At 63.7% G+C, this 124,936-nt stretch overlaps 11 protein-coding genes across 27 annotated transcripts; 3 read left to right on the top strand and 8 right to left on the bottom strand.

Annotated features, from left to right (window-relative positions):
• Window positions 1–985: 985 nt before the first annotated feature.
• Window positions 986–9,901, bottom strand: EFNA3 (ephrin A3). The gene is made up of 5 exons (XM_047092649.1): window positions 9,777–9,901; window positions 3,564–3,877; window positions 1,586–1,651; window positions 1,329–1,406; window positions 986–1,117 (listed from the first exon to the last, which is right to left on the bottom strand). Exons 1-5 carry the CDS (start codon window positions 9,899–9,901, stop codon window positions 987–989), a joined length of 714 nt encoding a protein of 237 aa, XP_046948605.1. The 3' UTR covers window position 986.
• Window positions 9,902–20,310: 10,409 nt separating this feature from the next.
• EFNA4 (ephrin A4) lies at window positions 20,311–23,753 on the bottom strand. Its single transcript, XM_047092686.1, has 4 exons — window positions 23,641–23,753; window positions 21,305–21,600; window positions 20,914–20,982; window positions 20,311–20,444 (listed from the first exon to the last, which is right to left on the bottom strand). Exons 1-4 carry the CDS (start codon window positions 23,751–23,753, stop codon window positions 20,311–20,313), a joined length of 612 nt encoding a protein of 203 aa, XP_046948642.1.
• A 1,166-nt stretch (window positions 23,754–24,919) lies between these two features.
• On the bottom strand, window positions 24,920–35,413 carry ADAM15 (ADAM metallopeptidase domain 15). Of its 8 annotated transcripts, none has more exons than XM_047093071.1 (23): window positions 35,293–35,411; window positions 34,053–34,159; window positions 33,374–33,450; window positions 32,919–32,997; window positions 32,672–32,748; window positions 32,377–32,581; window positions 30,947–31,012; window positions 30,749–30,817; window positions 30,501–30,670; window positions 30,336–30,420; window positions 29,773–29,921; window positions 29,504–29,678; window positions 29,133–29,225; window positions 28,700–29,004; window positions 28,421–28,622; window positions 28,091–28,168; window positions 27,606–27,678; window positions 27,301–27,439; window positions 26,860–26,929; window positions 26,174–26,245; window positions 25,691–25,762; window positions 25,311–25,429; window positions 24,920–25,217 (listed from the first exon to the last, which is right to left on the bottom strand). In XM_047093071.1, the coding sequence occupies exons 1-23, from the start codon at window positions 35,369–35,371 to the stop codon at window positions 25,175–25,177; spliced, it is 2,604 nt and encodes an 867-aa protein (XP_046949027.1). In that variant the 5' UTR covers window positions 35,372–35,411; the 3' UTR covers window positions 24,920–25,174. The 8 variants fall into 8 exon arrangements, with proteins under 8 accessions (XP_046949027.1, XP_046949026.1, XP_046949033.1 ...); XM_047093070.1 differs by having other exon boundaries at window positions 26,174–26,248; XM_047093077.1 differs by having other exon boundaries at window positions 25,311–25,486; window positions 26,174–26,248.
• Window positions 35,414–35,844: 431 nt separating this feature from the next.
• Window positions 35,845–51,101, bottom strand: DCST1 (DC-STAMP domain containing 1). Of its 3 annotated transcripts, XM_047093080.1 has the most exons (17): window positions 50,695–51,101; window positions 49,140–50,384; window positions 48,680–48,805; window positions 48,533–48,607; window positions 43,849–43,977; window positions 43,490–43,629; window positions 42,655–42,871; window positions 42,421–42,564; window positions 41,754–41,875; window positions 41,282–41,439; window positions 39,434–39,533; window positions 39,212–39,307; window positions 38,973–39,099; window positions 38,535–38,651; window positions 38,018–38,160; window positions 37,802–37,915; window positions 35,845–36,120 (listed from the first exon to the last, which is right to left on the bottom strand). In XM_047093080.1, the coding sequence occupies exons 2-17, from the start codon at window positions 49,528–49,530 to the stop codon at window positions 35,869–35,871; spliced, it is 2,451 nt and encodes an 816-aa protein (XP_046949036.1). In that variant the 5' UTR covers window positions 49,531–50,384; window positions 50,695–51,101; the 3' UTR covers window positions 35,845–35,868. The 3 variants fall into 3 exon arrangements, with proteins under 3 accessions (XP_046949036.1, XP_046949035.1, XP_046949037.1); XM_047093079.1 differs by lacking the exon at window positions 50,695–51,101 and having other exon boundaries at window positions 49,140–50,505; XM_047093081.1 differs by lacking the exons at window positions 48,533–48,607; window positions 50,695–51,101 and having other exon boundaries at window positions 49,140–50,505.
• DCST2 (DC-STAMP domain containing 2) lies at window positions 49,593–59,382 on the top strand. Its single transcript, XM_047092634.1, has 15 exons — window positions 49,593–49,742; window positions 49,897–50,062; window positions 50,265–50,366; window positions 50,618–50,815; window positions 51,005–51,070; window positions 51,466–51,679; window positions 51,832–51,989; window positions 52,667–52,831; window positions 53,626–53,793; window positions 53,915–54,015; window positions 55,633–55,763; window positions 56,090–56,217; window positions 56,599–56,692; window positions 56,794–56,934; window positions 59,352–59,382. Exons 1-15 carry the CDS (start codon window positions 49,593–49,595, stop codon window positions 59,380–59,382), a joined length of 2,013 nt encoding a protein of 670 aa, XP_046948590.1.
• Window positions 59,383–60,338: 956 nt separating this feature from the next.
• On the bottom strand, window positions 60,339–74,696 carry ZBTB7B (zinc finger and BTB domain containing 7B). 3 transcript variants are annotated; one of them, XM_047093083.1, is made up of 3 exons: window positions 74,612–74,696; window positions 62,133–63,295; window positions 60,339–61,778 (listed from the first exon to the last, which is right to left on the bottom strand). In XM_047093083.1, the coding sequence occupies exons 2-3, from the start codon at window positions 63,287–63,289 to the stop codon at window positions 61,313–61,315; spliced, it is 1,623 nt and encodes a 540-aa protein (XP_046949039.1). In that variant the 5' UTR covers window positions 63,290–63,295; window positions 74,612–74,696; the 3' UTR covers window positions 60,339–61,312. The 3 variants fall into 3 exon arrangements, with proteins under 3 accessions (XP_046949039.1, XP_046949038.1, XP_046949040.1); XM_047093082.1 differs by lacking the exon at window positions 74,612–74,696 and adding an exon at window positions 69,365–69,640; XM_047093084.1 differs by lacking the exon at window positions 74,612–74,696 and adding an exon at window positions 68,640–68,810.
• Window positions 74,697–82,054: 7,358 nt separating this feature from the next.
• On the bottom strand, window positions 82,055–83,504 carry LENEP (lens epithelial protein). The gene is made up of 2 exons (XM_047092954.1): window positions 82,884–83,504; window positions 82,055–82,742 (listed from the first exon to the last, which is right to left on the bottom strand). The coding sequence occupies exon 1, from the start codon at window positions 83,187–83,189 to the stop codon at window positions 82,926–82,928; it is 264 nt and encodes an 87-aa protein (XP_046948910.1). The 5' UTR covers window positions 83,190–83,504; the 3' UTR covers window positions 82,055–82,742; window positions 82,884–82,925.
• Window positions 83,505–83,597: 93 nt separating this feature from the next.
• FLAD1 (flavin adenine dinucleotide synthetase 1) lies at window positions 83,598–89,053 on the bottom strand. Of its 3 annotated transcripts, XM_047092952.1 has the most exons (8): window positions 89,007–89,053; window positions 88,324–88,549; window positions 86,153–86,897; window positions 85,380–85,527; window positions 85,006–85,104; window positions 84,737–84,926; window positions 83,912–83,985; window positions 83,598–83,806 (listed from the first exon to the last, which is right to left on the bottom strand). In XM_047092952.1, exons 2-8 carry the CDS (start codon window positions 88,402–88,404, stop codon window positions 83,671–83,673), a joined length of 1,473 nt encoding a protein of 490 aa, XP_046948908.1. In that variant the 5' UTR covers window positions 88,405–88,549; window positions 89,007–89,053; the 3' UTR covers window positions 83,598–83,670. The 3 variants fall into 3 exon arrangements, 2 of the variants coding, with proteins under 2 accessions (XP_046948908.1, XP_046948907.1); XM_047092951.1 differs by lacking the exon at window positions 89,007–89,053 and having other exon boundaries at window positions 88,324–88,855; XR_006964606.1 differs by lacking the exons at window positions 83,598–83,806; window positions 89,007–89,053 and having other exon boundaries at window positions 84,402–84,926; window positions 88,324–88,855.
• Window positions 89,054–93,143: 4,090 nt separating this feature from the next.
• CKS1B (CDC28 protein kinase regulatory subunit 1B) lies at window positions 93,144–96,355 on the bottom strand. The gene is made up of 3 exons (XM_047093034.1): window positions 96,226–96,355; window positions 94,264–94,391; window positions 93,144–93,649 (listed from the first exon to the last, which is right to left on the bottom strand). The coding sequence occupies exons 1-3, from the start codon at window positions 96,282–96,284 to the stop codon at window positions 93,597–93,599; spliced, it is 240 nt and encodes a 79-aa protein (XP_046948990.1). The 5' UTR covers window positions 96,285–96,355; the 3' UTR covers window positions 93,144–93,596.
• Window positions 96,356–96,634: 279 nt separating this feature from the next.
• On the top strand, window positions 96,635–106,396 carry SHC1 (SHC adaptor protein 1). 4 transcript variants are annotated; one of them, XM_047092846.1, is made up of 13 exons: window positions 96,635–96,780; window positions 100,028–100,195; window positions 100,728–100,798; window positions 101,295–101,358; window positions 101,476–101,595; window positions 101,829–101,882; window positions 102,058–102,109; window positions 102,285–102,411; window positions 103,146–103,344; window positions 103,432–103,501; window positions 103,579–103,728; window positions 103,871–104,109; window positions 104,777–106,396. In XM_047092846.1, exons 2-13 carry the CDS (start codon window positions 100,031–100,033, stop codon window positions 104,903–104,905), a joined length of 1,440 nt encoding a protein of 479 aa, XP_046948802.1. In that variant the 5' UTR covers window positions 96,635–96,780; window positions 100,028–100,030; the 3' UTR covers window positions 104,906–106,396. The 4 variants fall into 4 exon arrangements, with proteins under 4 accessions (XP_046948802.1, XP_046948799.1, XP_046948800.1 ...); XM_047092843.1 differs by lacking the exon at window positions 96,635–96,780 and having other exon boundaries at window positions 96,788–100,195; XM_047092844.1 differs by lacking the exon at window positions 96,635–96,780 and having other exon boundaries at window positions 96,788–100,195; window positions 103,594–103,728.
• A 290-nt stretch (window positions 106,397–106,686) lies between these two features.
• Window positions 106,687–121,265, top strand: PBXIP1 (PBX homeobox interacting protein 1). Its single transcript, XM_047092764.1, is given in 14 exon segments — window positions 106,687–106,887; window positions 107,286–107,335; window positions 107,877–107,981; window positions 114,085–114,171; window positions 115,612–115,738; window positions 115,898–115,962; window positions 116,040–116,211; window positions 117,497–117,736; window positions 117,840–117,863; window positions 118,115–118,170; window positions 118,265–118,396; window positions 118,949–119,157; window positions 119,159–120,136; window positions 120,504–121,265. Coding segments are annotated over 14 exon segments (2,394 nt in total). The 5' UTR covers window positions 106,687–106,784; the 3' UTR covers window positions 120,550–121,265.
• Window positions 121,266–124,936: the final 3,671 nt, after the last annotated feature.

Below are 124,936 nucleotides of genomic sequence, written 5' to 3' on the forward strand. Positions count from 1 at the left end.
ACCAGTGTCCGGAAGGGTGGTGGCCCCTGAAATCACACACACTCGATTATTTTTATCTCCAGTTTATTTTTTTAGACTAAGAGCAGAGTATGAAAGTCACAGCCAAAGCACTTGAAAAAGGCCCAGGAGGATGGGTGGGGCCACGGAGGGTGGGCGGGGCCAGGTCCTGGGACTGGGGTCCCGGCTCAGGGCTGGAGGGGGGGGGGGGGGGCGCTGTTGTCTCACGGTCTCCAAAAGTGTCTGTGCGTTGCATAGGCCTTGTCTTCACAGAAGACAAAAGAGGGGCCAGGGGGTCCCCCGGAGGGGGGGGGCCTAGCCTGGTGGGGAAGGGGTCTGAAGCTGGAAGGGGAAGTCAGGGAAGGTCAGGGACCGAGGAGGGGGAGGGAGTCGTCCGTCTGTACATTATATATAGAGATACAGAGTCTGTACATGCCTGCTGGCACCCCGGTGCCCACCCGTTGCCACCCTTGTCCACTGCCCGCCCCCCCCAGGGGTGTCTACTTGTAAACTTGGATTCAATCCAAACCACAATCCTGGGGGCGGGGGTGGGAGGAGGAGGACGTGCTTATTGCTGTAAACAGGGGGAGGGGGCAGTGGGCGCTGCCACCCCCTCGCCCATCTAGTCCCCTCCCTGGGTTCCGCCCCTAGAAGAGAACGACGGGGGTGCCTCCCACGCTCGGATGCGCGCTCTCCGGGGCATACCTGTCTCTGGTGGGGACAACAGGAGAGGGTACCAGGGATCAGAGAAAGGTCCCGGAGCCCCAGGGCCACCCGGGGCCCGGGGCTGTGCCTGCGTCTGGTCCACTCCAGTGCCCTACGCGGGGAGAGCGGGGGCAAAGGGGACGGGCACAGAGGTACGGTGCAGGCCCCACTGCCAGCCACAGCAGGAGAGGGTCTAGGCCCCACAGCTGGACTTCCCTTGGAGAGGCCAGAGTCCCCCTGCCCTTTCCCAGCCCCGCGTCCCCCCGCCAAGGGAGGGGGCAGAGCTAGGAGGCCAGGAGCGTCATAAGGAAGAAGGCGATGCCCGCCGCCAGGGGCAGGTGTTCCCGCTTGGGGCTGGTCCCACTCACGCTCTTCTCAAGCTTGGGCACCTGGGGGTTCTCTCCCTCAAAGTCTTCTGTGGGCAGACAGATAGAGAGACTGGTGAGGGCTGGGCCGCGCGCCCGGGCGGGGCACGCGGCAGCGGCAGCAGCGGTGGAGCCGGGACGTGACCACCCACGGGGTACGAGGGGTGCGTGCCCCCCGGGGGAGGCATGCGAGGTGGGCAGGCACCGGGGAGGGGGCTGCGGTTCCAGCAGTGGCCACCAGAGGGCGCTGCGCAGACTCACCCAGCACGTTGATCCTCACATGGGGGCCCATGGTGAACTGGGGGAGGGTGGGGGCCGGCTTCTCCCCGGAGTGCGATGCTGCGGGGTGGGGCGCGGGGGGGAGAGAGGAGGGGAGAGTCAGGGCCAGGACACCCCCCCTCGCTACAGCTGGGGAGCGAGCCCCCGCTCCTTGCCCTCCCCTCCGCCCCCGGGAGCCAGGGGAGCCCCGAAGCAGGGAGCCGGGGGTGGGGTCGCGGCCGGGCGCCGGAGGTACTCACTGGAGGCACAGCAGACGAACACCTTCATCCGCAGACACTTCCAGTGCAGACTGTGGGTGGGCGTGGCTGGGGACGAGACGGGGCCTGAGCTGCGTTCTGCGGGACCACGCCCCGCCCCCTCTCGCCCTCCGCACCGCCACCTGCCCCGGGCAGCGTCCTTCCCGGCTCCCCTACCCTTGGACTTGGCTTGCGGTGGTTCCGCCGGCAGCCCGCGAAGCCCCTTTGGTCCCAGCCCTCAAGAAACTCTGAGCCCTGAGGTCTCAGCCCTGGAACGTCCCTCCCGGAAGCAGTGACCCTGCGACCGACCCTTCAGGCTGTCACTAAACCTCTCAGCCTCGGACGGACGCTGTCCGGCTGGAAGCCCTAAGGCCGCCAGGCCCCACGCATCATCCCGAGGTGTCACTCCCAGCGATGCAGACCACATGGCAGCCACGTGGGCCCGCCTCGGCCCCTGCGACCCCAGCCCTGGTCATCACTGTGACACTTTCCTTTAGGCCCACCTCCACCCCGTCCCCATCCCCGGATCCTGGGGACCCCAGCGTCTGCCCCTCTCAGAAACTTTTTTAGGCCCCGCCCCAGCCCCTGGGGACACCACCCCCTGGCCGCCACTCACGCTTAGGCCCCGCCCATTCCCCCAGCCTCACTCTCCCTGCCTTCACTGACGCTCTTAGGCCCCGCCCCGGTCCCTTGAGTCTTCACTTCTGTCACTCATTCTCCTTCGGGACCCGCCCCCAGGACCCCATTCCCTGGTCATCACTCTTTAGACCCTGCCTCCAAGACCCCACCCCCTGGCCATCACTCAAGGTTCTCCCTTTAGGCCCCGCCCCCGGGACCCCACCCCCCCTGGCCATCACTCAGGTACTCCTTAGGTCCCGCCCTTGGGACCCCCCCACCCCCCCACCTCTGGCCATCACTCAGGTACTCTCCTTCGCGCCCTGCCCCAGGACCCTAGCCATCACTCAGGTACTCTTTAGGCCCTGCTCCCAGGACCCCAGCCGGTGGCAGTCACTCCTTAGGCCCCGCCCCTGGAGCCCCGCGCCCTGGACGTCACTCAGATACTCTTAGGCCCCGCCCCTGGGACCCAACCCCTTGGCCCCCCCATCCCCTGGCCATCACTCAGGTACTCTTTAGGCCCCGACCCCACCCCCAGGATGTCACTCAGATACTCTTTAGGTCCTGTCCCTGGGACTCCCACACCCTGGCCATCACTCCTTAGGCCCCGCCCCCAGGAACGCCCCGGCCGTCACTCAGGTACTCTTTAGGCTCCGCCTCTGGGACCCCCACTCCCTGGCCATCACAGGTACTTTTTAGGCCCCCACCCCTGGGACCCCACACCCCTGGTCATCACTCACTCTCCTTAGGCCCCGCCTCTGGGACCCCACCCCATGGCGATCACTCCTTAGGCCCCGCCCCCTAGACCCCACCCCTCTGGCCGTCACTCAGGTACTCTTTAGGCCCCGCCTCTGGGACCCCCACTCCCTGGCCATCACTCAGTACTCTTTAGGCCCCCACCCCTGGGACCCCACACCCCTGGTCATCACTCACTCTCCTTAGGCCCCGCCTCTGGGACCCCACCCCATGGCCATCACTCCTTAGGCCCCGCCCCCTAGACCCCACCCCTCTGGCCGTCACTCAGGTACTCTTTAGGCCCCGCCTCTGGGACCCCCACTCCCTGGCCATCACTCCTTAGGCCCCGCCCCTTAGACCCCCCCCCAGCCGTCACTCAGGTACTCTTTAGGCCCCGCCCCCGGGACCCCACACCCTGGTCATCACTCAGTCTCCTTAGGCCCCGCCCCCGGGACCCCACCCCTCCTGGCCATTACTCAGGTACTTTTTAGGCCCCGTCCCCGGGACTCCACCCCACTGGCCGCCACTCAGGTACTCTTTAGGCCCCGCCCCGAAACCCCGCCCCCGGCCGGCACTCCTTAGGCCCCGCCCCCGGGATCCCCCCCGGCCCCTCCCGCCGGCCGTCACTCACAGATGTAGTAGTACTCGTGACCCGCGTGGAACTCGTAGCCCAGCGAGAAGGCGCTGTAGCGCTGGAACTTCTCCGAGAACTTGATGGGGCTGTGGGGGGCGTGCGGGCGGTTGCACTCCCAGCGCTTGAAGCCTTGGCTGGCGTTGCAGGTGCGGTAGCCGGCGCGGCTCACCATGTACAGCACGTACTGCTCCGCCCCGCCCCCGGGGCCCGGCCCCGCCCCGGGGCCCACCCCCGAGCTGTTGTAGTGAGGGCAGTAAATATCCAGATAATCGTTCACATTCACCTGCACCGTGTAGCCCTCTCGCCGCAGGCTGTGGGAGAGAGGAAGCGGGTCAGGGAGGAGAAACCCCACGCCAACCCTCTTCCCATCCCGCCGCTCCGCAGACCTTCCCCTGGGTCTGCGGAGCCTCCCCGAGTAGCTGCGGAGCCGCCTCTCCGCTCAGTCCCGGTCCCCTGGGCCCTAGCGCCACCGGTCCCCCGCTACCCGCCCAGGCCCACGCCTTCTCCTGTCCTTCTCTTGGTGGCCGCCAGGGGGCAGCAGAGGCGCAGGGAAGCCCGGCCTGGCTCGGAAGGAAAAGAGAGGCGGGGGAGAAGGGAACGTACGCTTTGGTTACCACAGAAACGGCGCAGGCCCCTGCGACTCCCAGACCCAGGCCCGGATTTCCTCCGTCCATCCCCCATAATTCAGCGCTGGGGAGGAGTGACAGGGGCACGGAAGGGAAGGGTGAAGGCGGGAGGGGTCCCCTCCCAGAGATGCGCACCCTCCATCGCCTCTCCCGGCATGCTTTCCTGCCGCTGCCGGCCCACCCCCAAGGCCAGTCGGACAGCACCTGCCCTCACACACCCCTGTGCGGACGCTCCACGCAGTACCCACCGAAGTCCTGTGGCACACACAAATATGTCCACGGTGCAGCGGGCGGCCTAGGTTGGGTGTGTGCTGGGCCCACGCACCGGTGTTGCTTGACCCCAGCAGTCTCCAGCTCTGGCCCTGCCCCCACTCCCCCCTGGCACGCGCGCGCCCACGCACACACGCACACAGGCACACGCTCTTCTCTACAGTACTACTGGCAATTAAGGTCCCCAATAACGTGATACAACAGGTCGGGGAGAGCTAAGGGACTCCACAGCAAGGCTCCACGTGGTATCATGCCCACCGGCCCCGAGTTCTGTCTCTATACATCTTCCTCCCCAACCTGGCACCACTGGCCCCTTAATGGTGCCAGGCAGAGTAGTGGGCACAGTGCCCAGACAAGATGGCTGTGCCACTGACTCCCCAGATCCTTCTACGGGACACAGAAGCAGATGCTGGGTCCTTCATAATCCCCACCTGCCTTGCTGATTATCATCAAAGTGCTGGTCTTAATGCCCTCCATGGTGGTGCCAAGCGCTGTGGGGTGGGAAAAACATCTGAATGGAGAAAGAAACTCGGAGAGTAGGCAGGAGTTTCCCCCGGTTTCTTCTGCACACGTCCTGGCAGGGACAGGTGGACGTGGTGGACACAGGAGGCCTGGGGTACTTGGCAGAAGGTCAAACCACTGGGGTCCCTGGTCCCTGGGAACTCCCTGAAGGGAGGCGCGGGCTCCCCCTGTCACCAGGCACCTCCCAGCTCCACAAATAGTAATTAGATTCATTAGGAAAACAGGCTTGGAGGCCTCTGAATTGGGTGGGGCCTCGAGGGTCCCTCCCCACCTTCCCCTACTTCCATGGCCTTGCCTGGGCCGCCCCCTCCCCAAGCACTCCCTGCCAAGCCAGGCGGTAAGCAGACAGGGGAGAGCTGGTGCTTGGGCATCCCAGGAGAATGGGCAGAGCCTCCTTGAGTCATCAGGAATGCCACCAGCCCCACTCAGTTCCCACAGGAGTGATGGGTCACTCAGGCCCCTCCCTGGCCCTGGCACTCAGGTGGGCAGGAATCTCGGCCCGGGGCACCAGGAGCAGGAAAACGGGTTAGACCAGGCCTGGCTTCTGGCGCCACCTGGGTTTGCCTCTCTATCCCCAACTTCCAAGTCTACCCTTCCTCCCTCCCCCACAGGCTCCGAGGAGGGGGCCACCAGTGAAAGGGTGCCAGGCCTGCAGCAGCCGCACAGCCACCCGGGGCCTCTGTCCTGGAGCTTCCCCCGGGTTTCCAGCCCCGCTCTGCAGTGGTCCCTCCCTGGGGCGCCTTCCCCGGGAGCACAACCCACTCCCGCAAGGAGTCAGCCAGAGCCACTGGGACGGGTTCCTCTGTTTCTTCAACAGGGCGGGGACTAGCCTTATGGAAACGTTGGTGGGTGACTACAGTGAAGAGAGGCCACCTTTGACCTGTCCGTCCCCAGGCTGGGTGGCAGGAACAGTCCCTGGAGTGCCCGCGCGCCATGGGCACGCGGGAGGAAAGCCTGGTCGTGGAAAGATTGCGGGCAGCAGCCGGGATTGGTGGGCGGGGGGGGGGGGGGGGGGGAGCGGGACTGGGTGCCAGAGTCCCCAGTCACAACTCGTGGGAGACCCGAGTGAGGTGTCCGCTCGGCTCGGGCACTTTAATTGAACCTGCCATCCTCCCTGCCCTGGCAGCGAAGAGGGAGGGGCCGCTAGGCCCAGCGAGGCTGGCAGCTAGCGCCTCCTTGGGGGGGGGGGCGGGGACGCGGGTCCCCATCCCCGGGAGGGGGCAGCGGGGTGGGCTGCGGGGGCCGTGTGCCTGTCCCCTCGAACAGTTCTCCGTTCTTCCCCACTTCACCCCCTCCCAGCCTCCACCTCTTTCTCAGAAAGACCGGTGTTGACGCACCCCACCTGGAGGGGGTGCCCCCTCACCCCGTTATTTTGTCTCTCCCGGCCCTCGCCGCCTCCGGGGCGCATTCCGACCCTTCTCCGTCACTCCTTCAGGGCCCCGCCTGCTCCAACCCGGTGGGGTGGGCGGCGGGGGAGCAGGGAAGGGCAAACCTCTCCCCGCGGGGCAATTAGGGGCAGGTAAACAGGGTGCCTAACGAGACCAGGGAGCAGGCAAAGCATCCCGGGGGGCCCCCGAACGTGTTCACCCCCCCCCGCCCCCACCCAGGAAGCCGGGACGCAGAGCTCTCCCAGGGCAGGAGGGATGGAGCGACGCCGACCCGGGCTCGCCACCCCTCTAGAGCGCGCCCCCGAGGCGGCGCGCCGCTCGCTCCCGCAGGCGAGGCCGGACCACGTGCGCGCCCGGCCCGGGGTGGGCGGGTGGCGGGAACGTTCGCGGGGCGCGCGTGCTCGCCGACACCCCCGCACCCCGCGGGCGCTCGGGGCGCCCCGCCCCGCCGGGCCCCGCCGGCCCCCGGCCCGGGCTTCTCCCGCCGGCGTCGGGTGGGGGAGCGTCCGCGCGCCCCGCATCCCCGCCCCCTCCCTGCGACAGCGGCGGCGGCGGCGAAGGTTTATTGATCTGCAGCGGCGGCGAAGAGCGAGAGACCAGCCGAAGGCGAGACACACAGAAACGGAGTGAGACGCGCACCGAGAGGGGTGACTGAGAGACCCGAGTGCCCGAGAGGGGCCGGGCGTGAGAGCCCGCGAAAGAGAGGGCCCAGAATCGCGGAGAGCGCGAGGATGCGGATGGGACTGAGGCTGGGGACGAAGGGAGGCCTGGGGGGAGGCAGGCGCGCAGGGGCCGGCGGGGAGGCCCGCAGACAGCACAGCCCAGACGGCTCTGAGCGGCGGCTTGGGGGTGCGGGGCACAGGCTCGTGGCCGGGAGGAGACACGCAGGGGACAGGCCACCAGGGACCTGGTGCAGCCTCAATAAATATTTGTTGAATGAACGTGTGAATGAAAGCGAGATCAGCAACAGAAACATTCCAGAGAGAGGGGTAGGAGCCAGCCAAGGGAAGAGGTTCCGGGCTTCCTGAGTTAGGGGCGAAGGACGACACCTTGCTTAGTTCTGCGAAGAAACGAGGCACAGACCAGGGGGCATACACATTTGGCCATCAGCTGATCCGCCCCCCCCCACCCCCAATTCAATTCCGGGCTCAGGGGACCCCTCGACCTCACATTCTCCTTCTTCCCTCCAGTATAGTACCGCCCCCCACCCCATCCCCAGTTTCTGGGCCACGTTGGGAACTGGTCTTCCCAATTACAGGGGAGCACACGGAGGGGCTGAGTCGGGGGACAGGGGGCGAGATCATGACCGCTGTGCGGGGCACTGCCCCCAGGTCTGTCAAAGGAGGCCTCTGCACGTGTCCCACCAGCGCCCTCCCACGTGACCCCAGGAGGCGGGGTCGCAAGACCCTCTCCACGTGACCCCAAGGGGCAGAGACCCTCAGCACGTGATAGGGGGGTGGGAGCCCGGCGCCCGGCTCACGTGACCGGGGGGAGGGGGCGCGGGAGCCTGTGGCTCGGCCCGGCCCCGCCCCCAGCTCCCTGGCCCTCTCCACTCCCGGCTCCCGAGCACGTCGCTCTCACGATTTATGGGGCCGCGGCTGCCGCAGTGAGGGAGCCGGGGAGCCCGGGCGCAGCGGCAACAAAGGCCGAGGAATCGAGGCGGGGGCGGCGGCGTCCTCCCTGCCGGGTGCGCGCCCCCTCCCACCTCTGCCGGTCCAGACCCGTGGGGGGGGGGCGCGGAGGACGGAAAGGAGGCTCCCGGAACCGGGCGCCCCCACCCCCTCCCAGGGCCTTCACCTGCGCCCAGGTGTATGCGGGGGAGGGGAACCTGATCAACAGCGTCGCCCACCGCCCCCTCCCCGGCCATTCCGGCATACTCCCGGCCCCGGCTTCCCTTAAAAACGCGGGGGTGCCCCAAGGGTGGTGGGGCCCCAGGGTCCCTCACCTGCGTACTCGCCACTCCCCGCCAGACTCTAGCGGGGCGGAGGGCGGACGTGCGAGTCTGGGGGAGGGGGACGAGCTGGATAGAACCGGGGAGTCCGCCCCCAGCACCCCCCGGAGTTCTTCGAGTCCCGCTCCGGGGGGCGAGGGGGAGGGGCCTCGTCCCCACCCCCGAGGTTTCCATGGGAAGCGAGAGGGGGGCGTCGTCGGCTCATCCCCACCCCCAGTCTGACACTCCGGGCGCGAGGAGGGAGAGAGGGGGAGGCGCGGAGCCCCAAACAACAAAGAGCGGAGCGGCGAGCGGCAGCCCCTCCCCCGGGAGGTTGGGGGTCGCGGCCGCCCGGCCCTCCCGGTCCCCTCCCCTGGGGCTTCGCCGTTTGCTCCCGGGTCGTCCCCCAGGGTGGGGAGCCAGAGGCAGTGCCGCCGCCGCCCGGCCAGGAGTGACAGTGACCCCCCCCCCCCCGCCTCCCCAGGGATGCCCCCGACACACAGACACACACGGAGGCGGCCGGGGTGATACGCACGGAGGCACGGCCGGGAGGAGAGGACAAGGGCAGCGAGGACTGAGCAGACTGAGGACCCGGCCGCCGCGCCACACACCCGGGGAAACCACCCGGCCGCCCTGACACCCGCCCAGACCGCGGCGGCGCCGGCGGCCACCCCGGCCCAGACGCGGCCGGCCACGCGGACGGCGGCCGCAGCCCCCTCCCCGCCCCGCCGCCCCCCTCCCACCCCCAGACGATCGCCGACGCAGACACACAAATCACACACTCAGACACACACGCACACTGACAGCCGCGCACGCCCGCTCACACTCGAGCCACACGCCGTCCCCAGGCCGGGCGTGTGTGTGCGCGCGCGTGTGACACGCCGACATCTGCCTGCCTCTCTCCCTTTCACCGATACCCCACGTTTCCGTCGTCACCCAGCAGCACCTCCAGGACCCCCGCCTCGGCGACCCAGCCCCCGCTCACCCCAGCCGGGCTTTTCCCCACAATCAGGGCAACCGGTTCGCCTTGGTTCTGGGGCGGTGCTCGGCCGGACTCCCTGCCTCAGCTCTGGACCCCACTTTTCAAAAGCAAGAGTCCTAGACCCAAGCCCTCGAAAGCCTCACCGTGAAAACAGGTCATCGCCGCCCCCCCAAGTGCGACGGCCCAGCACGGCCCAAGGGGGCGAAGATGGGGGGGCGGTGGGATGGGGGCGCGCTATCCCAGCGGCGGGCGCCGAGAGAAGGCAAGGTGGGGTGCGGCGTCCGCACGGCCCAAGTCCTCCTTCCCAAACCTCAACAGCCTCTTTCAGACACCCCCCCCCTCCCCGAGTTTCGCGGACGCCCACAGACTGTGTGCCCCGGTCCCTCGCCCCCAGCCCCCAGCCGTGTCTCCCAGGACCCCCACCGCAGGTGCCCTCAGGACTCCCCCTCTCGCCGCCGCGGGACGCGCGGGCTCCCCGGGCCCCCGACTCACTGCTGGTTGGAGCTGTTCCAGTACACCGCATGCCGGTTCCCCAGCGCCCCCCCGGGCCCCTGGGCCAGCAGCGGCAGCAGCGGCACGGGCACGAGCAGCAGCAGCAGCAGCAGCGGCGCCGCCATCCCCGGAGCCGCCGCCGCCGCCGCCCCCCGACTGAGCCCCGCGCTCCCGGCTTCTCGCCTCCCAGCTCCCCGCCGCCGCCGCCGCCGCCGCCGCCGCCGCCGGCCCCCGAGCCGTAGGCCACGCCCCCAGCCCTTCCCTCCGCCCTCCGGGCGCGCCCCCGAAGCCCCGCCCCGGGCGCGCTCCCGCCTGGCCCCGCCCCGCTCGGGCGCCGAGCGTGCGGCGCTGGAGCGGTGGGGGACCGCGCTGGCCCCCTCGGGCGGCAGCGGCGCGCGCCTCGTCTCTCCCTGCCGGTCTCGAGTTCCCTGGAGAAGGATTAGGGAGGCCCGGACAGGGATCTCGATCTCGCGTGAGCACATTCATCCCTGGGATGGGGTGGAGGGGATTTGAAAAGAAGCCGGGGGTCCAGGGCCAGTTCCTAAGTGGAGCCAGACCCCCTCCTTTCTCAACAGTCTGGCTGTCTGCCCCCTCCATGACCCTCTTCCCATGTGAACGAGGAGGCGGGGGGCTCCAGAGGGTGGTGGAGAAGCCCTCAGTTGGCACCTAGGACTGAAGCCCCTGGCTGAGCACGAGGCTCGGTTTTTCCTGGAGTGGGGTGGAGGGGCCAGCCCCTGAGAAGGTCAGCACCCGGCGTGCTGGAGGGGCCTTGGCCGTCGGGGGCCCGCGGAGAGTCAGCTGGAGCAAAGCAGACTTTCCCGGGACGCCTGCAAACAACTCAAGAGGGGCTCCTCCCTGGGCAGCCCATGGTGTCCCTAGGCTTTGTCACTGTGCTGCTACGCTCGTGGGGAGAGGGCAGAGGGCAGCGCACCCCGTGCTCTGGTGCTCCCCGCGGTCATGCCCTCGCGGTGACAGGTGAGCACAGACATTACGCACACACATTCAGACCCCCAGAGGCGGAGAACTTAGACGCACAGAGACAGAGGAGCACCCCCTGCGGTGTGCAACACACAGTGACTCACACCCAGACCCACATGCACCCTCTGACACACACACAGATCTCTGTGCTCTTCTCCCTTCTTCGCCCAGGAAGTAGGGGTTGAAGGGAAAGGTCTAGAATCCAGACCGAGGGGGTGTCCACCCCTCATCTCTTCTCTTTCAGAGAACCGCGGACTGAGAGTGACCAGGAGAACCAGGTCTCAGATGAGGCTCTGAGATCCCTGGCCAACTCCTGGGCCCAGGGAGACAGGCATGATGCTCTTTCCTTCTTGAGACAGAGAGAGAGAGAGAGAGAGAGAGAGAGAGCATGAGTGGGGATGGGGCAGAGAGAGAGGGAGACACAGAATCCGAAGCAGGTTCCAGGCTCTGAGCTGTCAGCACAGAGCCCGATGCAGGGTTTGAACCCACAAGCTGTGAGATCACGACCTGAGCCGAAGTCGGACGCTCAACCGACTGAGCCACCCAGGCGCCCCTCCTTTCTTTCTTGAGCGAGGACACACAAGCACCCTTCATCTGCTTATCCTTGGCAGGACAGGGATCCTGACACAAGTCAGCCTCAGGTGCTGAGTTGGGGGGGCGGGCAGTGCCACCCAGAATGGGCCCCATGCCCAGCTGGTGCCAGGCAAGAGCAGGCCCTGCCCTGTCTCAGCTCCCCTCCATCCCAGGAGATGTCCTCCCTTTCTCAGGGGCCAGAAGTAAATTAGGCCCCTTGGGGTGGGAATGGGAGACTTTGCACACAGCTCTCCCCCCCCAGACTCTTCATCCCCAGGGAGATTTGTTTCACCCAAAGGATGCTAATCTGCCTGCTCCTGGTGCCACAGATCACAGGGATCCCGCCCCCCCAAACTCCCAGCTCCGCAAAGGGAGGCTGTTCCCCGTAGGGCCCACAGTGGGCGGAGTGGTGGGCCATATGCATATGGACTGGGAGATTGCTGATTTGGTCTAGGAGTTTGGATTTCATTCTGGAAGCCTTAAGTCGCTTTATGTAGGATCTGGGTCCCACTTACGGACTTGGACCCTTTTCCGTAGGACCCAAATATTCCTGTTTAGACACTAGTACCCCCACATCTATCCTCCAATAATGACTGAGCTCCTTCTCGTTAGAATCTGGAGCCCCTCCTCTAGAATTTAAGCAGCTCTATCAGGCTTTTAAGTTCTGAGACACCGTCTGTAGGGCCTAGGCCTCTGTCCGTGCGATCTGATGCTGTATCCAGATCTCTATCCAGATGAACTGCTGGCTGATTTGAGCTTGTGTGTGAATGTGTGCGTGTGTGTGTTTTAAGTTTATTTATCTGAGAGAGAGAGAGAAAGAGAGAGACATCAAGCAGGAGTAAGAGCAGAGAGAGGGGGAGAGAGATCCCAAGCAGGCTTGTCAGTGTGGAGCCTGATGTGGGGCTCGATCCCATGAGTTGTGAGACCATGGCCTGAGCTGAAACTGAGAGTTGGACGCTCAACTGGGCCACCTGGGTGACTGAGCCACCCAGGCACCCTTTGTGTGTTTTAGAATAAGCACCCTCAGGGGCACCTGGGTGGCTAGGTCGGTTAAGCACCCGACTTCGGTCCAGGTCATGATCTCATGGTCCGTGAGTTCAAGCCCCGCGTCGGGCTCTGTGCTGACAGCTCAGAGCCTGGAGCCTGCTTCAGATTCTGTGTCTCCCTCTCTCTCTCTGCCCCTCCCCCACTTGTGCTCTGTCTCTAGCTCCAGAAAATAAATAAATGTTAAAAAAAAATTAAAAAAAAAGATAAGCACCCTCTGTGGGGACGCAGTCCTTCAGGACTTAGATGTGCCCAGTCTTTAGGATACATCTCTTTGCAAGTAGTGTCTTTGTGCAAAAATGGGAGGGGGCCCCGTGTGCTTCTCCATCTTGGGGAGGGAGTTTCATGTCAAAAGGTGATGTCACCCTTTACTAGACTCTTGGGTGACTCCTTTGTGCCATGCACGAACTGCACAACTGTGTGGCAGTCTTGACATGGGATTTGACCTCCAGCAGTGCTGCAGAGACCTGCCCGTCGGCCTCTGGTCACAGGGTCTTGGCTTCTCTAGGGATTGGGCCTCTGTGCCTAAGATCAGGGCCACTGTCCCCATGCCTGGCACCGGATCTGAGCCTAGGCCTCTTTCTGTGGGTTCTAGGCCTCCATTTATATCTGTGACTCAGACCTTTCCTGACGGTGACCCACAGTAAGATGTAGATTTTACAATACAGCACACACACACACACACACACACACACACACACAAGCACACGCACACACATTCACATATAACCGGAACAGTACGTTTCATGAGACAATACTTAGCCTTACTGCAGAGGATGCACTCTGGTATTTGTCTCCTGTTCTAATTTTAAATCTTTTTTAAAGAAAATAAAGGCCTGGTTGAGACCCCTCAAATTTATTCTTGATTTCGCCACCCCAAAGGGTCACAAGCTATAGCTTGAAACACTGGTGTCAAAGGCCTGGGCCCTGATGGGCACTTGGCTGTAGGGCAGGGACCTCTCTGGGGCTGGGGTTCCCTCCACGGGGCTGGTCCTCCCCCTAGGGCCTCAGCCCCCCTTCTCCTCACCTCCAGGCTCAGCCTGAATCTCCCTGGGCCCCTGAGTCTTGCTGGTACACCTATGGCCCCCGTGTTCTCTCCAGGGACACTGGATTCAGGCCCCGGGGAGCTCTCTGAATGCGGTGCCTCACTCCTGCCCCCGCTCCTGGGACCAGGGAAGCCGGGAGCAGAACAGGTCGGGGGCAGAGGGAGCACTCAGGTGGTGTGTGGCCCAAGGCGGCTCCCAGGACGCAGGGTGGCAACCACAGAGCTGAGCTGTGTTCAATAAATCATGGAGGCTAGGGGCTGGGGGAGGGGGAGACCAGCAGGGAAGGGGGGGCATAGATAAATAATTCATTAAACAAATAAACAAGGAGCCTGTGAGAGGGAGGACTGGGCACGCGTGTGCGCGGGGGAGGCAGCCGGCGGCTCCAGACATGAAATATTCACGGGTTCCGCACCTTGCCCAGGGCCCGTGCGTGTGCCCAGTGCGGGCTGCGGGCGTGGTCCTAACACGGGAAGCTGGTGCCCCTGAGGAGGGGGCGCTGAAGGTACCTTCCTTCCTACTTTTCCAAGTATGTGTGTCGCCTGGCTACGCGGTGCCCAATGTCCTGCGCGGACGCGGAGCCCCCACGCACGCCTGCGGGCAGGGGACACGGCAACAGGGGGCGCTGCGGCGAGGTCCGGGACATGAGACATGAGAGTACAGGGCTTGGAGGGCTGGTGGGGTGTAATGACCTCCGACTCTAGCCGCACCCCGGGCCCCTGTAATGAACCCGGCAAGCTGCATGGTGGGGGGGGGGGGGAGGCTCTGGGGCGGTACACGAGGGTGTGGGTGAATCCCGAGTGTGCTTCGAGAAAAGCTGAGGTGCCGTGGCCTAGCAGTGAACAGGGCGTCTGCTGGCTCCCTCAGTGCAGCCTGACTCTTGATCTCAGTGTTTGAGGCTCAAGTCCCATGTTGGGGGAAGAGATCACTGAAAAATAACACCTTTGTTTTGTTTTGTTTTGTTTTTTTAATGTTTATTTATTTTTGAGACAGAGAAAGAGAGGCGGCGGGGGAGGAGTGAGGGTGGCAGAGAATCCCAAGCGGGATCCACACTGTTGGCAGAGAGCCTGACATGGGGCTCGAACCCACAAACTGATGTCATGACCTGAGCCGAAGTCGGATGCTCAACTGACTGAGCCACCCAGGCACCCCCCACCCCACCAAAGCTTTAAAAAAAAAACAAACAAACAGGATGGGCTTGGGTTTGAATTCCAGTTCTACAGCTCAGTGGCGACTCTAGTTACCTAACTTCTCTGGGACCGCGTCTTCATCTGTAAGGCAGGCAGAATAATGCCCTTCCTCAAGGAGCTGGTTCTCATGGGAATTAGGACCCACGTCTGGGAAGCACTCAGCACAGTGTTGAAGCCCTATGAGGTGCTTGACTCGTGGGGTCCTCATGGCTGTCATTTGTATTCATTTATTTTTAAGAATATTTTATTTTCAATATTTTTAAATTTGTTTATGTATTTATTAGAGAGCATGCGCGTGCCAGCAAGTGGAGGAGGGGCAGGGAGAGAGGGAGAGAGAGAATCCCACGCAGTCTCCGTGCTGTCAGCACAGAGCCCGACGTGGGGCTCCACGTCAAGAACTGTGAGATCATGACCTGAGCCAAAATCAAGAGTTGGACACCCAACCGACTGAGCCACCCAGGTGCCCCTAAAATGTTTTAAGTAATCTGCACATCCAACATGGGGCTCGAACTCATAACCCAGAGATCAAGAGTCATAGGCTCCACCTCCACTGACAGAGGCAGCCGGGTGCCCCTCATCACTCATCACCATTCGTATTAAGGCTTTCTCTCCTGAGGTCTGCCCATGAGAGACTAGCCCCAGACTCCCTTTTCCGTTTCTTCTCTTGCTCTCCAAGCTTCTCTCAAAGCTGTCACAGTGGCAGAGCTGGCCCAGGGCTTGGGGAGTGGACGGGGGGGGGGGGGGGGCAGGAAACAATTAGATGGAATCCGGGGGAGGGGAGGTTTCAGCCAAAAAATGGAAAGTCCCCATCCTTGGCAGTATAGAAGGAGGGGTCCTTGACCTTCTCAGGCCGCAAAGCCTCTTAACCCCTAAAACCTTCCCTAGATCCAGACTCTATTCTCTTTCCTGCCACCAAAATTACCTTTCTAGCAGGTGGCTGCAAGGAGACAGAGTTGGGGTGGAGTCTCTGAGCGGCCTCACAGTGCCCCTGCCCCACGACCCCGGCCTCATTGTCCGAACTCTAGCCCCCACCTTCTGCCTGGTGGTCGGGGGCATCCCTGGTGAGGATGGCTGTGCCTGGGCAAGAGCTGGGAAAGTGGTGCCCCAGGGTGGGTGGGGGGAACCCAGGCTGCAGAGCACCTCAGAGGGGCAGGGTGGAGTAGCAGGCCTCCTGGTAGGCTCCAGCATTCCCAGCCCTCTGGAGTCCCCTGGAAAACATCCGCTCCCTGCAGGAGAGAGCCAGCAGGCAGGTCTGAGCTGGCCTCTCCTCCACAGACAGAACAGGTTGGGGGAGGGGGCCTGAGGTCTCATGGGGAGTGGTGGTTGCAGCCTCTGTGTCTCCCCTGGGGAGCCGGGGACAGAGGGCACTACAGCTTGGGCACACCCCACCATAGCCGGGGCCCCAGCCCTTGGCCTCCCTTGGCCAGCCCGCCGCCAACTGGGGAGCCAAGCGTCTGGGCCCCCAAGTGTGAAGACGGTGTCTGCCCACCCCTTCCCAAAGAGCCAACGTCGGTTCCCTGCTTCCCCTCCCCTGGGCTGGGCAGGTTCGGGCTAATCTGCACGAGAGCTTCGCAGCAAACATTGATCTGTAATAAAACCACAGTGTGTGTTCAGGAGCAGGGATTCCAGACACAGAGAGGTCCAGACAGCACACTTACACACTCTCACACCTACGTACAGACGCAAACATGAGCCCCAGGAGGGCACAGGCTGAGAACGGACCCACTCGGACCCACCCACACACACACACAGGCACACTGGGTTCTCCACATCCCCTCCCCGCTTAAACTTTGCCCTTCAAAGCCCAAGTCTTCTCTGAGAGCCCACTTTCCCGCAGCACTTCATTCGTGGCTCTGTAGTGGCATTTGCACTTGGCATTATAATTATTTGTTGGACAATGTGTCTTCCGGAGTAATCTGAAGAATCCTTCGGGGAAGGGATCTTGTCTTGTGCAAGTGCCTACCCCCAGCACGCAGCGTGCAGCCTGGTGTTTAGTTAGTAGAGTAGGGAAGGGGATTCGCAAGTCATTGCCGAGTCGATGCGCGGGGAAGAAATGCACCCAGCCACTGGGCCGGCCGTGTGTGGAGTCGAGTCCCCGGCAGCACACAGCATAAGCAGTGCCCGCTGCGCATGCCTCTGGCCCGGACTTCTGGCCCTCCCCCCGCCCCCTGGCCCCACTGCCTCCAGGCTTCCTCAAAGGGCCTCCTCTCCGCGCCTCGGTTCGGGGCGAGACCACGAATCTAAACTCCACCTGAGGGCTGGCAGGCAAGCTAAGGGTTAATGACACCTCATTAGCGTTTAATTGGAGGCAGGAAGCTGTCCTGGCACCAGACAGGTGGGCAGGCCCGCCCCTGGCTGCAAGCAGGCGGCCCTAGTCCCAGCACCCTGCTGGGCGTGTGGGTGACTTGGCCCCGAGACCCCCGCCCAGCCCCGGGCACCTCCCCCACCATTTGCTTTGTCAGTTTAGTCGCTAGGCGGTAGGGACCAGCCCTCCCCATCTGTCAGCAGACGTCCAGGGGGAGAGGCGGACTTCTCTTTGCGCTCTTGCTAGGCTGCGCCCCCTCGCACCCGAGGGGACACCGCCGGCTGGGAGAGGGGTGGGGTGAGGAACTGGAGAAAGAGAGAGATTACGGAGCTGCTGAGGGATAAAGTCGGGATACAGACGCACGACAGGGCTGGGATGTGGGGCTGTCTGCTCAATTTGACCTTAAATGAAGAGAATGCAAATGAGGTGCAGACGAGATGCAGAACAGGAGGTTCTCGGAATTAGCATTCCGAGCGGCGGCGGCTCTGCACCCGCGACCCCAACGCCGTCGCCCGTACTCCCCCAGCCCCCAATCTGCCTGCCCGGGGCGAGGGGCACTGACCATTACTTTGAGTGAGAAAAAGATCTCCAGAACGACAGCAGCTTGGTTGGGCCAGGGCTGCGGGACCTGGGGGGGGGGGTCTGGGCTCCACCCCGCCTCCCCGCCCCCAACCCAAACACCACCCAAGCTGCCTCTGGAGCTCGGGCAAAGACCACTCTCCGGGGTTACGGTCGGACGCACCGTCGGTTGCTATGGGGACCCCCTCCCCACGTCCAGGCCTGAACCAATGGGCATCACCGCTGATGACCTCATGCCCCAGGCCCCAGGATTCAATTGGCTACTTGGAAGCCAGGGTGCCCTTCTCCTACTGCGTCACCGCTGGGAATCCCCCGACGCCCCCAGCTGCAGTGGCCTGCCGGAAGAAGGGCGCTGGGAGCCCACGATTTGGTGAATGAATGAACAAGTAGAGGAAGGAAGGAATCACTGAAAGAGAAGAAAAAAAGAGAGGGGTCACACAGCCCAAAACTTGGGGATTTCGCTTCTGCGCCCCCGGAAAGCGTGGGGCAGGCCCCCGGGTCGCAGAGTCTCCCTCCCAGGCTCTGGCGATTCTTCGTGACGCAAAGAGGACCAGAGTCCCCCAACTGCTCGGGAGCGACCAGGGCGGGCCCAGCGAATCGAGGGCCCCACCCTGGGCCGTCTAGCGCCTCTGCGTTCAGGGGAGATCGGTGACGCCCCAAAACTCACGGGCCTGCCCAGCCTCCTGGAGCCGCGCCCCGGAACGCGCCTCGAGGCCTTCTCATGGGTCGGGCCCAGACCCGGAAGGCGGCCCCGCACCTTCAGCCCGTCTCCGCCCCGGGAGCCGGAGCCGACCGGGCCCTTGCTGTCGGGGGCACGCCCCGGGGCCGGGCCGGCTGTCCGCGCAGGGCCAGGTGTGGGGAAGGGGCCGTCTCACAAATGCCCGGCTGCCTGCCGAGGCGTCCGCACAGGCGCCCGTGGGGAGCCGGGCGGCCACCTGCCACCCGCACCCGCCTTCTCCCCGTCGGGGCCGCTGGCAGCGGGGCGAGACCCCCACGGTCCTCAAGGGGCAGGCAGGGGCTATTGAGCGGTCGCCCCCGCTCGCCCCGCTACGGCGTCTCGGGGGTGAGGAGGAGGGGGACGGCGGTGCCCTCGGTTTCCAGGGCGACGCACGGACACCCCCCCCCGCCCCCGTGACAGTGGAGACGCAGCTCGAACCCGGGACCAGAAGACCGGGCCGTGGGTCCTCCCCCAGCCCCTCGCGGTCTGGGCTGCGGGCGCGGACACACGGGTGCGCGCCGGCACCGGCAGACGGCGCGCGGGGGGGGGGGGATCTGCGAGGGGCCTCGAAGGGGGGACGGGGTCCGACTGGAGCCCGCGGTGCCGCCCCCCACCCCGTAGGCAGAGCAGGGCGATCAGCGAGGCGGACCCGGGTCCGACCTGGGTGTGGGGGGGGGGGCTTTGCGAGGTCAGACTTCGCCCCCCCCCCCCCGCGCTCCCGCCCCCCGCGCGCTCACACGCCGGCTCTCGCTGCCGCAGCCGGGCGAGCTAATCGGCGCACCATCCACCTATCGATCGCTGGCTCGGTGCCACGCGGGCCGGCACGGTGCCAGCGGGGGCTGCGGGGCACCGGGGCGGGCGCGGAACGGCCGCGGGGGACCGGGCGCCCCTTCCCCTGGCTGCACCCGGGACACGTCCAGAAAGAGGGCTCTGGTCGGGTTTGGGCGGGGGGGGGGGGGGGGATCATAGCCTGGCCTGCCAGAGGTGGGAGAGATGGCGTGGGGCTGAGAGCAGAGGGGGCCCTCCCTCCTCGGCCCCACCCCCTCCTCCTTATAAAAGCGAAGAACAAAGAAGCCGCTGGGGAAGGAGGCTTTGATCTGACCCCACCTTCGCAGTTCTAGGCCTGGTACCGCCCAGACTGCCCGTGGGGAGGGGGAAGGATGCCCAGCTCGCAGGACCCAGGCGCTCTGAAACTCGGGTGCGGTCTTTCTGGCAGCCCTTGCTTCTGCCCCGACACCCTGCTTGGTGCTCCCCGGGCTCGGGCAGTGCCTGGAGCAGGTGGGCTGTCAGGAGCAGCTGCCCCCTCCCCGCACAGGAAGCCAGCTAGGGAGGTGGGAGGGGGCGCCGGGCTCTACAGCTGCTGCTGGCACCCACCCCACATCGCCCAGAGGGGTGCCCTCGGCCTGGAGCGGATGGCCAGGGCACAGCTGGCACTGAGGTCAGGCAGAGCCAAGCTGAGAGCAGAGGCCGCAGGGAGCCCCGGTGTCGGGGAAGGAGCCGGAGGGCGGTGGGTGGGGCAGAGCAACAAAAAGGGGGGTGGTTTATTGAGGGTTTGGTCCAGACACTTATAAAAATACAAACTGGCATGATGTCCAGCCTCATGGCAAGTCTGTCTTCACAGAAGACAAGCGAGTGGCACCCCCCGCCAGGGTCGGGGGGGGGGGGATGCTGCCCCAGGGAAGTGGCCCCCAGGGTGCCGGGCACAGTCCTCAGCCTCTTCTTTGCCCTGGTCTGGCAGTCCACCTGTCCCAGGGTCTTCGGTCTTGGCCCCCAACAGGCTCAAGGATTCCATCCCACCAAAATCCCAGTCCTTCTGGGGGGATGGGCAAAGAACATCAAAGCGACGGAGGGAGACCCTGTGTTTGTCCTGCCTGGGCTCCGGGGGCGGGGGAGGGGCGCGGGGGGGGGGGGCAGGGCGGTGTGCAGCTCCCTGAAGCAACTCTTCAGCCTGTGATAAGGGGCCAGCCCCTGGAAGGTCACCTCGGACCCTCCGACCGCCCCCATCACTCTTCCATCGGTCTGGCTGGCTTGACGCTGGGGGCCCTCCTCCGGGGAGTCTTGGGAGGGCTGTCGCTCCTGGGGTGGCAGGAGGGGTCCGCTGGGCTCAGAGGATTCGCAGGAGACGCAAAATTGGGAGCAGCAGCAGCAAGAGACAGAGAGGGCTGGGAGCCCCTCCCCCTTGCCACCCAGAGGTGCCGCTCTCTCCAGGGCTTCCGACGGGATGGGCCGACTCCGACTCTGCAGGGGGGTGGCACTGATGGGCTCTCCCTGCCAGCAGCCTCCTCCCTGCCCTCCCCCTAGGCTGTTCCCTCTCGTCCCAGTTCAGCCCAGGGCTTGAAGGATATTGCCCTGGAGATGCCGTCCCTTGGCCTGGCATAAAGGGGTGCAGTTGGGGGCGCCTGGAGGGCTCAGCCGGTTGAGTGTCCGATCTGGCTCTGGTCACGATCTCACTGTTTGTGAGTTCGAGCCCCACGGCAGGCTCGCGGCTGTCAGCACAGAGCCTGCTCCGCATCCTCTGCCCCTCCCCCACTCACACTTTCTCAAAAATAGACATTAAAAAATTTTAAAAAGGGGTACAGTGAAAGCTCCCACAGAGCAAAAGGCCCCACCCGGGCCCCTCAGGGTGTGATGTTCCCAGACTCTCCCCACTACTCCCCTCACTCCCAAGGGCCCAGAAGGGCTGCCCGCCCTGCCCCAACCTACTTACTGCTCTCCTTGCAGCAGACAGACACCTGGAGCTTCAAGCAGCGGCCAGAACTCTCCGGGGCCGGTACCGCTGCGTGGTGGGAAATCGGGAGGAAGGCGTTAGCACAGGCTAGCCCGCACGCCTCAGACCCTGCTTCAGACCCTTCCGATCGTCTTCTCCCAGGTCCCTGGAAAGCCTGCCCCTACCTTTGGGCCACATCCTGGTGCCAGACTCCCTGTGCCCCCATCACGTCCCCTTCCCCGGCTCCTCCTGCTTTCTCCTCCTCTTGGTAGACTCACCCTACATGACCCGCCACTCAGTCTTAGACTCAGGCCGCCTGCGCACCTCCACCCGCCGCCCCCCCCCCCCCAACCCCGGCCCCAGACACCATCAGTGTGCCTTCCTCACTCACAGATGTAGTAGTAGGTTTCTCCAGGCAAGAACTCGAAGCCAAGGGAGAAGGGTGTAAAGCGCTGAATCTTCTCTGAGAATCGAACGGGACCAAAGGGAGCGAAAGGGAGGGCGCACTCCCAGCGCTTGAAGGCGCCCGGGCCCTGGGCCTGGCAGGCCTCATAGCCCTGCCGGTCCACCATGTATAAGGCAAACGTCTCGGGGCCGTCCGGGGGCCCTGGCCCATCATAATGTGGGCAGAAGATGTCTAGGTAGTCGTTGAGGACCAGCTCCACCACCGCGTCTCCTCCGAGCAGCCTGCAGGCATAAGGCAGGTGTGGGCTGAAGGGGCAGGGCACAGGGCACCCGGGGCGTAAGGGCCCCGGAGAGACCCCTCCCCATGGCCCCCGCCAGCCTCTCCCCCACCCACTGGAGAGGGAGCGGCTCGGGAGGGTCTGCGCTTCCCAGCCTGACAACTCTAGAGAGACAGTCGAGAAATGGGGGACGTAACCACTACAGGTCTTGAGAGGTGAAGGGACCGCAGTGCCCACTAGCACGAGGCTCCCACACGAGAAGGCCACTCACCACGCCCTACGTTTTCAGGTTGGAGCTGCCGCCCAGCTCTGTGGCCCCAGTGCCCAACAGAGCGTCCGGCACAGCACCCTGTACTCGACAAATGCCAGGTCTGGGGCTGCTGCACAGCTGGGCACGGAGGGAGGGGTACGCAGCACAGTCATGGCCTCGGAGAGGGAGGCCCGGATCGGCATCCGCATCAACAGCAACAGAGAGAGAAAGACTGCTTTGCAGACCTCAGTCCGACACCGGAAAGATGCCACGGGACAAAAAAGAAAGAGGGAGTGGGTGGGGGTACCTCCTTTTGGTTTTTCCAGGACAAGGAAATGTTGGACGTGGACAGAAGCCCTTCCAGATATTAACCAATCTTTGGCCTACTCAGGACTCCCTTCACCTCTTGGGAGCTGCCTGTGGGAGCCAGGACAGGCGGGAAGGGCTGTCACCCCCTTCCCCCTTCCCTGCCATACACACAGTCCAGCCTGACTCCCGAAAGGCCTCTCGCTACCCCTCAATGGGTGGTCTAAGGACCACCTGCCTCTGGAGCTCTAATTAGAAATGCAGATTCCTGGGCTCAGCTCAGACCAACTAGAACACGAGCCGGGCCCTGGTTGGATTTGTTCCAGATCATCCCTAGTGCCTGGAAAAGTGTCCTGCCCAAACACTCAGTAAGTATTCGTAGATTGAATGAATGAGCCAGAAACCTCAGGGTTCGGGGCTAGGAACCTGAGTTTCTAACAAGTTCTTCAAGCGATTCAGAGGCACTGGTCTGGAACAGAGAGGGGCATTCGGAACTGGAGGACAATAGTTGTTATCACGTGGTGCTCCTATTGTAATGACCTATGGGAGGCTGCCCTCCCTGGGGGTCTTGGGGCTGGAAGAGGCCAGAGCTGAGGTCTTATCTCCCTACAGCCAGCATCCTAGCACACGCCCTGGCACACCGCACACTGTGTAACGCCTGTCGGTGAGTGAGCAAATGCACAGTCACAGATTGTCTCAAGTATCAGAAAGGCAAACAGATGGAGAAAGCAGAGAGAGGCACGGAGAGCTGGGGAAGAAGATGAAAACACTCGAAAATACCGAGGTTCAAAGGCTTGGGAGAAAGAAATAATGATTTTTATCTGCACAGCCTGCACCTCGTTTGCACACGTGACCTCAGCCAGCCAGCCCGATTTCCCAGGGTACCAGGTGTTATGAGCCCATTTTACAGACGAGATAACTGAGGTTGGAGAGGTCAACCGACTCGCCCGAAGGTGATTCAGCTGGAAGGGCTGGGCCGGGACTGGACAGAATTAGAAGGGCGGATAGTGACGGAGATGAAAGCAGAGACAGCGAATGAGATCAGGAGACGGCGAGCGCCGGAGGGGAGGCCCAGCAAGCAGGAGCTTCAACCACGCTCTTTCACGAGAGTAGAGCCCCCTCCCTCCCTCTCCAGACCGCGCGCCCCGGCTCGGGCAGGAGGGCGGGGGAATCAGCCGGAGAGAGGCCAGAAGCGAGGGGGCGGGGCTCGGAGCGCAGGCCGAGGCCCCCCCCCAGCTCCCCGCTCTCCCAGGTCCCACCATCCGCCTGCGGAGCCGGGGTCCTCCGCCCGCCCCCCAACACGTGCGGGCGGGGGGAGCCCGGGGCGCGCCTCGCCCCTCCCCTCCCCCTCCCCCGCCGGCTCAAACAAAGGAGCCCCGGCGCGCGGCCGGGCGCAGGCGGCGCCGCGCACGGAGCGAGAGTGGGGCGCGCGCCCGGCCCGGGAGCGCGCAGGCCCGGCCCGCCGCCGCCTGGGTTCGGCCCGGCTACCTGGGGTTACTGGAGTTCCAGTAGACGGCGTGGCGGAGGCCGGAGCCCCCTCGCAGCGGGGAGCTGAGGAGCGCGGCCCAGAGGACAGTCCGCAGCAGGGGCAGCAGCCGCATCGCCCCCGGGGTCCGCTCTGGTCTGGTCCGGCCGGTCCCGGCCCGCTTCGCTGCCGCGGCGAGAAAGGTACAAAGTGGAGGTGGGGGGGGGGGGGCGGTGCGGGGCTGGGGGTGGGGTGCGGAGACTCGCGGGCCACGCCCCCGGGTAACTTTCCACCAATGGGGGCGCACCCCCGCCTCTCCGCTCAGAGCCAACTCCTGTTAACCCCCTGCGCGCCGAGGCGCACGCCGGGTTCACCCCGCTCCGACCCCGGCTGCGCCGCGTCGCGAGGGGGCGGGAGGGGCGACGTGGTCCGCTGCTGGGAGTCCGTTTTAGGGAGGTCGCGCCTTTCATGTCTAAGTTAGTACCGGGTAGGAGGCCTTATTGCAATTTGGGGGGACTGAAATAGGAGCACGCGCCCTCTTGGCCCCAAGAGGCCGGCGAGGGTCTCCAAAGCCCGTCCGCCTCTACCTGAGAATGTTGTCCATTTTTTAATGCCGGTCCAGGGATAGCGCGAGTGTCGGAAGGGACGGATCGCCTTCTGGGATTTCGCCCGCCCCCATTCCCCCTTACAGGGCCTTAGTGGTGAGCTCGTGCCCATCTCTGGCTTGGCGCTTGCCCCCTTCCGCCCCACACCTTCGTTCTGGGCTGGGGGCCCGCGCGGCCCCATTCCCGAAAACGAAATAATGAGGCCGATTGCGCCCTATACAATGCACCTTTGTTCCCAAGCCCTCAGGTGGGGCGCGGGGTGGTGGTGGGGGGGGGGAGGAGGCAGGTGCACGGCCTTGGGATCGTGGGAGCCGCCGCCCCGCCCCGCCCCGGCTCCGGGGCTCTGACAACACCAGCCAGATCCACTTTTCCCAGCCACTGGTCAGGGGGTGGGGACGGCTTGGCCGCTTGGTTGATAGCCGCCTGTGGGGGCCGCGCAGACCTGGGGGCGAGGACTTGGCGACTGGCGGGTGGCACGGGGTTTTACAACTCCCCGTGGTACTGCAGTGCGCACAGGCCTCCCAGGCCGGGCAGAAACGAGCCGCGAGCATCCCGGGGACACGCGCCGCCCCGGCCTCGGACTCTCGCCCTCCCCGGCCCGCCTTCGTCCGAGGTGGCAGCGCCTCCTGGCGGCCAGACCTGGAACCGCAGCAGGGGCGACGCGGCCTTCCCACAGCCGACAAACTCCGAGGCGCGCTGCCCAGACCTCACTGTTTATTGCACCAGAGCAGGGACAGGCTGTGTGCACCTCCCTCAGCCCAGTCCAGCGCCCAGCCCCTCCCCAACCCCAGCTTCCATGGCGTGAGCGGGTCCCTAGAGTGCTGCTCAGCGGCCCGTGGCAGTGTCCGGGGTCCAGGCTCCGGCTCCCTCAGTCATCACGGGGGACTCCAGGGACTGGTCGGCCTCTTGAAGTCCTAGGTCCGGGTGGCAGGCCGGGAAACCTCAGCAGAGGTCAGAGGTAGAGCGAGGACGCTGCTGGGGGCGGCGGTGCAGGTCTGGGGTGCAGACGCCAAGCACAGAGATCAGAGGTGCCCTTTCCCCAGACCATTTGCCCCTCCCACCCATCCTCCGCGCCCCTGCTCGCCTACCTGGACGGTACCACTACGGGTTGGATTCCAGTTTCTGGGCCAGGCAGGTCACCCGAAGGGCGCCGGCTCTGGGGGTTGGCAGGCAATGGCTTCCTCGGGGGTGGGGGCTTGGCGGGCCCCTGTGAGTGGGAGAGAAGGCAGGAGGCTGGCTTGGGAGGGGATGTCATGGTGCCCACCTGGTTGTTGGGGAACACCAGCTTGTGGGGCCGGCTTCAGAGGTCACCTCTGTCTCCGAACAAACCTGTCACCGGTAAAGGGCACCAGCGGATGTGCCCTTAGGCACAGAGGGGGCATCTCACCATGGCCACCACTGCCACGGCTATTAGCACCACAGCCCTGGGTGGGGGAGAGGCTGTGCCCTTCTCTCCCCACACTGTTACCTTAGGGTGCCTCACCACCGGGTCAGCGGGCAGAGGGCGGGTGGGGGGATTGGGTCGGTCAGCCAGCTCAGCCTGGACAGAGAGAGGGGCAGTGCTGTGAGAGCACAGCCAGGGGCAAGAGGCATGCAGTGGTTCTCTTGAGGGGTTCAGGTCAACATGCAAAGTCAGCCAGGGGGCAGGAGAGAATGGGGACGTGCGCACAGGGCTTGGGTGCCTGCCAGCAGAAGCCTCAGGGGAGGAAGGCACGGGTCAGAGTGGTGTCCCTGGCCAGCTGCAGTCCTGCCACTGACCACCAGATGGCGGTAGAAACCAAGGCAGGAGGCTCACCCTTTGCTGATTCTGGGGCTCAGAGTGTCTGAAGGCTGAGGGGCACCCGGTCCCCTAATGAAGAGCACCACTGGCAGGGGACCAGGGTGAGAGCTGCAGCTGGGCACCAAGCCTCCCACCTGCCCTGGGCGAGGGCGGGGCCTGGCCTGGATTTACCTGGAGTCTCTTGGGCACAGGGTCAGGAGGCAGCGGCCTGGAAGGGGGAGCCGGGAAGCCAAGAGCACTGGCCTGCTGAGAGAGCAGGAGGAGCAGACAGGCAGGGTGGGGGCGGGGTGGGGTAGGGGAGCACAGAGACAGATGTGGGCAGAGAGGGGTCAGTGCCTGCGGGCGGGGCAGCCAGGGCCCCAGGGGCGGTGGGCGCAGTGCATGCTGTTATCCAATTGTGTGCAGAGGGGGTGACGAGTGGTGGAGCTGGCATGCAGACCACCCCCCACACCCCTGCCGGGGGCTCAGGGGGCACTCACCAGCCCTCCTACCCGTGGTGTCCTGGGCCTCATCAGGGTGTGGCACACCCAGGGCCCCTTCTGAGCACCACCCCCCTCGTCCTCCAGGGGCCCCTCTGGGAGCATCTGCAGACCCACCTCTCAAAGCCACCAGCTTGGCCAGCTCAGAGAGCTCGGCGGACCCTCCTCTAGGTGACTGCCCCTCCCCACTGCAGGCTGGACTCTGCTTCTGGGCCTGCAGCCAGGGGAGTGGGGGAGGGCTGGCCCTGACTCCTCTGGCCGACTCTTGGGCAGTGTGAGACTCTCTCTGAGTCTAGGGCCTTCGGTACCCCCGCCCCAGGGCCCAAGCTGGACGCTTGGACAAGGTGGGGCCTCTCTCCTCTGGCATCCATGACTCACCTTGGCACCTGGCATCAGCAGGACCCTCTGCGGGGGTCCTGGGCGTTCTGGGGGACCAGACTGGGCTGCCCTGGAGGAGGCAGGGGGCCCAGCCTCAGACCACGCTCTCCACCCGCACGCGACCCTTGAGTGCGGTGGACACAGCCCCTTGGAGAGCAAGGGTTTAGCCCAGTCAGAGTGGGGAGGCGGGGGCGGGGGGGGGTGATGAGCCGGAGCGAGGGCCCCACTTAGCACAGGGGCTCCCCGGCTGCCCTCCGTGGGTCTCCGTGTGAGGTGAAGAGTTACGGGGCGTGTGCAGAGAAGGGAGGTGTGGGGGGGGGGTGGTCGGAGGGGCTGGCGATCGGAAGCCGGTGGGGGGCGCTGCAGACGGGGTGGGGCAGGACCCCACGACCGTCGTGTGCCGCAGGGCGGTCGAGGGAGCGGCGGCAAGGAGCCTGGTACCTGTACTGGCAGCTGGGGCCTTTGAGCTGACAGAGCCGTTGGCGCAGGCGGGCACGGTGCCAGTAGCTGGCGCCCAGGAGCATCAGGGCCACCAACAGCAGGAGGCTGAGGGGCAGCCCTGTGGTCAGGGAGCTGGTTGCTGTGGGGAGAAGGCGGGTGGGGCTAGGGTCCTACACCCAGGAAGCGGTGGCAGGTGGGGAGGGGGAAGGGATCAGAGAACCCCAAGGGCTCAGGAAAGGGCGGGGGGGGGGTGGGTAAGGAAGCCACTAGTGCCCTCTCCCCTCTCCCCTCTCCCTCCCCCCCACCTCTGCTGCGGTTGGCGCAGTCCGGCGGCGCCCAGCCCTCCTCGCAGCGGCAGTGTCCTTTGCTGTCGCAGACCTAGGGGTACAGGCTGAGTAACGAGGGGCCCGTTCCCCTGTCCCAGCTTTTCAGGAGCTCCTAAGTGCACAACCGGGAGGTGTGCGGGGTGATGGGATGGAGAGAGGGACGGTTTATCCACGGCAGACCAGGTGAAACCAAACTAGCCCCGCGAGTGCCTTCTCCGTGCCGGGCACTGTACCGGAAACTCCCATGTCCTCTCACGCACCAGGAACTGGGTACTATTATTCCGCCCACTGGATAGTCGAGGAGGCTGAGCTCAGAGAGGTTAATAGTCTGCCTGAAGTCACACAGCTAGGCAGCAGCAGAGCAGGGGTCGGAAGCTAGGTGTGTGTGTTTCCCAGCCTGTCACCGTTCTCATGCCCGGGGGCTGCCTGCTCCCCACCCCCCCGTCTCCCCCAGGCCAGCTCACCCCGTGCCCATGGCACTTGCTTCGACATTCCTGCGCTCTCAGGAGACCCACGGGCTGACATCGACGGTCAATGCACACCTGCCCGGGGGAGGAAGAACAAAGATCAGGTTCTCACGAAGCTTCCCTGGCCCTGGGAGGCCAGCGCGGCTGAGTGGCGGATGCAGAAACCGAGGCCCACGGGAGGACAGGACTTCGCTCGGGCCAAAGAGAGGATCTGAACCCCCCCTCAGAGTCTGTGCCTTTTACACGGTGGACAGCGAGGCCCGGGCACTGCTCGCCGTGGTCCAGACACCCCTCCCCTCCTGGTCTTGCCCCCTTGGGACTGCTCACCAGGTCAGGACCACAGGCTGTGCCGGGCAGAGTCAGGAGGGGCTGGGCCACGTCATTGCCCAGGTCCAGGTGGACCCAGCTGCAGTTCAGCTCCGGCTGGGTCCCGTTGGCCTCTAGTATCTCCCAGTGGAGATCCCGGGCTGAGCCCCGCAGCGGCCGGGCCCGACCCCCCTGGCACTGGAGCTGCCCGCACACGGCGTCTCTGAGGTGAGGGAGGAGGTGCAGGGTCAGGCCGAGGCCCCCACAAACCCAGAGGAGGATCCAGGTTTCGTCACTTACTTAGGGGCACAGGACACGTAGCTGCCATCAGGGCTGCGTCCACAGCTCCCGAAGGCATCGCCTCTCGTATTGGCAGTAAGGAGGCAGCGCGGTGCGGCGGGCTGGGCCCCGGGTCCCCAGAGAGCCTGGCACTGCTGGGCATAGGAAGCGCAGCGCCCCTGCACGCACACAGCCTGGCCCCCCGCGCACGGCTCGCCGTCCCCCAGGCTGACGTCAGGAGGGCACTGGGGGCTGTCTCCCGAGCAGAACTCCGCGAGGTCACAGTCCCCTCTGGCGGGGCGGCACTGCCAGCCGGCTGGGCGCAGCTAGGGGGGTGGGGGAGGGTCAGAAGGGGTGCCGGGCAGGTCCAGCCCGGCCCTGGGGGGTCACAGGGACCCTTCCCGCCGTGGCCCCAGGCGGGTGAGCTGTGGCGGCCGGTCCAGTCTGTGCCCACCTGGCAATCCTGACAACAGAGCCCGCCGGACGCGCACTGCGCCCCAGGCCTCAGCTGGCAGGTGAAGTCATCGCAACAGGGGTCGGTGCATTCCTGGGGGCACGGGGGGGCGGGGGGGGCTGCGTCAGGGCGGGCTGGGCCCGAGAGCCTACCTCCTCCCCTCCGCCCAGGGCAGCCATCAGAAGGACGCAGCGGCAAGTAAAGGCCAGAGCCCAACCACCCTCGTGGTGTCCCTGCCGGCGGGGAGGGGCGGAGAGGAGCGGGCCGGCCCTTGAGAGCCCACGAAGGGGCTCTGGAGGCTCGGAGCGGGGTAGTGAGCCGGGGCCAGGGCACAGGAGTGAGTGGGGCAGGGCTTCGGGCGAGGGGCTCACGTCCGGGAAGCCACAGTCACACTGCTCGCCCGGCTCCACCAACATGTTTCCGCAGACCGCGGCCATAGAGGGCAGGCCGGGCTGCCGTTCGAAGAGGCAGCTGCCCATCCCCTCCAGGAGAGCCTCCTCCAGGGCCCGCCGGCTGCAGTTGCTGAAGTTGAGGCCTGGCAGGAAGCTGGGGACGGTGGGGGAGAGGTTGGGGCTGCAGCCACCCCCTGCCCCTGCCCCTGCCCCTGCCCCTGCCCGCTGTGCGTCCTGCAGCCACTTACTCTGTGGAGGCCTCCATGATGCAGCTCTTGGCCGGGGCCGGGCCCGGGCAGGGGCAGCTGTTCCCTGGCAAGTCGTGGTCCAGGCCCAGGCTGTGGCCCAGCTCGTGAGCTATGGAGGACGCAACCCCCAGGACGCTGGTGGAGTGGTCCTGGCATTGGGGAGGGGACACCCCAGGTCCAGCACCAGCCTGACTCTCTTGTTCTCTCCTCATCTGACCTCTTGGGCGCTCAGCCTCCCTCCTTCACTGCTTCTGGAGTAGGAGGAGAGCCTGGGCCTGGGTGGTGGGAAGGCTTAGAGCTCGCTCAGCTCTGTTCCTGTCCCTTACGTGTGGCCCTGGGCACTCGCCTCTGTTCTGTGGGCCTCAGCCACCCCCTCCTCCCCCGCGAGGTGCCCTCACGGGTGAAGCCCCCACGTAACGGTGCCGTGACAGCAGGGGCCACGTCCTACCCGCCGTCCCCCCCCCCCCCCGTCCCCACATCCGCGGCTTTGGGGTAGGTAACTCGGTGGGGTTGGGGCGGGGCACGTGGAGGAAGCGACGTGCGAGGGCCCCGGCATCGCTCACCATGTTCACACCCCCCGAGAAGTCAGGAGAGCAGATGGAATTCTGAACGGCCATGCCCACCGCGGGCCCGGAGAACGAGGTGGCACTGTGGGATCGCAGGGCCACAGGTCAGCCCAGAGCTTCAGGGCCGCAGGCGGGGAGCTGGGGCGCAGCCTGGGGTCTTACGTCACGAGCTGGGCGCTGTCGTGGGGCAGTCGAGGCAGTAAGTCTTCCCGCCGCCAGCGCAGGAAGTTGTGTAGCGTGAGGCCGGGGTCCCGGCTGATCTGCACCAGGTCACGCTGGCTCCAGGTCTCCAGGCCCACCAGCGCCACCCGGACGTTCAGGGGCCGGAAGAACTGAAAGAGAACGGGGGCTCAGGAGAGGGGTCCCCGCGGCCACAGGGCCGTCCGTCTGCTGCTGGGCCCGGCACTCACGGTGTCCAGGAGAAAGGCCACCTTCAGCATGCGGGTCAGCAGGTACTGGAAGTCCGGGTACCTCTGGGCCTGCGGCTCAAGGGAAACGACCATGAAAAGGAGCAGACGCGGCGCCGGGGGTGGGGGGGGGGACAGGACACGGCGGGCGGTGTAGGGGAGGGTTGGGGGGGGCAGGACACGCGGCGCCTGCAAGCTCACCTCAGAATGGTCGGCTACGAGCACCAGCTCAATAACCTTGGTCTCTGCCACCACGTCCCGCCTCCGCTGAGGACAAGAAGGGGTGTCAGGCACACTCCTCACGCCGGGGCCACACGGGGCTGCCCGAGCCGTGTCCGCTCCCACCCTGTGTGCTCCAGCGGAGGAGAGCAGAGAGCCCGTTTCACAGAGGAACCCCTGAGAGCCTGAGAGGCCAGGGACTTGCCCAAGGTGGACCGAGAAGGAGGTCATGAAGCTGGGAGTAGAGCCTTGCTTCTCTGGCTCCAAACTCAGTACTTTTCCTGAATTAAAAAAAAATAACACTAGGGGCGCCCGGCTGGCCCAGTCGGATGAGCACGCGACTCTTGATCTCGGGGGTCGGGAGTCTGAGCCCCACACTGGGTACAGAGGTTACTAAAAACAACCAAAACAATAAATAGGGGGCGCCTGCGTGGCGCAGTCGGTTAAGCGTCCGACTTCGGCTCAGGTCACGATCTCACAGTTCGGGGGTTCAAGCCCCGCGTCGGGCTCCGTGCTGACAGCTGAGAGCCTGGAGCCTGCTTCGGATTCTGCGTCTCCCTCTCTCTCTCTGCTCCTCCCCCCACTCAAGGTCTGTCTCTCTCTCAAAAATAAACGTTAAAGGGGCGCCTGGGTGGCGCAGTCAGTTAAGCGTCCGACTTCAGCCAGGTCACGATCTCGCGGTCCGTGAGTTCGAGCCCCGCGTCGGGCTCTGGGCTGATGGCTCAGAGCCTGGAGCCTGTTTCCGATTCTGTGTCTCCCTCTCTCTCTGCCCCTCCCCCGTTCATGCTCTGTCTCTCTCTGTCCCAAAAATAAACGTTGAAAAAAAAATTAAAAAAAAAATAAACGTTAAAAAAAAACACAATAAATAAACTTTAAGAAGTAAATAAAATAATAGCCAACACCGTCGTATATTTACCTACCTCAGGCACAGTTTAAGCACCATATAGATACTTGATAGATAGGTGAATATAGACTCGTTTAAGCTCCACAGTAACCCTAGAGAGTAAGTAGCTTATTCTCCCCAATTTATAAATGAGGGAGCTGGACGCATACTGCTTTATGCCTGGTGACTGTGTGGTCTGTAGCCAAGCACTGTCCGCACACGGGATCATACGGCCCGTGAAGAGTCTGAGTCAGGTCCCTGCGTCTAAACCCCGCATATGTCATTTAGTGGTTGAACAGCTTTGGGCAAGTCACTGCCTCTCTCTCTCTGAGCTGCTTTTCTAACAAAGACGGAGCTATTGCCGGCCCGAACCTCCCAGGGTTTCGGGAGGAGGAGAGGAGATTATGTTCACACAGGGCCCGACCCAGGGCAACAGCTCCTTAGAAGGTACTGAAAACAAAGATCTCTGAGGGTCCGGGGCCTGGCCCTCAGGGACAACAGAAGCCTGGCCTCTTGCTGTCATCCTCACCCGACGACTGCGCATGTGGCTGTGGCGCCGTCCCCGGGGCCGCTCCCGGGGAGCCTGCGTGGCCACAGATTCGTGCCAGCTCAAGCCACAGGTGCGGCCTGGCAGGAGGAGGTCTCGGGTCCGGGAGATGATGGGGGCGGCTCTCAGGTCCCCGGGCCCCAGCTCCAAGGTGTAGCTTCTCTCGGGGGACAGGACCACCAGACCCCTGGGAGGAGGCAGGAAGTCAGAAGACCTCTCAGCTCCACACCTCACACCGCCTCGCTCTCTCCACCCCGGTGGGATGCGCCCTCTGTACCTGAGCCCTGAGCAGGTGCACACCGACGCCCAGGAGCCCACGTGGCCCCGTACCGCTCCCTGGTAGCAGCAGCTCTCCTACAGCAGAGAAAGGTCAGTGCTACCCCAAAGGCCAGGGTTGGAGCCCAGGAGGCTAGCTAGCCTGTCGGTGAAGGCTGGTGAAGGTGCACCCCACATCCCGTAGGGATGACACCCTCCATCTGGCCCCGGGCGCCGCCTTCGGGCCGGAGACAGGACACTAGACTCACCAGAGTGTGTCCCTCGCTGACCACACGGGTGCCGTCGGGCTCGTACCACATCAGGTGTGGGCGGCCTGGGACTAGCTCCCTGTGGAGTGAAGAAAAACGGGGGCAATGACAGTTGCCTCCCAGGGCGGTACGGCGACAGCCTGATGTCCAGAGGTGGTAAGGGGTGGCTGGGGGCCAGGGTTCCCCCCGAGGCCGCAGAGCAGAGCGGTCGGGCCACAAACTCTGCCAGGCTATCTGGGTCCTACTCTGGGTTTTACCACACGCTAGCTGTGTGACCTTGGGCAGGTTATGTAACCTCTCTGTGCCTTGACTTCTCCATATGTAAAATGAAAACAGCAACATCGTAGTATTTATTTTATAGGTTGTTAGAAGGATTAAGAGAGTTCGAGCACTTAGTAAATGTCACGTACGGTTGTTACTTGTGCTGTTATTGTCGTTACCACCGTCATTGTTACCTATTCTGCAGCAGCTCCAGGGTTTGACTCTCACCGTCCAATTCCAATCTGATCCGCAGAGCCTCAGGCAGATTGGTCTGCGGGCACCAGAGGGTATGTCACCTCCCTGGCCCCGCCTGAAACTCCCATCAGTCTCTAACCAGAAAACCTCAGACCCTTAGGAGAGTACCAACGATTAGGTCACTGGGGGGGGGGGGGTCCCGAGGGAGGGGCCAGGAAGCCCTGCCCGGCCTGGGGCATTGTTCTGGGGGGCTGTGTGCGAGGTCAAGGAAGGTATCTGAGCCGCCCCTTCTCGGCTTCCTGCCCAGAGAGGAAGCATCATGGAAGAGCTGGCGCACGCCCCAGCCCTTCCTCTGACTCAGCGTTGGAATTGGGGAGGGGGGTGCCTGGTGAGGTCCTGACCTTCCCCCACTGAGAAAACCCGCAGAATGAGACCCCGAAGGCAAGTCTGGCCTCAGGGTCTCCCCAGGAGATGGACGGGGTCCGGTGGGGCTGAGGCTGGCAGATGCGTGTTGGGGGAGAGGGGATAAGGGAAGCCAGGTGCTGGGGTGTGGCCGGAGGGGCAGCCAGACCTGGGGTGGCCGTGCCACATGAGGTCCACTCACCTGCTCCTCAGAGAGGGCTGGTTATGGGGGCGGCAGGGACTGTGTTCTGTGCTTGAAGGGACAGGGGGGCTCACCTGGAGCATCTCCGCTAGGCTGAGTGTGGGGCTGTCTTGAAAGATCTGGGGCTCCGAGTGTCCACCCAGGGCCCTCTCTGGCCTTGTCTTCTCCTCCACAGGGCCACCTGCAGGGTCCCCAGGACACCCCAAGAGAGTGCTGAGCGAGCCAGCCCCTGGCGCTGGGCACAGCCGGTGCCTGTGGCCACTCAGGGCCCTTCTCGGCTGGAAGGACTCCTGCACTGCATTCTGGGACTTAAAGGAGCAAGCCCCAGGAGAGGGGCTTCTCTCCACCCCTCACTTTCACCCCTACCCCACCTGCACGTCCCCAGGGAAAGTTCAGCTTGCCCCGCCTGGGGCCCCCTCCCTGTCCCCCCAGGCTCTCACGGGGAGCCCCCTTCCCACTCCCTCCCAATCACCCCCCCCAGGAACGCCCCCTCTCAGGCCTGGGCGAAGCCTTGTGGCCCGGTGCCCACTCACCCTCCCCTTTCCTCACATCGGAGCTGCGGGAACGCCCATCTCTGGGTGCGCAGTGCAAACACCCCTCCCTAAACATCCCTCAGACCCAGCCAGGCACACCCGCTCGCCACAGCTCAGCTCCTCCCTGCTCCCAACATCCCCACATCCCCCCCCCCCCCCCCCGTCCCCACAACGGCCCTGTCTCCTCCGCACAGCCCACCCCCGCCTGCCATCCCAGCCCCTGGCCAGAGACGCAGCGGGAAGTGAAAGTTCCTAGGAGGAGTTGGTGTCAGCCTCTTTCCAGGCCGACTCTCCGCCCGCCCCCCCCCCCCGCTCCTCCCGCGTCCCCACCCGCCAGCTCCGCCAGGTTTTTGGTGGCATCAACACGGGGTGAGGGGCGCCGTGACCGCCCGGGCCCTGGATAAGGAAGAGTCCTCTTCGCCAAACCCTCCGGGCCGTGCCCACTCGGCGCCCTGGCACCGGGCAGGATGGTCGGCTAGGCCCCGGAGGGGCGAAGACGTCAGTCCTGGGGAGCAGCGACCGTCTCCCACCATCCTGAGGGGGCGCTGGGCCGGGCCCTTTGGTGCCCGGCACCGGAGCCTGGAAGTGTCCGCGGGGACCGCGCACAGGATGACCGCGCAGGGGGACCGGCATCCCCCTCCATCGCCCAGGACATCGGAGCAGGGCGGGCCGCGCTCTGGCCAGGGGTCTCCCCGGGTCTCCGGCCGACCCCCAGTGCCTCCCGACTTCCCCGTGCCTTCTCCCAGTCTGTCCCCCCGCCCACCGCGGGCCGGGCACTCACCTCGATCCGGGAGCGTCCGGGAGGACAGGGGGCTGCCTGCGCCCAGGAGCCCCAGGGCCCAGAGCAGCGCCAGCCGCATGGCAGCGGCGCCCGGGGCCGGGCGAGGGCAGCAGGTGCTGGGCCGCGCGCCGAGGAACCGCGGCCGCCGGGTCTGCCTGGCGCACCCCGCCGCGCCGCGCCGCCACCAGGCCCCGCCCCGTCCCGCCCCCGCCCCGGGGGCGCGGGGCCAGGCCCCGCCCCCGGGGGAGCCGCGGCTCCGCCCCCGGAGGGCCCCGCCCCCGCCCGCGACTCCCGCGGGGCCCGCGCGGCCCGGCCCCGCCGCGTTCCCGCTGCTGCGCGGGGTGGGAGCCGAACGAGGCCCGGTCCGACCGGCTTGGGCGGCGCGCCTCCACCCGGTCCGGGGTCCGACCCCTTCCCAGCAGCTTGGCTGCCCTCCCGCGTCCCGTCGGCGGCCCGGTTCTGCGGGGATCCGGTGGGCGGCTCAGACCCCTGGGAAGCGCAGGCGTCGGGAGTACAGGGGCTTTTATTAAACGCGGAGGAGCGGGTTGGGGAGGGGGGACAGCGACAGGCGCCCCGTCACTCGGCGTAGGTGGCGTCGTCGTTGCTGTCGCTGTAGGCGGAGGAAGAGAGTTCCTCGCGCGGGGTGCAGGCCGGGCACCGCCGCCGCATGTCGTCCCAGCACGAGCGGCAGTACACGGCCGCGCAGTCCGGCGTCGGGCACACGTAGGCCTCGGGCGTCTCGGGAGCCTGGCACACCACGCAGCGCCGGCGCAGCCAGCGGCGCAGGAGCGGGCAGCGGCGGTGCAGGACGTCGGCCAGGTGGTGGCGCTGCCGGGAGCCCGGGGGGAGAGAAGGGGTGCGGGGAGCGGGGCCTGGAGGGCAAGGTCGCCATGCAAATGGGCCTAGGGAGCTTCCCTCCCCCGCTCGGTGATGGAGACTGGGGGTGCAGCTTCCACTCCCCCAGCTGGGAGCAGCAACGACCATCACCTGTACCTCCCTGTGAACCACCTGATCTGTTCTCGGGGTGGGCTGAGAAGTGAGTCGGACACGTAAGACTCTTACCCCTGTGTTCTCCGCTTTACAGGCCAGAAAGGGGACTCTCGTAAGGGTTATGTGAGTTCCCAAAGGCGCACAGATAGTCAACGGCCAGACCTGGCTGCACGCAGCTGCCCTGATTCCAGATTACAAGCCTGCTTCAGAAGGCTCCCCCCTCTCTCCGCACTATTACCAGGAATTCTCTAGAGGCCACCTTATCGGCTCAGTCTTTGCTCAAGAAACTGCATGTCAGCGGCAGAACTCCTGGCCTTGGCCTTCAGAGCCTTCCACACTCCGGTCCCTTTCCAGCCTCTGCTCTAACTTACCCCCACTTGAACTTTGCGTCCTCTGGCCAGCCCCCCAGACCGGCCCTGGCCCTTGACATTCCCCTCGGGCTCTGAGACTTCGCACGTTCTGTTCCCCTAGCTTGGGACGAATGCCCTTCTATCTGCTCCTGAGAGTCCAGTTTACTTCCAGACCAGGTCACGGATTCACAGTGCGCTCTGTCTCAGCAGATGCTCATTCAGCCTCCGTGTGTCACGGGGTGGGGGACCTAGGCCCTAGAGGAAAACTTCAGCAAATGTGGTCTCTCGCTTCCAAGAGCTCTGTTAGGGCTGGTGAAATAAGGATGGCTACTTTTTTTTTTTTTTTAAACAACACGGGTCCTGTACCAAGAAGGGTCACATGACGACAACATGTGCGTGGGAGTTGCTAGGCGCCTGCTCCATGACAGCGAGGCTCCTCTAACCCTTTCGACAACCAGATGGAGAAGTGGTTCACTGCGTCTTGCAGAAGGGAAACGCCAAGGCACAGCTTTTAAGTAAACACCGCAGATCCCGTTGCCATGGTGACGAAGGAACCAGGATTCAAACCCAGGCCCTCTGGCACCAGCACCCCACACCTCACTGCCCCTGATCTCTGCGCAGGCCTTGCAGATCTGTCCACCCTCTGAGGTCCCTTGAGGACCACGGCCAAAGTCACACAGCTTGATGAGGAAGCGTGGGCTGGAACCTGCTTCTTCTGGCCGTGTGCTCTGTCCTTCCGCCACGTGCCCCTTCATGATGCCTCCCTGACCCCCAGCCCACCTGCCTCCCCACCTCCGGCAGAGGCCCCGAGCTTCTGGTCTGTGACCTCGCAGTAGCATCTGTGGCTTGCCTCGGGTCCCCTGATCCCGGGGAAGCCCCCTTGCTTTCTTCTAGTCAGGCTGTATCAAATCTGATTCCTCTGTTCTGCCTGCGTCCTGATGGCCCACTGAGTGTCTCAGGCTGGCCTGAACGCGGGGGGACAGAGGCAGACTCGGCCCTGACCCCCGGGAGCCGGACGTCCAGGGCCCCTGGTGTGCATCTCGTGGGAACTTGCTGAGCTCCGCAGGCCGGCCCCCCGGGGCTGGACAGAGCGGCGGGAGAAGCCCCTCCCGGGGTCCTCAGAACCACAGGAGGCGGCGGTGTGGGGGGGGTGGGCAGCCTGGACTTACGGGGGCCCTCTGCCGCTGCGCCCGGCTCACGATGGCAGCCCTTCTCAGCTTCGTAAAGGCCGCCCTCTTCCTCAGCAGGTCATTGTAGAGGAACAGGACCCGCTTCTTCTCTCGCTGGGGTCGGGGGGGGGGGGGTGGTCAGGGGTAGTGACAGCGCGTCCCCTCATGGCGGGGTCGGTCGGCCGGGTGCGGGCCTGTGAGGTGGGGGCGGCGTACCTTGGGGAAGTAGAAGGCCGCGATGACTCTCCGGAGCCGGTAGCCGAAGGCTTGCAGAAGGCACAGACACAGCAGCAGGCCCACGGGGAGCGCGGCGCTCACGTAGGCCCTGGGGTTCAGGCTCACGGGCTGCGGCAGGCAGCCTGGGGCAGGGCCGGGCCGTCACCCCACCGGGACGTGTCTCTGGTGGCCCTGCTCTCCTCCCGCCTGCCCCTCGCCCTGCAAGCTGCACCTGGGACACCATAGCCACCGGGGTCACGGGGCTATTTGCTCAGCACGGCACGGACAGAGAGAAAGTGTCCATCATGGGCAGGGCTCTCTGGGGGCGCTGGGACCCTCTGTCCCCAAGGCCCTAGCGTCTATGCTCCTCTGACCCCAGGCTCTCCGAGCCTCCCCTGCCGTTTCCCGCCCTCATCCCTGCAACCCCAGCATGCCTCTCCCATCTCGCCACCTCTCTGCCTTGGGGAGGCCCAGGGCCCCCGCCCTCGCCCCCGAGCCGGCCTCCGGCGTGGCTTACGCATGTTGCTGGAGCCCACCGTGGTCTCTGAGGACGTGTTCAGGGCTCCAATGGTTTTCCGAAGAAGCCGGGCCAGCATGGAGTCCCCCCCGACTTTCACCTCCAATTTATGGCTGCCTGAGGCCATGGGGGGGTCAGAAAAGGGTTGCGGTTTAGGGGAGGGGGCAGGATGGGGACTGGATGTGGGGGGGTGGGGTTCAAGGCACAGAAATCCTCTGCAGCGCGGGACTTTCCTCCCTTCACTGAACGCTAACCCCTCCCTGTCGCGGATGTAAAGGGAGCTGAGGCCCCCTCCGTCAGATTGCAGGGCTGAGGTTTGACCCTGAGATGGCCAGGGAGGGGTGAGACACAGGAGGAGGTGACGACACTGGACGAGGTCAGGTGGGGTGGCTGCGGGGGTGGGGCGGGGGACTTCCCAGGGGCCGGGCGCGGGCTCACTGCGGAAAGAGTACTGCAGGAAGGAGTGATGGCGGATGGTGTTGAAGACGGAGTAGAGAGCCCAGTCCAGGCCGCACAGCACCAGCAGCAGCAGCAGGACGGGCAGGGTCTCTGCGAGCTCCCTCACCTGCCCGAGGACAGGAGCAGCAGGCCTGGAGCCCTCCCAGGTGCCCCTGCCCTCCGCCCCACGCGGCCAGCGCCCGCGGTCAGGTCCACGGGCCGCCCCACGCCACCCTCACCACGTTTCTCATCTCCGAGGCCTGCATGAAGGGACTGCAGGGGAAGATGACGGTTTTCTCCTCGGCTCTGCGGAGCGGCAGCAAAGTCCGCTTGCCCTGGACACAACGTCCACACGGTGACGGACACCAGGGCCCTCCCCCTTCTGCCCTCCGCCCCCCTGGAGCGCGAGGCCACACGGCGCACACGGCAGGGCACCCTGGGTCAGGGCTGCGCCCACTCACCGACTTCTTCCTGCGTTCGTCGATCTGGCAAAAGTAGGTGCTGACGTAGATGTTGTCAAAGCGGATGTCCCCGTTATAGCTGTCCACGTAGGAGAAGGACCTGGGCACGGGGACGGGTCCATGTCGTCCTCACCCACCCCCAACCACGGGCTTCCCGGACGCTCGCTCATTCAACGGGGCACCCCGCACGCGCCGAGCGCCGCTTACGTCCTAGGCGGAGACAGGCCCTGCCGCCCGGCAGCCTGCAGCCCAGGGCCAGGCGGGCAGGCACACAAGCGAGAAGACAAGGGGGGTCGTGTACGTGGCCGGGAAGGGAGGCTTCCCGGCCGCGGATCCGGCAGGGTGGATCTCAAGCAGCGGGAACAGCGGGAGCAAAGGCACCGGGGCGTGAAGCCCCTCAAGGCTGCAGAACCGCCCGCCATCGTGACGGACTCCCGCTTTCATCTCGGCAGAACCTCTCCTGGAGGTCACTTCAAGCAAAACTCACTTCCCACCTACTTCCCTTCTCCCCACCACACCCTCGAGTAAGGCAGTGTTTTCCGTGTGCCCGAGGCTCCCTCTCCCCTGAGGATGCTCCAAAGTCCCACGTAATGTTTCAGTTTACTAAGGACAAAAAGTTATCGGAGACGTGTTTGAAACTGAGTCACATGACCTAAGCCCTGTCCAGTGCTCGTGGTTCGGGACCCGTGGAAACCCTGTTCCTGCCTCTAAGGGACAAAGAGGAGAAATGCAAGGCCAGCCCGCGAGCGCCCCCTTGTGGAGAGACCGAGCGCTGCCCGGCGCGCCTGAACCTGCCCCGCCCGCTCCCCGCTGCCCCTTAGCCGGTGACCTCACCGGGTTGAAAGCCTGGAAGCGGACTCTCTGTGCCTCCTTCCTTCCCTCCCCAAGCCGGCGCGGGACCCGGTGCCCCTCGCCTCTTCCTGCCTCCGTCTCGGGCTAGCTTCCTGCCACGCCCCACTCCCCCGCCAGGCTCCCTAACCTCTGACCCACCTTGGCCTCCCAGCCTCCGGCCCGCAGGGCTTTCCAGACTCTTCCGGCCATGGCCACTTCAGCCCAGGCCGCAAGCCCAGCCTTGCCCTCCGCACCCCACAGATGCCAGGACCCTTGCCCAAGAGAACCAGCTATGGCAGGGGCAGCACTCAGCTCCCACCGGGTCCCCAAGCCGGTCCCGAGTGCGGCCCTCGGACGGTCCATGCTTCTTGGGTGCCTCCCTCTCTTGCCTCCCCTAGACCGTGAGCATCTTGAGGGCGGGAAGATGGTTCCTTCATGTCTGTCTCCCCACAGGGCCCTCGGCTGGCTCAGGACCCCTGCCCCTCAGCTGCCCCACAGCCGGGGGGGGGGGGGGACAATGGAGCAGGAGCCCCTGTGGCCGCCCCTGACGGCCCCTGCCCGTCTCGGGCATGTGAGGGGCGGTGATAGGAGACAGAGGGTCCAGAGGTCGCCAGGGAAACAGAGTGAGGCCCAGGACGGCCCAGCTGGACGCCAGGCTGGGTGGGGTTGAGGACTTTGGTCCAAATGTTGGGAAAGTCGCTGCCAACGCGGCAGGCGGGAGAAAATGAAAGCAGAATTGGACGATAGAAATGGACAAAGTCGGAGCCAAGGGGAACGTGAAGGGCAAGAGAAAAATCAAAAGTCAAAGCTAAAAGTAAAAAAGTCCGCGCTGGGATGAAGGCCGAAGGAGGCAGATAAATGAGGACGCCTCCCTTTCAAGGTGTGGGAACGCGGGCCACGTGTCCCTGACCAAAAGCCCGCGTTTCCTCTGACTCTGCGTCATCAGCGGCTGCCGCTGTACCCAAAGGCGACGCGGAGGGCCCGCGGGGGCCCCACCCGAGCCGGCGCGGCGCTCACGCGTGCAGGACGAGCAGGAAGGTGCAGGACAGCAGCACACGCAGCAGCCCCAGGGTCCACCCCAGCTGGGCCTCCTGGCGGCGGACGAGGTCCCGCAGCTCGGCGCTCACGTGCTCCCAGCTCGTGTTGAGGCCCAGCACCGCCACCTGCTTCTCTTCCTGGGGGGCGCGGGGGCGCACGCGGCCGGATGCAGCCGCCGTGTCCCCGCCCCCCGCCGCCCACTGGGGGGGGCAGCTCTTCCCAGGACCCCCCTGCTGCTCGCCATCCCCCACCCCCACCCCCGCGACCCCCGCCCTGCTCCCCTGCGTCAGCTGGGAGCTGCGGCCCTCCCCTCTCGCACCTGGCGTCCCAGCACAGACACCTGTCCCCTTGTCCTCTCCCTCCCTCCTGGGCCTCGTCAGGGCTCGGGCCCTGTGTCCTCTCCCTCCTCCCTAGCTCCCCCCACCCCCAGCCCCCAGGCCCCGCCTCCTACCTTGAGGTCAATAGTGGCTGAAAATTCCCCGTCCAGGTCGCGGACAGACTGGTTGAGGGAATCATAGGTCTGCCCGAAGTTGCCCTCCACTGGGATGCGACTGCGGCACCAAACTTCCATCGCTGCCGCGGGACAGCCAGGACAGCGGCGGTCAGGGGCCGCGCTCCCCCCGCCTCCCCGCTGCGGCCCCTCCCTGCAGCCTGCCTGTCTCTCGGCACCGCACCGAGTCTTTCCCCTCCCCCCTCTCCTCGAGCCCCCTTCCCGGACCGAGGCCTCGTTTCTCCCCCGGTTTTCTTACCTGTTTATAACCACGCCAACCATGAATAATGACAGCCAACATTTATGAGAAAAAATTCCTGTGTCAGCCCTGTTACTAGCTTCCCGTGTGTTGCCCCGCAAGCCCTCAGAAACCCCTGACGGGGTAGGTACTCTTATTACCCCTGCCTTTCAGATGAAGAGACAAGAAACTCGGAGCCTCCTATGCATATAAGCTGGGTCACACCGCCAGTCAGGGGAGGGGGCCGGGCTGCATCCCCCCCCCCCCCCCCGTCACTGTGCTGACCCCTGGCAATGCCACAGTGGGGGGGGGGCGGGCTGGGCTCTGGTGTCCCCCTCCTCTTGCTACTCTGCTGACCCCTGGCTGACCCCTGGCTGACCCCTGGCTGACCCCTGGCGATACTGCAGAAGAACTTGAACTTCATGGGCAGGCAGAGCAGGTGGTTGAGCAGCGGGACCCGGACGCGCTCCATGCACCGCTCGTGCTTTCGGTCGAACCAGCGGCGGCAGCTGAGCATGGCCCGGTCCACCACGTCTGTGGGAGGGGGCCAGGGTGCCTGAGGCCCCCACCCCTCGCCCCCCGGCCCCGGCCCCGGCCCCCCGCCCGCACCCCCGCGCCCCTCACAGGAACAGCGCAGCTTGGTTTTCAGCTCGTACATCTTCTGTGTGGAGAGACGGCGCCCGGAAGGCGGGGCTCGGTGGGTCCCCACGCCTCGGGCCGTCCCCTCTGGGCTCTCGGCGTCCTCGGGGCTGTAGCCCATCTCGCTGTTCACCTGGGCATCCAGGTCCTCGAAGGCCTTGGAGAGGTTCTGCGTCTCGGCTTTCAGTGAAACTTTGCTGCCCTGGGGTTGGAGGGTGAGGAAGGAGAGGTCGCACCGACCCCCCTGCCCCCCCCCCCCCCCGCCAAGTTCTGGCTCCGCCCTCGGGCCCTCGGGGAGTCCTGAGACAGCCCCTCACCCTATGCTCCACTGTCCCACCAGGCACCTCCTCTCTGCCCCCTCCCGGCTCCCCAGGCCCTTGGACTTCACCCTTCACACTGACCTCCCAGGCCACTCTGCCATCTCAATGTCCCCGTCCCCAGCGTCCCCGCGGTCAGACGGTCTCCCCAACTCCTCAACCCTCCAACCCCTGCAACCCCAGCGTCCGGTCCGCAGTTCCCTGGGCCCCGAGGCTTCCTGACTCCTCCAGGGCAAGGCCACCGGTTTCCTGACATTCAGGTTCAGCTGCTCAGAGCCCCGCCCACCCAGGTGTTTGGAGATGGGGGGGCACGTCCCATGACTGGGGGCGGGGGCATTCCTGGCGTTTAGTGCCCAGGGCACATCCTGCCATGTTTGAGGACAGTCCTGCAAAAACTGCCGGGGGTGCCGGGCTGGGAAGCAGTCTGGGGGTCACAGCTCCCAGTGCAGGTGTGGGAGCCCCCTGGGGAGAGGGGCCCAGGCCCTGCCGCGCAGGGTGCTGACCAGCAGGCCCTTGAACACCGCTCGCAGTGGGGCGGTGGAGACGCGCCAGGCCGCTCTCGTGTTGTTGATCTGCAGCTCCACCGTGCAGCCCAGCGAGGCCACCACCTCGTTGAGGTTGTGCCGCAGATTGGCCGCGGGTCCTGGGGGAAGACGCCACAGGGGGTCTCCCTCTGCAGCTAGGCCGCTTTCAGAAGGTCCCCTCAGCTCCTGCTCGGCATACGGGGGCCACCTGCTGGAGCCGTGCAGGGATGGGGCCCAGAAGCCGTGAGAGGTCATCTCATCAACACCGGACTGTTTCTCCTGTGTAAACTAAGGAGGCCTGGAGACGTGGAGGGACGCTCTCAGGGGCACGCACTCACCCTCATAGATGGCAGCCAAGGCGTACCCCAGCACAAAGAGCCTGCCCTCTTTGCCCAGCATCTTGGGTACCAGCAGGAGGCTGGCACAGCGGATGTGAGGGGAGGTCCCCCAGCCCACGGCCCCCAAGCCTGTCAGGAGAGAGCGGCAGGTGGTGAGGCAGAGTGAAGATGCCCCCTGGCCCACCACCAGGCTTACCGGAGCACCGCCCCCCCCAGCTTCTTTCTAGAACCATCACCGTACTGCCTTTGCCCCCATTTACACGGACCCTAATAGGCCTTCAAGGCCACTCATTCATTCATTCATTCATTCATTCAACAGCCTTGTACAGAGCTTAGCTGCGGCGGGCTCTGGAAGGGCTTGGAGAGACGCGGGAGGTTGAGAAGCCATGGTCACTGACTGACTGTGTGCAGGAGGGTGTGTTTGTGTTTGGGAAGGGGGCGAGCACTTGTCATTTCCAGGCTGGACTCCCACAGGCCCTACGTGCTGAGGGAGCGGGGAAGGCAAGAGAACAATTCTGGCAACAGTCCCCGGTCCTCACAGCCACCCCAGGACTCCCCGTGCCCTGAGCCCTACCGCACTCACCACCTCCGCCCCTAATTTTAGCCCTGAGTCACGGCCCTGCCGGTCTGTGTTCGCGCTTCCGAGTGTCTCCCTATGGTCTCTGCAAGGAGACAGTGAGCTCCTCGGAGCTCGTCATGCAGGGAGACAGACGGCCGGGTGGACAGATGACTACCCTCGAGCGCTCAGTGCGCGGGAGGCGTCGCGGGAGCTGAGGGAGCGGGGTTTCTGTGGGGAGGAGGGTGGGGCTGGGAGGGCCGGGGAGGGCAGATGATGTGTCAGCTGGGGCTGAAGGTGAGTAAGTGTCGTCAGGGGGCAGGACAGCATTCCAGGCTAAAGGAACAGCGTGAGCTGGTCGGGGGACCTAGAAGCTTCCTGTGAAATAGTGTTTGCCCCTGACGCCAAAGCGAATCCTAAGTCCCTACACTTCCCCCTGTGTCCCCCGCCCTCGTAGGGACCCCCTTGCCTCTGGCTGGGGCCAACCGGTCCCGACGTCCCCCTCTCTCACCAGCCTGTCCCCCAGTGCTCACGAGGCATCCAGAGTGACCTTGTCAACACAAACCTGATCGTGTTCCTTCTCTGCCTCAAACCACCCGCTGGCTTTCTCCCATGCTTGGGATCCGACCCAAGCGCCCGTAATGCGGCCTGTGGACCCTCTGACCTGGCCCCCCCTAGCTTCGGACCTTCACCCACTTCACTGACCTACACAGGCCTGTTGCTGGTCCCAGAATCCGCCAGGCGGCACCGCCTCTGAGCCATGGAACCCGCCCCCCCACCCCGCCAGGGCCCTGCTCCCCCCTCCCCACCGGGCCAGCTCCTCCAGTCGCACAGGTGTGCCCCGAGCAGCGAGTCGCGCCCCTTGCCACGTTCCTCCTCATGCAACCTGAGTTCGGTTCAAGGGCAACAGCCCCCGGGGGTGAATGTGGATCTGTGTAGCCCCGTCGTGGTACAACGGGACACGGGAAGGGGTTTGTTCTGTGGTCTTGGCCTCTGGACAAAGACTCAAACTGACGATGGTTGTTGACAAGTCGCTGCCCTGCATTCCAAAGAGAGCCCCACGGGCTGCGGGTGTCCTCCCTGGGCGTCCACAAGGGAAAAACTGGTCTCTGGCCCTCTACCAACCAGAATATACAAAGACAAGGCCAGAAACCAGAATTTTCTGGAAGGGGAGGGGAGAGGCGCTCCATCTGTGCCAAGTGAGAGACCCCACGGGGCCCCTGCAGAGATGGGGCAGAGGGAGGCGGCCTCCGCTGAACCCCAGCACCTGGAGCACAGAGGGGGAGGAGAGGTGACCGCAGTGCCGGCAGGCCTCCCTCCGGGGGACGTGGGGGACCACGACTTGGGAGCCACATTTGGTTGTCATCGAGGCAGGGCAAGGACGTGTGCATTTTCTCTGGGACAAGGGGGCATTTTCGGGGGCAGAGAGACCCAAGGGACCGGCACAGAAGAGGCCGGGGGGCAGGAGCTGCAGGTGTCGGCCAAACAGAACTGCTCTGAGCAGGAACACGGGACCTCCCAGGTCCACACGGAGCCTCCAGAGATGCCCTGAAAGGCCCCTGAAGTGGGACAGCCTGCCAGCCAGGGCAGAGGGCCCCGCACAGCACTGAGGACGGCGAGCTCGAGGCCCTTTCCCTCAAATCCCTTCTGACATCAGAAGAAGCAGAAGAGGAAGGAGGTGGGGAAACAAATACAAGGCAGGCCCCCCCTCCACCATGGGACCCCCATCCCGCAGGGGGTGGGCAGGGGGTGGGGGGAGGGCTGGGGAAGGGGCTGGGGAGGGAGGGGGAGGGGACTGGAGGTTGGGGGCAGGGAGGTGAAGGAGACAGGGAACAGGGGACTGGGGATTGAGGACAGGGAGCTGGGGGTTGGGGTGGGAGACAGGGGGTGAGGGGGCAAGGGGCAGGGGGCGGAGAGGTGGGGGGGACAGGGGACACGGGACATGGGGCAGGGGACTGGGGGTTGGGGGCAGCGAGGTCAGGGGGCAGGGGACTGGGAGTGGGAGGTGGGGGGCAGGGGGATGGGGGCAGGGGGTCGGGGGCAAGGGGGACAGGGGGCACGGGACATGGGGCAGGGGACAGGAGGCTGGGGACAGGGGTTTGGGGGCAGGGGACTGGGGGTGGGAGGTGGGGGGCAGGGGACTGGGGGTTGGGGACAAGGGGTGAGGGGGGCAGGGGGCGGGGCAGGGGTGCAAGCGGGGAAGAGGCTGGAGAATGCAGCAAGGGGACCTTTGGTGTAGACCGGCTCGGACACTTTCAAACCCTAGAAACAGTCACAATGATGTGAGCAGGTCTTGTAAACGAGAACAAGCAGCAAGCAAGGGTCCTTGGGAAAGGCCATCAGTGGGGGCTGTGGTCAGAGAAGGAGCCGCTCCCTCTGGCCCCACACAGGTCAGGTGGCTCTGGTCAGAGAACCGTGCGGGGAGGCCGGCTGGGGGTCCAGGAATGTCTTCCTCCTCCTTACAGGAGACACGAAGAAGGAATGTTCTGGTCTTGTGACATTGTCGTATAAAGACGAGATGCCTGGATCTGCCGCGGCCCATTCATAACCCGAGGCGGAATGGTCGCCAGGCCCAAGATGGCGGAGACACATGCAAAAATGCTCAACATCACTCATCGTCTGGGAAATACAGATCAAAACCACTCTGAGATGCCACCTCACCCCTGTCAGAATGGCTAACTTGAACAACTCAGGCAACAACAGGTGTTGGTGAGGATGCGGAGAAAGAGGATGTCTTTTGCATCGTTGGTGGGAATGCAAGCTGGTGCAGCCACTCTGGAAAACAGGATGGAGGTTCCTCAAAAAAAAACTAAAAATAGAACTACCCTACGACCCAGCAATTGCCCTGCTAGGCGTTTCTCCAGGTGGGCTGTTTCGAAGGGACACACGCACCCCCACGTTTACAGCAGCGCTGTCGACAACAGCCGAAGGACGGAAAGAGCCCAAATGTCCCTCGATGGATGAGTGGATAAAGAAGATGTGATACACACACACACACACACACACACACACACACACACACACACACAATGGAGTATTACTCGGCAATCAAAAAGAATGAAATCTTGCCATTTGCAGCTACTTGGATGGAACTGGAGGGTATTATTAGTGAAATTAGCTAAGTGAAATTAGTCAGAGAAAGATAAATATTATATGACTTTACTTCTATGAGGACTTGAAGAGCCAAAACAGATGAACATAAGGGAAGGGAAACAAAAAGAATATAAAAACAGGGAGGGGGACAAAACAGAAGAGACTCATAAATACGGAGAACAAACTGAGCGTTGCTGGAGGGGTTGTGGGAGGGGGGATGGGCTAAATGGGGAAGGGGCACTAAGGAATCTACTCCTGAAATCACTGTAGCACCATATGCTAACTAACTTGGAGGTAAATTAAAAAATAAACAATAAAATTAAAAACAAAGATGGCGGAGAAACCAGGCAAGAGGAACCTGGGTCCTTGGGGGGCTGACCCAGCTGCTGAATTATCCAGACGCCAAACACCACTCGACCTGGAAACCGGTTGTTACCTGAGATAACCAACTTTCTCTGTGGTTAAAGCACTTGCAGGTGGGTTTTCTGTTCCTGCAGCCTGGCCCCTCTCGACACGAGCCCCCCCAACGGCGGTGTCGCCTCCGAGAAGCCTTCCCTGACTACTCAGGCCGGCGCCGCCCCAGCCGCTTTCCTCCCAAACCCCCAGCTTCCTCTCTTCACGCCCTTGTCACCATCAGAAATGCTCTTACTCAGTGTTCCTTTACTGCCTAACTGTCCCCACCCGAGGCTCGCGGACCTTGTTCACTGCTGAAGCTTCGTGGGGACTCAGTGAGTGCTGACTGAACGAACGAACGAACGAACGAACGAACGGAGGGGCAGGAAACAAGGCCAGAGAGGTCAGAAGAGATGGGTGTGAACTGCATCATATAACACGGAGTCCTTTCCGGTTGGGAAGGGCCCCTAGACGACAAGACTGGGTCCTCCTCTTCTCCCTGATCTCCCTGCAAAGCCCGGGAGGGGGCTGGGGCCACAGGGACACTTGGGGACAGAAGAAACAAGACGGGACTCCCTCCTAGGACTCTCCAGGCCTGTCCCCCCAGCCTCCAAAGCCTCCCTGTCCTCAGCCAGCACTAACCCACCAGGCTGTACAATGTCACCACCTTCTGATCCTCATAGATGTTCATGGGGTTCACCAGGAGCTGAAAGAGACCTACGAGTGCACGGGTCAAGTCGAAGGTCAGAAGATGGGTCCCACCCCTGCCCCGGGGGGCCCCACACTCACCCATGGCCAGGAGCCCTCCAGTGCCTGCCCCCAGCAGGAAAGCAGTGACCGGAAACTCTCCGGGCTGGCGCCGCAGGAAACGGCCACAGGGGGCCGGCAGCCCCCAGTTCAGGAGCCTCTGCACGGCTGCGGGGTCAAGTACGTTAGCCCAGCAGGGCCAAGAGCCCACTCTTCTGGCTGGGACGCGCTTCATCAGGGTTAGGGGCCTGCGGGGGGAGAGGCTGGGGGACCTGCAGGAACCTGGGGCCTCCTGGAGGAGGCGGGGGGGGGGCCCTGAGGAAGCAGGGCAGAGGTGAGGGAGAGAAGAGGAGAGGGCATGGCTGGAGGGGGGGGGGCCGCTGGGTGAGAGGGGTGGACGCTGGGGGACCCACGGTGGGGGCGGGGGGGGCGGGAGACCCTGGACGGATGCCTGGGGGCTGGGAGGCCCTGGGGAAGGGCAGGGTCTCTGGGACTGACTCACTGGTGTGGGGGAGCTTCCTCTGCCCTGTGGCCCCATCCCGATGAGGTGCGATGACCATGAGTCTGCACCCGCTCTCGTCCCACAGGTGTCCTCCGCTCTGGCCCCTCCGCTCCGGCCCCTCTGCCGCGCCCACAGCCTGTCTGGCCTGTGTCCCTCGCCCCTCTGCTCTGAGACTTGGGGCAGGAGATCCGAGACCTCCCTCCCCCTCCCCAGCCCTGCAGCTGGGTAAGGCCCTCCAGCACAGGTGTGGTACAAGCCTCGGAACCTTAGAATGTGGGGAGGGATTCCGGGAGCCCGGAAGAGCCCCAGAACCCCGTGGGCGTCTCCTGGAAACAGGCACACGTTTGGACCCGACGGCCATGGCCCCCGTGGGGGCCGAGGAGCCGAGCATGTCGCGGGCCGTGGTCCGCAGCGTGGGGGGTTTCGCCCTGGGCTTGTCCTTGGCCACGGCCTATGGGCTCCTGGAGCTGCTGGTGGAAGAACACAGCCCCTGGGCCTGCCTCGTGGGCACCCTCACTCTGGCCGCCTTCCTCGGCCTGGGCATGGGCTTCTCCCGCCAGGTCCGGGTCACCGTCCTCCTGCTGCTGCCCCAGGCCTTCTCCAGTGAGCGAGGCCCCCGGGGGGAGGGGCAGGAGGGATCCTGGGGGAGGGGGAGGCTCGAGGGAAATATTCTGGAGGCTTCCTTGAGAGGCTTGCAGATGCTGCCGCCTGCAAGGCTGGAGTCCTGTTTCTGATGGAGCCGTCTCCCCCAGAGCAGGGCCGGGCCCTGTTGATGGTGGCTGCCTTTGGGCTGGTGCTGCAAGGGCCTTGTGCCAACACCCTGCACAACTTCACTCAGGCCAGCAAGGCCGTGGCCTGCGGGGCAGAGCTGGCCCTGAACCAGACCGCCGAAGCGCTGGAACGGGCCAAGCGGCCCCTCGTCAGTAAGGCCCCCCGCGGCCCCTCGTCTTGTGTCTCTGGCTCCGCTCCTCTCCGCTGGGGCCCTGACTTCGGGGCGCCCAGTTAGACCCCTGACCTCACTCACTGGGCGACTCCACCCGGATTCCCAGACCCGCCTCCCGCCCGCTCCCTACCGGGGGCCGGTGGTGAGGGCCGCCCCACAGTGCCCCTGCCCCTGCCTCTCAGGTGCCCTGAACAAGATTAAGGCCATTGCCCAGAAGGCCAAAGAGGTGGCTGACCGGGTTCGCAAGTTCTTTCGGTCGATCATGGACGGCGTGAAGCACGTAGGTCAGCACATTCGCGTGTCTGTTTGGGGGGCGGGGGTCAAAACGCACCCTGTCTCTTCCCCCCTGCCCCCGCCCGGGGCCTTTCGGGCCCCTCCCTGACTAGTCCCCAGTGGGTACAGCACAGCCGGGCCCCTGACCACAGGCGTCTCCTGCTCCGGGGGCTGTCCCGGAGCCCCCCGGCCCCCTGGGGGGACGCTCCCTCCCCCCCCCCGGCTCCCGCCAGCCGCGTGCCAGCCCCGCAGCCGTCCCCAGCCAGGGCACTGCGGAACGTGTGGTACTGGCTCCTTCACATCGGGGACGTGTGCAACGCCGAGCTGGGCAACCCTTACGTGAAGTGCGCGCGGGTCTTCGACGGCGCCAAGGACAGCTGCATGAGGACTGTACCGCGAGCCTATCACCTGTGTTTCGTGCTCACGCCCTTCAAGCTGGTGCTGTGCGGACTGGCCAGCGGTGAGAGAGAGCCCAGGCTTGCCGCCGGGGGAGGCGGGGCGGGAGGGGGCGGGAGGAGCCAGAGGGGACCAGCCTGGAGGTCAGTAGGAAAGGTGGGAAGCCAGAGGCCTCTGTGCGCAGTCGGTCCCCGAGGGGGAGGGGCCGCGCGTCTTCCCCCCCCCCGCCCCCCACTCAGTCTCCGGGTCTCAGTGGTCCAGGTGTTCTGCATCATCCCCGCGTACATCCAGCCCTTCTTGCGCAAGACCATTGGCCCCCGTGAGTGTCCCCCCTGCCCCCGGCCGCCCCAGGGGGTGCTCCTGGGGCAGTCCCCTCCTTGCTCGGGCCGCTCCTGGCCCAGAATGAGAACGGAGGGGCCGGAAGGAAAGGACCCCAGGAAGTTACCCAGGAAAGGGAGGCCCAGCAAGAGGGAGGTGCACCACCCCAAGCTGGACGTCAGAGCAGGACCCGGGAGGGGATCAGGGCCCCCCACCCCCACCCCAGGGCATCGGGTGGCACTGGAGTCAGGCTGCCGCGGGGACAGCACGGACTGCGGAGGCCCCTCCCCAGTCCACACCGGGTCCCAGCGCGGGGGCCCGGCTGGCCCGCGAGCCGTGCCAGGCCCTGGTCTCCCGACTCCTGGCTCACGGCCCTGCGGCACCTGCCGGCCCCAGCTGTGAGGCACTTGATCAACCGGGTGCGTCAGGAGTTTGAGTTCAACGTCACGGCCACCCACCACTTCTCTGTGGATCTCAACGCCTCCCGGAGCCTGTCCCAGGTGGCCCTGGACCTGCAGGAAGCCGTCGGCGTGAAGCTGCACCGCGTCCGAGAGGCCCTGGCCCTGATGGGCTACACCGCGCCCCTGTTGCTCCCGCTGCTCTACCTCCAGTGAGGGGCTGGGGGGCTCCGGCGGCCGGGGCTCGGCTCGTCCGGCGGCCTTCAGGGGGGCCGGGGTCGGGGGGCCGCGGTGCAGGGCGGGAGGGCGGCGCCCAGCGGAGTCTGGGCTGGGGTGCTGAGGGGCCTCGCGGACACTCCCCCAGAGCCCTGTGTTACCGGTACCGTTACCTGAACTGGCTCGGTTTCGACAACATCTACATCACCGGCCGATTTCTGCTCATGGAAGACGTCCGCTCCAGGGCGGGCCTGCCCACGGTGCTGCCGCTCAGCGCCCACGAGGCCCGACACTACATCCAGCCCGGTGAGGGCCCCGGGATCTGCAGACGGGGACACCGAGCCGGCCCGACCCTAAGCCCCACACACGGCACTGCGTCCGAAAGGGGAAGGTCCCTGCACGCAGACGCGTGACGAGGGGGCCGGTGCCTCCGGGAGCACCTGACGTCCGGACAGACGGCAGGGGTGGGGAGTGGACACCAGCCGAGGGAAGGGAGGCTTTGGGGGTGAGGCCGGAAGTGCAAATGTGCTAATAGGGAGATGCCGCCTGGGAGGAATGGGCCAGGGACCCCCAGGAGGGCGGGTTCCTGAAGACTTGGAAGGGCCCAGGCCCGGAAGCTAAGCTGCTACGTCACAGCCCCCCACCACGACCCCCCACCGCCACTTCCAGCCCTGGCCCAGGGGTCCCCACAGCTTCTACACCTTCCAGATCAACCAACGGGCCCGCTCGGTGGGGGCAGGAGCCCTCCCCAGGAGGGAGCTCTCTCCCCCCAGGGCTGGAGTCTGGGGGTGAGGGGACAGGTGGCTGGGAGTCTGGGGGTGAGGGGACGGGGGGCTGGAGTCCGGGACTGAGGGGACGGGGGACTGGGAGTCCGGGGGTGAGGGGACGGGACAGGGGGCTGAGGGTCTGGGGGTGAGGGGACGGGCGGCTGGAGTCCCGTGGTGAGGGGACGCGGTGGCACCTCCTGCCCGCCCTCCCACCAGGTTCCGTCTTCCTGTCCCGGTGGGAGCGGGTGTTCTATATCCTGGCAGTCTTCGACCTGGCCCGGTACCTCCTCCTCGTGCTCCTCCTGGTGTTCCTGGACTACGCCGTCTTCTGGGTGCTGGACCTGGCTCGGCACCAGCTGCAGGGGGAGATCGTGGCCCGCAGTGAGCGCCTGAGCCTCCCCCTGCCCCCCTGGCCGGCATCCTCCCGTCCCCCTCGGCCCCAGGGGACGATGCCCCGAAGTCCCCAAGTCACTGTGATTCATCAGCCCCTGGCTTCGCCCCTCTTCCAACTCTGTCCTCTGCCCGGTGAGCCCTGTGTCCCGTTCGTGGTTATACCATAACAGAGTAGTTAGCAACACCAGGTCTGGACTCACACTGGCCTGGGCTCCGCCGTCCCAGCTCTGCCCTCCGCGAGGTGCTGACCTCAGGCCAGTGGCTCGGCCTCGCAGAGCCGGGGCACGGCAGCCCCTCGGGGGTACGTGACCCCACGTGTGTCGGGGTCGGGTGGGCCGCTGACTGAGAGCACGCTGTAAACCACAGAATATAATTAATCTGATCCTGCGTCTGCCAGAGGTCCAACGGAGAAAATAAAAACAACAAAAAAGCCCCAAACGATCAATAGAGCGCTCAGCCCCGTGGCTGCAACAGTCAGCACTTAGCAAACGCTTTGCAACGAACGCTTCTGGAGAGTGGAGAGTCGTGGGGGCCGGGGAGGGACTCGGTGACCATCCAGGCCGTCTCACATGGGGGAGCGGGGCAGTTCGGGGCCCTGGAGCCAGTCCTCCTCGGTGCTCGGGGCTGAGGTTAGGCCCAGCGCCGCCAGAGGCCCCTGGCTGGGGGCAGGAGGCCTGTCTGCTGTCCCCCCCCCCCCCCCCAGCGCACGTGGCCTTTCCCGCACGGAAGAGAGGGGGCAGGGACACGGGCCCGCGGGCCCTCACAGGGCACCTCTGTGCCAGGCCCCGTGGCAGTGTCCATAACCGTGGAGGGTCCCGGCTACGCCGGGAAGATCTATCGTGACCTGGTGTCAGCGTTTGACGTCCTGCAGCAGAGCAACGTCAGCGTCTTGTCCCCGCGCTGCGTCCTGCGCCCCTCGGAGCCTGATGCCACGGGTTACGTCGTCATCGGTATCGGCCACACCCCGGGAGGGGGGTGCCCCCGGGCGGGGAGGGGGAGCAGACGGCATTCAGGGCACGAGGGGCACCCTGTGCCCAGGGACAGCAGCTCAGCGGGACTGCGTGCCCCCAGGCATCATGTACGGCCTGTGCTTCTTCGTCACGCTGTGTGGCCACTACGTCAGCAGGCTGCGGCGGGTCATATGTGCCTGGTACTACCCGTCCCGGGAGCAGGTGAGGGGCCCACGGCCGCCCCGCCCCCACCCCGCGCGCCAAGTGCGCGCTGTCTGTCTGGCGGGGGTGGGGGGAGCTTCGAGTCCTTCCGCAGCCCCAGCCCTCTCTCCTCCGGCCGAACCCCCACAGCGCCTCACCTGGACTGTTGGCCTCTGGGCCCAGATGGGGCTGAGGGACGGGGCGTCCTTGGGCAGGGCTCTCTGAGGCCGAGCTCGTCTCCGAAGTTTTGTGAACGACGGCGGAGGGGCCGTGTTGGGGCGTGAATGGCCGCCGGCCACCTGCTCACTCATTTGCGAACCATTTATTGGGCATCTAGCCTAGGCCAGTCACCGTGCTGCCCCACGGTCACCAAGATGCAGTCTGGAGCTCCCAGTCTCAAGGCAGGCCGGCCGCGAACAAGATGTTACACTTAAAAGTGTTTTTAGGGGTGTCTGGCTGGCTGTCCGGGAGCCTGCGACTCTTGAACTCGGGGTGTGAGTTCGAGCCCCGTGATCTCCCGGTTCGGGAGTTTGAGCCCTGCATCAGGCTCTCTACTGTCAGCACTGAACCTGCTTTGGATTCCCCTGTCTCCCTGTCTCTGCCCCTCCCCTGCTTGTGCGCGCTCTCTCTCTCTCTCTCTCTCTCTCAAAAATAAAAATTAAAACCATTGGGGCACCTGGGTGGCTCAGTCGGTTAAGTGTCAGACTCTTGGTTTCAGCTCAGGTCGTGATTTCGTGGTTTGTGGATTTGAGCCCCACATCGGGCTCTGTGCTGACAGCTTGGAGCCTGCTTGGGATTCTCTCTCCCCCTCTCTCTGCCCCTCCCCAGAATGCGCTCTGTCTCTCTCAAAATAAATAAATAAAAACTTTAAAAACTTTAAAAAAAATTAAAAAGGGGCGCCTGGGTGGCGCAGTCGGTTAAGCGTCCGACTTCAGCCAGGTCACGATCTCGCGGTCCGGGAGTTCGAGCCCCGCGTCAGGCTCTGGGCTGACAGCTCAGAGCCTGGAGCCTGTTTCCGATTCTGTGTCTCCCTCTCTCTCTGCCCCTCCCCCGTTCATGCTCTGTCTCTCTCTGTCCCAAAAATAAATAAACGTTGAAAAAAAAATTTAAAAAATTTTTAAAAATCTCCTTAAAAAACATTTAAAAATTAAAACAAAGAAAATCTTTTTAAAATTTTTTAAAATTTTCTTTAATTTTTTTAATTTGTGTTTTTATTTTTGAGAGAGACAGAGACAGAATGCGAGTGCGTTAGGGGCAGAGAGAGAGGGAGACACGGAATCCGAAGCCGGCTCCAGGCTCCGAGCGGTCAGCACAGAGCCCGACACTGGGCTCGAACCCACGAGCTGTGAGATCATGACCGGAGCCGAAGTCAGTCGCCCAACTGACTGAGCCCCTCAGGCGGCCCCCAAGAAAGAAAATGTTTAAAAAGAGAGAGAGAATGTTTTATTAGGGAATGAGCGAATTTATCAGTGGTATGAAAACCCAGAGGAGAGAGTAGGACACTGCTCCCGGGATGTGCAGAGGCTCCCAAAGGAAGAGGCCAAACCTAGAGGCATAGGAGCTGGACAGAGGGCAGACGGCATTCCCGGCACATGAAACAGGCTCAGGGAGCTCCCACCCCGGTCTCCCCTCCACCAGGAGAGGATCTCCTACCTGTACAACGTACTTCTGAGCCGCCGAACCAGTCTGTCGGCTGCCTTGCACCGAGCAGTGAGGCGGCGGGCGGCCGACGTGGGCCACACGAGTGTCCTGCGGACGCTGGCCAGGCGGTGAGCCCACTGTCCTTCCTTCCAGGGGCGGGGCAAGAGGGGACAGGAAAAGAGCCAGAGGTCAGAACGGATCACAGTCTTTCCCGGGCGTCCAGAGGTTTGGTTGAAGAGGGTGCCCGTTCCGAGCCCTCCGTGCAGAGACGAGAATTCGGGCTGACAATTCTGGGCGGGGGGAGGGGGGGTGGCCTGAAGGGAGGAGGAGGAGGGCGGGACGCAGAGGCCGCGGCTACGGTCAGAGGGATGGAGGTCAGGCTGCGGGCAGGCCTACCCTCGGAGGGGGGCGGTGGCTGTGGGGCCACCCGCTCAGTGTCTGGGACCCCCCGCAGATGCTCCTGTCTGGCTCCGGTGGCCGCCCACCTCTGGCAGGAGCAGGGTTACTGCCTGGGCTGTGGGCAGGGCTACGGCCAGGAGGACACGGAGACCTTTGTGTCCTGCGCTACCCCTGGCTGCCCAGGTAAGAGTCCCGGGGTGCAAGCGTCTCCCTGCTGGGGCTCACCACGGCCGTGGGACGAGTGACAATGCCCTGTGGTCCTTCCCTCGTGGACCCTTCCTGGAACTGCCCTCTCGAGCCGCCCCCCCCCGCTCCCCCGTCATTACCACGCGTGTTCTCGTGGACGGAAAACCACGGGGAGCCCGCTGTCTCTCCCGCCTTGACTCTCCTGGTGGTGACGGAATTTATGGAATTTATGCCAGAGTGGCACTGTAGCCATTCCCCCCCCACACACACACAGGCGCCATGCCACGGACCCTCCCCCCTCCCCCCAGGCTGGAGGCTGGGGGCTCGGGGTGGCGGGAGGGGCTCCCATTCACCTCCTTCCCTCCCCCCCTTTCCCAGGTCTCTTCTGCTCCACCTGCTTTCGTCTCCTGGACAACGCCTGCTCCGTGTGTGCATCTCCCCTGTCCCACCAGGGGGACCTGGACCCCGAGCTGTGAGTCTCCAGCGAGACGGGGCGGCCGGAGTCTGTGGGGTTGGGGGGGGGCACCACCCTCCCCCGGAACCTCTGTGGGCGGTGACGGGAGGCTTCTCCAGGGACTCCAGTGACGAGGAGGGCCCCCGGCGATGGCTGGCCGCAGCCCGGAGACAGGACCCCGAGCAGGAGTGGTTACTGAGGCAACAGCTGCAGGAAACGCTGGGCAGGACCCTCCCTTCGGGGTCCAGCCCTGAGGTCAGGTGAGGGGCGAGCCGGGCATGGGGCCTGGGAGGCCTGGGCCTGTCCTGTCACATCTGCAAGGGCTTCTCCGGTGCGGGCCCTCTGCTGGAGAGGTGAGGGGAGAGGGCAGGGAGGGAAGGAGGTTTGCCCCGTGCCCGTTCTGTGGCAGCGGCGTGCCCTGGAGGAGTCCGCCAAACGGGGGGAGTGACGTCGACCGACCGTACGAGTGAGGGCAGCCCCGAGGGGCCCCAGCTCAGGAGGGGCTCAGGGCAGGGCGGACAGCAGGCCAGCAGGATGGCTTTGGGATGGGGTCGTATTAATGAAGGCTGCAGGGGAGAGGTGAAAAAGAGGTGGGCTGGGGCACCCTGGGGGTCTGCTAGGCTGACTGGCGGAGGACAGCATTTCAGGGGAGGCCGGGGTGAGCCTGGAGAACGTGAGCTGTTTCGGGGAGGGAGGCAGGGCCGGAGCGGGGCTGTGTGTGTCTGTGGGGTGAAGTCAGAGGCCGCCGCGGGGAGATGAGCTGGGAAGTCAAGGGTGGAGAGCTGGCTGAGCGCCTTCCTCAGCATCTGAAGGTCCCTCGGCCGGATAGGGACACGTTCATAGTTGTCCTTTAAGACAATAAGCTAAGAAGGCAGCGAGACGTTGGTGTGGCCTCAGGACGGAGGTGCTGAGGGTGGCAGGGGTTTGTGCTTGGGGCCGGCGGTGCTGGCGGACGAACAGGTTGTGGGGGAGGAAGAATGGCTCGGTTGGAGAACTTTGGGGTGTCTGGAGGGAGGCCAGCTGGAGACGCCCAGGGGCCAGCGAGAAAAGGCCTGGGCTCTGGGCCTGTGGCGCCAGGGTTGACTTTCCGGCTGCGGCAGAGGCGGGTGAGGGCGGGGCAGGGGCTCAGGGGCTCAGACACAAACCAAGCAGGGGAGAGGCTGGAGGACACAGAGGGCCAAGCACAGTAATTCCATGAGATGGGTGAGGAGGAGGAGGCCGAAGCCTGGCCAGTGGATCTGGTGGCTGACAGGTCACCGCCGTGGCCGCTTGTGGGAACATTTTCTGTGGTCCCGGGAAAGCCAGACCATAATGAGCTGAAGGGTGATAGGTAGACAAGACTCTGAAACAAAGGGTACGTGGCTCTGTATCACAATTGCGAGAAGCTCGATAATTTTAAATATAACTGCTCTAGTTAAAAAAGGGAAGCCGGATGCCGAAGAGGGGGGCAGTCCTCACACAGCAGAGGTAGGGCTTGCGGGGCCAACGCTGAAGATTTTCTTTCCCCGAGGATGGGGGGGCTGGGCCTTTAGGAGGAGAAAGAGGGGGCACCGGAGAAGTGGGGTGTAGGCCAGGTGGACCGGGTGGCCTTGGTCAGGGCGGCGGCGCACCTGTGGCAGGAGGGGGACGGGCGTGTTCCTCTGAGCAGGGCTGGCTGGCGGGAAGGCGGGGGGGGGGGGGGGGGGCGGTCAGGAGCCCTGCTGAGACAGCATGTAAGGGGCTGGGAGCAGAATAAAGGTTCCAAGGAGCGGGTACCAGAGGTCAAAACACCTGCCTTGGGAGTGTGCAGAGGCTGGCTGGGAGGGTAAGGGATTTCCAGGCAGCGTAAAAGGCCCAGATGATGCTGAAAACCACAGCCTATAATGACGGACTCCGGTATGCTTGGTTATGTGGGTTTCTCTGGGAAAAGTGGTCCCACGGACAGGATTTGAACAGGGTTGAAGGCTCTTTCTGGGTGGGGAAGAGGACAAGACGAGGAGAGAGGTGGGGTGTCTTCAGTAAGAGTGCTACTACCGGCCTTGGGGCAGAGAAGGGGCTGATGCCAGGGGGACGTCCGGGGTCTATGTGTCCGTCAGGTGTTAAGGAGCAGGGTTAGTGGCCGGGAGGGACACAGAGAATGGGTCATGGCCAGGGAGGAATTCTGGGATGAATCCAGAGGGCAGCCAAAGTTCGGGGGTGTCCCAATGGAGGCAGAGGCAAAGGTCTCTATGGCCGTGGAGGTCAGAGGTCAAGGACTGAAATGCCCGAGAGGTGGGTGAGTCCCCAGCGAGGAGGCTGGGGGCCACACAAGCAGCTAGAAGCTGGTACAGGCAGCCTGGGTGGGGTGGGGCAGGTGACTGGGGAGACAGTGGCAGCCCCTGTTGGTGGCGGGGGCAGGGGGAGCAGTGATGAGCTGGGGTGGGGGGGGTGAAGCTTTGGTTTCAGAGGCTCCCGAGGGGCTCACTGCAGTTAAGAGCTGGGTCGTGGGAACGGGGAAGCCACGAGTGGGTGGGTACAGCTCCGAGGTCACTACCGGTTCTGCCCTAACTGGCCATGCGACCTTGGCAAGGGACTGCCCACTGGCCCGTGAGCGCCAGCCTAAAACGGGGCAGCAGGAGTAAATACTGAACCACAGGGCGGGGACGCACCTGCGGAAACAGCACTGGTGACCAAGCTGCTCCCCCGCTCTCCTCGCTAGTGACCTGGACGAGGAGAAGGGGCCCCCGTAGAGGACTCAGAGGACAGAGGACACAGATGCAGGGGCCCCACCTGAGAGGATTCCCACACCCCCTCAGCCCGAGGGCGCCCAGAGCGGCCCTTCTCCGGCTTCAAAACCCCGGCCCCTCCGTCTCTCGCCTCCCTCCCCTCCTGATGCCTCCTAGCTAACTCCCAAATAAAGGACCCGAAGGCAGACACGAGTGTGAATCTTAAATTATTATTATTTCTTCCTGTCGTTTACACCCAAGGTGGGGGCAGGGGAAGAGGAGGGGAAGAGGAGAGGGGGGACTCGCCTCCCCCCCTAAGGCACTGAGTGGAGAAGCCGCAAGGGGGGAGGGGGGAGGTCACATTGTCCTCACTCTCTGGGGCTAGGCCCCAGGTCTCCCCAGCCCTGGGCTCCCCCATCACCTGAAATGCTAAGATGAGGCCCAGGGCCACCTGACCTCCCCCAACCCCAATATATTACATCATCACTTTTTAAATAGATACAGGGACTGGTCCCGCTACCCCCCTCCCTGTGACACCCCCTCACTATTGGGGGTACCTGGGCAGCTGTGCAAATGGGCATGAGGGTGCATGGGAGGAAGGGAGAGCACCGGGCCCCTTAACCTGCCCCTTTTAAGGAGGGGGAGGGGCCGCCAGGCCAGGGAGGGGAAATAGTGCAAGGCAGAGCCCAGGCCGCAAGGGGGGGGAGGGGGGGCAGCACCCAGCGAGGACGGGAGGGGGGGCAGTTGCCCCCGCCCCCAGCAGAATTGGGTAGTTAAAAATCTGAAACTAGATTTCAACAAGACCAACAGAAGAGGCTATGTACAGAACCGGGGTGGATTCAATCCTAAGGGAAGAGCGAGGGGGCTGCCCTCCGAGACCCCCGCAGGGCGGCCGGGCCGGCAGGGGTCTGGGAGCGGAACCCCTTCGGCGCTCTCCCGGCGGCGCGCCCGCGGGTCCCCGGAGCGGCCGCCAGGGGGCGCCCGCCCGCGCGCTCCGCAGGCCCGCAGCCCCTCACCCCGTCCCCGAGCCCGCGCCGCGCCAGCCCGGGGGCGGCGTGAGTCAGGGGCGGCCCGGCGGCGGCTCCGGCTCGCACCTGGGCGGGAGGAGGAGAGGAGGGCAGGAGCCACCCGGCCCGCCCTGCCCTCTGGCCCCGGGGAGGGAGCGGCGGGAACAAGACATTCCCTGCCCGGGGACGCGGGAGGGGAGGGCAGGGCCAGGGCGGAGAGCCGAGCGGAGCGGGCCCCTCCCGCTGCCCCCAGGGGCGGGCGAGCCACTCAGGCCACCCCGCCCCCTTCTCCTCCAGGACCCCGTGACTCAGCGCTCGGAGCCTGGCGGGGGGCAAGGCGGGGGGCGGGCGCGAAGATGGCTCCTTCCTGCGGGGCCCAGTCCCCCAGGCTTTCCAGCTTCTACCTCGCTTTCCCCCACCTACCCTTCCTTCGCCGCCCCCCTTTGCATAATTCACTGCCAGGAAAAGGGAACAGAAACCAGGAAGGAGGGGTCTCGGAAGGGAAGGGAGGGGCGGTCCTTCACCCCCTGACGCAGCCCAAACCCCTAGGGGCATGGGGGCGGGGCAAGACTTTGGTCCCAAGCCCCCCACCCCCTGGAAACCCGCATAGCCGAAGAGGGACCCCACAAATCAGAAATACATTATTGCTTCTACTCCCCAGGAGCAGCTGGGGACAGGGACCCCACCTTTGCAATAGAGCTGTAAATATAGACATACTGTCCTGCGTCACTCCTTGGGAGATCACCCCAGTCTGGGGAGCCTCTACCCCAAAACCTTCTCAGCTTGGAACTGGAATGAGGGTTCTGGGGGGCGCGGGGGAAGGGGCAGATCTCTGGAGCCGGGGAGGCCCAGAGCCCCGACCCCGGCTCTGTCCGTCCCGCCCACTCCCACTGCTTGGCAGCGGCGGCCCGGCCTCGCGCTGCGCCAGCCCGGCCGCTCGGCCCTCTCTAAGAGGACTCCATGGCACCTTCGGCCTGCGGCGTACTGGGTGCCCCCTCCTCCTCCTCGTCATCAGGGGGCCCCAGGGCGGCGACCGGAGGGCCGGTAGGGGCTGACTGCTCCCAGAATCGGGCCAGAGAGAGGCGGAAGGTGTCCAAGTGGCCGTTGGAGAGGTCGAGGCCAGCGGGGGACGGGGCGGCGGCGGAGGGCGGTGGGTAGTGGGGAGGCGCGTCGTCCTTCCGGCGCCGCCGGGTGCGCACCTCCAGGCAGTTCTGGCCCTTGAGGTGGCGCTGCAGGTGGTCCTCCTTGGCGAAGGCCTTGTGGCACAGGTGGCACTCGTAGGGCCGGTCCCCCGTGTGCAGGTGCATGTGGTTCTTGAGGTCGTAGCTGTGCAGGAAGCGGGCTGGGCAGTGCGGGCACGAGTAAGGCCGCTCTCCGGTGTGCTTCCGCATGTGAATCTTCAGCTTGTCGTTCCTGGCCGGGCGGGGCGCAAGGGAGCGGGTTCAGGACAGGACCCTGGCTGGCTCCTCCGGGCCAGGTCCCTGGGGTCTCGGCCCTCTGGTCCCTCTGCCGCGGGCGGCCTCTCACCGCCCGGGACGCCCTTGCTGACTGCTCCCAGCTTAGGCCGGCGCGGCCTCCCTGCCTCCAACACCAAACCTCTCCTGCCCCAGACCCACGTGCCTTGACCTTCCTTCTCCCGGCCTCCCAGTTTTGTGCGGGTCACTCCGGTCACAGCCACACCTCCAGCCCTTCCAGGACCACCTGCTCCCCCCCCCCCCCCGGGGTCTCCTAACTCCCCTCTCCGCACCCCTCCCCACGGGTGCTCACCGGGTGAAGCGGACGCCGCAGACCTCGCAGGCGAAGGGCTTCTCACCCGTGTGGGTCCTCATGTGGCGGGGCAGCTTGCCCGCCCCGTGGATGATCTTGTGGCAGACGGGGCACTCCTGGGGCATCTGGGAGCGGCGTTTGCGCACCAGCTTGTCCTGGCCGTCCAGGCCCGGCGCGAGGGCGTCCTGGTGCAGCGAACTCAGGTAGGCCATCAGGTCAGGATCGATGGCGTCCTCGTCTGAGCCCAGCTCCTCTGGGGACAGCGGGGGCCCACCCCCCTGCGCCAGCCCGTAGGCGGTGGAGTACACGGGCTCCTCCTCTTCTTCCTCACCCTCATAGGCCTCGTAGGTCAGGGGCCCCTCGGGGGGTGAAGCAGTCCCGGCTGGAGGGCTGTAGCTGTCCCCCGGCCCGCTGCCCGCACTGCCACCCACCCTGGCCCCCTCCTCCTCCTCGTAGGTCACGGGTTGGCTGGGCACCGCGGGCACCTCGGGCACTAAGTGGTTCGCCCGGGCCCCCTTGGTCTGCAGGAACGCTTTCCGGGGCTTGCGGCTGCGGCGGGCCACGGGCCGAGGGGGCGGCGGGGGCGGGCGGGGCGCCTGCGGGGGGCTGTCTTCGCCGTCGGGAACTGCCGCGGCCGTGGCCGTGGCCGTGGCCGTGGCGAAGGCCTCCAGGTACTGGCGGGCCCGCTCACAGTCGTCCTCATCGGGGCTGGGGGCTTCCAGGCCGCTGCCCTGCAGAATCTCCATGCAGGCAGCGATGACGCACGGGATCTCCAGCAGCCGGGCGGCCTGGAGCACGGCGGGCATGTTGGCGCTGCTGGTCGTCAGCGTGGCCGTGTAGGCGAACTCGAGCAGGGCGCCCAGGGCCTCGGGCCCCACGAAGTCCAGCTCACACACGCCGGCGCCCGCCCCCCCGGCGGCCGGCCCGCCGCCCCCGGCCCCCGAGACGGCGCCGCCACCGCCCTCGGTGAACAGCTTCTTGAAGTAGTGGCTGCAGGCGGCCAGCACGGCCCGGTGGGTGCGGTATTCGAGGCCCTGCGTCCGGATGGTGAGGTCGCAGAGGTGGCCCAGCTGGCGCTGTTCGTTGAGGCAGCTCAGGAGCTCGCTGCTGTGGTCTGGGAACGGGATCCCGATGAGGTCGTCCTCGGGGCTCCCCATCTTTTTCTGTAGGGTCGAGGAGAGGGAGAGGGTGAGAGCACTCCGCCCTGCGAGGGGGTCCGAGGAGGGAGCCGCGGGGTCGGCCGACGCTCGGCGCCGGATACTCTACGTGTTCCTACCCATTCGGTCTTGCGCGAGCCCCGAGTCCCGACTAGCACCTTGTCTCCTCACGGACAGGGAACCCGACGCGCAGGCAGGTGAAGCGACTTTCCAAGGTACGTGCCGAACGGCGTTCAAAGCCAGGCCGTGGGCCCAAGTCCTGTTCCCAACTGCTGTGCACAGTCCTGCCTGCCTCTGGGTGCGCAGGAGCCCGGACTTGCCCACGGAACCTTCTCTAGAGGCCCGTCCGCTTCACCCGCCCCCCTCCCCATGCCTTTGGAGGAAGCACTGGGCCGGGGGACAGGACACGTGGGGAGGCTCCATAAAGTGGCCAAAGGATTCGGGGCTCAACCATCTGGGGAGTGGGGTGACAGTCTGTGACGGAGTCTCCCCACAGCCAGAGAGGCCAAGGACGGGGCCGAGACTCACGCTGGACCCAGGCGCGCTCCCGCCCGGCCATGACGTTAAATCAAGTCGCCCCCAAGAAGGGCCTGGCGCGCTCACCAGGAGGCCTCCTGCACCTTCACCTTCCTCCTCCCCTCCCCCACCCACTAAAAGTTCATCTCCCCTTTTAGATTCCACCCCCCACCCCAGGCCAAAAGGGAAATACAGCTCCCAGCACCCCCCCCCCACATCCTCCCCTCCCCCAGGGGGCCAGGGAGCAGCCACCCTGTGCTGGGGTGTCGCTGGCTGGCTCGGGTGCTTCCTGCCCCGCACAGATAAGCATCGTCCCCGCCCCCTCCCCCACTGCCAATAGGCCAGGTTCCAGTCCCACCCCTCCCCACCTCGTTCCCGCCAGGCCACCACCTCTCCCTCCCCACCGAGTGGTGGTGCCCCCGCTGGCCGGTCAGGAGAGCCCCCCTCTCCAGAGGGCCGTCCCCACCACCACCACCCCCCCCCCCGCCCCCGCGCTGCCCTCTCTGAGGCACAGAGACACGGCGGCCCCCCCAAGGGGGTGGAGGGCAGGGGGGTGGTAGAGTGGGTATGGCCTGGAAGTGGGGTGTCTGCTGCCATCTTGCTCAGTGACTTTGGACAAGTCCCTTCTCTCTGTGCGTCAGTTTCCTCAGCTGTACAAGGAGTGGGTAGAAGGCCCAAGGACTCAGCCCTTTAGCCCTGACCTTTGGTGGGTCTGGAGCCACTGGAGACAGAGTCCGGGCCTGGAAAGAGCTGTGCTCCGGACGCAGCCAGGCTTGACTCTGTGGCTGACTAGCTCGGTGGCTTTCAACACAACATCTATAGTCTCTGGGCCTCCTTCCTGGTCGACAATACAGGATAATTCGTCCGGATTCCTAGGGCTGTGGTGGCGGCTGAGTGAGACCGTGTGCTGGCCTAGGGGCTGACACACACATTCTGGCCTTGGGAGGGAGAAGCAAGGCCTCACCCAGGGGCAGATTCCACTCTACAGATGGCCTCTGCTGGGAAACAGCTTGGGGACAGCTGGGTCTCTCTCCCTCAAGTCACCCCAAGGAGTCAGGTTACTACTAGCTACATGACCTTGGGTAAGTCACTTCCTTCCCCCACCCCAGGAGGCCCGTTTCCTCGTCCATAATATTAAAGTCCCCAGGGTGGGTCCCACCGACACTGGTCAGTGTCGTCTTCGCCACTGCCAACGGCCGCTCAGCCCTGGCCACTGGGGCGAAAAGTTTTTTTCAGGGAGTTGGGGGAGTCAGGGGCCACAGATTTCCTCTTTAGAGCACAAGACCCGCATTGTCTCTGCCCGCCTCCGGGCCGGTCACCTGCATAGAAGCCTTAAGTGAGCCTCACCCATGTGTGTCTCTCTCTCTCGTAAGTTGCAAGTTGCGCCCAGATGCCCTCAGCGAGGCCCTTGCTCCCACCCTGGGTCCCCACATCCCTTCTCTCCCTGGGGGCAGCCCCGGGCCCCTTTGGTTCTCCTGTCTGCACTTTACAAACTGAACGAGGGGCAAACAGCCCCAGAACTTAGGAACAGACAAAAACCGGGTGGGCGCCCTCCTGAGCCCAAGCGGATCCTGTCCCTCCTGAGGGGGACGGGTGGGGCTATCCTCGCTGTCCATTGGCCTGGAGCTGGGCACCCGCAGGCACGTGGCTCACCCCATCCCTCTCCCTCCTTCCCTCCCCACCCCACCCATTCCTGCCGCTTGCTAAGCCCGCCTCCTTTCTCCCACCCCAGGGCCGGTCTCCGAGGCAACCTGGTGTGGCAGGGCACTGATTGGCCGACCCTGCTGTCAGGTCACAGGCTCAGGCTGGTTCACCATGCAACTCACACAGGACTTGGGCAAGGGTGGGTGTTTAACCCCTTAGGCCCAACTCCAATGCCCTTGGCCACGCGGTGGCAACGCGGGAGGGGAGAGGCAGAGGACACACGTGGGAAGGGGAGGTGTCGGTAAGGTTCTCCAGCTCTGGGAGACTCCCCCGGCCCTCACCCAGGGCTCTGGCACCAATGCCAACTTAGGTGTCGCCTGGAGCTACCCTGGTGCCAACCAGGCCACGGGGGCACTCCTAGCCCCGTCATCGGGGGGCGGGGGTGGGGCACCGGTGCCAGGATGCCCACCCCACCTCGGGCACCCTTCCCACATCTGCATCCCAAAGGGCCCGGCCCCCTGACGCCCCGTGAGGGCGGCCCATCCCCACCCAGCCCGGCATGCCCCCTCTTGCTGAGGCCTTGTGGGCATGGGTGTGTGTGGAGGTTGGGGGGGCGGCTGTGCCAGGGAACCAGGCGAGGTCTGTTTGGTCTGTTTGCCTGGTAGGGGGAAGAACCGGGGGCCCCGCCCCATCACTCCCCCTTTCCCGCCACCCCCCCAGGCTCCCCTCACTGTCAGGCCTGCTAGACCGGCCAAGCAGGTGGGCAGCTCTCTTGAAACTGGGCCCTGAGTCAAGCCTGCCCCATCTTTGGTGGGGGGGAAGACTTTGGGGTGAGAAAGGTAGAAGGGGGCAAAGGTAGGAGCCCCATCAGGTACCTCTCCGCACCCAGGGGCACCCGCCAGCGTGTGTCCGCCACCAAGAGTCAAAAGATAGAGAGCAGTGGCCCTGCTAGGAAGGGAGGAGGCTGTAACTCCTTCCGGGTGCTGACCTCAGACGGTGTCCAGTGCGGTGCTGGGGGCGCCAGGGCCACCCCTGCCGGCTGGGGCCAGGCGAGGAGAGGGGATACGGCCCCATCGGCCGGCCGATGAGTAAAGCTGGCCCCCCTTCCCCACAGCCTGCGGATTAGGGGAGTGAGGCTTAGTGTGGGGGGCAGCAGGCGGAACCGGGATTAGCGGCAGAGAAAATAGATATGGGGCCGAGACGCGGGCGCGCAGAACCCCCCCCACCCCACCAACACCAAAGGCTTCTCCAGGTGCAGCAGCTTGGGGTGAGGGAGGCTGAGACCTGGCCGGGACATCCTCCGGCCAGAGTGATGGAGGCCTGAGGCGCTTCTCAGTGCCCCCCTCCTGTCTTGGCTGGCCGCCCCTCCCTCTTACTTCTCTCTCTTTTCTGCCCCCCCCCCGCCCCCACCCCAACTCCAGCCTCAGGTTCTCTTCCTGTTTTTTTGGAGCTAAGTTTTGCACGCAGACAGGGCTTTGGCCTGTGGCTGGACCAGGGGGGTGGGGAAGTAGGACAACGGGGCCAAAGTCCTCAGGGACCCAGGAGTCCCGGCTCCCCAGCCTCTCCTACACTTCCCGGGGCTGCTGGAACCCAGGGGCTGTGGCCATCTGGACTGCCCAGCTGGGAAGGCAGGGTAAGGGGCCGGGGAGTCCCCTGAGGGGCCGGTAAGGGCTCCGAAGGCAAGGCCCCCTGCCCCGGGGGTGCCCTGGGCGTGTACGGAGTCCCACCCCAGCCCCTCCAAGCGAGTGCGTGCCCTGCCCATCCCCCACATGCCGCTTCCCCCCTCCTAACCTCACCACCCCCAGCACTCACACTTCCTGGGGGCCAGGCGGGGAAGGGAGACCGCAAGCCACGAAGGGGGAAGGAGGCCAGGGGAGCTGGCTGCTTCCCGGTGCTGTGGGGGTTAAGCCTCTCCTCCCTCAAAATGCCCAATTCCCGGTGCTGTGACTCCTGGAAGGAAGGAGGCCTCCGTGCTCCCCTCCACCTTCCCTTCCCTGACATCAGGACACAGCCCTCGCCTGCCCCGCAGGGCACGGGCCAACCTGGGGGGTGTGAGGGGCGCAAGATGGCAGAGATGTGGCCTTCCTCCTTTACCTCTGGGGACCCCTGCTCATCAGCCACCCTGCGCTCCTGGACCCCCTCCTTGGCCTCTTCTTCCTGTCCCCTTGCTCACTGGCCTGCCTGTCCCCTGACCAAGACGACACGCATCCTTGCCGGCCCCCTGCCTCCACTCTAGGCCTCCGTGTCCCTCAGGCCCCAGGAGCCACCCCAGCCTCTCCTGTCTCTGCTGCTTTGTCCCTCAGGTGTGGGCCCAGCCTGTCCCGCTGCCTCCACTCCCCTCTGCTCCGGGCAGCACCCCTTCCCCTCTCCCCAGGCTGGCGGGCAGAGACGGGCCGCAGAATTCCATCAAGCAGCCAGGCCTGCCTTCCAAGGCCTGGTCTTGCCACGGGATGGCCACATCCAGGGCACCCAGGCCCCGCTTCTGGAAGAAGCACAGGATCGAAATTTGGGGGCCAGCTGGAGAGGATGGGTGGTGGGGTGGGGGTGCGGAGAGAGCGGATGTGGGGTGGGGTGGAGGGGGGGACAACCCAGGCCTCTCTGCCCGTCAGAGTTTCCAGCCCTGGAGCTGCTGGGCTTTCCCCGGAGTGCCCACCCTGGGCCAGGCAACCTCGTACCTGGACAGACCCTGGCCATCAGGGTTCCCAGCAGGAGCTGCCCGGGCAGCACCGGCTCCCCTTAGGGCCCGAGGAGACGGCACAAGGTGCCAGGGTCTGCCCTGTGCCCACCCCCTCCCCCCAGCCTAGCGTCTCAGGCTGGGTAACCGAGCCGGCTGGTAACCCCACACCCGCCAAGCCGCGGGCAGAAACCTGAGCCCCCCAGCCCCAGAGGACACCCCAGCCCGATCCCCGGAGCCCGGCTCTCTGCCAGCCTGTCCAACCTCCTGTCCTGGCCCAGCGATCCCTCGGCTCCCGTAGGCCCCTTCTGCTCCCCTGTCCTCCTGGGTCCCCTAAATGCTGAAGCTTTCCCACACACCAGCTCTTCAGACCCTCAGCTCCCCACACCTTCCCAGGGAGGTTTGGACACCCTCTTCCTAGCCTGTTTTTCAGTCCCTCTCTGACCCTTGGCCAATTCTAGGCCTCCAAGCCTCCCCTGGGGCCTGATCTCCCAAGCCAGAGAAGGGCCTACTCACCTGGACGCTGAGGGGCCTCTCCGGCAACTCCTCTTGGCCCCTGGGGGGAGCAGGTTGGGAGGGGTGGGGGAGGGCCAGGCTGGGGGGGGGGAGGTGGGGTGGCTGTTCCCCGCTCCGGCGCCCTCCTTCAAAGGGGCCGCCCACGACCTGGCCCAGCCCCTCCCCCCTACAGCCTTAACCCTCTGGGTGCTGCCCCCCCTCCCCCCCAGCTTGGAGGGAGGGGTTACCGGAGGGCTGGCAGCGTGGGAGAGGGCCTAAAGTCTCTGCCTGTGGTGCCCGAAGCCCCAGCTGTACCCACCCCCGCTCGTCCTCGCTCAGTCCCGAAAGGGGAAAAAGGTGAGCGTAGGCAAGGTAGGAGCCGGGACAGTCCAGGAGGACAGAGGTGAGGAGGAGCCACGGGAGAGGCTGCTGGAGGTGGGACCAGGAGAAGGAAGAAGGGAGGGGAGGGGACAGGAGGCGGCAGTGGCCGGGAGAGGGAGGAGGGGAACCCTGGACAGTCAGTGCCAGGGCTGACAGGTGCCCAGGTCCCAGCCCCTCAGGGCACGCGGTCCCAGAGGGGACCACGGGGAGGCCCTCCGGACTCCAGTGGTCCCCTCGGACCCCTGGGAGCTGGCCGAATTCTCCCCCCCCCCCCACCCCTCCGCCTGCATGGGCCGGGGCCCTCAGGGGCTGGGCAAGGCGGCACCCCGCCCTCCCTGCGCCTCACCCCAAACCCACTCACATACCACAGCTCCTTGCCCGGGCGCCAGCCCCTGCCAACCAGGCCAGGGGGCAGCACTCATGCCAGCCCCCAATGGCCAGGGGGACCAGGGGGACGGGGCTGGCCTGAGGGGGCGGACAGATGGGGGGAGCTGAGGGCACCGAAAGAGGAAGGAGCCAGGAGGGGGCATCTGCTGGGAAGCGCCTAGCCCCACCCCTTGCGCAAGCTGCCACCCTGGCCGGTTGGGTGGGACCCGCCTGGGCCTGAGGGGCAACTCAAGAGGGCTGTGAGCCCAGAGATGGGTGGGCCACAAAGTTCCCCTCCAACTCCTAGGGTCTCTTATTCCTGGAACAAGGGGTACCCTAATGTTCCCTAGATGCGAGGCGATCCAGGCCCTCCCGGGGCGGGGAGGACCACAGAAATGCCCCCTATAACACCCCTCCCCTTTCCCCCCAACAGCTGCTGGCTCAGTGCCGCTGGCCTGCTGCCCCTCACCAGCTCCCGGCCCGGCTGGCACCTACCCACCAGGATGCTGGCAGTCCTGCCCTCCTCTCCCTCCTACCCCCCTGCTCCCGGTGCCCCGTGCCAACTGTGGGCCTGGGGTGGGGGAGGGTCACCCCTGTGCCTTGGTGCCAGTCAGGCGGGTCCGGGCCCCTGGGTGCTACAGATAAGGCCCAAGACCCTGTTCTCGAGCCATGTCCTCAAGAGGCAGTGCACAAGTCAGGGCCTACACGAGAGCCCAGGAGACTGTGGACAGCCTAGTGAACACTCATTGAAAGCTCCATTCCCCAAAGTGGGTGCCAGCCTCCCAGCATTCCCTCTGCTTGAACATTTGCTTGGGCACCAAAGTCCCCACAATTCCTGAGAGCCTTGGTGCCCGCAGCCTGCAAGAGAGTGGGGTGGGGCTGCTCTCTGCCCTTTGATCCCCATAAAGGCAGGGAACCAGCCTAGAGGGCAGGGGGCAGGGAAGGGGCCCCTCCATTTTACCCCTGCCAGGGGCAGCAGGGCAGGGTGGGGGCACCTCTTGGGTGGGGCCCTATGGTAAGAATGGTAGCCTGTCCCAGCAGAGGAGAGGGATGTTAATCATGGGTACGCGGTGTCATGTGGGCACAGGACGGTGAGAACGGGGCGGGGTGGGAGATGCAGAGGGTACCCACCTTCCAATTCATGCCTGTCCTGGCTTTTACTCTCATCTTGCAACGTTTCCAGACTTAACCAAAGTGAGAGAGCAAAGAGGACTACAACTCCCAGTATGCACCACAATCGCTCTGCATGTACCTTGGGAGTTGTAGTTCCCAAGAGAAGTCCTGCGTGCTCTTCCCCAGAGCCTTGCTGATGGGGACAGGAGGGCAGAGCAGAGGACTTGGTCAGAAGTCTCTAAGGGGACTGTGTTTGGAAGAGGTAAAAGGCTAGGAGGTCCACGGTGGGGCGAGAGGACCCCTTCTCCCAGGCGAAGGGGAGGAAAGGAGGAAGGAAGGAGGAGAGGATGTCTGTTGAAAGGGGCATATGGGTGGGGAGGAGTTGGGGGGGGGGGTGGAAACAGGAAGGAAACTGAAGCCAGAGACATGAGGTCGAAAGCAAAGGCCTGGTGGAGCCTGACTCCGAAGCCTGGCAGGGACTGGGAAAGCATTTCCCCTGCCATTCTGGTGGCCTGGGGGCTCTAAGAGGAATTAGTGATGTCAACTGATAGCTGGCTGGTGTGCTTGTTGGGGTCACTGGCTCCATTTGCCTGACACAAGCCCTCTTTTGCCTGGGGCGCTTTTCAACCTCTGGATCTGGCGCAGGTATTTGCTGGCTGGAGAAATCTGAAGGCTGACTTGGTTCTGGGATGATAGGAGGCGGAGGAAGAGGATGGGGGAGGTCAGGGCCAGGCCTGATGGGGAGTGTGCTGGGGGGAGGTCCATGTGGGGTTAGGTCCAGGTGTGAGGTCAAGGAATCACGCTGGCAAATGAGGACGCTACCTTCCAGGACCAAGGCCATGGCAGCTGGGAGGCCTCGGCCGAAGAGAGGGCTAAGTCGCCAAGGCTACCAGCCTCCGCCCACCCCAACCAAGGGATGCAGTGGAGAGAGCAGCCCTCTTCGCTTTCCCTGTGGAATTTGCTAAAGGTAGCTTTCCCTCTGGGCCAGGCAGCCTTGAACGTTAAAGGTGGCAACTCAGGGGTCAGATGTCAGCTGGGTGTCTTTCCTTAGTAGGGGGTGGAGGTCAGAAGTGGGCAGAGGCTCTGTTTTGAGGCCGCTTTCTCTGGGCTCCCCAAGGCTCTCAGATAGATGCTTACAGGCCCCAGCTAAGACTCTTGCCAAGACCTGAGCGTGGCTGCGGCGGGGGTCGGGGGGAGGTCTTCCTTGCCCCTCCAAAGCCCTTGATAGTGGACGACAGTCGCTCTAACCCCTTCCCCCCAGTCCCCCAGGCCCGCCTTGGCGCTTGGCCGCCTGTGTGTTGGCAGGACTAGGGGTGGGGGGGGCAGCGAGGCAACTTCAAACTGTCCGGGCAAAACGTCAAGTTTACTCACGAGTTTACTCAGCAGAAGGAGGGGGAAGAGGCTAGAGCGACACACCCCATGCCAGGGTCCTAGCCATCTCCTCTCCCCACCTTCCTCCCCCCCTCCACTCTTCTCTTCAGCCCTAGGCAGTAGGCATAGGCCCCAAGGCCTGGTGGCCAGAGAGCCTTAACTTTCAGAAGGTCAAGGAACCAAGCAGGCCGGAGGCAGGAAGCCCCGAAGCAGGTCCAGAGGCTCCGTCAGAGGGCAGCGCCCTGCCTGGAGCCCATTTACTACCCGGTCTTAGGGCCTCGGCCTTGACCAGAACTGGGTCTCTCAGCCACCAAGAAGGGGGCAGTACCAGGCCAGGCTTCCTCCATCCGGGCAGTCCCCCGGGCAGTGACTTCTGACCCCAAATGGCCAGTCCTAGGCTGCGCCTCAGGCAGCATGGTGCCATCTGGGCGGCCCTAAGATCAGGGGCTGGTCTGCTCCGTCTTGGCTTGGAATGGGGGGCCAGCACCCTATCTGACCTACTTCCCTTTCCTCCCCACCTGCTTTCATTCTCTGCTTCTCTCCCCCAGCCTTCACCGTCCCCACCCCAGAGGCGCTCCGCCCCCCCCCATGCCCGCTGGGCCCCCTCCCCCACCCTTCCCCAGGGTGCCAAGTGCAGGCACACAAAGGGCCTGATGGTGCATTGTTAGCCCAGCCCCCGCTGCCCGCCGCGCCCTCCCGGGGCGGGCACTAGGCCAAGGAGGAGCTGGGGGCCCTGGGTGCCAGGGGGCACCACGGGGAAGGAGGAAGAGGTCAACACCTGTCTCCCAGACACTGGGGTCCACAGTAGCCAGAGCTTCGTACTGATGAGAGTGTCCTATCAGAGCAGGCCTCGCTCCCTGACACCTGAACCTAGTGGGCACTGCTCTCCTCCTGCCCCAGAGCCCCCTTCGGGTGGCAGTGACCGCTTTCTGACCCCTGTGTCAAGGCTGGGGGGCGGGTGTGGGACTCAAGGGAGGGGACAGCGTCTGGGGGTGCCGGCGGGCTGCACCATGCCTGCGGCAACCGTGTAACAGAGGCGCGCTGGGGGAGCTGGGGTCCCGGGGGCCGGGGACAGGAGGCACCGGCGGAGATTTCTTCTGGTTTCATCAGCTGCTCCAGGGGGAGCCCCCTGCTCTCCTCCCCAGCCACCAGTGACAGGGAGCACTCCCTGCCACCCAAACTCAGTCACAGCCACGTCCCTGTCCAGCCCTGCACCACACTCCTCGCACCCCGCTCTCCCCTCCCAGCCTGGTGCCCACTCCATGCCGGGTCTGCCAGGCAGGTACAGGGGTGACCAAACCAGTCGGTGTGTGCGGGGGAGCAGGAGGCCACCCCGTAATCCTCCAGGCCTCACCCCCCTACACACTGCACCCTCAGGGAGCAGAGAGTTCCCATCCTGGTTTAACCCCTCACAGCTCAGTCTGGCTCCCCCTGGCCCTGACCAACTGCCTCCCTCCGCCAGGAATAAGTTGGGGGAAGGGGGACTCTCTGCGCTGACTCACTCCCATTCCCGGCCGCAGCTAGGGGTCTGCGAGGCGGGCGGGCGGGGGTCAATTCAAGAACGCCCTCCACCTGGCCCGGAAGCCAGGACAGCCTGCTGGTCTCCCCCTCTCCTCAGCACCCACTTCCGGTGTCCCAAACTAGGTCAGCGGCGCTCGTTTCCTGTGGGTCAGCTAGCACCCGCGCCTCTGCCCCTCCCCTGCTCCGGACCCGGGCTCCCTGCCCCCCCCCCCCCAGGGCGCCCCGAGGTCTCACCACGTCTCAGCCGCCCTTTGATACGTGGGGGTTGTGCGGGGCGGGGGGCAGGGGACCCGCCCTCTCTCCAAACACCAGCAGGGCCGGGGCGCCTGGGCAGGCACGTGTCCGGGCACAACCCGCTGCCCACGCCGCCCCCCCACTCCCGCCCCCCCCCCCCGCTCTGGCCGGGACACGTCGCTCTCTTACTTGGGGTGGGGTGGGAGGAGAGAGCGAGAGCTGGGAATGGAAAGCGGCGCCCCCCACCCCTTTGAATGGCAGCCCTCTGTCAGCGGCGCTGCCAGTAGCTTCCACGACTACACAGTAGCGACCCCCACCCGGTGGAGGGGCAGGTGCGCGGGCGCCTCCCGGTCACCCACCCTCGCTGTCGGGTTCTAGGGGCCTGGGCCGGCTTGGGAAGGGTGGCGGCGGGAGCGGCGCCTGGAGGAAGGGACGGGGGCCCAATCGGTGTCGCCGGGACGTTGCGGCCGAGCCCCGCCACGGGAGAGGGAGCGCGGCTCCGGAGGCGCAGGAAACCGAATAGTCCAGCCGGTAACTTTCCCCCCAGCCGCGGCTCCTCCTGCGCTACCCCCGCCCCCCGTGCAACTGGCCCGGGTCCAGCCCACCGCGCCAGGGGGCGCGGGGGGGGGGGCGCCGTGTCCTAGTTAGAGTCCGTCAGCCTTTCCATTCCCTCAGCCCGCGCGGCTCGGGGGTCTCCCCTCGAGTCACCGGGGACACTGGGGGAGCGCTCGGCGCCGCCTCACCCTCTCTCCATCCCGGAGCCGCCAGTCTGCCTGATCCCAGAAGTGCGGAGAAAGTTTCTGGGGACCCTCCGCCCACCTTTTCTCTCAGTGAAAATCAGTTCCAAAGCGTCGGGGTGCCGGGAAGGCGCAGGGAAGGGGAGTGGTGGGAGTCTGGTCTGCATGCGTGTGCGTGGGGGGGTCCCACTTCCAGGACAGACGAAGGACACTGCAGTAGTCTCGCGTCTGGGGGACCCCGAGCCGGCGACAAAAATGGGGTACACTCACCTCTCCGCCTTCGGGTCCGCGGGCCGGAACTGCTGAAGCACCGGGTGTGGAGAGAAGCGCGTCCCCCGCCGGGCCCGGGGGCTTGGGGCCCTGCGCCGGTCCTGGTCAGAAGGCCGCGGTCAGTCGCTCGCCGCTCTCTGCTGGGGGGCTCCTCCTCCGCAGTCCTCGGCCTCCTCCTGCCGCCCGCCCCCCCCTCGGCCGCCGAGAACCGTACATTCACCTGGCTCCCACCCGCCCCCCCCTCTGGGCCCGCCTCACCTGTCCTGCTGTCTCACCTGTCCTCCCGCTGGCTTTCCCCCCATCCCTCCCCTCCCTCCCCCCGCCCCCTGCCACCCCCCAAACTCCCCCCCCAACCCTTAGCAACACCCTCTGTCACTTCCTGGTTTTTCACCCGCCCCCCCCCCCCCAGGGCCCCCTCCCTCCGCCCAATAAGGATATAAACTTCAACCCCTCGGTCCAGCCAGTCCCCGCAGGGCGCAGATGGGTCCCTCCCTCCCTTTTCGCTCCCTTCCTCCAAGCTTTTACTTCGCTCTCCGAGCCTGGCCCACCCTCCTCTTTTTCCCTCCTTCTTTCCTTCGGTCTCTCTCTCCCTCCACCTGCCGCGATCCCTCTCCCCCTCCCTCTCCCGCTTTCTCCTCTAGCCCCTATCTCTCCCAGTCCACCTTAACTCGAGCTCCGCCCCCGACCCCCATCCAGCCCTCCGCCGCTGCTCCGCCCCACCCCCTGCACTCCACCGCCCAGTCCGCCCATTGGCCTGGGCTCCCGCCCATCTCAAGTGGGTCCCGCCTTGCGTTCCGCCAGGGAGGGGGCGGAGTCGAGGGGGCCGGCCTGAAACCTGGAGGAGGGAAAGGGGGAGGGTGGGCAGTGTCCGCAGTGGCCCGGGAACCGAGCGCCCCCATCGAGGGCTCTCACGGTCCGTGAGGGGCTCTTGTGCGGTCACCTCCTCGGGAGGGAAGGGTAGGAGAGGTTAGAGACAGGCTAGGTGGGGGTGAGGCGGGGACTTCCAGGACTGAAGGAGGGGGTCCCGAGAGGGGCTATAATCAGGTCAGTGCCCCGGGAGGTAGGGGGAGGGGAGCCACCAGGCCACCAGCTTCAGCTCCTACGCCCCACCCCGCCTCCGAGGGAGCGGGGGAGTGGAGGCTGCGGGCACCCTGCCTCCCTCCCCACGCGTGACGGCGCCCCGCGGGGAGGGAGCGGCGCCCTGGGCAAGCGGCCTCTGCGCTCCAGCCGGTGCCCGCTGCGGCCTTGGCATTGTCAGAGGGGAGGGGCCGGGGCCGCGGCGGGGGAGGGGGGGCGGCGCGCTCTCGCTCCTGCACCCCGCCTCCATCCCGCCTGCTCCCTAAGTGGAGAAACTGAGTCTCTGCGAAGGAGGGACCCTCTCGACCGGGACTCGCTCGGAGACCCAGGTGGCGAGGGGAGCCTGGGTGTTTCAGGAGGTGTATGTGGGTTCGGGGGGGGGGGGACAGAATGCGTACTTCAGCGCCCCCATAACTGAGGAAGGTGGCCGGTGGGGACGCTTCCAGCTGGGCCTGCAGCGCTGCGTCCCCCAGAGAGCCCCTCCCACTAGTGTAAAACGGAATCCAGTCCGGCCAAGGGAGCCGGGTTCCGCTCCCCGCGGCCGGCCGGGCCGAACCGGGTCGGACTCGCCGCCTCCGCCCCAACCCCCACGCAGGGGGGCCTCCCTCCCTTTCCAGCAGGTGGCTCCGCGGGGCACCAGCTCAACCTGTTGGACCACAATGGGCGGCGCCAGGGGGGCCCTGGCCCTCACCCGGGCTGACCCGGGATCCCCGCGCAGGGGGAGGGGCGGAGTCCGGGTCCCGCCCTCCCTCCTCTCCGGCCGTGACTCAGCCTCGGGGCCGCTGCCCTGCGCCCCAGCCAGGGGCGGAAAGTGTGAGGCGCCCCTGAGGGCCCAGGCCAAACCAAACAGCCCCCCACCTCAGACATTATCTCACTGGAGAATTAGGGGGGCTGTAGGAAGGAGGGGGTGGCAGCAGGCTTGGGGCGCTCCCGCTCGCTCGATCCGCTCCGGGTTTTCCTATCCGCCCCGTCCCCCTTGGGCCCCGAGGCGGGTCACTGCTCCGGGTTTTCTTCTCGGCCCCGCCGGACAGATTCTAGTCGGTGAGTGCCCCGGAGTCGGTGGGGTCCAGGCAGGGTTTTTCCCTCCCTTCTCCAGCCGTCCGGGTCGCACCATACTGGGGAAGAGCCGCGCCTGGGGCTGGGGGCAGGACGGCAGGGCCAGAAGGACACGTGAAACGGAAGGGGGCTGCATGGCCCCGGGGAAGAAGGGCAGGAAAGCGGTTCTGGGAGGGCAAGAGCCTGGGCCTCCAGAGGCAGTAGGAGGGCGGGCGCCCTGGCACCAGCCCTTAGGTACAAAGAGACGAAAGGCGCCCAGTGCCTCGGGCCCGCCCCGTCCCCCAACTCTGGGGGTCGCCTCCGGAGCCTTGCTGGACCCAGCCTGAATCTGTGGGCACCCGGAATGCCATTCTCCAGTCTCGACAGCCCCGGAACCTGCTGTTTGTTCCTCAGTGACCCTCCCCACCCCCCAACCACCACCACGTTTCTCTTCTGGTCCATACAGCTTCCTTCCTGGCTCAGAAGTCGGAGGGGGGAACCCCGACTTGAAATTCCCGCCTCCCCTCTAACTCCTGGCCCTGACCGCGCCAAACCACTGAGTTGCGGCAGCCGAGAAACGCTGACTGCTGACTGGGGGCTGCTCCCCTCCCACGAAACTCCCGGCTGGGCCCCAGGGCCCCGCTGCCACCCCCGCCCCGCCGCCAGCGCCGGCCTGGCACCGGGAACCCGAGGGCAGGTGTGCGGTCTGCAGGGGACCTCCTGGAGAGACGGGGGCCGGGGCGGGGGGCGGGGGCATCCCAGATCCGCACGTACAGACTTAAATCTCAGGCGACCAGCTAGACCTTAGTTTAGAGGAGAAAGTGGCAGGAGTTAATCCCTCCTCAGGAGGACTGTGTACCTGGGGCTGGGGACAGCGATTCTGAGTGACAGCCAGGTGCCCGGACTGGCTGGGCCACGTGCGCTCAGGGGCAGCTGCGGGAGAGTTAGATGCTTGCCGCGCGTGGAGGGAGAGGGCTTCTGGCGGAAGAAAGGCACGGCTCTGTGTGGGCGGGGTCCTGAGTGGGTGGGTCTGGGGGCCTGTTTTGGAAGGGGTGGGGGGCTGAGCTGGAAGCCGAGCGACAGCCTGCGCTGGGCGCCCACCTCTTCCCCGCCCTCCCCCCCTTCCCCGGGCTGCCCCCGCTTCCCTCGAAAAACCCGCCGCCCAGGAAACCGCTGGGGGCGCACAGACCGCAGCCCCCCCCCGCCCGCCGCCCCCCGGCGCCCCCACCGCGACCGCCCAACCCACCTGAAGGGGCCGTGGCTGCCAGGGTTGCCCCCTCCCGCCGACTCCCCCCACACCTGCGGGCGCACTATTTATAACTCGGCGCCTATTCCGGGCCTCTGGGCGGGAGCCGGCTGCGCCTCAGCGCTAATCGTCTCCGGGATCTCTGCGCCCCCCAGGGCCGGGGGGGATAAATTTAGCCTCAGGAAGCTCGGGGAACATTTTCCAAAACTCCACGTCCCGGAGAAGGCGAAACAGAACCCCTCTGCCCTCAGCCTCCCTCCGGCCAACCGGCAGGCGGCGCAGGTGTCTCGGCTGCTCGTACCCAGCTGGGATCGGGTGGTGGGTGGCGGCCGAGAAGCTGGCACAGGTGAAGGACGGAAGGCCCTGGGGGCGGCGGCCAGAGGGGCGGGAGGACGGCCGGAAGAACGGCCAAAGGCCGGAGTAAAAAGTCTCGGCTGGCAGTGACTGAGAAAAGGGTTGGGGACTTCTGCCTTTCGAAGGGGAAATAACTCCTGTGCAAACGAGATGCAAGTAGGGACGCCGGGGATCGGGAAGATCGTGGTGGCCTTGGGGGTCCACGCCCCGGCGTGGGGGCAGCGACTGCCACACCCCTCTATCCGCGCGCTTCTGAGCGTTGCTGCGAGAACTCAGGACCCCACCAAGATCTTTACTAAAATAGCCAGATGAGTGCGGGCGGCTCCTCCGACCACTTCGCCAGGACCCCTCTCCTCCACCTGCCGCTCGCACACCGTGGAGGGTCTTCTGTCGACGTGATCGGCTAGGAATCCTGGGTAGAATCCTTCCAGTGCTGCAGCATCTGGGGGTCGCTTCCAGCTTTGCCGAGGCTTCTTCCCGGTTTTACCCCGCCCCTTCCCCTTCCCCTTGTGGCCACTAGAGGGCCCCTGGGCGCCCAGGGGCAAATGAGCTAGCTCTTCCCCAGCCCTCGTGTTCTTGGCACTCAGCTCCCCTCTTCCGCCATCTTCCGCCCTCCAATGAGCCCCGAGCGGAGTCTGGACCCTCCAAACGTGAGCTTCTCCCAGCTGGGAAGAGGACGTTGCAGCGTAGCGGCCGCATCTTTTTCCCTTGGAGAGCACTGGGGAGGTGTAGGCCGGAACCGGGTCCTGGCCTGTGTGGTCTAGGTGAAAAAGACGTATCTGGGACCCCCAAAGGAGCAGGCGCAGCAAGAGGAAGGCCGGCTGAGAGTGGACGTGTGGGGGGGAGGTGGAGTGGGTGCAGAATGGGAGCGGGAGTCCTCCCCACACCTTTGCACGCTTGGCCCCGCCCCCAGGCCACCAGGCCACCCCCTGAAGTGCAATATCAGAAGAGGAAGTCTGGCTGGCCCGGAGGAGCCCCGAATATGAGACGAGAAAATCGGGGCTCGCGGGCCGACTACCGCACTGCAGTGTACTGTGGGTTTGGCCTTCAGTGGGTCACGTCACCTCTCTTGGCCTGTTTCTTTCAAGCTAACCTGGGACAGTTGCCCTTGTCCAGCCTACTTTTCAAGCGGGCTTGTGTAAGTGTCCAACACTGTAGTGTGGCAAGGGTTCTCAGAGCGGCATGCACGGCTTTTCTTATCCTCCCCGCTCCTCCCCCCATACTTCCCACTCTCAGGGCTCTCTTGAGGGCTGACACTCCTCTTGGGCCACCCGCAGTCTCTCCTCTTCTCCCTCCGTCAACTTCCTGGGCCCTGCCTTCCGACACCTACCGCTTCCCTGGTGGCCTTCGCCAGACATCCCCTCCGCTGTCGAGGGCGCTTGTGCTCAGAACTCTGACTCTAGGATCCAGCCCGAGGCCCTGTCCCTGCTCAGTGGCTCAGTGGGAGTGGGGTCTGAGAAAGGAAAGGGAGAGGGGCGCCTGGGAGGCTCAATCAGTTAAATGTCCCAATTCGGCTCAGGTCATGACCTCAGGGTTCGTGAGTTGGAGCCCGGTGTGGGGGGGGAGGGGGGGCTCTGGGCTGACAGCTCGGAGTCTGGGTTCTGCTTGCGATTCTTTGTCTCCCTCTCTGTCTGCCCCTCCCCTGCTCACACTCTATCTCTCTAAAAGTAAATAAACATGAAAAACAGTTTTTTCCCCTCCTAAATATAAAAGTCAAACATGCTGGGGACGCCAGCATGGCTCAGTGGATTAAGCGTCCGACTTCGGTTCAGGTCCTGATCTCACGAATCACGAGTTCGATATCCGCCTGGGGCTCTGTGCTGACAGCTCGGAGCCTGGAGCCTGCTTTGGATTCTGTGTCTCCTTCTCCCTCTTTGCCCCTCCCCTGCTCATGCTCTCTCTCTATCTCAAAAATAAGTAAACAAACAAACAAAAAAATTAGAAAAAAAAAAAAAAAAAAGGAGAAGGGAGGCAGAAGGCCAGAGCTCGAGTCAGGGACGGGCCGACCAAGCAGGGGTGCAGGCTGTGAGGGGAGGCAGGAGCCCCACACTTGTGTGGAAAGGTGAATTCTGTGTCCTCCACCGCTAACCTCTCTCTGGTTGGATTCAAGCTCTTACCTCTTCCTACTGCTGTGTCCTGGGGTAGGTGGGCTCTGAAGGGACCCGGCGAGAAGGCTGACCTACCTGCATTTTGTGCAGGCCTGAAGGTCGCCAAGCTACCCGGATAAAGACTACCTTGAGCGGGAGGACTATGGAGAACCACGCTGCCGCAGGAAAGAGGGAGCAGGCTCCGTGTGTGCCCCTGCGGAGTCCCTGCCTCGTCGGAGGGGAAAAACCAGGCGGCAGCGCCGTGTGGAGACCATGTTAGCAACTCCGAGAATTCCTCCGGGCTCAGGGTGCCCGGCTGGCTCCGTCCGCAGAGTGCGTGATTCTCAGTCTCGGGGTTGTGAGTTCGAGCCCCATGTTGGGGCCAGATATTACTGAAAAATAGAAAAACTCTTAAAAAAAAAAAAAAAGGAATGTGTATGCGCGCAGGCCAGCCCTTCCCTCCACTGCTCTCGCTATTAAGCCTGCCCTGAGCCACCGGCACGTCACGACCTGCCTCACACCCACCCCAGCTCATAGCCCGCATCTTCTAATCACAGCTATGTTCCTATTGTTTTGTTTACATTTTATTTCCTATCTCTGCCCACTGGAACGGAAGCTCCGTGAGTCCTGGGGCCTGTTTTGCTCACCGCGGTGGTGCCGGGAGCACGGAGATTGGCACACAGCGGGTGCTCCCTAACATTTGTTGCACGAACGAGGGAAGAGGAGGGCGAGGCGCGTGCAGCACTCTCTCCCGAATGCCCTCCCAGGGGCTGCTGAATCTGAGCCACCCCCGCGGGGACAGTGGTCGTGGGGGGGGGTCACTTCTCACCAGAACTGCTTACTCTAGGTATGGGTCACCTTTACCAAGAGAGACAAAACACACCCAGAGGAAGTCTGGGAAAAGCTGGTCCCTGGGGTGAGGAGAGAGTCCCACACACCATCTCCAGGCTTGTGCCCCAGGACGGAAGGGAGGGGGCAACAACTGGCCCCAAGAGGCTCTGCGGTTGTGGGGGGCTGAGTGGGCGTGTCGGGAAGTGTGAGCAAGATGGTGTCAGTGGCTGACGCGTGCCCACTGCTGGGCGTGATCCAGGGGCAGCGTGTGTTTCGGCTGCCGAGGGGAAGAGAGGGAGCGGTGCTCATTCTGGCTGTTTGTGCTTGTGCACGGTGACAAGCCTGAGGAACCTGCGTGGCCACCCGGGTGCCTTTCTCTTGCGGCCTCATGTGTGACCAGGGGGAGCAGGGCCCGACTTCCCGTGAGCTTGGGGCTAGCAAGGGCCCAGGGCTTCTCCCAAGATCCTCAAGGCAGGGAGCTGGCCAGGCCACGTCTTCTATTTGAGTTCCTGGCTTAAGGCGCGGGACCCCACCCAAGCCGGACCCCTCCCTACCCACCGGTTGGGAGGAACCTGGGCTTTCCACCCTCCACCCTCCCCAACCAGTGAGTCGGAAAACCTGGTTTTCGGTGTGGGTTGTATCCAGGACAACCTCCTTCCCTCCCTTCTTTAAAAATGATTTTTTTGTAATGTTTATTTTTGAGAGAGACGGGGGGGGGGGCGCAGAGTGTGAGTGGGGGAGGGGCAGCAGAATCCAAAGCCAGCTCCCAGCTGTTAGCACAGAGCCTGATGAGGGTCTCGCACCCATGAACCGCAAGATCATGACCTGAGTTGGACGCTCCACCGACCAGGCCGCCTGGCGCCCATCTCCTTCCCTCCCTGGTCTGAACGCTGGCTCTGGCTCCAAGACCCTTTCAGTGCTGAGTTGTTTGGAGTCCCTTTTAGACATTTAGCACGTTTGGCCTCAAGGCCTATTTATTTTATATAGAACATCTATATCCCTATTTTTTGTTTACATCTTATTTCCTGCCTCTGCCCAGCAGAATGTAAGCTCTGTGAGTACAGGGGCCTGTTTTGTTCACTGATGTGTTCAGAGCACCAGGATTGGCACACAGCAGATGATATATGTATATACATACATACATATATATATATATATACATATACATTTATGCACACACATGCACGCACACACAGTTTAGTGATCCTTAGCCCATTCCTGGCACTGAGTACAGAAAAATCAACCATCTAGGCCGGTGAGCTCACGGTGCGGGTCCCGCGGCAGTCTTATCCGGGTCCCGGCCAGCAGCCAGGCAGCTCCCGTGCACCTGCACCGGAGGTCCAGCAGGGGTGCGGGCGGGAACGGAGGCTGGCACATGGCACAAACTCGAAGCAGGGTCCACACTTCCCCCGGTTGTTTGTGGCCCATCGTCGGTCAAGCACAGCTGGCCTGGAGGTGGGGCCCGGGGCGGGGGGGTGCTCGATGGGGGCTGGGCCCGGCGCTGGAGGAGAGAACAGGAAGCTGGGAGGCGGGCTCTGTCACAGAAGCTGTGGCCCTGCGCCTGGGTCTGGGGCCCTGCCCACCCACCTGAGCGGTGCAGGGTGCGGGGGCGCGGGAGGGGAAGGGGTGGATCCAGGCCCACCTGAGCGGTGCAGGGGCGGGCGGGGCGGGGGCGTCCCGGGCATCAATCCAGCAGTTCCTTGATGCACCAGCAGCAGAGGAGGATGTAGGCAACTTCCTTCAGGGTCTGCTGCAGGCCCTCCCATCCTGTGCCCGTCTTCATGACCGGCACCTGGAACCCAGTGCCCCACAGGGCCCTTCTGAAGGAGAAAGGCAGGGCCTGGGCGAGGGGCTGTGTCCGGGGCTGCATGTGGGCCGCAGCTCTGAGGCGCACAGAGCTGTCTCCCGGGCCTTTTATCAGCAGCGTCCCCACCCCCTCAGACCTCATGACTATGGGGACAAAGGCCCCGGGGTCTAGCACAGGGAAGGTTCTGGGCCCAAGAACGGGCTGAGTCAGCCTCCATGGGCAGGGGTGGAGGCTGGGTTGGGGCGGGGGGGGGGGGGGGGGCCGGCCACCCCGTCTTCTGTCCTCCGCAGCCAGGCCAGCCCAGCTTCCCTTCTCCCAGCCTGGCTCTCCAAACCTCGGCGTCCTGCCCGGGGTGCCTCTCCCCCAGGGGCTGGCGTGGCTCCTGACCCTGCCCTCCGGTGGGCTCCTGCCGAGCGTTCTGTGTACGTCCCCCTGTTGCCCCCCCACCGCCCCTGTTCCTCAGAGGGAGCACTGGCAGCTGGGAGCTGGCAGAGCCCGGCCCACGTCTGCTTCTCCCGTCCCGTCCCCTGGAGCAGGAAGACACAGGCAGAGGAGCAGGCACGCAAGAGGCGGTTTATTGACAGGGGACACCCCAGGGCGGCCTCCCTCGGGCTGCCCGGGGTCACGTGCGCGAGTTCCTCTCCTCGTCTTCGTTCTCCAGGAGGTAGGCTGGCCGGTAGGTGGGCTGGCCCCCCGGGCTCAGGCACTTCAGGGCCGGGTTCCTCACGGTGTTCTCGCGGCCCCCCAGCGACGTGTAGCTGGAGCAGGGAGGAGGCAGGCGAGTTCGGGGCAGGCTCTCCCCACCGCAGCGCCCCCACCTCGTCCCCACGCCCACGACACCCGTCCTCTCCCAGCACCCTTACCCTCGGTCATATAGGACACAGTACGGGACAAACAGCTGCCGCAGGAAGTCCCAGATGTCTCTGTAGGTCCAGTCCTGGGGGAGTCCAGAGTGGGGTCACAAAGTCCCCCCTCCCACACTGCGGCCCGCCGCCCGGGCAGGGGCCCGCCTAGAGCTCTTCTGCTTCCGGGGCTCTGAGGGAGGCCTCCTGGGGGATTCTCCGGGATTCTCCGGGATTCTCTGGGATTCTCCGGGATTCTCCGGCACAGCCTGCTGGGTGCGGCCACGCAACGCAAAACGGGAAACCTTTGCCGGCCTCCCTCCGCCCCCAAGCCGCCCCCCAGGGACCGGCGTGCTCCAGGACGGACGTGGTTGTGTCCAGGAGTCCACGCAGCCCGCTGCGTCTCCAGCTGGGCCGTCTAATGTGGCCGCGGCTGGAAATGGGGTTAGTGCCTCTGAAGAAGCGAATTCTGAAGGGTATTTAATTTTTAAAATTAAGATATAACACCCACACCACAGAATTCGTCACACTCGGAGCGCACCACTCAGTGGTTTGGGGTCATTCTTTCTTTCATTTCAGTAGGTTGTAATTTGAGTATCGATAAGAGGCTGGTGGCTGCCATTCTGGGCAGTGCAGACCTAAAGGTAGAAAGCACAAGCCCGCCACGGAATCGGTGCTCCCTACAGAATGGTCAGAAAGCTGAACGGCCGAGCAGCACGGCCTCCCTTGGGTGATGGGGGTCCCTCACGCGAGCCCCGGGCTCCCACCTCTCCCACGTGGGGGGCCAGGGCGCAATGAGCGACAGGGGTCGGGAGACGGGAGGCGCTGCGGCCCCCTCCCCGTTACCAGCAGCGGGTTGACGCGCACGAAGGCAGGCCAGCCAGGGTCCGTGGGGCTGAAGGGGTGGAGGCTGCAGGAGTAGGGGTCGGTGCGGCGGGTGCCCATCAGGACGGCCTCCAGCCGGGGGTGCCGGGCCTGCAGCTCACACAGGGCCTGCTTCATGTGGCCCTCGGCCTCCAGCACCTGCAGATTATACCTGAGGAGGGGAGGGGCGGGGGTCAGAAGCGGGCACTGCTGAGCCGCACCCGGAGCCCACACTTCCAGGCCCTCGGTACCTCTTGATGGTGTCCTGTAGGAACTGCTCCAGCTCGGGGAAGGGGGAGATGTTGCGGATGTACAGGATCTGGAGGGGCTCCTGAGTATCGGGGCGTGTCCTGGGGAGGGGAGGACGCACAGGCTTGGCAGAGCAATGCTCCCCAGAGAGCTCGCACACTGTTCTCTCTGCTCCTGGATGGGCTGTGACCTCCCTGTGCTCAGGGCCGGTGGCCTACACGTCCACCCAGGGCCACCCAGGGCCACCCAGATGTCAGATGCTCAGTCAATGTGGCGGGGGAAGAGCGCGGAGAGGTCACCACGGCTCCCTCCCTCCCAAACCACACCTGGCCGCCCTCTCCCTCCTTGCTGCCTTCGCCCCGGGCCGTGGGCTCACCTCTGCACGGCCGCGTGGAAGAGGTGCAGGAGGGCCGTGCAGTCCTTGCCTCCATTGAAGCCCACGCAAAGGTGGCTGAGGTCATACTGAGCCAGGGCGGTCTCAATGGTCTGCAGGGCGCCTGCCACCTTCCCCCCCAGAGAAGACCCTGCAAGGAGACAGACAAGAAGATACGTACATGTGGCCGTCAGAGGGCAGTGGGGGGGGGGGGGGGCACACCGCCCTGGCCTGAAGCCTCTCCAGGCTTCCCAGTGTTCCCAGAGTAAAGGCTGGAGTCCTACATGCCCTTCAGGGTCTGTCCCGGCCTGCCAGTCAGAACCCTTCACCTCAGTGTCTTCCCTCGGGGGGCCCTGCTCTCCTTCGTTCCCCTAAACCCCATCCTGTTTGCTCTCGCCCACCTCCCGGTGGGGCCCAATCCTCCTCATCGGCCCACATGTCCGACACTCGCCCAGCAGACTGTATTTAACGTACATACGCCCAGGTCAAGGCTGACCTCCCCACCGTGGAGGCCGCTGAGACCGACGTCTCGGGCCTGACGCCTACCTTTCTTGTTACACTGCCGGCCCAGAAGGCCGTGGCGTGTAACACACTGTCCTGTTGAGCTCGGTCCGCGGTACCCAGCACAGTGCTGGCAGGAGCGGACACCCGGTTGACATTTACTGAAGAATGACCGACGGCACCGGAGCTATCCCCCCTCTCTCAGACCCTACATTCCCGAGACCTGGGCAGGGGTGGGGTGGGCACGTGCAGCCCCCACCCCCCCAGGCCCCTACCTGATTCTGCGAGCTGGTAGACAGCCTCCCTGGCCTGCCCCACGGCGTCGGGCACGTAGGGGACCAGCGATCCCGGGGGCAGACGGGCAGTCAGGTAGGCCAGGCACTCCTCCAGCGGCCCCTCTTCCTCCGAGTCCAACGACAGCTTCACCCGATAGTAGTTGCTGCCCCAGTCGGGGTAGGAGCCCAGGCCGAGCCTGCGCCCAAAGTGGGCCTGCGCCTCAGCCAGCACGGGGGCGATGGAGGCCTCGTCGGCGGCCACGTACAGCTCCCGCAGGTGGAACTGCACCGCCGTGTTTCGGAACAGCCCCTTCAGCCCCTCCAGCACCCTCCGCAGCAGCTCGGGAATGCCCGGGAAGAGGTAGACATTTCGGACGGAGACCAGCGGGAACTTGAAGGGCCGGCCCGTGTGAGGGTCTGTGCCGTAATGCAGGCGGGCGGAGGAGGGCACTACGGACAGCTTCTCGCAGCCCTTCCCTCCGAGGGCTCGGATGGCCGCTTCCAGCTCGGGGTGCGGCTTGAGCTCATCCCCGAAGGCCTGTGCTACCGCCTCAAAGGTCACATCATCGTGAGTGGGGCCGATGCCCCCTGCCGTGAGGACGTGGGTGAAGCGGCTGGAGAAAGAAGTGACCTCTGCCGCGATGGTGGCCACCTCGTCGGGTACGACAGAGACCCGGCACACCTGGACCCCCAGGGAGCGCAGTGTCCGGCATAGAAAGTAGGTGTTGGTGTCCTGAGTGTGTCCCTGGGAGATGAGATGGGGACGATGAGAGTGTCAGTGCTGCCGGACTCGAGGGCAAAGGGGAAGGGGTGACAGCCGTGTGGGGCATCATGCTCTTTTGGGGGACGCTGCCTCGTGAGGCTCTAAAGCCTGGACTGGGTACGAGGGTGAGAAAATCCAGCTGAACAGCCGGGGGTCGCATGACCCACCTTGGGCCTCCTTCTCCGTGCTTTGACCTTGACCTCATCTATGCCTGAGGATTCGGTGGCCAATTCTATGTGGACGACCCATCCACTTCCTCCCCAACCCTGACGGTTTCAGCTCCCTGGCTCTGCCTACCTATCAGGCATCTCTGCCGTATTCCTGGCCGTTGTCACTTTGGCCAGTGGCCTCCTCAGACACTGTCCACCGCCAGCGAGGCCCTCCTACCATCAAGTGTACTGAAATGTCTCCCCATCTGCTCTCTTCTCTTGGTCCCTACTGCCGCCGGGCAGGTCCTTGGCACCTGTCATCTGGACATTGTTGAGGCCCCCTGGCCAGGCTCCCGGCCGCCAGCCCCAGCGCTCTGCCCAGTGCCTTCTGACTAACCTTTCTAATGTGTTACTGGGATTGCATCACTCTTGGGCTCAAAAGCCCTGTGTTGTTTCCAAACATATACGGAATAAAGTTCACATTCCTTTGCAGAACATTTGAGGCTGCCTGCGGTGTGCACACGATCTTCCTTTGCGGCCCCTTCTTCTTCGACTTCTCTCCAGAGGGCTTAGCGGACAAGGGTTACTTGGAGTAAGAGGGACTCAGGTTGGAATCCCCCCTCTACCACCTCCTGGCTGTGGAACCTTGGACAGGCTAGCTTCTCGGCCTCATAATCTATTAATTGACATTTATAATAAAAGTATTGAACCTCAGGGGATTGTTCTAAGGGTTAGTAAAACCGCACATGTGATCTAGAAGCACAGCCGCGGGCCCTAGTAAGCCCTCAAAAAGGAGGGGTCAAGATCACTACCTCAAACCCGATGCCTACCACGACCTTTAACAAGATTTCCCTCGATTGCTCAGAAGAATCCGACGGATTTCTTCCGTCCAGTAGTTTCCTTTTATTTCGCTTACTCACTCTGCCAAGTGCCTTGGGTCATTTTCCAAACAGGCTGGCTGTAACTCTTCAATAACACATGCACCTGTACCCCCTTCACAAGTCGGACTCCCCGTCATTTCTGTGAAGCCCCTCCTACTCCTATCAAGTTGCTGGACAAACTGAAGCCACCTTGCTACAAGTTTTCAACAGAGTGATGGAAAGCACAAGGGTCACTTTCCCTCTAACATGCTGGGCTCACTCCAGGACTCCACGGCAGCAAGGGGGCTCCCGCCCTGGCCTGCCTTCCCTCAACAGATCGTGCAGCAGGATCTTAAGGACAGAAGCACGCCACACACCCCCCCTCTGTCCCAGACGCACCTTGAGGATCTCATCTCCAACAATGATGATGCCCGCCGTCACGCTGCGCCCTGAGGGAGGTTCAGAGGCCCTAGATGCCATGGTCCTGCCTTCTCTGCCCCTCTGCAAGGCCCTCCAGTAGCCACCCAGGGCCCCAAATAGGGGTCGAAAGCACGGGAGTCGCGCCAGGTCTACAGGGCACTGGGGGCCATAGCCTGGGAACAGGGGGGTCCGGGGTCAAGGGAACCTGGAGGAGCCAGAAAGGACATTGGGGGAGAGCAGGAGTGCATGTTCTTTTTTCCTTAGAGGGAGACCTCGCCGGGCCCTTGACAAGCGACTCCTTTATCCCTGCCTTCAACGGACGTGTTCTCACCCCATCCCAGCCTCTTCACAAGCTTGGCTCTGGTCTCCTTAAAGCGTCCTGCTCTCCCGAGCACCTACCACTTTACGTAGGTCTCCTGCGCGCCGAGCTCGGGCCCCCCCTGGCCGGCGACAGCCCGGCAGCCTGCACCTTTAAATATCTCTCCTCTTTGGGGACCGGTCCCTTTAAGCATCTCGCCCCCCCCCCCCCTTTAAACGCGGCCCCTCCCTCCGCCGCGGGCCGAGCTCAGGCGCCGGGCCCTCCGGGGCCCGCACCCTTTCTGGCCTGCAGTCCCCGTCCCCGCCACCCCGCCCCCGCCCGCCCAGCTGCCCCGGGTCCCCACCTGCCTTCCCGGCCGGCGCCCTCCGCTCCCGCACGGCCCCGGGCGGCTTCCGCACGCAGCGTCCCGCCTTGGATCGCGCCTGCCACGTCAGTTGGCCATCTCGGCTGTCGCTCAGACTGCCTCCAAGGGCCCACGGGTGCAGGCGGCCGTCGCTCGCCAGCCCCAGCCCGGGGGCGGGAGCAGCGCGGGGTTGTTATGGGCGACAAGCACGTGGTCACCCTCACCCGGAACTGCGGGGGCGGGGCCGACGGGGGGTGGGGGGGACCTCGGCTGCTGCTCCTGGTGCTGGCGGGAACGGGAGGTGTGATTCTAACCTCGGTCCCGTTTTCGGGTTCTTGTGTGCAGTGCTAGCGGTCTTTAACCCCGACTCAAATTCTAGGCAAAGGGGATTTATCTTGTAGCGTATGGCCCTTCGAGGGACACCAAGTATCAGCATTGGCCGTGAAGTAGGGAGAGCTTGGAGAGGACTTTTTAGTGCGTGGAACTTTCATTTATTTTTTTCTTTTTAAATGTTTATTTCTTTTTTTTAAGTCCTTCCCTGTCAGCAATTATTTCTTTTATTAATTCATTTATTGTGTAATTTACATCCAGGTTAGCATATAGCGCAACAGCGATTTCAGGAGTAGATTCCTTAGTGCCCCTTGCCCATTTAGCCCACACCCCTCCCACCACCCCTCCAGTAACCCTGTTTGTTCTCCGTATTTAAGAGTCTTTTATGTTTTGTCCCCCTCCCTGTTTTTATATTATTTTTGCTTCCCTTCCCTTTTGTTCATCTGTTTTGTCTCTTAAAGTCCTCATATGGGTGAAGTCATATAATTTGTCTTTCTCTGACTAATTTCGCTCAGCATAATACCCTCCAGTTCCATCCACGTAGCTGCAAATGGCAAGATTTCATTCTTTTTGATTGCCGAGTAATACTCCATCGTATATATAGACCACATCTTCTTTATCCATTCATCCTTCGATGGACACTTGGGCTCTTCCCATCCTTTGGCTGTTGTCGACAGTGCTGCTGTAAACGTGGGGGTGCATGTGTTCCTTCGAAACAGCACACCTGTATCCCTTGGATAAATACCTAGTAGTGCAATTGCTGGGTGGTAGGGTAGTTCTACTTTTAATTTTTTCAGGAACCTCCACACTGTTTTCCAGAACGGCTGCACCAGTTTGCATTCCCACCAGCAGTCCGCATCCTCACCAACGTCTGTTGTTGCCCGAGTTGTTAATGTTAGCCATTCTGACAGGTGTAAGGTGGTATCTCATTGTGGTTTTGATTTGTGTTTCCCTGATGATGAGTGATGTTGAGCATTTTTTCATGTGTCGGTTGGCCGTCTGGATGTCTTCTTTGGAGAAGTGTATTCATGTCTTTTGCCCATTTCTTCACTGGATTATTTGTTTTTTTGGGTGTTGAGTTTGATAAGTTGTTTATAGATTTTGGATACTAACGCTTTATCTGCTATGTTGTTTACAAATATCTTCTCCCATTCTGTCGGTTGCCTTTTAGTTTTGCTGATTGTTTCCTTCGCTGTGCAGAAGCTTTTTGATGAGGTCCCAGTAGTTCATGTTTGCTTTTGTTTCCCTTGCCTCTGGAGACACTTGAGTAAGAAGTTGCGATGGCCAAGATCAAAGAGGTTTTTGCCTGCTTTCTCCTTGAGGCTTTTGATGGCTTCCTGTTTTACATTGAGGTCTTTCATTCATTTTGAGTTTGTTTTTGTGTATGGTGTAAGAAAGTGGTCTGGGTTCATTCTTCTGCACGTTGCTGTCCAGTTTTCCCAGTACGACTTGCTGAAGAGACTGTCTTTATTCCATTGGATATTCTTTCCTGCTTTGTCAAAGATTATTTGGCCGTATGTTTGTGGGTCCATTTCTAGGTTCTGTATTCTGTTCCATTGATCTGAGTGTCTGTTTTTGTGGCAAAAAATGTGTATTTTTGAGACAGAGCGAGAGCTCACGCAGTGAAGGGGCAGAGAGAGAGGGAGACACAGAACCGGAAGCAGGCTCCAGGCTCTGAGCTGTCAGCACAGAGCCCGACGCAGGGCTTAAACTCAGGAACCGTAAGATCATGACCTGAGCTGAAGTCGGAGGCTTAACCACTCAGCAATCTAGGCATCCCAGCTTTCATTTATTTCTATTATAAACGGTAAAGCTATGTACTTAACCCTCTTGACAAGAAAAAGCCTAACTCCCCCCCCCCCCCCCCACCGCCCCGTCCAGATAGTGCTTAATTTGAACATCACCTTTGCCAATTTGGGTCTTCTAGGTACCAGTGAGGGCAGTGACTAGGGGATGCCACGTGTCCACTTTCGATTCTTACATCATCCTAGCTTACTCTCATTTCAGTTGCCTTTGATCTAAAAGTGCTTCTTAAATTTTAATGTTTGATCATCTGGGACCCTCCTTTTAAAAATTTGTTTTAATTTTTTTAAATAATCTCTATGCCCAACATGGGACTTGAACTGACGACCAGGAGAGAGTTGCATGCTGTATGGACTGCACTAGCCAGGCTCCCCATCTGGGACTTTAATATGCTGATTAAGTCTCCCCCATTCAGGAGGTTTGGGTGGGAGCTTGAGATCTGCATTTAACAAGCTCTCCTGTCATGCTGACGCTGCTGGTACCTGGACTATGTTTTCTGTAGTAAACACATAAAATTCATGCATCACTGGGAGGACAGCCGAACCACACCCACCCTCATTTTACTCTCCTAAAGCCCCAGATAGATGATACCCATTTTACAGATGGGCAACAGGCTAAGAAAAAGGAAGGGATGCCATCCAGCAACCCCAAAACAAAAAACAAAGGTAGAGCCAGACTTCTAGACTATTCTTTCTCAAGCGATAAGCCCTGTGTGTGTTTTTCAATTAAAAGAACCTCAGCTAAAAAAAAAAAAAAAAATTTTTTTTTAAGATTTTAAAGTGATCTCCGCACCCAGCGTGGGGTTCAAACTCACGACCCCAAGATCAAGAGCTCTGTGCTGTACCAACTGGCCCAGCCAGATGCCCCTATAAAGCGACTTTAAAGGCAAAAGTCCCACTTGCCTAACAATAAGTCACATGAGCCATCATCTTTACTAGCAATGGTGATAGTGTCTCCCCACCCCCCCAACAGCTCTGACCCAATCCTCTATCTGTGGGTTCTCAAGCTTGAGTGGGTCCCAGAATCACCTGGAGGGCCTGTTAAAACCTTGCCAGGCCTAACCGTCAGTTTCTGATTCAGCAGGTCTAGGGTGGAGTCCAAGAATTTGCATTTCTAACAAGGCTTGAGGTGAAGTCACGCTCTGGTTCAGGGACCACAACTGAACTCCTGCCATAGTAGTAGATGGGTGGATGATGGGGGGGGGGGGGCAGGGAGATATTTTCCTTTATTTAGTACTGCTGTGATTTTTAAAAGTAGGGGGTAAGCTATTATTTGGAAGAATGCTTTCTTTTTTTTTTTTTTTTTTTAAGGTTTTATTTTGAAGTAATCTCTTCACCCAACGTGGGACTCGCACTCACGACCCTGAGATCAAGGGTTGCATGCTCCACCGACTGAGCCAGCCAGGGGCCCCTTGGAGAAATGTTTTCTCAAACAACTACAGCTTATACCTGTTTCCCCAAATGTTAGTACTCCAGCTACCTGCAGAAAAATGCTTGAAAGTCCCACATCCAGGCCACACCCCAGACCAATTAAGTCAACACCTCTCAGGGTCGGCTCAGGCACCAGAACTTGCCAGGAAAAACAGCAGGGGCTGCCTTCCACGCCCCCCTCTCCTGCCCCCAGGTGTGCCTGAGCCTTGGGCCCGGCAGGAAGGGGGCACAGGGCAGCCTCTGGCTGACGGCCTCCTCCCTTCACCCTCTCGTGCCCTTCAGATACCAGGACTACAGCAAAGGCGCCATCCCGGGCTGTAGGAAACAGTTCGTTTGCTTTCCTGAGGTGATGTCTCCACACAGCCTTTAGCTCAGGCTAATAGAGCAGCATATCGTTTCAGATGTTTGACAGAAAGTCTGCTTGAAGTAGGTTAAAAACCGGTTACACGAATGTTGAAACGACCCTCATTATTAGCAAAGAGCTGGGCTTCATGATCTAAGCGAAGGGGGCACAACCACAAACAGGGTGCTGCTCGCAGCGACCCCAAGAGGGGAGACCTCGACAAGCAAAGAATCAGATCGTAAAAACTTCCTCTTTAATCAAGGCTTTTTAACAGGGAACAGGTTTCTTGAATAAAACGGAGTTTCCAGTACAATGAAACATAAACCACCATACAACATACAACACCTGGCAGGAAGAAACAAAACGGCAAGTTTACGCAATCCCTGCCACGGCCTTATGCTTAGAGGAGCCGCTTCCTCCATCTACCAAGTGTGTTCTGCAGGATACAGAGCTCGGCAGGGCTTCTGGGGTCACGCTCGGCCGAGGCTGCAGCCCGAACGCGCTCAGCCGGCTGGGCCGGGCTGCTGTTGGCTCAGGCGAAGCGGTCACCAGCACAAACAGTCTGAACATCCTTTCAGTATCAAAGTGGGAAGCAAGAAGGCAATGGAATAATGTCACCCGAAGATGTCGTTAGCACGTGAGGACAGCTGTGCGAAGCCCGAGGCCGAAAGGTGGCTGCCGGCTTCATTTCTTTGGCTTCTTGGGCAGTGGTCGCCGGAACAACAAGATGTGAGGTTCTGAAAGAGCGAGTGAAACCTAAGAGGCAAGCTCACACTCGTCTGCGCACAGCCTGCGGTCTCCCACCCGCACCTCCCAGAGACAGCGATCAGATCTTCACGACTAAATTACGACGTCAGCATGCGGCCTTAGAACCAGACCCAAAAGCTGGGCCTGTCTGCCAAGTACAGAATTGTTAATATCAGTTCTTTTGCTATGTTTGTGCAGCCCCGGGGGAGCCCTTTATTAGTTTTGCCTGGCAGCTTGGTGTCTGGTGTCTTATCAAGAAATACACTTTCCTTGGCTTATTTGGATAATATCCAAGAACTCACTTTCTGATGGAGAATGACGAAGGAGCCACAGCCTCCTCCGGGGTATACGTGACCTTAAAAAAAGACTACGCTCGGACGAAGTTAGAGATTAAAAGGGGTTTTTTTCAGCGATACCTTGTCTCTGAACTTCCCATCTGATACTTTACTCTTATTTCTGGTCACTTCAGTTTTTCTAGACGGCTGGTGAGGAACCAATAAACCACTGTTACCCTCCCCTGATTTCTTTGGGTTATGCGATCTTATCGCTCTTTCTTGCCCTCAGTGAAGGAACCCGTATGATTGCTCTCAGCCACTGCACCGACCTGGTTCGTGGATCATATAATGGACCCATCCCTGACTCTGCTGAACGCCGAGATTCCGCCACTCAGATTCAGACATCAAATGGGTTTTAGGGACCAGCTTGGCTATGTCCTTGGGCAACATGACGTGCCTGTAACAGAAACATGGACAGGTGGGGGGACTCACATCAGTAGTGGGGACAGTCCGTTAGACAAGTGCTTACATACAAAGCCAAGAGAGGAAAGAAAGGAAAAATTGGTTTCTGATAGTAGGGAGTTTATATAAATTCATTGTGGGGTAAAGGCAGCTAGAATTAAAGGCCAAGTTCTGCAAATCCTCCTGCAAGTACATCACAAAGCACGAATTAATGAGCAACGCAAGCGAATGAGCACCTAACTTCCAGGCACCGTTGATGCACTGCCTCTGGCCTCCTGGAGCCCAGTCCCCTACTTGATTACTCGGAATCAACAGAATGGCAGCCCCATAGCAGAGTGTTAATAACAGAGGTAGTTTCGAGATGGATCGGTGAAGAAAGGCCTCTTACGGAGCGCTGTGTGGAAGAGCCCTCACGGAGGATGAACTGTCAACGTAAACCTTTTAAATCTATCCTCGATTTCATTTTCCTGACTCTGAAGGGATGTGCCATGAGACTTCCCTGGGGAAACGCCTCGTCTTCCTAACCAAGGATAAGTCTCCTTTCGTGGCAAAAAAGTATTACTCTGCCACGAATCCTGATACACTTCATCATGCTCGGTGAAAATACACTAAACGCTCCCCGTGCTAGTAACAGAGATGCTTCCCAGAGACATGATTCTAGTCTAAGTATCTGAAAATAGCTTACATTCGAACAAGTGCCTGGCACATTGCACCAAACAGACCCCCTCACGACAAGCTGATTCTTAAAGCAAGATACCACTGCCAAGATCTACAACTTCCAGAGAGATGAAACTCGTGACTTCTCCCTAGTCCCACAGAGATGCTATAAGCGCTTAGTTCAGATGGGGAGGAAAAAGTTAACGGGCCCCAGCGGAGCTGCGGGTCTTCCCCAAGCAGCTGGCGTCACCGCGGTCCTGTATCTGCACCTGTCAGCACGCACCGAGCCGGCCACAGGGCCCAGCCCCGCACTAGGCGTAAAAGAAACACAACCAAAGCAAGTTTGCATTGCACGTTCTTCAATTTTGGGGGCAAGATACGAACTAGGAAGTTGTTTCAAGGATCATGCCCTCATTTGCAGAATCCTTGGTCTTCCCGAATCTTTCAACCTGGAATCACGGAGTTGGATTAACTCCAAACTCCGAGGCTCTGTAAGGACCCCCTTCTTCACCATCCGTGCCGAGCTCTGTTGCTCCCACATAACCTGCACCTATGTCCATCACGTCCCTTCTCGCCCTCTCTCTGAAGCCTGCAGCGTTTCCACAAACGTCTCGGGCTGTGGGGAGCAGAGGCCAGGGCTCATGCCCGCACTTAACACAACACCTGGAGGCGCTCCGTAACTGTTTCGAATGTTCGAAGGGCATCCGGCAGGCCCCTGCCAAGTCCTTTCTCAAAGCCCTCGGCCAGCTTCACCCCCTCGCAGGTCCTGGAAGCCCCCTTCCTGAAACAAGCCCACGCCCCCTTTGCAGGAATCCGCGGGCACCTCTCGCGCCGCCGTGGCCACCTCCTCTCAGTAGGCCCCGGAGGCCCCGAGGTGTCGCCGCGACACCAGCAGTCTCCAGAGGGCAAGCACAACTCGCTCTGCCGAGGGAGCGGGGCCGTCAGCCTAGAGCCCCTAGCCACGCCCACTCCGAGTCCGCCACTTTCTACTTTCCCCGGTGCCGCCAGGCCCTGGCGCGTGCGCCGTACGCTCTCAGCGACCGTCCCCAGCCCCGCGGCTCGGGTCTCCCGCGCATGCGCCGGTCCCGTCGCTTCAGCTCCGGTTCCTAACTCTTCTTGCCCTCACTTGTCGAAGTTCACGACCTCGCGGTGGGCCCCGCGCCGGCACTAACCGGTACTCGAACTCCTCGTCGTCGTATTTGTCCGAATAGTAAATCTGTTTGTGCGACATGACCGCTCGGCCTGAGGATCGTCAGCCCCGCGCCGCCAACCTCCGAACAACTCCCAGCAGCACGCGCTCCCACCCACTTTGGCCTCGCTTTCAAACACGCCGCCCGCGCTTCCCATTGGTCCCTTTGGCTTAAGGCGGGACAGCTCTACCTTCAAGCCTCGGATTGGCTTAGATTCGCTTCTCCTCGAGTCCTTATTGGAGTGCACCTCTCACGCTCCTCAAGAACGAGCGTAGGTAAAAAAATGCGCCTGTAATTGGCCATCCCTGCCCCCGTGCGCGTTCTCGCGCTGCCATTGGCTGATTCGGGAAAGTGGGCTGGGTAAAGGAGGGACCGAGGTAGAGGGTCAGGGGTTAGTGGGGCCGGAAGTAAGTGCAATAAAGTTTCTTCAGGGAGGCCGGGCCGGGGAGAAAGTTGGAACGACAACCTAAGGAGGCAGTAGCGTGATCCGGAACCAAATCGGGCCGCGGTGCGGTGCGGCGACTCCATGAGGCCCTGGTGAGTTGGGCCTTTCCCTTCTCCTTAGGTGACCCGCTCCTCCACCCCGGAACCCCTCTCCCGGGACCCTACTTCCGGTCTTCGTGGATAAGTCCCGCCCCCCGAGACCCCCTCCCCGGAAGTCCCACCCCCCAACTTCAGGGGGCTCCCCGAACCCCGACTTGTTTTCTGCTTATTGTCCACGACCCCACCCTGCCGCCCAGCTTTCCTGGAAGCCCCACCCCCGGACATGCTTCCAAGCCCTAGTGCAAGAAACCCGACGGTAGTCCTTCCAATTCCCCGAGACCCCGCCTCCTCGCGACGGGTCTCCGCTAACTCCTGTCCATCAAAGAGCCTATCTCTCGAAAGAGCAGAGCGCCGCCCCTCAAAGAACGCTAGGGACGCGTGAAGCCACGCCTCCCCGAGGCCCCGCCTCTCCCCAACCACGTCGGGCTGAGCGGACACCCCGCCTGCTAGAAGTCTCGGGTGCCCGCGACCTAGGGGCCACGCCCCCTGAGGGGCTGCTCGGGGGGCGACCCCGGTCCCCGCCTCGGAAGCGCGGTCTTCAGCTCCGAAGACCCTGGCTCACATAGTTCCCTTTTCTCTTTTGGGCCTCGGGCTCCGTTTTCCTGAGCGCTCGTGCCCCAGCAGGTGGGACGTCAAAGTGTCCCCGCCGGTTCTGAGCGGTGAGAGGTTAGAGGCAGCCCTTGGCCTCCCCCTGCCCCCTTCCCAGGGTGGGCCCGCGTGAAGGGGGCTGGACTTGGGGAGCGAGGCTTGCTCCGGGGTTCCCAGCCCCGCTACCGGAGCTTCCCCTCCCAGGACCGACTCCGCCCCAGGGACAGCTGTAGGTCTCACACCTGCACCTCGGGAGCTGGTAGGGCCATGGGTTTGTCGGTGTGCGACCTGTGGGTGCGACAGGAGCGAGCGCTGTCCGCTGCCAGGGGACAGCGGCTTGGAGGGGTGGAGGGGACAGTGGCCCTTTTGCAGGGACTCCTCAACCCCCACCGCTCCTTTGGCCCTTCCCCTCCCCCTAAGCAGAGTTCCTGCCTGGGCATTCCTCCTGGGCCCGCTCGCCCGGCCTTCCCTTCTGGAAACATTCCTGAGGCTTTCGCCATTTCCTGCTACTTGCCTCCTCCTCCTCCCTGCTGGGCTGGGAAGCCACCAGCGGCTTCACCCCCACACCCGGCCACCCGGACTCCCGGGAGGCGGGCTCCTTTTTTCCTATGCAAATTTTAAAAAGCCCTACTTCCTCCTTCTTTTCTTCCGAACGCCCACACCTGTCGCTCGTTCCCGGCCTCTGGATTCCGCGGGCTCCCGCGGCTGGAGGACGTCTTGGCAGGTGTGGGGGGTGTGAGGCTGTGGCGAAGCCTTTCCTCATTCTCTCGGACGTGGAGTGATAGAATTGTGCTCGGGAGTGACCAAACTGTCCTCGATTGAGGACTAGGGCAGGTGAAAGAGTTAAGTGGTGGCATTATTAATCATTATAATCATATCATTTGCACCCTTATCTTAAGTAAATTTGAGAGTAGATCATTCCAGAGTGAACGTGGGGGTTCTGCGTATCTTTTGCTACTTGTTTGCTGACCCCCCCCCCCATCTTCCTCCGTGGCCCCCTCAAGCAGAGCTGTGGCAGGAAGCTGTGGGTGGGAGGGATGGGTTTGGGGCTGTTCCCTGCGTCCAGCCTCAGCCCATCCCTGGCGCCCCTGGGCACAGATTTGCCATCTGCCCCCTCTGTCCCTTTGTGGCCCGTAACCCCCGCCTCTGTTGGAGGGAGAACCGTTTCACTCTCCCACGTTCTCCAGTCACATTCTGCCCCTGGCGGACACCCGCGCCTTCGCTGGTCCCTGCAAGAGAGTGCGTTCAGGGAGCTGACCTTAGTGTCAGTGTCTTGCCACCCACCCACCCTTGACAGCTTGCTTTGCTAACTAGGCCCGTGGAAGGTGGGGGGGGGGGGAGACACAAGAGTGCTGGCCGCTACTCCTCGGCATGGTGGGTGCCACGGAGAGAACGAGGCTCCGTCAGCTTGTCTTCTGTTCCACCTCCTACCAGGTGGTTCCCTGAGGCACCACCCAGGTTGGACCTCGTTCCCCTTACAGCACAGGCTTTGCTCTTCCTCCTGGCCCCTCTGCGTCCACTGGGGCCACTACCAACCTTTCCCCATTTCTTTACCTCCTGTCCACCGCTGTTGTAGCAGAGGGTGCTAATGGCCCAGGCTCCCTAGGGCCACCACCCCACTGTGCCATAGCGGTGGGAGTAGCCTGGCCTGGGTTGCGGGAGGGGGGACTATGAGTGTTCCACCAGGACAGGAAGGGAAGTGCTGAGCTCAGGGATCCCCTCCCTTTTCCACCCCCAGCTGCCTCTGTTTCCTCTCTCATTCCCCCCTACTCTCCCGTGGCTTCCTGCTCCCTTTGGCCTGCCCATGTCCTGTTTGGATTGATCCAGACCTATCCTTATTTCCCTCCTTTCCTTCTCATTCCTACATGCTTCCCTCCCACCCCCACTTTGCTCCCCTCCCCGATTACTGGTGGTTGTCTGGGGGCAGGGTGGGGACACGCATAGCTCTGTCCCTGCCGAGTCCGGGGCTGTGGCAGTGGTGGGGGTTCAGCCCCTTAGAGCCTGTGAGTCAGCACTGTCCTCGGGATTGGGCTCTCGGCTTAGCTCCCCGCCCCTGGGGAGGAGCCAGGCAGCTCTGGGTCCAGCCTGTTCTCTTCTCCGCCGGAGAAGAGGCTCCACGCTGGGCGGGGATGGGGCCTGAAACTCTCTGGGTCTGAGCGGGGGTGGGCGCTGGTGCCACTTACCCTCTCCCTTCCCAGGATCCTCGAGATCCCTGGGCCAGAGAGGTCCGGTCAGGCTAAGGGCCTGGGGATGCCCCCTGCCTGGCCCCCTTGCCCTGACTGGCAGGGGGGCCAGGCTGGGCAGCAGCCTCCCTCTCACTCCAGCCATGGATCTCCTGCCCCCCAAGCCCAAGTACAATCCGCTTCGGAATGAGTCTCTGTCATCGCTGGAGGAGGGGGCTTCGGGGTCCACCCCGCCGGAGGAGCCGCCTTCCCCCTCGGCCTCGTCCCTGGGGCCTATCCTGCCTCCTCTGCCTGGGGACGAGAGTCCCACCACCCTGTGCTCCTTCTTCCCCCGGATGAGCAACCTGAAGCTGGCCAACCCAGCTGGGGGGCGCCCGGGGCCAAAGGGGGAGCCAGGGAGGGTGGCTGAGGATGGGGAGGGGATCGTAGGGGCGGCCGCGCCAGACTCAGGCCCCCTGCCCCTCCTCCAGGACATGAACAAGCTGAGTGGAGGCGGCGGGCGCAGGACTCGGGTGGAAGGGGGCCAGCTGGGGGGCGAGGAGTGGACCCGCCACGGGAGCTTTGTCAATAAGCCCACGCGGGGCTGGCTGCATCCCAACGACAAAGTCATGGGACCCGGGGTTTCCTACTTGGTTCGGGTGAGTGAGCACGCCCCAGCCTCCCTGCTCCCTCCAGAGCCTCCAGTCCCTCTGCCCACCCATCTCCCAGCACCGCCTTGCTTTCAGGGTCCTGTTTCTCAAACCTTTCTTGCCCCTTCTCCCATTCTGGACCCCTCCCTGGGCCCCTTCCTTCTTGTGACGCCCCCCCCACCCCTTCCCCCTCTCCTGCTCAGCGTGCTGCCCAGCGTGGCGAGGCCCCTAGTAAGTGTTGGAATGAGTGACCCTGGATGGTGTCCTCCGGTCTCCTCCCCCTGGAGATGTCACTCCCCCCCCCCCCCAGTGCCTGTCGCTGTCCTCTGGAGTCTCTTCCCAGATGCATGAGGTTCTCCCAGCCTGCCTCTTTCCCTCATTTCCTGTTGTCTTGCACGTTGTGGGGTGTAGCCTCGGGCAGTGGGCGAGATGCCTTCATCTTCACTCTTCCCTTGGCGGCTCAGAGGGGAAAGACCCGGGGCTCTTCGTGAAGGGGTGGGGGGAGGCGGCTGACCCGTCACCCTCGGTCCCCTCCCCTCAGTACATGGGCTGTGTGGAGGTCCTGCAGTCGATGCGCGCCCTGGACTTCAACACCCGCACCCAGGTCACCAGGTTAGTGGGGTGGGAGCAGACTGGGGGAGGAGGGACGCGGGTCACTTGGTGGCTTGCAGGCGGTACCTTATCTTTTGGTAAAGGGGATGGAGAAAAAGTTAGGGGAGCGAGTCTGAGTCTGAATGAAAAGAGGCAGCTCTCATCTGGATCCTTCCTCCTCCGGCCCATGAGCCGCGGGCGCCGTGGCAAAGCCAGTTGGCAGCTGGAGCCTGAGTGGAAGCTGGGTGGACGGTCGGTGACTGCTGCCTTTGGGAAGGGGAGGGGACATTCGCCAGCTGGAAGGGGGTGGGGCCGGGCCCCGCTGAGGCCCTAACCCAATCAGCCAGGAAGTGGCCTCTCCGTGTCATCAAATATTAAAGGCCCTTAATTCAATCCACCACGACAAAGAGCCTGGAGTGCCCCTGGAGTCTGGCCTGGTCTTCCCCTCCCCCTGCCCCATGGCAGCCCAGGCTGAGTGGGAGGCAGGCTCTGGGTCTGAGGACCTCTCTGTCCCCAGGGAGGCCATCAGTCTGGTGTGTGAGGCTGTGCCCGGTGCGAAGGGGGCAACAAGGAGGAGAAAGGTACCCCGGGGCCGGTGGGGCTGGAGGTGCTGCTGGGAAACATGGGGTGGCGGTGGGGGGGGGGGGTTTCCTGGGGTGGGGAACCGCAGCTTCTGAGAGCCTTGGGCCCTCCCCTAGCCCTGTGGCCGCCCACTCAGCTCCATCCTGGGGAGGAGTAACCTGAAGTTTGCAGGAATGCCGATCACTCTCACCGTCTCCACCAGCAGCCTCAACCTCATGGCCGCAGATTGCAAACAGGTTGGTGGGGTTGGGCGAGGGGGCCAGAAACACTGCTGGAAGGGCCGAGCAGGACCTGGTCACAGTGCCAGGAGCCAGGACAGTCAGGAAGGAGGAGCTTAGGAGGGCCTGGGCTGAGAGGCCAGAAGGGCGGGACCGGCCGCCAGGGCCCCGGGGCTGCGGTCGCCCAGGTAGGCCCTGAGGCTGCCTGACGTCTTTCATTCCCCTCCTCTGTCCCCTGCCCTGACCCTCAGATCATCGCCAACCACCACATGCAGTCTATCTCATTTGCGTCCGGTGGGGACCCGGTGAGTGGCCGAACGGGGCACAGGTGGTGGGGGCAGAGTAGGGGCCAGGCGCTGGGGAGACACCGGCCGGAAGCGGTGGTGTGGTGTCTGAAAAGCACTGGGTTGGCGGGGGCGGGGGCGAGGCGGGGCTATACAGTCGAGCTAAGTGGCTTCTTCTGACCCTGCCCGACCCCAGGACACAGCTGAGTACGTCGCCTATGTTGCCAAAGACCCGGTCAATCAGAGAGGTGAGGCGTGGTGGGGAGCGCTGGGTGGGGCCGGCTGTCCGTGAGGCAGGTGAGCAGGACCTGGGGAGCTAAGCGGGGGCCCCGGAAGGCGAGGGCCCTGTCTGCGCCCCCGACACCCCCCCCATCCCCAGCAGTCCGCCTCCGAGCTCACCGACAGCCTGTGCTGTGCCCGCAGCCTGCCACATCCTGGAGTGTCCCGAAGGGCTTGCTCAGGACGTCATCAGCACCATCGGCCAGGCCTTCGAGCTGCGCTTCAAACAATACCTCAGGAACCCGCCCAAGCTGGTCACCCCTCACGACAGGTGAGCGGGTCTGGGGGTGGGGCAGCTCCCGGGCCCCAGGCCGGAACTGAGAGAGCGAGTCTGCCCCTCCGCCCACACGCGAGCTCAGAGGGGGTCGGGGCATGGAACCTGTGTGCCCGCGGCCATCGGGAGAATGTGTCCTGCCTGCTGCAGGCCGGTTCCTCCTCTCACGTGCCAGACTCCACGCCCCCACCGTCCCTGCCTGCGTGGACCTTTCTATCCCCAGCCACCTTGGTGCCAGTGCGCTTCTCTTTTCTTGCCCGTTTGGCCGTCCTTGGTTTTTCATTTTCCTGCCCGTGGAAGCCATCAGGAATTTGGGGTGCGGGAGGATGTTTTATTCCCACTATCTCTACCTTTCCTTCCTGCCTTAGGCTGGTAGCTATGGAGTATTTGGAGGAGATTAAACTAGTGTGGATCGTATCTTTTCCTGCTACCCTGTGCCTCCCCTCCCTCTCGGGAGACAGCATAACAACCAAGGGTGTGAACTTTAGGGTCAAATCCGATTCCGTGGCTCTGCTCCACCACCGTGCCACTGTGAAGCCGCGGGCAGATCCTCCGGCTCTGACCCGCCTCTCTCGTCTCTAACGTTGGAGAAGGAAGTAATAGCTACTTGCAGGGCCCCCGGGAGGGTGGTGCGGCTGTGTGTAGAAAACAGCTGGCCTTGGGCCCACCCCGCAGGCAGCGCCCAGCCCGTGGCCACCGTCTGTGCCCTCCCTCTCTCCTGCCCCTCTCAGGATGGCTGGTTTCGATGGCTCGGCTTGGGACGAGGAGGAGGAAGAGCCACCTGACCACCAGTACTATAATGACTTCCCGGGGAAGGAGCCGCCTCTCGGGGGAGTGGTGGACATGAGGCTTCGGGAAGGAGCTCCCCCCGGGGCTGCTCGACCCACTCCACCCGGGGTCCAGACCCCCAGCCACCTGGGAGCAACGCTGGTAAGGGGCTCGGACGGAGGTGGGCTGGGCCCGGGTTGGCAGTAGCAGGTTTGGGCCTCTGGTAACGTCTTGTTTTTGTCCCCGCAGCCTGTGGGGCAGCCTGTTGGGGGAGACCCAGAAATTCGCAAACAGATGCCACCTCCACCGCCCTGCCCAGGTGTGAAGGGAGCCGGGGCGGTGGGGAGGGGGGGGCGGAGTCGGGGCGCAGGAGGCTGGACTGGGGTCACTGCGAAGCCTCTCTCTCCTCAGCAGGTAGGGAGCTCTTCGACGACCCTTCCTACGTCAACGTCCAGAACCTAGACAAGGCCCGGCAAGCAGGGGGTGGGGCCGGGCCCCCCCATCCTGCCATCAATGGCAGCGCGCCCCGAGACCTCTTTGACATGAGTGAGTGCTCCCCTCTCCTCCCTGCATGGCTGTCTTCCCACCTGGCTCCTCTTCTTCTGCCCTGCGCCTTCCTCCCCGGAGGTCTGGGTCCTGGCGTGTGTCGTGCCCCCTGCCTTTCTTAGCCTTCTCTTTGCACCCCCAGAGCCCTTCGAGGATGCCCTTCGCGTGCCTCCACCTCCCCAGTCAGTGGCCATGGCCGAGCAGCTGCGAGGGGAGCCCTGGTTCCACGGGAAGCTGAGCCGGCGGGAGGCCGAGGCCCTGCTGCAGCTCAACGGGGACTTCCTGGTGCGGGAAAGCACGACCACGCCGGGCCAGTACGTGCTCACCGGCCTGCAGAGTGGGCAGCCCAAGCACCTGCTCCTGGTGGACCCGGAGGGCGTGGTGAGTGGCGGGGGTGGGCGGGAGGCTGCGGCCCCCTCCTTCCCTCACTGCTTCCTGCCGTCCCTGCTTGGCGTTTGTGCGCAGGCACCCCTCTCCGGCAGTCCAGGTTCCTTCCCTCACACCCCCGGGGCCTGAGCTCTGTTCCTTTCAGCCCGCAAAGCCCCAGCTCCCTGGCCCATCTGGGCAGGAAGGTGTTCTTCTTGCCTGAGCCCCTCTTTTAACAAATGAGGAAACCGTCCTGGAGAGGAGCCGCCCGCGGTCCTCCAGACGCAGGGCTCAGACCAGTGTCCTGTTGTGTCTCTGCACTGCCCCCACTGCCCCTCATAACTTTGGGCTCTCTTCTAGAGCAGTCTCCGTCTCGTTTCCCTGTCTTTTCTGCACTGCGTGTCGCCTCCCGGGTCAGAAGAGGAGTAGATAGCCCTCAGCGTCACAGTTCCTGGGCAGACGTCCCCTCTGCCTTTTCCCAGTTCACTGAGCTGTCTGTTCCCGGGGCCAGCTCTGGATTCTCCTTCTCAAGAAGCTTCAGTGATCAGGACTGACAATCCTCCCATCCCGCCATCCTTTTCTCCTTCAACCCTCTTGAACATTCCGGCTTCCTCAGCCTTGGGGGCTGAGGTCTTACTTCGACTCTTCACCTGCATTGACCTTCTCCCTTTACACTCACCAGGTTCGGACAAAGGATCACCGCTTTGAGAGCGTCAGCCACCTCATCAGCTACCATGTGGACAACCACTTGCCCATCATCTCTGCGGGCAGTGAACTATGTCTCCAGCAGCCTGTGGAGCGGAAGCTGTGATCCAGCAAAGTGCTTTCTCCCCGAAGGGGCCCTCTCACCCCTTCCACCCTGTTCCTTGATTCTCAGGACTTCACTTGGGAGTGTTTTGTGGGCTGGGCCTTGTGTTGGAGCTGGGAGTAGTGTGGACACGGTTCAGGATCGGCTGAATGAGAGGGTTTGTCGGAAGCCTGGCGTAGAATCCCGCTTCTCCCTGAACCTTACCAAAGTATTAATGTACAGAGTAGCCCCTTCCCTGGGCCTCTCCTGTGCCAATCTGATACCCCCTTCCCCAAGAAGGTGGGTGCTTGAGGCCTGGGCAGCGTGCCTCCTTGAAATGAGAAAAGCCTAACGGGGCAATCGCCTTTCTAGGGAAGGGGGAACGAATCAATCACACCTTTGGTCTACCCTTGGGCTCAGATCCCTCTCAACAACTCTCCCTCCCAGTGGTTAAACTTTGTGCCTTTGACCATCTCCTAGGTCTGAAGAGATTTTATGCAAAGAGTTCTTGAGCCCCTGAGGTCGAGGATGGGAGTGCTGACACCTTGGCTTCGGGGACCCTGTCCTCTCCTTGCTCAGCACCCACTCCACCTCCACCCCAGTTTAGGTTGGGAGAGCAGAGGCAGGAATGGCAGCTGGCCCCTGTCCCCCGGAAAATGCAACCCTTAGAGATTGCCTCAGAGCCCCCCCCCCTCCCTGGCCAGTGGGGAGATGGACCCCTCCCTTGCTCAGTGCCTCCTGGCCAGGGGGGGGGCCCTCACCCAAGGGGTCTGTATATACATTTTGTAAGTCCCTCCCCCACCTCCCAATTTGCATGCATGTTAATACTCTACAGCCAAAGCGTCGCCGCCGGCCCCTCGGCCCCTCGGTCCTGCAGCCTCTTCCCTGCCTCTTGCTGGGGCGGGGGTGGGGGTGGGGGGTGTGACAGGATTCAGGCCTCCTGAACTGGTAACTGCGGGTTTGTGGAGGCAGGAACGAGGGCAATGAGACTAAAGCAGTAGACAATCCCCAAATACCATCTGTAGATTTGGAACTACACTCATTTTGATTTTATACGCGTATATTTTATGGCTGTGGATTTACTTTCCTTGTTTGTTTTCTCTGGCTTATCTGGAGCACAGAATGATAATAGTCAATGACATGTACACATCACCTCTTTGCCTTTTCGAAGCCCTTTTATAAGGACTAGCATTTCCCTCCTCCTGGCCTGGGCACGATCTTTTCCGCCAGAGACTGCGGCCTTGGAAGTGGATCGCGCGCCGGGACTAGGAAAGCCTGGGCCTCCCGGAGGCCAGGCGGCCTAGTGCACGACCTGAGCTTCTGAGCTTCGGTGTCAGGCTGACGCCCCCCGCCCCCCACCCCGGGAGCCAGCCCTGCTGCTGGGGGCTCCGCCTGCGGACTGGGAGTGGGGGAGTGTCTCCACGGTCTTCGTCCTCGCCTTTTTGTTTGGGTATCTTCGCGGGTGTCACTTATACCAAAGGGAAATCCTCTTTATTAAAGTCCCTGTTTCTTCTACCTCGGCCTCAAGGTCCCTGCTGCTTGTGGTTGGCCGCGGCCGGGCGAGGGTGGGAGGGTGGGAGGGTGGGAGTGGGGGAGGGGGAGGGGGAGGGGAGGCGGGGCAGCCCCTCCCGCAGCGGCGCCTCCAGCCTCCCCCCTCCCCCCAGGCTCCGGCTCCGGGTGGTCCGGCCCGGGCCCCGCCCCTCGCCGCGCGGCGGCGGCCACGCCGACTTCCGCTTCCGGCTGCTGCCGCGGCCGCGGGCGGGCGGCTGGCGCTGCGCTCGGCGCCTGGCCTCGCCGCCCGGCCTGGCCGCTCCTTGCGGGCGCCCCGAGCCCCCTCCCGGCGATGGTGCCGCCCGAGGGCGCGTCCGTCCGCCGCCGCCGCTGACCCCGGACCCCCCGCCCCATGGCCGCCTCGGCGCCGCCCCCACCGGACAAGCTGGAGGGAGGTGGCGGCCCCGCACCGCCCCCTGCGCCGCCCGGCACCGGGAGGAAGCAGGGCAAGGCCGGTGAGAGCGCCCGGGACCTGGCGGCCGGGGGGACGTTGGCGGGTGGGCGCAGGCGGGGGTTCCTGGGACCGGGGGACCCGAAGGGAGGCTCGGACGGGGGGACGGGGGTGGGGTCCTTGTCACAGATTGGGGACCCTAGGGTTTGGAGACGCACGGACTCCAGGAGCCACTTGGGAGTCTGAGGGCATCGGGGTGGGGGGGTGTCTCATTTAAGGGAGGAGGCAGCCGAGAGTGCGGCCGTGCAGCGTTCTTCGTAGCGCACCTTTGTTCGTGTTTGTTAAGTGAATGAGCAAGCGCGTGTCCAAGTTAGAAGAGCTGCTCCGGCGCGTCCGGGAGGCAGGAGGTCGGGGCAGCCTCAGGGAGATGCATTTGGGTCTGCATTCTGCTGCTCTTCCTAGGTCTGCAGATGAAGAGCCCAGAAAAGAAGCGAAGGAAGTCAAATACTCAGGTGAATGGTGCTTGACGGTGGGGGTGACTCCTAGCTGCCACTCCAGTAGGCTGGGATGTGGCCTCTCAGTGCGGGGAGGAGAGAAAGTTTCCTTGCTTCTGGTCCTGTCCCTCAACTTCCTGACGAGGGCGGGGCGGGGGGGGGGGGGCGGTGGGCGAGGGCTGTGTGTGAGGCCACTTGACCAAGGATCTTATCTGTCAGGAAGAGTCCTCTTTTCTCTAGCACTTTGTGCTGTTAGTACTTTAGCAGCTTTGCGAGATGGGCACTGCCCCTATTTTACACATGAGGATCTGAGGCTTTAACAAGTTGAGTACTTGTTCGAGGGTCTCCAGATTATTTGGAGTCAGAGCTAGGGTTCCAGTGCGGTTCTGTCTGCTTTTTCCACCTCCTGTTTCCGTTACGTTCTGAGGTTTGTCTTGACTTGGGATCCGGGCTGGCCTTTACCAGCCTGCAGAACAAGTCCTGCATTTCTACGGCTCTGCTGGCTTCTAGCTGTGTGTTTCCTTCTGTGATCCTTTCTTCGTCCTCTGTTCCCCACTAGGGCCCTGCATACTCACATCTGACGGAGTTTGCACCACCCCCGACTCCCATGGTGGATCACCTGGTTGCATCCAACCCTTTTGAGGATGACTTCGGAGCCCCTAAGGTGGGGGGCGCAGCTCCTCCGTTCCTTGGCAGTCCTGTCCCTTTTGGAGGCTTCCGCGTACAGGGGGGCATGGCAGGCCAGGTACCCCCAGGCTACGGCACTGGGGGTGGAGGGGGTCCCCAGCCTCTCCGTCGCCAGCCCCCTCCTTTCCCTCCCAATCCTATGGGCCCAGCTTTCAACATGCCCCCCCAGGGCCCTGGCTACGCACCTCCAGGCAACATGAACTTTCCTGGCCAACCCTTCAACCAGCCTCTGGGCCAAAACTTCAGCCCTCCTGGTGGGCAGATGATGCCAGGCCCGGTGGGAGGATTTGGCCCCATGATCTCACCCACCATGGGACAGCCTCCCAGAGGGGAGCTGGGCCCTCCTTCTCTCCCCCAACGCTTTGCCCAGCCAGGGGCACCTTTTGGCCCTTCTCCTCTCCAGAGACCTGGTCAGGGGCTCCCCAGTCTGCCCCCAAACACAAGTCCCTTCCCTGGTCCGGACCCTGGCTTTCCTGGCCCTGGTGGTGAGGATGGGGGAAAGCCCTTGAATCCCCCTGCTCCCACTGCTTTTCCCCCAGAGCCTCACTCAGGCTCCCCAGCTGCTGCCGTTAACGGGAACCAGCCCAGCTTCCCCCCAAACAGCAGTGGGCGGGGGGGGGGGAACCCCAGATGCCAACAGCCTGGCGCCCCCCAGCAAAGCTGGCGGGGGGTCAGGGCCTCAGCCTCCCCCAGGCCTGGTGTACCCGTGTGGCGCCTGTCGCAGCGAGGTGAATGACGATCAGGACGCCATCCTGTGCGAGGCCTCCTGTCAGAAGTGGTTCCATCGCGAGTGCACAGGCATGACTGAGAGCGCGTACGGGCTGCTGACCACTGAGGCCTCCGCCGTCTGGGCTTGCGATCTCTGCCTCAAGACCAAGGAGATCCAGTCTGTGTACATCCGCGAGGGCGTGGGGCAGCTGGTGGCTGCTAACGATGGCTGACCCTGGCGAGGGTGAGGGTTCCCAAGTCTGGCTCTCGGTCCTCGTTGCCACTGGCTTCCTGTCCCCAGGGGGCAGAGACACGGTGGCTCCTGAGGGCAGAGAAGGACCTGAGGCGGGCAGGCGGAAGAGTCCGGATCACTCGCTTTTCTGGAAAATTACCTGTACGCGTTGAGATCTGCAGAGATCAGGAAACCAAAGCCCTACCAGCGTCGTGGTGGCTCCCATCTCTGAAGGCCTAGGGGTATGGCTGCAACAGAGAAGAGGCTGGAAGAAGATCCGGAGGGCAGGGGTCTCCTCTGTGCAGATGATGGACGCCCCAGCACCTGTGCCTAACACTCCTGTCCAGCCCCGCAGCGGCAGCCTTAGTTTTTGGAGTGAAGTGTTAAAGGTTTCTGGCCAGAGGAGTCGGGGTCCCATCCCCGCGGTAACGCTTTCATGGGCTTTAGGAGACAGCTTTAGGTAATAAATGGGGAATTTTCCCTTTTCTTACCCTCCCCTTGCCTCGTCCACGACGTACCCAAGCCTCACCCCCTCAGACAACCAAATAGCTTGGAGAAGCAGGAGAGCGCTCGGCTGGGGCAGTTTCTTGGTGATTTGGGGCTTCAAGACTGTGCGAAAGAGATGCTGTCCGGACCTGTGTCCCTCATACCAAAGCCACTGGCCCTTTCTCAGCCTCTCTCGGGCTTTTAATGACCATATTTTTGCCAAAAATTGGGATATGTGGTCTGACCGGAATATTTGAGGTTTGGACTGTCCTGGGACCTGGGACTCTGGTTGTACAGTGCTCCCCATGCCTCTCCCCCCCCCCCCCCCCGGTTTGTTGCACAGTAGTGTTGGCGCTGGTCTAGAGCTTTCGGCCCCTGTATCCCTCTGCCTCCCTGGCTTGACTGAAGGAAAGCTTGAAAAGGCATGGAGCCCTTATACCTCATCTCCTGACAAGGCTCCCTGGCCCAGCCCGTGGGGGGGGGGGAGGCCGTGGGACCGTCATAGCCATGGCCCCCGAAGTGCAGTCCATAGCCTGGGTGTGTTCTACCTTTCTGTAGACCTTTTGGGGCCAGGTGATCTAGCAGTTCTCACTCCTCTCCGCCAGAGCCCCACACTGGGCTGTATGTGTCCATATACTGATTCGTAGGCGCTGCCTGCTGGATGTGGGCCCCGGGCCGGGCTCGTGCACACGGTCCTCAGCGGGGCGGGGAAGCAGGCACACATGTGGTCTGGCGAGGAGCTAGGGGTTGCCTGCACCCTACACACCCACACACACCCACACACCCACCCACCACCCTACACACACACACCACCACCACCACCACCACCACCACCACCACCACCACCACCACCACCACCACCCCCCCACCCCCCCCACCCCCCCCCCCCCCCCCGTGACTTTAGCATGTGAAGAACTCAGAACTCATTTGCCTGCACGGGTGGAGCCAGCCGCTTTGGAGGCCGTGGGAAGGGAGGGAGGGGCCTCGGCTTCCCTCCCCCGGTGTCCGGCCTCCCGCCCCCGGCTGTGTGTTGTGTTTGTGGTTCTGTGGCCCCTCTTTTATCTGTTGCTATTTTTGTGACGTCTCCCCCCCCCCCCATTCCTCCGCCATCTCCGCCTTTTGTAAGTGGCTCCTGGGGAGGGGTCTGCTCAATCGCCCCCTCTACACTATTTGGAAGGAACTGGGGGTGGCAGAGATGTGGTGGTGGGGGTCTTTTGTACGGTTGGATTAATAAAATGACTTGAAAGTCCAGACGAGGACTCCTGGCTGTTTTCAGCACACGAAGGTTGGAACGAACCTCTGCCACCGCCGGCGCGGATGCCTGAGGGGTGAGGATAGCTACGTGCCCAGGGTTCGTGGAAGAGAGAATGGTGGAGATTCTGGCCCCTGAGGTGACCTTGGTACCAGGCGAGGAGCCGAGGGAGGTCTGTGTGCGCCACCCCTCCCCCTGCGTCCCTGGTGTGGGAAAGCAGTTCTTTTCTGGGCACATTCCTGGACCCGGCCTGGAGCCAGGGCCCCAGGGAGGCAAGTGCCCTTGGTGTTTCTGGGTTTAGTGCCTACTGCCCCTCCCCCAGTTGTTTGGGTTAGGGGTCAAGTAGAGCTCCAGGTCAAGTGCAGTGGGAAGGGGGCTGCCCCTGGTCTAGCAGATTTCCCTTGGGCATGCTTCCCAGGTGTCCCCTTTAGAAAAGTAGCAGTGGCATCCTTAATCTGCACTGGCCCAGGGCGAGGAGAGCGGTGGGAGGGTTATTTCCAACCCACGGGATGCCATCTCCCTTCCCCCATCCTGCAGCTGTCCCTGTCTGTCCTGGGGTCGACCTGGCCCCTGAGGTCTCGGGAGGTACCACCCTTCGCTTTCAGTTTTGGGTCTTTCCCCTAGCAACTGTTTCTACACTGGGAAAGTAGGCGAGGTCACCGAAAACCCAGCTTGCGGGAAGCCCAGCCGACCGCGGGAGGAGAGCCCGGGGCCGGGGGCCGGGCAGGTCCCCCTCCCCTCCTCCGGCTCTCGATTCCAGCGCTGATTGGCCCAAAGTTTCCGCCCTCTCCGGGACACTGGTTCTTCATTGGCCAGTCCCGGTCACGTGGGCCCCTCCTCTCCTGGGCTGGAAACCCGGGGAGGCCGCAACAAGTCGGGTGAGGACTGCGGGTACTGCTGGGTCAGGTGAGGCCCCGGCGGGGCAGGGGTCGCGCGGACCCCATCACACGGGAGGGGCGTGGGCTGCCCCGGGGACCCGGGAGCTGCTGGTCCCTGCTGGGCGTGGAGAGGCGGCGTCCGGGACGGCCGTGTCCCGGACCGGCACTTGCTCCGGCGCCCCGGGCATGCTCTGGTGGCGCGGGGGTCCTTTGCTTCCGAGGTTTGGGGCAGCCACCCCTACAGGGCTTGAGTTGGGCCAGACTCGCCAGCTTGTGCAGGGGGGAGAGCTCCCCCTTTAGCTGTCCTCTAGGAACAGCAGAGTGTCTGACAAGCCTCAAGGTCCGTTTTTGTGGGGAGGGGTGGAGGTGGAGAGGTAGACCGGAACGAGATCTGAAACCCCACGGGGAGCGATGTAGGTTGGACCGAGAAGGGAACTTCCTAAAAAGGTAAAGACGATGCGGGCTGAGGAGAACGGGGCCATCTTTTGGAATCTTGGATGCACTCTACCGACAGAGCAGTTGCAGAGTTTGGAACTCTGGGTGCAGGGGTTCCGGACTGTCTCCTGTTTGGGGCTCAGAAGTATTTGTCTTTGTTGACCCAAATGCCGGGGCTGGTTTCCATGGAGACAGTGAGTCTGACATCACCCCGGTTGCCATGGTTCCTGGTTCTGGAGGACCCGAGCAGGCTGTGCACAGCCAGGGAGAAACAGAGACTTCAGCCCAAGCTGCTGCCACTTCCTTCCTGCCACCACCTGTTAACAGTCACGCGCAGCAACTGGGAATGGGGAGATGGTGACAGAAGGCGGCGGAAGGCCCGAGAGTGGCAGGCAGGCCTAACAGGGCTGGCTGCGTGGATGCCTTCAGAAGCTGGCCAGGGGGTCCCGTTGGATGTGGTGTGGGGGTCCTTGCAGCCATTCTCCTGTCTGCCTGTGGGTCGGCTGTGCGTGTCTAGGAGGCACAGGCCTTGGGGAAGACACCGTCAGCTGTCTGTCCCGGGCGTGGGTCTTGAAAGGCCACAGGAGTATCAGGACCCCGCGCAGGACTTGGCACCAGCTTAAATAGATGGGGGCCGCGCGGGGGTCCCTAAGCGTTTCTTCCCAAGCCTCACTTCCCTTCCTAGCGTTTCCTTACAGAGCCCTGCTCCTGGGCCCCCCGTTTGGCCCCTCTGTGAGTAGTCATGTGTCCTCCTCTGAAGGACCACAGCCCAAGACTTGGGGGGGGGGGGGTCAGCTCATCTTATCCTCCTGCCTTGTGCCAGGTCCCCGTCACAGCTGCCCAGACTCAGGGGACAGTCTTGGCTGGAGTGACAGGACAGGTCTCCCTCTCCTTACCCCACTTTGTGTCAGGCTTCAGAAGCTGGCGTGACTTCCCACCCCCACCTGCCGAGTCAGAGGCGAGTAGCAGGGCGCAGGGCCGCAGCCCTGATTTTCGCCTGCACTTTGCAAACCGTAAGGTCTTGACAAACGATGGCTGTCTTTAAACCCTTTTCCCAGTTGCCTTGAGTTCCAGGGGATGACACTGTGCAGATTACATAGAAAGGAAACAGAATTTAGAATGGAGAGTCAGCGTGATGAGGAGGTTTACCAAGGGTGTGCTGAAACGCGTCTGGGCCATGTCAGGTGTTCTCAGGCCGGACTGCACAGGAGAGAGCCTTCTGGGAGGTTTCCAAGAAGACCCATGCCTGGCGGGGGCGGGGGGGGGGCGGCTGGGGGCTCAGTCAGTGGAGCTGTCCGACTTCGGCTCGGGTCATGATCTCACCGTCCGTGAGTTCGAGCCCCAAGTTGGGCTCTGTGTTGACAGCTCAGAGCCTGGAGCCTGCTTCGAATTCTGTATCTCCCTCTCTCTGCCCGTCTGACACTCTCACTCTGTCTCTGTCTCTCTCTCTCTCTCTCAAAAATAAATAAACATTAAAGAGAAAAATTAAAAAAACAAATAAACAACAACAACAAAAAACCCCCAAGACCCATGCCTGGGTCTGACCCGAAATCAGTTGAATCAGAATCTCGGGCGGCCCCGGTGTGCAGCCAGCGTTGAGAACCCCTGACCAGCCTGTAGGAAGGATTTATGGTGGGCAGGACACTTCAGTGGGAAGGAGGCCATCCAGTCTCAGCTTCTGAGCCCCGGTGAGGGGCTTGGGGGGTGATTGTGGGGGAGCCTGGGTGGTTGTTCTCTTCCCTCCTCCCATTAGCTGTTCATCCGGGCAGGTTAGCAGCCTTGACGCCTCCATTTCCGCGGGCTCTAACCTGGGGGCGCTGGCCTGGATACCCCCAGATCCTCTCCAGCTCCGTCCTTTGACCTTTCAAAGTCAGTTCAGTCTCCCAGGGACCACAGGTGAACTTCTCTGTGTGTGCTGACAGGTGTTGATCTGCAAGAGCCGATACTGCCCGGGAAAGTTCAAGTGTCAGTGTTCGAAGGGTTGGTTCTGGAAGCCACTGCTCAGCCCCGGGAACCCAGCCAAGGCTGCTCTCTGCATCCTGCCTTTGCTGAAGGGAACCGGGGTCCTTAAGAGCACTTTTCTCCGCAGGTGGCAGCCACAGCCCCCTCGGGGACCCCAGCAACCATGGCTTCCTGCCCAGACTCTGACAACAGCTGGGTGCTTGCCGGCTCAGAGGTAGGACGCAGGCCTGGGAACCCTGTGGGAGAGAAGTTCCTGCGGGGCTGGGTTGCCTTTTGGGTCTGTCCCCTTGCTCGGTTCTGCTGGGCACCTGTGTCACCTCGTGCTGGCGGCCGAGAGGAGCTCCAGGGGCAGGAGGAAGGGGAGCAGGCCCCAGGAGTCAGGTGTGAGGATTGGCTCGGGCCCAAGCAGCGTCAGCTGCTGAGAGTAGGGGACCTGAGGCAACGCCGGGAAAGCCATCTGGGGGGAGACCGAAGAGGTGACGGGGTGAGGCGGGCACGTGTGTTAGTGTTGGAGCGGAGTGGGGCAGAGCCTGAGAAACCCCACCGAGGCGTCATGGGCCCGGCCCAGGCACGCAGGCCTCCTCCTGGGTGGGGGAGTCACAGAAGGGCTGTGAGTTCGAGGGCCTCGGGACAGTCACTGCCTGTGGGTGGGGTGAACGAGGGAGTGTTTTGAAGGTCGGGCAGCGCGGCTGGCAGTGGGGGCAGGAAGCCAGTGGGCTCCTGTGCCCCCAAAGCCACCAAGAAGGGGGAGGGGGCCGGAGAAAGCTCGTCAAGGGCCCCGGGCCCCGTGACTTGGAGTGTTAGAACCGCCAGGGGGAGGGGTGTGAGGGTGGGAGCGAGGGCAGGACACAGGGCCTGGGGCCAGAGCCCCGGCCCAGAACGACTGCGGGGCCTTCCTCTCTGTCCCCCGCTGTCAGAGGGGGTTGTGATTCCTGGCATAGAGGGGTGGCCGTGGTGAAACGAGTGGTTTGAAAACCGCACAGAAACGGACTGAGGCGCACAACGATCCTTGGAGGGCTTGCAGAAGCCCTGCTTGGGTGAGCGGGTGGCAGGCCTGCTGGGCAGGGGTGTGCAGGGAGGGCAGAGCTGGGGGGGAGGGGGCGGGCCAAGCTGTCGGCTGCCAGCAGCTGCGTGTGGGGCAGTGGAAGAGGCCAGAAAAGCCTGGAAGATGCAAGTAAAGCAGGCGACCTGTCGAGTGGACGCCGCAGGGAAACCCATGGGGAACGTGATCGTGACCTTTAAGTGGCCAGGGGGCTGTGTTCTCTTGCCGGCCGCCCACCTCCCAGCCAGTCAGCAGCTTCCATTTGTGGGGAGGTGGGAGACCCGGGCTTTGGCTGGCTTCTTTGGGAAGGTGGGGGGCACCAGGTTCCTAGGTGATGGGGTGTCTTGGCCCAGCCGCACTTTTCCATTGGCCAGCGGCTGCCTCTGGAAGTCCCTCACGGTGGCAGGGCAGGGCGGGGAGGGGAGGTCAAGCGAGGTCAGGGAGGTCAGGGAGAGGAGCTGCCGCCCGCCGCCCTCCCCCACCTCGCGTTAGCTCACTATGGCACGTGTAGGTTTTTGTGAGATGTGGGTGGGGGTCCCCGGGCCGTGCGGCTGGCCCCAGGGACCCCAGCAGAGCACCCGTGCTCCTGGTTTGGAGCACCCCCTCCCCCAGGGCCTGCCCGTGGAGACCTTGGGCCCAGAATCCAGGATGGACCCAGAACCCGGGAAAGCTCCCCAGGCCCCTCGGAGCCACTTCGAGGCAGCTGCTGATGAACTAGCTGGGGCCGTGAATGGAGAAGGTAACAGGCCCTCCTGAGGGCGGGTGCAGCCGCCTTCCTCTACGCTCTGGGGTCTCCTGCCCCTTCTAATCTGGTAGGGCCTGTGGGAGCCAGAGGGCTATGTGGGAAGTTCATCTGGGGGACAGTGGTATGTTTCCTGGGCCTTTTCGTCCGCTGCAGAGACCCCCTTCCAGACTGAAAGTCCCCAGTGCGGTCCCGTTCTGCCGGAGAAGACCGAGGCCAAGGTGAGGACCTTCACCGGGTCGGGGAGGGCAACTGGAGAGGGGGAGGCCTGGAGCCGCTCGTGGCTGTGTCTGCTCAGGGTGTCCCAGAAGGTGACGGTTGTGCCACGAAGCCCCCCGGCCTGGGAGACATGGTGGTCCAGAGAGACTCGGAGGAGGCCCCTGTGGTGGCAGGCCCAGAAGACACACGAGACACGCAGGACCTGGAGGGTCACAGCCCCCCACAGAGCCTGCCCTCATCTCCCAACGCAGGTGAGAGCCTTTTGGTCTCCGTGTTTCCTCTCCTTCTGGAAGGAATGGGGGGCAGGGCGTTTGCCGCTGAGCACGGCTCTGGTCCAGGCCCCGGCACTTAGCAGCGTAGTACTCGCTTTGCCCTGTGTCAGTGAAACCTCACCACTACCCCCGGGGACTCGGGGAGGTCAAGTGACTTGACCGAGGTCACACAGCTGGTAAGTGGCAGAGCCTGGGTCTGCTTGACTCTTTCCCTTGGGCCACGAGACCCCTTCTTTTCTCGCTTCTAGATTCAACTCTTGTTCCCTGAGCCTCTTTCACGTGTCAGTTCTGTGCCCAGGAGGGGAGGGAGGGTGGGCGGTGCGTGGCCCGTGTGAGAGGCAGACTCGTCTGAACCAAATGCAAGTCAGACCAAGAGCGTGGGGAAAGGAGGGGGGAGGGGAGAGGAGGGGAGGGGAGGGGAGGGGAGGGGAGAGCGGTTCAGCCAGGGGACAGTTGAGGGAAGGGAGAGAGGGGCGGGAGCGGTCGGGGGAAGGTTCAGGTTGGAGGGCATCTTGAGAAGGAGCAGAGGCACGGGCCACCTGTCCCGCGCTGAGGAGCCTTTGGCCAAGGCTGTGGCCAAGGAGTGGGCGAGTCCTTCTCTGCTGAAGGACGGGGTGGAGGGAGAGGGCAAGAGCTGGGCCGTTTAGGGCACGAGCGAGGTGCTCGCGCAAAGCTGCCCAAGAGAGGGTGGGCGGACGCGAGGCAGGGGTGTGGGGGGAGGGCCCGGGGGGAGGGCTCGGGTGGCCAGGTGGTAGCAGTGGGGTCGTTCTCTGAACAGGGGTGGGGGGGGGCGCCGGTGTGGAGGGTGGGGTACTGAGAGCTTGGTCCCCAGGTGACACTCAGGTCGGGTGGCTGGCAGATGGTCATCAGGCCCGGGGCTCTGGGCAGGCCAGGTCAGGACCTATGGACTGGGGGCTCGTCTGCTCCGGAGGAAAGTCGGTGGTGTGGGTGACTGTGCGGGGAGATGGCCGGGCCCCGCGGGCCCCTCGCCTTTAGGACCGGGAAGAGCCAGGACGGACTGAGAGGCAGCGCCCGGTGGGCACAGGAGCTGCCGAGGGAGCTGGGTGGGGGGCACGTGTGGAGGACAGGGTGCTTTTAGGGAAGAGCTGCCCCCTGAGTTTGCAGATAGAAGGACCGCCCCCCCCCCCCCCCCCCGCCCCCGTAGGCCGGGCATCTGGAGACCGCCCAGGTGGACGGGGGCAGGGTCCCTGACTACGTCTGTCTCTGCGGTCGCCTCACTGCCTCGCGCCCACTGCTTCTCCAGCCTGGCCCGTGGAGGAGGCCCGCCGCTCCAGCAGTGAGGACGACACAGACGCAGACGTGGAGGCGGAGGGGCTGCGGAGGCGGCGGGGCCGGGAGCCCAGCACCCCCCGGCCCGTGGCGGCCCTGCGCGTGGAGGGCCAGGCCCGCGGCGAGGGCGCGGGCGGGGAGCCGGGCCTCTCCCCCAGCATGTGTCTCCTTGGGGCCCTGGTTCTGCTGGGCCTGGGAATCCTGCTCTTCTGCGGTGAGCGCTGCCTCCCTGCCGCGGCCTGCTCCCTGTCTCCGCGACCCCTCCTGCCCCTCTCCTCCACTCTGGCCTCACCGAGCCCCTCTGTCTCCATCCTCAGGCGGCCTCTCGGAGTTTGACAGCGGTGAGTGGGGCGGGGCCCTGGCTCGTCCCTGCCCGGCCTCAGGGAGGCCACTGGCGGTTCCCCGAGTCAGAAGCAGGGCCCCGGGGCTGTGCATTCATTGCTCAGTCACTGAGCTTCTCAGCCGTTCAGGGCGACCCTCGGCCCTCTCCTGCTGGACTTCTCAGCCGTAGGGTAGGCCCAGGGCAGGCGGGTGACCGTGTGTGTGCAGGGGTGAGGGAGCGGGCCAGTTTGGGGACTTTGGTTTCCCACAGGGCCCACGGAGGAAGCACAGCCGCAGGCCTTCCCAGACACCGGCTCGGATGCGGAGGTGCTGGATGGCGTGGGGGGCGCGGGGACCGTCCGGGAGACTCGGGGCGGCCTGGCTGTGGGGCGGGAGGGGTCACTGGCTCCTGTGCCCTCAGGATGGACTGGGGCAGCCGCTGCAGGCCTCAGCACCCCCCGACAGGGTGCCCAGCCTGCAGAGCATGGCCCTCCTGCTGGACAAGCTGGCCAAGGAGAACCAGGACATTCGGCTGCTTCAGGCCCAGCTCCAGGTGGGCACACGCAGGGGTGAGGGGAGGGGTGGGAGGGGTGTGTGTCCTACAAGTTGCCTCTGCTCGCCTCCCGCCACCGTCTCCTCTGTCCACTGGAGTTAGGCTTTCTTCCTGGTCCTCTGCTCACACCCTGCGGCCACGGCCCAGGCCCGGCTGGCGTCCCGGCCGGCGTCCCGGCCGGCGCCCCCGCTGCCTGAGGCCACCCTGACTGATGGGTGCAGTCTGCCCGGGGCCCCGTGTGAACAGGGATGGGAAGGACTGCCGAGGCTCAGTTAATGATGTCTCTTCTGGGTGTGGGAGGCAGAAAGGGCCGCGAGAGCCGCGTCTGGTCAATCTCAGGCGGATTGAAGTGTGTCCTTATAGGAGGACGTGGAAGCTGAGGTCTGTGACGGAATTTGGGGTCACGGGCTCGGTGCAGGTTGTGGACGGCGAGGAGGTTGAGAACCAAACTCTCTGAGCGTCCTAGGCCGCGTCCTGCCGACTCCCATGGGCGGAAGCGGGGCGGGAGGCCCCGGGCCCGTCCCGACCCTCCTGTGGCACCCTCCACCACAGGCCCAGAAGGAGGAGCTTCAGAGCCTGGTGCGCCAGCCCCGAGAGCTGGAAGAGGAGAACGCGCGGCTGCGGGGGGCCCTGCGGCGGGGCGAGGCCGCCCAGCGCACCCTGGAGTCCGAGCTGCAGCGGCTGCGGGCCGGCTGCGTGCGGGGCCCAGACGGGGCGTGCGTCCCCTGGAGCGGAGGCTCTCTGGGCGGTGGGGGTCTCCGGGGAGTGGGAGCCGGGCCCTGGCCTCCCTGAGCAGCAGGAACGGCTGGAGGCGGAGGCCCAGGCATTAAGGCTCGAGTTGGAGAGGCAGCGGCAGCTTCTGGGGGCGGTGCGGCAGGACCTGGAGCAGAGCTTGAGCGGTGCGGGCCGAGGGGACCTGGCCGAGCTGGGCCGCAGACTGGCCCAGAAGCTGCAGGGCCTGGAGAAGTGGGGCCAGCACCCCGGGGTCGGTGCCAACGCCTCAGAGGCCGGGCACCGGGAGCCCCGCTTCCAGAGTCCCAGGGAGTGGAGTGGAAAGGAGAAGCGGCGGGGTGGGCAGGGGGACCGGAGCGCTGAGCCCCGGAGGCACAAGAAGGAGGGGTCTGGTCGGGAGAGAAAGATCTGGGGGGGTGAGGGCCCGGAGATGGCAGAGGGCCGGGGGGAGGGCAAGCCGCAGGGGGCGGAGTGGGGCAGCAGGAAGGACGCCAGGCGGCAGGGCCCCGAGGAGCCCCCTAGGAGGAGTGGGAGCCCTCACCCCCCCGGGGGGCAGCAGCACCCTCAGCGGGAGGAGGGCGCTAGCGACGGGCGAGGCCGCCCGGCACCGGCACCGGCACCGGCACCGTGGGCCGAGCTGTTGAGGCGCAAGTACCGGGCCCCGCAGGGCTGCTCAGGTGTGCGCGAGTGTGCCCGGCAGGAGGGCCTGGCCTTCGGGGCAGAGCTGGCCCCGGTGCGGCGACAGGAGCTGGCCTCTCTGCTGACCACTTACCTGGCGCGGCTGCCCTGGGCCGGGCAGCTGACCCAGGAGCTGCCGCTCTCGCCCGCTTACTTTGGGGAGGATGGCATCTTCCGCCATGACCGCCTCCGCTTCCGGGACTTTGTGGATGCCTTGGAGGACAGCCTGGAGGAGGTGGCGGTGAGACAGACGGGTGACGACGACGAGGTGGATGACTTTGAGGGCTTCATCTTCAGCCACTTCTTTGGAGACAAAGCACTGAAGAAGAGGTGGGCAGCTGTGGGCGGGGGACGCGGGTTTGGGGTGAGGGAGCACAGGCCCTGAGTCCCAGTCCTGAGTTTGAGCCACTTGTAATCCACGGCGGGCTCCTTCCCTTGAGGTCAGGAGGCCGCCTGTGCTCGCCCCACAGTGGTCCCGGGAGCCCCCTCGGGCTTTCCTCCGGAGTACTTGCGTCCAGCGTGTACCTGCAGTGCCGAGGAGGCTTCCTGCCTCGCTGGCCGGGGACCTCACACTGGGAGGGTGGGTCCGTCCCCCCCTGCCTTAGGGGGGACAGGTCCCCGCTGCTACAGGAGCCTCTTCTCACCACGCGGCGTGGTCCTGAAGGCCTCTTCCTGCCCCCACCTGGTCTCCCCACAGGTCAGGGAAGAAGGACAGACACTTCCGGAGCCCGGGGAGGGGCTGAGGCCTGGGGTCCCCTGACCCCGGGGACCGTTGAACTGTCGTCTTCTCCGGCTCCCTAGGAGAGTCACCCGGCCTTGCACTGATGCCACTGTTGCCAAGAAAAGGCTTTAGCTGGACCTGTCTTGCTGTTTATGCAAATATATGCAAACGCTTGGGGGCCAGCGGGCGGGGTGGGGGGGGGCCATGGGGGGACAGGAATCTGATTCTGCAGCCAGAGAGCGTCTGTGCATGTGCCCCCAGAGGGGCCCCTTGGCTGCACACACTGGCCTGTGCCCCCTGGGATGGAGGCCCAGCACAAGGGCTTTCCCCGGGGAGGGCTTTCCCTGGGGTTTTGTTACATTTGGAAGCGACAGCCCCCAGGGACTGAAGTCTCCTTCTGCCTCCTCCCCGGCCCCACCTCATGGGAACTGAAGACTCAGCCCCAGGAAACGCTGTTGGGGCTGTGCTGTCAGCTGGGGGCTCCGTCACTGGGCTGGCGTGTAAGCACAGGGGACCCCACACCCACCTTGTCCCCACCTCCTCCTCCCCACCCGCCTCCGGCCCTCAGGGCTGGAGCTCACAGCTGCCGAGGGCCATGGGTTCCCGAGGGTGAGCCTTGGGCCCCCGTCCCGGCCGAGAGATCTCGGCAGGTTAATTTCTGGGAGTCTTGGGTTTCTGATCCTCAAACAAAGGGACTGGGGGGCTGGGGAGAGATTACATAAAGCGATGTAAGCAAAATGCCTGTTCTGTATTTGGCACTCAAAAGCCGTCGCCCGCCAGAGGGTGTGAGGAGGGGGCAGAGGACCCCCACCGGGCTCTGGGCTGGGGAGGTGGGAAGCCACTAGGTGGCGCCCCAGCTCCACGTTTGCCGCCGACCTCGCCTCCCGCGCTGATTAGGGCCCCAGACCCAGACCCACCCGGCCAGGTGAGGTGAGGGCCTGCGCTCACCCAAGACCCAGAGTCCGCTGGGCCACTTACTGCCCGGAAGTCCTTCCTGACCGGGCTCCTCGACCGGCCTGCACGTCCCGTGCGAGTGTAGGGACGGAATGGCGCAGTGTGACTTCAGGAAGGGGAGAGCGCCCGCCGGCTCCAGAAGGGGCTGTGGTGGGCGGCGGGGGCTCAGGAGGGACCGCTGGCTGTTGGAGGGCTGTGAGCCAACGGGCTCCTGCGGGCCTCTGGCTGGGGGCTGAACCAGGAGCACAGGGTATGTGTGAGGAGGCGCCCCCTCTGTGGACTGTCGTCCCCTCCATGGACCCTCACCCCCCCCCGTGGACCCTCGTCGCCTCCATGGACTGTCACCTCCACAGACTGTCGTCCCCTCTGGACCCTTGTCCCCTCCGTGGACCCTCATCCCCTCTGCAGACTGTCGTCCCCTCCGTGGACCCTTGTCCCCTCCACGGTCTGTCGTCCCCTCCATGGACCCTCATCCCCTCCACGGACTGTCCCCTCCAGACTGTTGTCCCCTCTGGACCCTTGTCCCCTCCACGGGCTGTCGTCCCCTCCGTGGACCCTCATCCCCTCTGGACCCTCTTCCCCTCCACAGACTGTCCCCTCCACAGACTGTCGTCCCCTCCCTGGACTGTCCCCTCCAGACTGTTGTCCCCTCTGGACGCTTGTCCCCTCCACTGACTGTCGTCCCCTCCATGGACCCTCGTCCCCTCCACAGACTGTTGTCCCCTCCATGGACCCTCGTCCCCTCCACGGATTGTCCCTTCCACAGACTGTTGTCCCCTCTGAACCCTTGTCCCCTCCGTGGACTGTCGTCCCCTCCATGGACTGTCATCCCCTCCATGGACCCTTGCCCATCCATTGACCCTCATCCCCTCTGCAGACTGTTATCCCCTCCATGGATCCTCGCCCCCTCCGTGGACCCTCATCCCCTCCACAGACCCTCGTCCCCTCTGCGGACCGTCATCCCCTCTGGACCCTCGTCCCCTCCGCGGACTGTTGCCCCCTCCATGGACGCTCATCCCCTCCATGGACTGTCCCCTCCATGGACCCTCGTCCCCTCCATGGATCCTTGTCCCCTCTGCGGACTGTCGTCCCCTCTGTGGACCCTCGTCCCCTCCACGGACTGTCCCCTCCAGACTGTTGTCCCCTCTGGACCCTTGTCCCCTCTGTGGACTGTCGTCCCCTCTACGGACCCTCGCCCCCTCCAAGGGCCCTCATCCCCTCTGCAGACTGTCGTCCCCTCCATGGACCCTCGCCTCCTCCGTGGGCCCTCGTCCCCTCCACGGACCCTCGTCCCCTCTGGACCCTCATCCCCTCTGCGGACTGTTGTCCCCTCCATGGGCCCTCGTCCCCTCCGCAGACCGTCGTCCCCTCTTGAGGATGCCTTTTTACCCTGTTCACCTTTCTCACCGCTTGCAGGTGCTCGGAATTTATGCTGCGTGAACAGCTGACTGGTCAGCTTGAGTCTCCGGGGCAGGGGTTCAGGCTAGAAGGGAGGCCAGATTCCTCATCCGGGGAGGGGCCTGGCTTCAGGGGAGGGGGCACAGCCTGGCCTCCCTGGGTTCCCAGAGGTTGTGGGTGCTTGGGGCTTTTCAGGGTCTGAAAAGCGTCACAAAGTCTGGGGGAGGCTGGGAAGGGTCCCCAAGCCCCCTGCCCCTCTTAGCCCCTCAGGGAGTAGGAGCGCTGAGCTGGGTCTGAGGTCTCCGAAGCCGCTGTGTCCCCTGTATCCGAGAGAAAAAGAGAGCCAGGAGCCCCAGGGGTCTGTTGGGGACGGTCAGGACACCAGGGCCACTGCCCGGTGGCCACCCTGTGTCCGGGCTGGCCTAGGTAGGTGATCCTCACCCCCATCACAGGACACGAGGCCCCTCTCTCTGTCACCCTCGTGTACCCACAGCAGCTCTGGCCGGTACCCACAGGGGTGGGGGAACCTGGGAGCGAACCCACTGGCGTCTGCCTCCAGCCCTGCGTCGCCCCCCAGGGTCTGGTCTGGACCCCTCCAGTTTAAGCTCTGGACCTTTCTGCCCTTTCCTCTGAGACCTTCCACCCTTCCCCCCAGCTAAGAGCTCAGCCCCAGGGGCAAGGGGCAGCTTGGGAGAATCACATGAGTCAGGGGCGCCCCCTTGGGCCTCCTGCTTCTTTTGGCCGGTCCCCAGACTCACTTCTCATCTGTCCCCCAGTCCGCCACCCCTGCCCCTCACCCCTGCCCAGGCTCCTCCACTGCCCTTTCCCCGCTGCCCTCAGCCCCGCCTTCCCTCGCTGGTGCCCCTGCCAGCCCTTACCGCCCCTGGGGTCCCCCTGCCTCCTCTCCCTACTGCTTCCCATCACCCATCCTGGAGGCAGAGATGTGGTCCTGGGTGAGCTTGGGGCCGGCAGCCCCCCCCCCCCCCGCTCCCCAGAAGCTCCTTGAAGGTCAGGGGTGTGTGTTCCTCCCAAGACGCTCTCCCAGCCGCCTCTGCCAGGCCAGCTGTTGCCCGAGGGACCTCCCGGGGCCACCCTGATGCAGGGGTGCCCGGGCCCTCACCTGCACGTGCTTACGGGGGGCTGGTAGGGGAGCTGCAGGGTGGGGCCGGGCTGCCTAGCCCTGAACCCCGACGACAGCAGCCCCCTCCCCTCCCATTTTACCGCTGAGACACCTGCCTGCTGGGCAGCTTCCGGCCTCAGCTTCCAGAAGAGGCCCCGCCCCGCTCAGCCCCTCCTCTTCATTCCGGGCCCGATGGAGGCCCCGCCCAGGTCTCCTCTAACCAGACCTTTGGTCTGAGCAAGCTAAGACGGGGGAAACCAGTCTCGGGTCCCCGCCGGCGCCCACCTGCGGGCCTCAGGCTGGGCGCCCCCTTGCTTTCAGGGTGAGCTTCCCCATCAGTACAGTGGACACCGAGGGCACCTTCCCAAACCGCCTGGCAGGAGCTGGCAGGGGCGGGGGAGGGGTGCCAGCTTACATCTCACTCTGCCGCGTGCTGTGCAGACCCCAGTGCTGCCTGCACCGCCCCTGCAAGCAGCTGGATGGATTTAACAGGCAGAATTCTCTCTTCACGCTGCCAGGGAGGAGTCAGCAGGGCGTGAAGAGGAGGGAAGGCTGGCCTCTGACCTGGACTTTGAAGGACAGTAGGATTTGCCATGAGGGCAGAGGTGAGGCCCGGGGAGGGGGAATAGCCTTGGGGCCAGACGGTTAAGTTCATGCCCACCGTTCTCCCACAGGCCCACCTGCAAGTCTAAGGAGGGGCTTTGCCACGGGCAGTGGAGGCTGGGCGCCTGTGCCAGGGCCGGTAGGCCTGGGCGCTGTGCAGCGGGCGGCCAGGATGTGACATCGGGGTAGTTTCAAGGTGTCAGCCAACAGCCTGGGAGAGACGCAACGTGGCCAGAGCAGCGAGTTTGAGTGCCCAGGCCTGGATGGGACAAGGCCAGGGGAAAGCGGGCGGTCGAGGACATGCTGGGTTTCCCAGCCCTGGCACAGGTGGTTG

The sequence above is a fragment of the Lynx rufus genome, unplaced genomic scaffold, assembly GCF_022079265.1.
Source record: "Lynx rufus isolate CCGP_SWC_20201006 ecotype Redwood Valley unplaced genomic scaffold, mLynRuf1.p SCAF_31, whole genome shotgun sequence".
Classification (NCBI taxonomy): Eukaryota; Metazoa; Chordata; class Mammalia; order Carnivora; family Felidae; genus Lynx; species Lynx rufus.

What these genes read in the sequence shown, in the direction of transcription:
- DCST2 (XM_047092634.1), top strand. Translation starts at nt 49,593, where the DNA reads ATGGGCTCCTGGAGCTGCTGGTGGAAGAACACAGCCCCTGGGCCTGCC. An exon ending in GCTGTGCGGACTGGCCAGCG is followed by an intron (nt 50,816 to 51,004) that starts GTGAGAGAGAGC and finishes TCCGGGTCTCAG; the next exon opens with TGGTCCAGGTGTTCTGCATC. An exon ending in GGGGACCTGGACCCCGAGCT is followed by an intron (nt 56,693 to 56,793) that starts GTGAGTCTCCAG and finishes AGGCTTCTCCAG; the next exon opens with GGACTCCAGTGACGAGGAGG.
- ZBTB7B (XM_047093082.1), bottom strand. Translation starts at nt 69,529, where the DNA reads ATGCCCCCTCCTGGCTCCTTCCTCTTTCGGTGCCCTCAGCTCCCCCCA. An exon ending in CGCCCGGGCAAGGAGCTGTG is followed by an intron (nt 63,296 to 69,364) that starts GTATGTGAGTGG and finishes TCGACCCTACAG; the next exon opens with AAAAAGATGGGGAGCCCCGA. An exon ending in TGCGGCGTCCGCTTCACCCG is followed by an intron (nt 61,779 to 62,132) that starts GTGAGCACCCGT and finishes CCGCCCGGCCAG; the next exon opens with GAACGACAAGCTGAAGATTC.
- DCST1 (XM_047093080.1), bottom strand. Translation starts at nt 49,530, where the DNA reads ATGCTCGGCTCCTCGGCCCCCACGGGGGCCATGGCCGTCGGGTCCAAA. An exon ending in CGGTGTTCAAGGGCCTGCTG is followed by an intron (nt 42,872 to 43,489) that starts GTCAGCACCCTG and finishes CTCCAACCCCAG; the next exon opens with GGCAGCAAAGTTTCACTGAA. An exon ending in GGTGGGCTCCAGCAACATGC is followed by an intron (nt 38,161 to 38,534) that starts GTAAGCCACGCC and finishes GCCCTGCCCCAG; the next exon opens with GCTGCCTGCCGCAGCCCGTG.
- CKS1B (XM_047093034.1), bottom strand. Translation starts at nt 96,284, where the DNA reads ATGTCGCACAAACAGATTTACTATTCGGACAAATACGACGACGAGGAG. An exon ending in GACGAGGAGTTCGAGTACCG is followed by an intron (nt 94,392 to 96,225) that starts GTTAGTGCCGGC and finishes TTTCTGTTACAG; the next exon opens with GCACGTCATGTTGCCCAAGG. An exon ending in TTATATGATCCACGAACCAG is followed by an intron (nt 93,650 to 94,263) that starts GTCGGTGCAGTG and finishes TCGCTCTTTCAG; the next exon opens with AACCTCACATCTTGTTGTTC.
- EFNA4 (XM_047092686.1), bottom strand. Translation starts at nt 23,753, where the DNA reads ATGCGGCTGCTGCCCCTGCTGCGGACTGTCCTCTGGGCCGCGCTCCTC. An exon ending in AGAAACCTACTACTACATCT is followed by an intron (nt 20,983 to 21,304) that starts GTGAGTGAGGAA and finishes CCCACCACGCAG; the next exon opens with CGGTACCGGCCCCGGAGAGT. An exon ending in TGTCTGCTGCAAGGAGAGCA is followed by an intron (nt 20,445 to 20,913) that starts GTAAGTAGGTTG and finishes ACCCCCCTGCAG; the next exon opens with AGTCGGAGTCGGCCCATCCC.
- EFNA3 (XM_047092649.1), bottom strand. Translation starts at nt 9,901, where the DNA reads ATGGCGGCGCCGCTGCTGCTGCTGCTGCTGCTCGTGCCCGTGCCGCTG. An exon ending in TGGAACAGCTCCAACCAGCA is followed by an intron (nt 3,878 to 9,776) that starts GTGAGTCGGGGG and finishes TCTCTCCCACAG; the next exon opens with CCTGCGGCGAGAGGGCTACA. An exon ending in GTTCGTCTGCTGTGCCTCCA is followed by an intron (nt 1,407 to 1,585) that starts GTGAGTACCTCC and finishes CCCACCCCGCAG; the next exon opens with CATCGCACTCCGGGGAGAAG.
- SHC1 (XM_047092843.1), top strand. Translation starts at nt 99,701, where the DNA reads ATGGATCTCCTGCCCCCCAAGCCCAAGTACAATCCGCTTCGGAATGAG. An exon ending in TTGCGTCCGGTGGGGACCCG is followed by an intron (nt 101,883 to 102,057) that starts GTGAGTGGCCGA and finishes GCCCGACCCCAG; the next exon opens with GACACAGCTGAGTACGTCGC. An exon ending in CTGGTCACCCCTCACGACAG is followed by an intron (nt 102,412 to 103,145) that starts GTGAGCGGGTCT and finishes TGCCCCTCTCAG; the next exon opens with GATGGCTGGTTTCGATGGCT.
- FLAD1 (XM_047092952.1), bottom strand. Translation starts at nt 88,404, where the DNA reads ATGGCATCTAGGGCCTCTGAACCTCCCTCAGGGCGCAGCGTGACGGCG. An exon ending in CTACAGGACACCATCAAGAG is followed by an intron (nt 84,927 to 85,005) that starts GTACCGAGGGCC and finishes TCCCCTCCTCAG; the next exon opens with GTATAATCTGCAGGTGCTGG. An exon ending in TGTGTCCTATATGACCGAGG is followed by an intron (nt 83,807 to 83,911) that starts GTAAGGGTGCTG and finishes TCCCTGCTCCAG; the next exon opens with CTACACGTCGCTGGGGGGCC.
- ADAM15 (XM_047093077.1), bottom strand. Translation starts at nt 35,371, where the DNA reads ATGCGGCTGGCGCTGCTCTGGGCCCTGGGGCTCCTGGGCGCAGGCAGC. An exon ending in TGGCCTTTCTCCTGGACACC is followed by an intron (nt 30,671 to 30,748) that starts GTGAGTGCCGGG and finishes GTTCTCTTTCAG; the next exon opens with TTCTTCCGGCCCCTGAACGT. An exon ending in GTGACTGTGGCTTCCCGGAC is followed by an intron (nt 29,226 to 29,503) that starts GTGAGCCCCTCG and finishes CCGTGCCCCCAG; the next exon opens with GAATGCACCGACCCCTGTTG.
- LENEP (XM_047092954.1), bottom strand. Translation starts at nt 83,189, where the DNA reads ATGAGGTCTGAGGGGGTGGGGACGCTGCTGATAAAAGGCCCGGGAGAC.